This window comes from Mus caroli, unplaced genomic scaffold, assembly GCF_978045245.1.
Source record: "Mus caroli unplaced genomic scaffold, Mus_caroli_1 scaffold_14, whole genome shotgun sequence".
Classification (NCBI taxonomy): domain Eukaryota; kingdom Metazoa; phylum Chordata; class Mammalia; order Rodentia; family Muridae; genus Mus; species Mus caroli.
Genome location: NW_028227269.1, coordinates 1 through 133,216, shown reverse-complemented (window position 1 = coordinate 133,216; position 133,216 = coordinate 1). Strand labels below are relative to the sequence as shown.

General features: G+C 42.8%; 1 long non-coding RNA gene and 2 pseudogenes across 1 annotated transcript; 1 reads left to right on the top strand and 2 right to left on the bottom strand.

Annotated features, from left to right (window-relative positions):
- Positions 1 to 7,737: 7,737 nt before the first annotated feature.
- On the bottom strand, positions 7,738 to 9,563 carry LOC110288248 (disks large homolog 5-like; annotated as a pseudogene).
- A 20,380-nt stretch (positions 9,564 to 29,943) lies between these two features.
- Positions 29,944 to 93,615, bottom strand: LOC147001086 (uncharacterized). Its single transcript, XR_015045097.1, has 5 exons — positions 93,584 to 93,615; positions 86,208 to 86,308; positions 81,453 to 81,493; positions 39,922 to 40,073; positions 29,944 to 30,259 (listed from the first exon to the last, which is right to left on the bottom strand). It is a non-coding gene; the product is annotated as an uncharacterized LOC147001086 (long non-coding RNA).
- A 12,527-nt stretch (positions 93,616 to 106,142) lies between these two features.
- LOC147001085 (igE-binding protein-like) lies at positions 106,143 to 107,832 on the top strand (annotated as a pseudogene).
- Positions 107,833 to 133,216: the final 25,384 nt, after the last annotated feature.

The following is a 133,216-nucleotide window of genomic DNA, read 5'->3' as shown; positions in this document are numbered from 1 at the left end:
TTTGTTGGGTCTTTTTGTGGTTTAGGTATCAGAGTAATTGTGGCTTCATAGAATGAGTTGGGTAGAGTACCTTCTGTTTCTATTTTGTGGAATAGTTTGTGAAGAACTGGGATTAGATCTTCTTTGAAGGTCTGATAGAACTCTGCACTAAACCCATCTGGTCCTGGGCTTTTTTTAGTTGGGAGACTATTAATGACTGCTTCTATTTCTTTGGGGGATATAGGGCTGTTTAGATCATTAACCTGATCTTGATTCAGCTTTGGTACCTGGTATCTGTCTAGGAACTTGTCCATTTCATCCAGGTTCTCCAGTTTTGTTGAGTATAGCCTTTGGTAGAAGGATCTGATGGTGTTTTGGATGTCTTCAGGATCTGTTGTTATGTCTCCTTTTTCATTTCTGATTTTGTTAATTAGGATGCTTTCCCTGTGCCCTCTAGTGAGTCTGGCTAAGGGTTTATCTATCTTGTTGATTTTCTCAAAGAACCAGCTCCTTGATTGGTTGATTCTTTGAATAGTTTTTCTTGTTTCCACTTGGTTGATTTCACCCCTGAGTTTGATTATTTCCTGCTGTCTACTCCTCTTGGGTGAATTTGCTTCCTTTTGTTCTAGTGCTTTTAGGTGTGTTGTCAAGCTGCTAATGTGTGCTCTCTCTAGTTTCCTTTTGGAGGCACTCAGAGCTATGAGTTTTCCTCTTAAAAATGCTTTCATTGCGTCCCATAAGTTTGGGTATGTTGTGGCTTCATTTTCATTGAACTCTAAAAAGTCCTTAATTTCTTTCTTTATTCCTTCCTTGACCAAGGTATCATTGAGAAGAGTGTTGTTCAGTTTCCACGTGAAGGTTGGCTTTCTATTATTTATTTTGTTATTGAAGATCAGCCTTAGTCCATGGTGATCTGATAGGATGTATGGGACAATTTCAATATTTTTGTATCTGTTGAGGCCTGTTTTGTGACCAATTATGTGGTCAATTTTGGAGAAGGTACCATGAGGTGCTGAGAAGAAGGTATATCCTTTTGTTTTAGGATAGAATGTTCTGTAGATATCTGCCAGATCCATTTGATTCATAATTTCTGTTAGTTTCACTGTGTCCCTGTTTAGTTTCTGTTTCCATGATCTGTCCATTGGTGAAAGTGGTGTGTTGAAGTCTCCCACTATTATTGTATGAGGTGCAATGTGTGCTTTGAGCTTTACTAAAGTTTCTTTAATGAATGTGGCTGCCTTTGTATTTGGAGCATAGATATTCAGGATTGATAGTTCCTCTTGGAGGATTTTACCTTTGATGAGTATGAAGTGTCCCTCCCTGTCTTTTTTAATGACTTTGGGTTGGAAGTCAATCTTATCAGATATTAGAATGGCTACTCCAGCTTGTTTCTTCATGCCATTTGCTTGGAAAATTGTTTTCCAGCCTTTCATTCTGAGGTAGTGTCTATCCTTTTCTCTGAGATGAGTTTCCTGTAAGCAGCAAATGTTGGGTCTTGTTTGTGTAGCCAGTTTGTTAGTCTATGTCTTTTTATCGGGGAGTTGAGTCCATTGATATTAAGAGATATTAAGGAAAAGTAATTGTTGTTTCCTGTTATTTTTGATGTTAAAGTTGGCATTTTGTTCTTGTGGCTGTCTTCTTTTAGGTTTGTTGAGGGATTACCTTCTTGTTGTTTCTAGGGCGTGGTTCCTGTCCTTGTATTGGTTTTTTTCTGTTATTATCCTTTGAAGGGCTGGATTCGTGGAGAGATAATGTGTGAATTTGGTTTTGTCGTGGAATACTTTGGTTTCTCCATCTATGTTAATTGAGAGTTTGGCTGGGTATAGTAGCCTGGGCTGGAATTTGTGTTCTTTTAGTGTCTGTATAACATCCGTCCAGGATCTTCTGGCTTTCATAGTCTCTGGTGAAAAGTCTGGTGTAATTCTGATAGGCTTGCCTTTATATGTTACTTGGCCTTTTTCTCTTACTGCTTTTAGTATTCTATCTTTATTTAGAGCATTTGTTGCTCTGATTATTATGTGTCGGGAGGTATTTCTTTTCTGGTCCAGTCTATTTGGAGTTCTGTAGGCTTCTTGTATGTTCATGGGCATCTCTTTCTTTAGATTTGGGAAGTTTTCTTCTATAATTTTGTTGAAGATGTTTGCTGGTCCTTTGAGTTGAAAATCTTCATTCTCATCCACTCCTATTATCCGTAGGTTTGGTCTTCTCATTATGTCCTGTATTTCTTGGATGTTTTGAGTTAGGATCTTTTTGCATTTTACATTTTCCTTGATTTTTGTGCCGATGTTCTCTATGGAATCTTCTGCACCTGAGATTCTCTCTTCCATCTCTTGTATTCTGTTGCTGATGCTCGTATCTATGGTTCCAGATTTCTTTCCTAGGGTTTCTATCTCCAGTGTTGCCTCATTTTGGGTTTTCTTTATTGTGTCTACTTCCCTTTTTAGGTCTAGTATGGTTTTGTTCATTTCCATCATCTGTTTGGATGTGTTTTCCTGTTTTTCTGTAAGGACTTCTACCTGTTTGATTATGTTATCATGTTTTTCTTTAAGGATTTGTAACTCTTTAGCAGTGTTCTCCTGCAATTCTTTAAGGGATTTTTGTGCTTCCTCTTTATTGTCTTCTGCCTTTTTATCAGTGTTCTCCTGCATTTCTTTAAGTGTGTTATTAAAGTCCTTCTTGAAGTCCTCTATCATCATCAGGAGATATGCTTTTAAATCCGTGTCTAGCTTTTCCGGTGTGTTGGGGTGCCCTGGACTGGGCGAAGTGGGGGTGCTGGGTTCTGATGATGGTGAGTGGTCTTGGTTCCTGTTAGTAAGATTATTAGGTTTACCTTTCGCCATCTGGTAATCTCTGGGGTTAGTTGTTATCGTTGTCACTATTTAAAGATTGGAGCAGAAGCTGTGTTCCACTCACCAGCAGTCTCTAAATCCTGCGGCGGGGGTCGTGGGTAGCTGACGGTACCCCGGTGCTGGTCCAGCCGGAAGAGGCCTGTGGTCCTACTCAGGCCGTTTTTCTGCTTCCCTAACTAATGCAGTCTCTGGTCCCGCGTGCAATTGGATTGGAGCAGAAGCTGTGTTCCACTCTCCAGAAGTCTTAAGATCCTGTGGTGGGTGTTGTGGGTAGCTGGTGAGTGTCAGCTGACCCTGCGCCCCAGCTGCACAGGTGCTTTTCTGACCGGAAGAGGGTTGTGGCCCTATGTAGGCCGGATTTCTCTCTCCCCAACCAGAGCAGTCTCAGGTCCCGCGTGATTGGACTGGAGCAGAAGCTGTGTTCCACTCACCAGCAGTCCCAAAATCCTGCGGCGGGGGTCGTGGGTAGCTGGCGGGTGTCAGGCAACCCTGCGCTCCCGCTACCCTGGCGCTGATCCGGCCGGGTGAGGCCTGTGGCCCTACTCAGGCCGGTTTCTGCTTCCCTAACTAATGCAGTCTCAGGTCCCGCGCAATTGGATTGGAGCAGAAGCTGTGTTCCACTCACCAGCAGTCCCAAAATCCTGCGGCGGGGGTCGTGGGTAGCTGGCGGGTGTCAGGCAACCCTGCGCTCCCGCTACCCCGGCGCTGATCCAGCTGGATGAGGCCTGTGGTCCTACTCAGGCCGGTTTCTGCTTCCCTAACTAATGCAGTCTCAGGTCCCGCGCAATTGGATTGGAGCAGAAGCTGTGCTCCACTCACCAGAAGTCTTAAGATCCTGTGGCGGGTGTTGTGGGTAGCTGGCGAGTGTCAGCAGACCCTGCGCCCCAGCTGCCCAGGTGCTTTTCTGACCGGAAGAGGGTTGTGGCCCTATGTAGGCCGGATTTCTCTCTCCCCAACCAGAGCAATCTCAGGTTCCGCGTGATTGGACTGGAGCAGAAGCTGTGTTCCACTCACCAGCAGTCCCAAAATCCTGCGGCAGGGGTCGTGGGTAGCTGGCGAGTGTCAGGCAACCCTGCGCTCCCGCTACCCCGGCGCTGATCCGGCCGGATGAGGCCTGTGGTCCTACTCAGGCCGGTTTCTGCTTCCCTAACTAATGCAGTCTCAGGTCTCGCGCAATTGGATTGGAGCAGAAGCTGTGTTCCACTCACCAGCAGTCCCAAAATCCTGCGGCGGGGGTCGTGGGTAGCTGGCGGGTGTCAGGCAACCCTGCGCTCCCGCTACCCTGGCGCTGATCCGGCCGGGTGAGGCCTGTGGCCCTACTCAGGCCGGTTTCTGCTTCCCTAACTAATGCAGTCTCAGGTCCCGCGCAATTGGATTGGAGCAGAAGCTGTGTTCCACTCACCAGCAGTCCCAAAATCCTGCGGCGGGGGTCGTGGGTAGCTGGCGGGTGTCAGGCAACCCTGCGCTCCCGCTACCCCGGCGCTGATCCAGCCGGATGAGGCCTGTGGTCCTACTCAGGCCGGTTTCTGCTTCCCTAACTAATGCAGTCTCAGGTCCCGCGCAATTGGATTGGAGCAGAAGCTGTGCTCCACTCACCAGAAGTCTTAAGATCCTGTGGCGGGTGTTGTGGGTAGCTGGCGAGTGTCAGCAGACCCTGCGCCCCAGCTGCCCAGGTGCTTTTCTGACCGGAAGAGGGTTGTGGCCCTATGTAGGCCGGATTTCTCTCTCCCCAACCAGAGCAGTCTCAGGTCCCGCGTGATTGGACTGGAGCAGAAGCTGTGTTCCACTCACCAGCAGTCCCAAAATCCTGCGGCAGGGGTCGTGGGTAGCTGGCGAGTGTCAGGCAACCCTGCGCTCCCGCTACCCCGGCGCTGATCCGGCCGGATGAGGCCTGTGGTCCTACTCAGGCTGGTTTCTGCTTCCCTAACTAATGCAGTCTCAGGTCTCGCGCAATTGGATTGGAGCAGAAGCTGTGTTCCACTCACCAGCAGTCCCAAAATCCTGCGGCGGGGGTCGTGGGTAGCTGGCGGGTGTCAGGCAACCCTGCGCTCCCGCTACCCTGGCGCTGATCCGGCAGGGTGAGGCCTGTGGCCCTACTCAGGCCGGTTTCTGCTTCCCTAACTAATGCAGTCTCAGGTCCCGCGCAATTGGATTGGAGCAGAAGCTGTGTTCCACTCACCAGCAGTCCCAAAATCCTGCGGCGGGGGTCGTGGGTAGCTGGCGGGTGTCAGGCAACCCTGCGCTCCAGCTACCCTGGCGCTGATCCGGCCGGGTGAGGCCTGTGGCCCTACTCAGGCCGGTTTCTGCTTCCCTAACTAATGCAGTCTCAGGTCCCGCGCAATTGGATTGGAGCAGAAGCTGTGTTCCACTCACCAGCAGTCCCAAAATCCTGCGGCGGGGGTCGTGGGTAGCTGGCGGGTGTCAGGCAACCCTGCGCTCCCGCTACCCCGGCGCTGATCCAGCCGGATGAGGCCTGTGGTCCTACTCAGGCCGGTTTCTGCTTCCCTAACTAATGCAGTCTCAGATCCCGCGCAATTGGATTGGAGCAGAAGCTGTGCTCCACTCACCAGAAGTCTTAAGATCCTGTGGCGGGTGTTGTGGGTAGCTGGCGAGTGTCAGCAGACCCTGCGCCCCAGCTGCCCAGGTGCTTTTCTGACCGGAAGAGCTCACTATGGTCTTAAAAGTCATTTTGTAAAGAAATACTATGGGTTCATGGATGCACATACACACACAAACATGAAGAACAGAGCACTCTGTGGGAGGATTGTTCTCTCTACTATGTGCATTCCAAGAAAGAAATTCAAGTTTCTAGGCTTGGCAGCAATGATGAATACCTGCTCACCCATGTCATCAGCTCATCAACTGATCATCTAAACCAAGGAATTTCATAAGCTTTATATTTGTAGTTATGTTCTCTCTCTCTCTCTCTCTCTCTCTCTCTCTCTCTCTCTCTCTCTCTCTGTCTGTCTCTGTCTCTTTGTGTGTGTATGTCTCTTGAGAGGCTCTGCTTGTGCTTGACAAATAAAGAGGTGGATGCTCTCAGTCAACCATTAGACTGTGCACAACTTCCCAATGGAGGAGCTAGATAAAGGACCCAAGGAGCTGATGTTGTTTGCAGCCCCATAGGAGGAACAGCAATATGAACTAGCCATTACCCCCAGAGCTCCCAGAGACTAAACCACCAACCAAAGTACACATGGTGAGACTCCTGGCTCCATCTTCGTATGTAGTAGATCATGGCTTTGTTGGTCATCAACAGGAGGAGGGGCCCTTGGTCCGTGAAGGCTCCATGTCCCAGTTTAGAGGAATGTGCAGGCTAGGAAGCCAGAGTGGAATGGTTGGTGAGCAGGGGGGTGGTGGTGGGGGAGGAGATAGGGGGTTTTTAAAGGGGAAATCAGGAAAGGGGATAACATTTGAAATGTAAATAAAAAATCTAATAAAAAAAAGGAAACAACAGAAACATTTCATGCTATCAAGAGGGATTCATTTTCCCAATCTAGCTTCTAGGAAGCTAATCTCAAATCTAAATTTTACAGAAGTGCCTAATCTACATTGTCATCATACATGAGAGGTGAAGATCTGCTCTAAAACCGAAAATAAAGGATACTGAGGCAAGATCCTGAATACAGAACTAGCAGTGGTAACATCAGATCTCTGCATACATGCCTGGCAGCCTAGGACAATGAGTATGTACAGGTCAGGCACTGTAACAACAGTCTCCTGAGATTTCTCCACTCAATTGGAGTTGATCCTGTCTACCTAATACAGCACAGGCACTGGAAGGACAAAAGCCAACTGCAGGAGGTGTGGAGATGCCTCACAGGTTAGAGCATCTGCTGCTCTCTAGAAGACCCACATGGTGCCTAACAATCATCTCCAGGAATGGATGTGATTCCTTCTTCTGGCCTCTGAGGGAACTGCCCTCAGGAGGAGCCCCATACGGTAGGACACACAGTAGTAAAAACACCCATTCACATAAATGATAAACATAAGTCTAATCAGCAACAACAAAAAGATAGCAAGTTTATGGTCAAGGACAACCCCATCTATCAAAAGCTATTTCCCAGCATGACTTGGAAGGTCATTATATCTCCTGTGTGGTTGTCACTGATGCTGTACTGTAAGCAAAACTGAGGCATATGGCTCTGGCCCTCTTGATTTATTTTATATTCCTTTGTGAATGTTTTTATTTCCTCAGCAGCTTTAGAGAAATGACTGCATATTACTCAATATCTGGCCCACAGGGTCATAAATGAATGTGTGTTATAGAGTACTATATGTTAGGAGTAAGAGAATTCATGACAGCATGGATACAATATGGCAGTGATTACATCATAAAGTGTGTGTCCATGGGGTAAGTGACATTATCCAAACACAAAAGATCATCACCATCTATACACCTAGGTGGCTATGACTTTACTATGTAGCCCTAGCTGCCTGGAACTTACAGAGAGATCCATCTCTGATTGTGAATCCTAGGTCTACAGCAGGGGATAGAACACATGAATAAGGAAGATGGTTTCAAGAGTCACTACTTGCAAATCAATTTTTATTCATAAGAAATAGATTTAAAAAAACAGGTTTTAAAAGTTCAATTAATATAGAGGTAAAAGCAAAAAAAAAAAAAACCAGTGAAAAACAAGAACAAGCACATATAACTTCTAAATAACATAGCAACAACTCAAAGAACAAAACCCAAAACTCTAACATAAAATTATTGTTCAGCTGCTTTCTCTTTCTGCACATTTAAGCAGCACAGACCTACAGCCTGTTACTCCTCTTGGACACTTGATGGCAGTGCAATAGCCTCAGTTCTCTGCCAAGGGGAGTTGTCTGAAGAGAAAAGGGAATAACACCCTGAATCAGTCATGACTTCCTAGTTAGGGCCTATTCACCCTAAGGAAATGAACTATATGGAAGAAGATCCATCCAAGGAAGATTGTGGATGCTGGGGATGGTGCTCAGCAGGGGGCTCTTGGGATGGCAACTCATTCTGCAGGATGCTCTCTTCTTGGGCTGTGGCCAATCCTAGCTCTCTTGCAGTTTCTGAGACCTGCAAGAGGAAAGCAGTTACTAAGAAACAGGCTTGGTGGGGACAGGCATGGCAGCTGTCAGGCTGCTGCCTCCCATCACCTGAACTGTACTTGACAGTCAACATTAATATTTTCACTGAAATTATGGATGTTAAATCTGTAGACAGGGCAAAGTATTCAACAACAGTCACAAAACCATGGAGTGACAAAGATCAACTCAGGCTTCTATCAGTTCCAACCAAGAACATGGCAAAGGAAGAGACCTCAATGGATTACAAAAAGAAAGGAGAAGGCCACATGCCATCCAGATCAATAATGAGAAGCACTCATTTGACATTTGTACTTGACTCTAATCCAAGGTGCATGTACCTGGGATGTCACACGACCTCTGCATGTCTCCTGTCTAAGGACCCAGAACTTACTCAAAGCTCTGCAGAGCATTCCACCTATCATGGGGACATGCAAGAATGTGACATGTTATTAACCTGTCACCTTTAGTGGACTGCAGATTAAAGCAGAATTGAAAGGTACACTTGCCAGTGGCAACAGTATCTCATAGAGGCTAATTCAGTGTCTCACAAGAGCCTAACTTTCCAGAATACTTGTGTGAAGACAGAGCAATGAACAGCTACATTCCATGAGGTGGGTGGCTGCTTGGCAGTTTGGATCAGAAAGGTGGTGGGTGGAAGCAAAGATGGATCTAATGTGCAAATGGTATCAGACAGTCATAGGCTGACCGAATTGTTTGTCCCTATCTGATGTTCTTGAGTCTCAAGGTTGCTGGTCTTCTCCTGTTCATCTTTATTACTCAGGTTCAAGTCCACCAAATATTGATGAATGAGGGCCCAATCAACCTGTACTTCCTTGCTCTCCTGCTTCAATATCACCAACTTCTTCTTTACAAGATTCTTCTCCATCAGGAGCCAGCTGTGCAGGTTTCTGGAAACACACTCTACATAGTAAGATCCTGCAGCCTCTTCCTCCCATTTCTACTTACAGGTCCCATTAACCCAACCTGCATCCTGGTACCCATGAAGACCTAATAACATCCATCTCAATACATCCATGGCAAGTGTACAAACAGCAAACAGCCATTTCAAGGAAGGAGAAAATTTTGCTGCAGTCCAAACACCAAAAAGGGTCCATGTTTCTCCAAAAGAAAGAGGGATCTCCATCTACCCATGAAAGCCCATGCATTGGGGCAACACCAATTAGTAGGGTGCAAGTACAATCAGGGTAGGTTGGTAGAACCAAAGAGGTCATTCTATCCTTGTGTTACATCTCACTCAGCTCTGTAAAACCCTGCCTGAGCCCCAGAGGCCCAATACTGCATAATAACCCTCTCATGGTCTGAATCACTTTCCTATCTGGAGGCTCTTGAGGATGCCTAGACAACACTGGGAGGGGTGTCTTAGAGACTTAGGAAAACTGAATCCAAAACATCCAAGGCACAGCGATGGTTAAAAACCAGAAGGGATAGAATCAGACCTGCAGAGTCTCCAGTCCAGAAACAAAGGAAGGTACAAATGGCCAATTCACAAGTGGTGGCCTCCCTGACAAGAACTTACCAATAGAAATTTATCTCCTTCTTTAGCTCCAGGTTGTTCTTGTGGGCCTCAATGTACTCCATCTCTAAGTTGTGAAGAAATGACATAACTTCCTTCTCTTTCATCTTCAATTTTTCATAGAGCAGATTTTGCCTGTGGTAGGTCCTGGCCCCAAGAAGAGAGAACTCTGTGAACATAGGCTTTTAGTAACACATGAACTGAGGATGGATCCTGGACTACTCCAACCATGGAAACCACACTCTGCATTCTAAATGCTGGGATTTTCTTAACCTTGGGAAACGTGCTATCGTGGCCCCAGAACACCAGAAGGTAGGCATCCAGATGGAGGGTGCCATGGCTCCCTGTGTTCACTCAGAAGGGATGGAAGGGCAGACTAACCAGGTATGTTCTCAAGAGCCTAGGCTACAAGTCTTTGCCCACCAGACACCTGTGATTGTATTTCCTCTGTTTTCATAAAAGGGATTCTAAATTCCGGATAACTAATACCGTAGAGACAGATATTACCATAATTCTGGAGATGAGGCCAGACATCACCACAGCTTTATAATCTGCCCAAGGGATACAAATGAATGGACAATTGTGAGCACATATTCAAAGTGCAGTGCTATTTAAAGTGGGAACTACCAGACCTTGGGACCCACATCACCTGGAAACTGTTAGACAGGTAAATCCTCAGGAGAAAAACACAGACTGCTAGATTCCAAATTGTAGAGAGAAATAAAAACATATAAAACCTATTCACGTTTGTACATGTGCACACACACAGGCTCACAGACTTAGACCTATACACAAGATGGAGAAAGAGAAAGAGTGAGAGAATAAGAAAGAGAGACAGAGACAAAGAGAACACAATGAGAGGTAGAAGAAATGTACACAACATTACTCTTTCAGTGTTTAAGGCACACAGACAAAGAGGAACAGGCATGAACCTCAGGCCTTCTAATCAATCACTGAGAAGAACCAAGATCTGAATCTCTTGAGTTATTTTTAGGCATACACAACTCTTCACATGGACAAGATATTTGCATGTAAGTCTAACCTATGAAACCAACTCTTAGAACAAGGTATCTGGAATTTACATCACCACAGGGTACCCTTGTCCTCCTGGAATACATTTTGCTTGGCTGTCATCTAAAGGATCATGCAATGCACCAACACTATGTGGTTCTGCTTGCTCAACATGACATGCAAATCCTACCCGTGTTATGCATATCAGTAGTATTGTTCCACTGTGTCACTACGAACATGAATATCCTTTGAGTCTTTTTATGTGTGTCCCCTGCTGGACATGAGCCCTTGTTTTACTTAAGTACACACAAAAAGTAGACAAATGCTTAGTAAACATTACCAATTTTGCTAGTATTCAGACCTTTGTAAGCCCCCTTCCTCCAGTAATGTGTGAGTTTCATTTTACTCCACCCAACCATTTCCAGCCTTCATGTTAGTGTGGACTGCAACTGCCTGTATTTATTAACAATCTGCTAAGTTAATATTAGTATTAACAATCTGTTAAGAATATGAAGCTCTTGGAGGCTGATTATGGGATGGATCCCCAGATATGGCAGTCTCTAGATGGTCCGTCCTTTTGTCTCAGCTCCAAACTTTGTCTCTGTAACTCCTTCCATGGGTGTTTTGTTCCAAATTCTAAGAAGGGGCAAAGTGTCCACACTTTGGTCTTCGTTCTTCTTGAGTTTCATCAATTGTATTTTATATCTTGGGTATTCTAAGTATCTGGGCTAATATCCACTTATCAGTGAGTATATATCATGTGAGTTCTTTTGTGATTGGGTTACCTCACTCAGGGTGATGCCCTCCAGGTCCATCAATTTGCCTAGGAATTTTATAAACTCATTCTTTTTAATAGCTGAGTAGTATTCCATTGTGTAAATGCACCACACTTTCTGTATCCATTCCTCTGTTGAGGGGCATCTGGGTTCTTTCCAGCTTCTGGCTATTATAAATAAGGATGCTATGAACATAATCAGCCATAATCAGCCTCCAAATGCTGACACCATTGCATACACTAGCAAGATATTGCTGAAAGGACCTTGATATAGCTGTCTCTTGTGAGACTACACCGGGGGCCTAGCAAACACAGAAGTGGATGCTCACAGTCAGCTATTGGATGGATCACAGGGCCCCCAATGGAGGAGCTAGAGACAGTAACCAAGGAGCTAAAGGTATCTGCAATCCTATAGGTGGAACAACAATATGAACTAACCAGTACTCCTCAGAGCTCGTGTCTCTAGCTGCATATGGATCAGAAGATGGCCTAGTCGGCCATCAGTGGAAAGAGAGGCTCCTTGGTCCTGCAAAGTTTATCTGCCTCAGTACAGGGGAACGCCAGGGCCAAGAAGTGGGAGTGGGTGGGTAGGGGAGTGCTGGGGGGAAGGGTATGGGGGACTTTTGGGATAGCACTGGAAATGTAAATGAAGAAAATACCTAATTAAAAAAAATAAAAAAGAATATAAAGCTCTAAAAATGAGACTATAATTTCAATTTAAGTTCTCTCTCTCCCTCTCTCTCTTTCTTCCCCCCACTTCCCTTTTCCTGCCTCCCTCTTTTTGTGAGTCTCGTCATACTGTGGCAGCTAATCTCCGAATGGTAGGTTGCTCAAGCTTCTCCCCTCATGCCCCAGCCTCCTGAGTCTCAGGGACCTAAGACAGCACACCCACCCCACAATCTGGATCCTGTTTCCTAAGAGTTTAGCCACTGCTAGCCTAGAGTGTCTATGCAAAAAGTCCTAAATCTACAAATCTGGATGCTGAATCTCTCTTCTCCACACCTCCACTTCACACTGACAACTGAAGGGCATAGAAGCAGACATTTGCCAAACTGAATGGTGTTTCTCTCTCACATAGCATTCATTTCCACTGTGCAGAGCTAATCGTTCCTGGGAAAATGCTTAAGGAAGCCCTGCTCCAGGACCATGTGCAGGGCTGGGCTTGTGAAAATGTTCCTACTCATACAATTCGACAGTCAAACTAATGTATTCCAGGCAAATAAGACCAAATACACTTTTCCTTTTAAAAAAATTAAGGCATGTCTGTGTGTGTGTGTGTGTGTGTGTGTGTGTGTGTGTGTGTGTGAGAGAGAGAGAGAGAGAGAGAGAGAGAGAGAGAGAGAGAGAGAGAGAGAGAGAGAGAGAGATGGCAACCACACATCGCTCCAATATTAACTACTATTTCTGTTCTTACCGAGACACTCATTTTTAGCTGAGTGTTATTCAAGTCTTCATGATAAAGGTAGGCTGGAGAAAACTGTAATGACTGAAGCTTTCTGCCCCTTGCACATCTTCTGGAAGATACCTGTAATGTTGAAGATCAATCTTAGACCAATCTTAGATCAGGATTGTCTAGGAAGACTATATAGCCCAGAGGATAATGGAGTGAGGCTGGAGTTGTAAGCAGGCACCCAGGAAGTGCAGTGGAAATACAAAGGACTCATTAAATAGACTGGCTGAGCTAAAGCTCCTACAACCAGGTACCTATAATCTATGTATAACAAAGTAGGATTGCAACGGAGAAACTCACATTTACTGAGCACCTACTATGCATACTCTAATTCTACATGCCAGACTCTCTTAATTAGCAACTCATCACTAGTGTGAGAATTATATTATTGTTTTCGAAGAATTGTAGAGCATCTCTTGATTCCTTGGGCTTGGAGTTTAACTTTATATCTTGGAGAAACCCTAACACAAAGGACATAAACAAGCAGTCCCCAGTATTCCTCATCAGAGCTCCAGTTTGTAAAGTTAGAGCCAGCAGAGGGAGTAAACTGCTTTGAAGACAAGCCTCAGGTAGATACAGAGGAAAGCAGGGTTTCCCATGTGGAGGAAGGAGAACATGTGTGTGTACAGACACATACTTCAAATATGAACGTGCGGTTCATGCTATAAAGACTCATTACATAGATGCAGGATGGTAAGGTGTGATCACCAATCAGACTAAGGGATGCTTCAGTAACTTCTGTCCTGGAGAGGAATCTAACTGGCATTGATGGGAGGAAATTCAGTAGTGCTAATTAGCCAGAGCTACCACCATGAGCCTATTTCTTGTCAAAGATCAGCCCATACATACCAACCATAGTATATTTCTAAGATGGTGAGTGGATGGCACAACCTTGGAATTCCAAATCTTATGACTGGTCCAAAACACCACCACCATCACCACCATTACCACCACCACCACCACCACCACCACCACCACCACCACCATCACCACCATCACCACCACCACCTCCACCATCACCATCACCACCATCACCACAACAAATCACTTTCAAATAGAGCTTTGTGATTTTCCTCACGAGAGAAAAGCCTCCCGAGAGAAAAGTATTTTGATCTGGGAGGTTAGTAATATATTATCACCACTGGTCTTTACTGTACACAGATGCAGGTGCTGTGGAGGCTGGAGGTGATCCAGGTGCTCCGGAGCTGGAGCAGCTATGAGCCACCTGATGTGGATGGCAGTCCTCTTAAAGAGTACTGCGTTCAGATGTGCTGAGCTACCTCGCCAACCCTTTGACTGGACTTGTGCCCTTCTCAGCTGGCCTTCTCCTCCTCTTCCTCCTCCTACTCTTCTTCTTCTATTCTCTTTCTTCCTTCTCCCCCTTTTTTATTTTTGCTACATTTGATTCACCTACCAAGGCATTAACCAATCAGGCGCAGTACATGTCTCCTCAAACACACCCCAGCACTTAGTTCTCAAACCTAGCACAACGCTCATGAGGCAACAGTGACTTAAAGTGAATTGAAAATTATAAATAAATATTTATTTCCTATAGTTCCAAGCTATCTTCTGTCTTTATCGGGAATATTTTCCCTGGTCTTTTGTTTACAAGTGAAACTATAACACATATAAAGCAGACACATTTATTTATTTATTTATTTATTTATTTATTTATTTATTTGTTTGTTTGTTTGTTTGTTTGTTCGTTTTCCCACTTAGTGGAAACAAGGGTGGAGGGAGGCTGAGCCTAGCGGTAGTGTAGCTAGAATGTCTTCCTACCCTGCCTGAGTCTGTCTCATTAGCCCTAGGTTGTTCTAAAAGCTCTCCAACCTAACAGTGAAGTGCTTTGATGGGCCCCCAGCCTCTGCTTTTCTCTGGTCAGTTTTGCCAAAGGATTGTTTTAGTTAGTCTTTGTGAGGGAACATGTCTCAGCCCTATTTTCTTGTTTGATAAACCTGTTTAAAACTTTTCATGTCTAATAGTTTATGAAAGTATTTTAAATTTAACTTAACATACATTTCAATAATATAATTTAAATAAAAGGGCTTTTATGTTTATACTCAGTCTCTGTCATTTGGTCATAGAGGCAGTTAGTGCTATGAATTAGCCTCTGTGAAGAGCTTTGGTCATACTGTTACAGCTCTGAGTAGACTTCACTACTGCAATACAAAGTGACATGTTAAGTGGGCATGAGAGGAGAAGTTGCAAGATGCAGTGACTCTGAAGTGACAGCTTGCAATGCTGGTCACCACAGCCTGGGGAGTAGGCCTCTGTTCACACTCATTGTATGACACCTACCTGCTGAGGTATGCCCACCAGCCACTTAGTAACCTTACCTTTGGGCACTAGGGAACACCATGCCACGTGAGGGGACAGCAATAGGCTCACGGAGGGAGGAAGTTCTAGGCTGAGACTTAGAGAACAGGGTTCCCCTTCTGTTTAAATTATTATTGTGTGTTGTGTGTGAGTGTGTATCTGTGTGTGTGCACAAAGAGGCCCTCTTTCAGGGAATCAGGGAACTAAACCAGGTTACCAGGCTGTGTAGCAGTGCTGACACCTGCTGAGGCACCTTTCTGGACAGAGAATTGTTTTTTTGTTTTCCCCTAGGCACACCAGTGTCTGTGTGTTATCAACAACTACTTTCATACCACTGGGCCACTGTTTTCTAAACTACACAATCATGAAACCACAAACCTTTATTTCTATAGAGATTTCAAAGAACAGAATCCTATAGTTAAGAAGAACATTTACAAGTGGAGGGAGGGGGATGGTAAACACCTTCTATCCCAGCACCTGGGAGTCCAAGGCAGGGCAATCCCCATGAGTCTGAGGCCTGACTGCTCTATAGACAAGTTCCAGGACAGCCAGAACTACATAGAAAGACTCCATTTCTAATTTTTTTTTTACATGCTCACTGGCACCACCTGGACACTGTACTATGCACCAATGCATGACCCTAGCAATGTTCTCAGGAACCTGACATTGAAACCAAAGAATATTGACCAACAGGACATTAGTTAACTACCCAAGAAAATCTGTGATTCCATAAAACAAAACTGTAATCCCAGAAACGGCTGCGAAAAACCTTTGAGTGTCATGTAGACTGAGGGGAAAAGGCAAACTCACACATTGCACCAATTGCAGCTATACAGTCGAGAGCAGCCATAGCTGTACAACTGTGCCATACAGTTAGGAGTGGTGGCTTATGCTGCTATTGTCACAACTGATGGAAACATTGTTCACTCAGGAATGTGCATTGAGTGACAGAGTTCTTATAGATCAACATCCAAATTTACTATAAAATATGCTCACAGGTCATTTCATAAAGATAAGACCTATATTTGCCCCTAAAATATAGACAGACACACACAAAAGACAGTATCAAAATGAGATTATATAATGGATAATATCTCTACTTGCTATGATACGTGGGTCTATCAAAGTGATCATGTGTTCCTGCCTTCAGAATTCACGGAAGGAGAAACATCACATGAAATAACTGTAATTCCATAAAATCTTCAGGGAGATCAAATAATACTAAAACTCTTTACAACATTCTAAACAGTTCAAGTGGGGGATACAAGCCACACATCTCTCTGGGAGTTCCAGTCTCTTCTAGTCAGTCAGACTAATGATTAAACTGCAGATTGCAGACTTCTGATGCACACATAAGTCAGTGCATCCTTGGTTCCTTTTCACCAAATAACTATGATCCTGAGATGAAGGTAACTTTATTTAAATTATGCATACAGAGCCTCATTCCTTTGTTGGTGACTAAGGATCTCTGCTGGGTTGTTGTTGTTGTTTAAAGAAAGGAAGCATAAGAAGCAAGGCTCAGGGCAGCAGGCACTTCCGAGTTGCCAGCTTTTTTATTTGAGAGCCCTGGATTGAGCCAAAGGACAAAGAGATGTGGGCATTATTGTTAGCTACTAGCAAATGGCTGGTAACAGGATTTGTGGAACATGATGGGCCCTCTACACATTCCTTAGACCTGAGAAAGACAGACTACCAGCAGGACCTTGCTTGCATAGGAAGCACCCATTAATAGGGTGCACCTTCATCTTCTGCAGGGCAGAATGCCTTGCCTTAGGTTGCCTGACAAGAGAGTGGGATGGCAGCAGTGCGCCTGCTGGCGTTCAATAAAGAGCAGAACCGTGAGCTCTGAGCACAGAGAAGTTCTGTGCTGTGGGAAGCAGCGGGTGCCCAGGAGCCAATGTTTACAATCCCCTGGGTGGGGAAGCAGGCTTGAGAACTCTTTGCTCTTGCCGGCTGTGACCTTTGGTTGCTTTCAAAGCTGCTCTCTGGTTAACCCCTTGGGTTCTGTGTGCACTGGAGTTGCACAAAGGAAATACTTTTGAAGGACACCTCACAGGAACATTGGTTTCTGATTTCAGCTGGAGCGTCACAGAAACAGCAGACTAGGAACAATGGATAATACATGTATTCATTCACTTTGCCGACAAACCCACGGGCATGTCAGGGACCCCTGGATCTGGATTTCCATGTGTGGTGTCTACAAAGTGACAGTTTGCAACGTCGAGCAATGGATTCAAGCTTACAAACCAGGGGACTGGGAAACAGGAGCATATTTGGTCTCCAGGGGAGAAGGAAGCATCTAATCTATGCAGAAATGCCCTTTCCCCAGTTAGCCCATGGGAAGCCAGGCTAAGGCACCTGGGCTTCCTATTAGGATCTGACTAGAAGAACAGTGCTTAAAATTAAAGACAGGCTAAATTGTTAACAGCCTCGACTTAAAAAGCAGCCCAGGAGAAAATGTCAATTGTCGAAAAGGAAAGGCAGTTTTCCAGTTAGGCGAAGCTCACTACATCCGGCTTACTATAGTTGTTACTATTTCAATGGAAAAGTACTAACTTTTATTCCTAATGCTAAGAAGCAAAGGTACTTTGAGAACATACATTTTCTTAGCCTCTAATACATTATTTTAAAGATGTTATAAAGGTATTAATATGAAGACAAGATAACACGGATATCATTTAAGGGCATATCATGTTTCCAGGAGTTAAGATTTACTTTGGAAAAATAAAAACTTGATCTGGTATCTGAGTCTCATTCCCATTAATCCACGTACTTTGTTTTGGATAAGGAATTTTGTGAATTTAAAGATGCTTGGAACCTACTCACTTATCATCAATACAGCCACACCTTTAGTGAGGACCAAAAAGGAACACAGTAGAAAATGTTATTGGCATGTACAGGCTGTTAAAGGAGTCCCCTGGAAACTCACCTGATCACAGATGAGACCACGACGGGGTGACACTGTGGCATCTGCCCCTAAAAGTAGCTATACTCCATAGCTGGAACTCCAGTTCACTGCTACTTGAAAGGCACCGCTCCACAGCTTCTTCTGAGAGAGTTGTTAGGGCTGGAGAGATGGATCAGCGGGTAAAAATGCTGGACACTAAGCCTGATGACCTGAGTTCGTCAAGATCTACATGGTAGAATGAGAGAGCAGACTCCCAAAGGTTGTCCTCCCAGCATATGCTTGTTCATGGTCCATCAATCAATCAATCAATCAATCAATCAATCAATCAATCAATCAATCTTAAAATTGTAGTTTCAAGGAATGTTTAACAGTAACAACAACAACCACTACAGCAATAACAACAACGTTCTAGGCTATCATTACAGACCACACAACCTTTCTCTTGTTTTCTGCTTTGGAATTCCAACAATGGATAACTAAGCGTAATCAGCTTTAATGCAGACAGACTAGAATGATCTGAGAAGCTCAAGGAGACCCCAGAGCTTCTTCACAAGAGCTCTGGACCTATTTCATGCCATTTATATAACATCGGCCCTTCTGAGACAGGTCTAGATACTTTGCCCATATCCTGTCCCGCACAAAACACGTTAGCAACCAGAGCCAAATCCAAGCTAGCTACATATCACTCAAAACTCACAGCCCACGAGCTGGCCACCAGGCACTCAGATGGACCTCTACCACTGCCACCAAATTTCCTGGGAAGGCCAGGTGTTGTCTTTCACGTTGACACACATGACATCACTGCTGTTAGAGAGAGGGCTCCAGGCTTACCAACCTTTGAAGAGAGGATCAGTGTTACCCTGGGACTTTCCCCTGCCCTACTGAATCAAAACAAAATCACAGAGCTACCTGTGCTCATGATCCCAGGACTTGGGAGGTTGAGGCAGAAAGGCTGTGACCACTCTGATACCAGCTTGACCTGCACAAACGAGATCTTGTTTAAAACAACACGATCCCCAGGCTCAAACACCACATCTTTGCAAGTGGCTAGTTATGTACTTTTAAAACCAAGTCGCAAAGTAGCTAGCTGGTGGGATGGTCTCTATCACAGAGGTTCATGGTATGAACTAGTTAAGGACATTTATTTATAGGCTAAGAATGTGCATTATAATCGCTCTCAGGCTGGACTCTCCAGTAGTATCTGAAACTTTTAAGATACTGTCTCTTGCTTGTATAAATGATTGTGATGACTTAAAAAAAAAAACTGTCCAGAAATCAAAGAAAATAATTATGGACACCCTTTACAGTAATGGTGTGCCACTTAAAAAACAGTTTAGCTTACGGTTAGTTTTTGAAGTCACTTCTCTTTTTTTCTCTCTCTTTTTTTATTTGGTATTTATTTCATTTACATTTCCAATACTATCCCAAAAGTCCCCTACACACTCCCCCACCCACTCCCCCAACCACCCACTCCAAGTTCTTGGCCCTGTCATTCCCTTGTACTGAGGCATATAAAGTTTGCATGACCAATGGGCCTCTCTTTCCACAGATGGCCAACTAGGCCATTTTCTGATTCATATGCAGCTAGAGACATGAGCTCCAGGGGGGTACTGGTTAGTTCATATTGTTGTTCCACCTATAGGATTGCAGATACCTTTAGCTCCTTGGTTACTATCTCTAGCTCCTCCATTGGGGGCCCTGTGATCCATCCAATAGCTGACTCTGAGCATCCACTTCTGTGTTTGCTAGGCCCTGGCATAGTCTCATAAGAGACAGCTCTATCTGGGTCCTTTCAGCAAAATCTTCCTAGTGAATGCAATGGTGTCAGCATTTGGAAGCCGATTATGGGATGGATCCCTGGATATGGCACCCTCTAGATGGTCCATCCTTTCGTCACAGCTCCAAACTTTGTCTCTGTAACTCCTTCGATGGGTGTTTTATTCCCAATTCTAAAAATGGGCAAAGTGTCCACACTTTGGTCTTCGTTCTTCTTGAGTTTCATGCGTTTAGCAAATTGTATCTTATATCTTGGGTATCCTAAGTTTCTGGGCTAATATCCACTTATAAGTGAGTACATATTGTGTGAGTTCCTTTGTGATTGTTTTACCTCACTCAGGATGATGCCCTCCAAGTCCATCAATTTGCCTAGGAATTTCATAAACTCATTCTTTTTAATAGCTTAATAGTACTCCATTGTGTAAATGTACCACATTTTCTGTATCCATTCCTCTGTTGAGGGGCATCTGGGTTCTTTCCAGATTCTGGCTATTATAAATAAAACTGCTATGAACATAGTGGAGCATGTGTCCTTCTTACCAGTTGGAACATCTTCTGGATATATGCCCAGGAGAGGTATTGCGGGATCCTCGGGTAGTATTATGTCCAATTTTCTGAGGAACTGCCAGACTGATTTCCAGAGTGGTTGTACAAGCTTGCAATCCCACCAACAATGGAGGAGTATTCCTCTTTCTCCACATCCTAGCCAGCATCTGCTGTCACCTGAATTTTTGATCTGAGTCATTCTGACTGGTGTGAGATGGAATCTCAGGGTTGTTTTGATTTGCATTTCCCTGATGATTAAGGACGTTGAACATTTTTTCAGGAGCTTCCCAGCCATTCAGTATTCCTCAGGTGAGAATTCTTTGTTCAGCTCTGAGCGCCATTTTTAATGGGGTTATTTGATTTTCTGGAGTCCACCTTCTTCAGTTCTTTATATATATTGGATATTAGTCCCCTATCTGATTTAGGATAGGTAAAGATCCTTTCCCAATCTGTTGGTGGTCTTTTTGTCTTATTAACGGTGTCTTTTGCCTTGCAGAAGCTTTGCAACTTCATGAGGTCCAATTTGTAGATTCTAGATCTTACAGCACAAGCCATTGCTGTTCTATTCAGGAATTTTTCCCCTGTACCCATATCTTTTAGGCTTTTCCCTACTTTCTCCTCCATAAGTTTCAGTGTCTCTGGTTTTATGTGGAGTTTCTTAATCCACTTAGATTTGACCTTAGTACAAGGAGATAGGAATGGATCAATTCTCATACTTCTACATGATAACTGCCTGTTGTGCCAGCATCATTTGTTGAAAATGCTGTCATTTTTCCACTGGATGGTTTTAGCTCCCTTGTCAAAGATTAAGTGACCATAGGTGTGTGGGTTCATGTCAGGGTCTTCAATTCTGTTCCATTGGTCTATTTGTCTGTTGTTATACCAGTACCATGCAGTTTTTATCACAATTGCTCTGTAGTACAGCTTTAGGTCAGGCATGGTGATTCCACCAGAGGTTCTTTTATCCTTGAGAAGACTTTTTGCTATCCTAGGTTTTTTGTTATTCCATATAAATTTGCAGATTGCTCTTTCTAATTCGTTGAAGAATTGAGTTGGAATTTTGATGGGGATTGCATTGAATCTGTAGATTGCTTTTGGCAAGATAGCCAATTTTACTATATTGATCCTGCCAATCCATGAGCATGGGAGATCTTTCCATCTTCTGAGATCTTCTATAATTTCTTTCTTCAGAGACTTGAACTTCTTATCATACAGATCTTTCATTTCCTTAGTTAGAGTCACACCAAGGTATTTTATATTATTTGTGACTATTGAGAAGGGTGTTTTTTCCCTAATTTCTTTCTCAGCCTGTTTATCCTTTGTGTACAGAAAAGCCATTGACTTGTTTGAGTTAATTTTATATCCAGCTACTTCATTGAAGCTGTTTATCAGGTTTAGGAGTTTCTGGTGGAGTTTTTAGGGTCACTTATATATACTATCATATCATCTGCAAAAAGTGATATTTTGACTTCTTCTTTTCCAATTTGTATCCCCTTGATCTCCTTTTGTTGTCGAATTGCTTTGGCTAGGATTTCAAGTACAATGTTGAATAGGTAGGGAGAGAGTGGACAACCTTATCTAGTCCCTGATTTTAGTGGGATTGCTTCCAGCTTCTCACCATTTACTTTGATGTTGGCTACTGGTTTGATGTCGATTGCTTTTATCATGTTTAGGTATGGGCCTTGAATTCCTGATATTTCCAAGACTTTTATCATAAATGGGTGTTGGATTTTGTCAAATGCTTTCTCAGCATCTAACGAGATGATCATGTGGTTTTTGTCTTTGAGTTTGTTTATATACTGGATTATGTAGATGGATTCCCGTATATTAAACCATCCCTGCATCCCTGGGATGAAACCTACTTGGTCAGGATGGATGATTGTTTTGATGTGTTCTTGGATTCGGTTAGCGAGAACTTTATTGTGGATTTTTGTATCGATATTCATAAGGGAAATTGGTCTGAAGTTCTCTATCTTTGTTGGGTCTTTTAGTGGTTTAGGTATCAGAGTAATTGTGGCTTCATAGAATGAGTTGGGTAGAGTAACTTCTGTTTCTATTTTGTGGAATAGTTTGTGAAGAACTGGGATTAGATCTTCTTTGAAGGTCTGATAGAACTCTGCACTAAACCCATCTGGTCCTAGGCTTTTTTTGGTTGGGAGACTATTAATGACTGCTTCTATTTCTTTAGGGGATATGGGACTGTTTAGATCATTAACCTGGTCTTGGTTTAACTTTGGTACCTGGTATCTGTCTAGAAACTTGTCCATTTCATCCAGGTTCTCCAATTTTGTTGAGTATAGCCATTTGTAGAAGGATCTGATGGTGTTTTGGATTTCTTCAGGATCTGTTGTTATGTCTCCCTTTTTATTTCTGATTTTGTTAATTAGAATGCTGTCCCTGTGCCCTCTAGTGAGTCTGGCTAAGGGTTTATCTATCTTGTTGATTTTCTCAAAGAACCAGCTTCTCATTTGGTTGATTCTTTGAATAGTTCTTCTTGTTTCCACTTGGTTCATTTCCACCCTGAGTTTGACTATTTCCATTGGTGAAAGTGGTGTGTTGAAATCTCCCACTATTATTGTGTGAGGTGCAATGTGTGTTTGAGCTTTACTAAGTTTCTTTAATGAATGTGGCTGCCCTTGTATTTGGAGCATAGATATTCAGAATTGAGAGTTCCTCTTTGAAGATTTTACCTTTGATGAATATGAAGTCCCCCTCCTTGTCTTTTTTGATAACTTTGGGTTGGAAGTTGATTTTATTAGATATTAGGATGGCTACTCCAGCTTGTTTCTTCAGACCATTTGCTTGGAAAATTGTTTTCCATCCTTTCATTCTGAGGTAGTGTCTATCTTTTTCCCTGAGATGAGTTTCCTGTAAGCAGCAAAATGTTGGGTCCTGTTTGTGTAGCCAGTCTGTTAGTGTATGTCTTTTAATTAGGGAGTTGAGTCCATTGATATTAAGAGATATTAAGGAAAAGTAATTGTTGCTTCCTATTATTTTTGTTGCTTCCTATTATAAAGTTGGCATTCTGTTCTTGTGGCTGTCTTCTTTTACATTTGTTGAGGGATTACCTTCTTGCTTTTTCTAGGACATGGTTTCCTCCCTTGAATTGGTTTTTTTTTCTGTTATTATCCTTTGAAGGGCGGGATTCATGGAAAGATAATGTGTGAACTTGGTTTTGTCGTGGAATACTTTCATTTCTCCATCTAAGATAATTGAAAGTTTGGCTGGGTATAGTAGCCTGGGCTGGCATTTGTGTTCTCTTAGTTTCTGTATAACATCTGTCCAGGCTCTTCTGGCTTTCATAGTCTCTGGTGAAAAATTTGGTGTAATTCTGATAGGCTTGCCTTTATATGTTACTTGACCTTTTTCCATGACTGCTTTTAATATTCTCTCTTTGTTTACTGCATTTGTTGTTCTGATTATTATGTGTAGGGAGGAATTTCTTTTCTGGTCCAGTTTATTTGGAGTTGTGTAGGCTTCTTGTATGTTCATGGGCATCTCTTTCTTTAGGTTTAGGAAGTTATCTTCTATAATTTTGTTGAAGATATTTGCTGGCCCTTTGAGTTGAAAATCTTCATTCTCATCTACTCCTATTATCCATAGGTTTGGTCTTCTCATTGTGTCCTGGCTTTCCTGGATGTTTTGAGTTAGGATCTTTTTGCATTTTGAATTTTCTTTGATTGTTCTGCCGATGTTCTCTATGGAATCTTCTGCACCTGAGATTCTCTCTTCCATCTCTTGTATTCTGTTGCTGATATTCGCATCTATGGTTCCAGATTTCTTTCCTAGGGTTTCTATCTCCAGTGTTGCCTCACTTTTGGTTTTCTTTATTGTGTCTACCTCTTTTTAGGTCTTGCATGGTTTTATTCAATTCCATCACCTGTTTGGTTGTGTTTTCCTGAAATTCTTTAAGAGATTTTTGTGCTTCCTCTTTAAGGTCTTCTACCTGTTTAGCAGTGTTCTCCTGTATTTCTTTAAGTGAGTTATTAAAGTTTTTCTTGATGTCCTCTACCATCATCATGAGATATGCTTTTAAATCCAGGTCTTGCTTTTTGGGTGTGTTGGGGTGCACTGGACTGGGCGAAGTGGGATTGCTGGGTTCTGATGATGGTGAGTGGTCTTGGTTTCTCTTAGTAAGATTCTTATGTTTACCTTTCGCCATCTGGTAATCTCTGGAGTTAGTTGTTATAGTTGTCTCTTGTTAGAGCTTGTTCCTCTGGTGATTCTGTTAGCCTCTGTCAGCAGACCTGGGAGACTAGTTCTCTCCTCTGAGTTTTAGTGGTCAGAGTACTCTGTGCAGGCAAGCTCTCCTCTTTCAGGGAAGGTGCACAGATATCTGGTGTTCAGACCTCCCTCCTGGCTGAAGATGAAGGCCCAAAACAGGACCTGTCCAAGAAGCTGTGTTGCTTTGGCCTGTCCCAGAAGCTGATAGCTTCTGTAGTGCACACTCTCACCTGTGCAGATACTTTCAGTGGAGTCCCAGATCCAAGATGGCTCCTGCTGATGCTGAGGCAAAGCCCTCCCGGGCCGGGCAGACACCTAGCTTCTGGCAGGGAAGGTGCCCGGATGTCTGGAGCCCGAGAAAGGGACTGCCTCAGAAGCTCTGTGGTTCCCGCCTGTCCCAGAAGCTGTTATCTTCTGTATTGCACACTGTCACCTGTGCAGACTACTTTCAGTGGATTCCTGGATCCAAGATGGCTCCCGCTGATGCTGAGCTTGTAGCCACTTCTATGCAGCTAACAACACAGTTGTTCATGTGCTTTAATTATTGCCATAGAATTATTAGGCCCAACCAGCTGGAACTGAGTTTCTCCACACAGTAAGAAAGGTAGTACTGTACAAATGAAGACAAAATGTGCACAGCTAAAAAGAATCTTACAGAGGGCCTCTCTTAGCCAACAAAGCAAGCTCAGTCTGGCTTCGTTTCCCTTGCACTACCACATCTGCACATCGCTAGCTGAATATTCCTGATATATGCTGTAATTTTTGTGCCCCCTACCCCCCCCCAGTACACTCAGAGCTTTAATGCCCAGATGCCATTTTTTCCCATATCTGTTCGTGTTTGGGGCTGTTGCAAATATTGCTGCTGTTACTGGTCTAACATGAATCCTAGTGCACACCTGCAGTAACTTTTCTGAAGCATGTAACCAGACATGGAAAGGGAGGGTTTCCATACTACATATATGTTAAATGGCATGGGTTAATGCCAAAATCTCAAAGAACAGCACAATTTTATATCTCCTATCAGCAAAGGATCAGTTTCAAGAAAATGTACAGAGCTGGTTTTCAATAAGGTTTTTAAAATATAATCTCATATTCTTTGCCCTTTAAATGGTGATATTTTCCATTTTTATTTATTGTGATTAATGACCTATTTAGACATTTATCCAGTTATGTACCCATAACTCTTTCTTGTATCTTAGGTATTCCTTTTAGAATTGTTTTCTTTCTTTTTGAAGTATTCCCAATATTAAAAAGTCCTGGCTATAAATTCTCTTGGCTTCTTTTTATATGAAAACTTCATTATTTCATGAGTATATTCTGTTATATTCACATATGACAAACACAGTCATTAGACCTTCTGACTAGCAGTGATGTTTCTTCTATGATATCCTGTAGCACTAAGAGAAGAAGAGTAAGGGATGTTGTGAACAACAAGTAACTAGCTGTTTAACAGGCTTTGAATTCACAAGTGTTTCACAGGCTTAGCAACACAGGCCAGAGCATTCCCAATCTCAAAGAACTTTGGGTAACATTAAAAAGAAAGTTACATGAAATTTAACTTGAGCACTAAGGCTGAATGAGGGCCCCTAAGAGGTAAGAGGGAATTCAGAGTTGGAAGTGTCCAAAGAAAACGGGACTCCACGCTGGGTGGTGGTGGCACACGCCTTTAATCCCAGCACTTGGGAGGCAGAGGCAGGCGGATTTCTGAGTTTGAGGCCAGCCTGGTCTACAAAGTAAGTTCCAGGACAGCCAGGGCTATACAGAGAAACCCTGTCTCGAAAAACAAAAACAAACAAACAAACAAAAAACAAAAACAAACAAACAAAAAAAAGAAAGCAAAGAAAAGAAAGCGGGACCCCAGTCAGGTTACATTGTATAAGCTCCTGAATTACATTTCTATACAGCACAGCTCATGTGACCAAGCCACACCCCACACCTCCATCTTGATTCTAAGAAAAGCGAGAGAGCATGGCTTTGTTTCCAAAGATGGTACTGCACTTTAACAGAAATACAGACCTGGGTACTAGGTAGGTAAGAGTAACACCAAGATAATGCTGTCAAAGACTGAATGAGAGCACGCAACTGTATGAAATGACACACACACCGCTTTAGAACTTTAGAACGGCAGACCAAACAGGAGGTGTTGGTTTAGGTACCAACCTCTTTGTAGATGGGGCATTCCTCAGCGACTTAGTAAAGCTCAACAAGACAGTGCAGGTTACATAAAGGCTGGGCTGAGAGCCTCAGGAATTTCTTTCAATGATATTCTTTACAGATCTAGTAGCTGGGAGAGTTCTTATGCGACACATCTTAAGAAATCTATGCTATTTGTGACATTAAACTCCTTATCCATGGTTTAGTGAGTCATTTATATACCAAAGAAGACTTTAATCTATTTGGGAAACACACTTTTCTCAGTATTAACTACCACTTATTCCCAAGAGAATGTGATCTCTAGAACACAAGACAATTGATTGCACACAGAAGACTAAAGTGTTCTTTTGGATTGCAGAAAGTAACCCTTTTTCCTGCATGTGTGTATGCAGGTATGTTTTGTAAACACAAAACATATGTGTATTTATGTGTGTGTGTGTGTTTAGGCCTGATTTTTGACTTTGGGTGTCTTCCTAGATGGCTTTCCATTTTCGTTACTGAGGCAGGGTGTCTTGCTATACACGCTCCAATGAAGTCTTCTTGGCAGGCCGAGAGGCCTGAAAGCATTCACGAAGCAAAGAGTTTCAAGGAAACTTAACCTCCTGGAACCAGGCATCCTCATAACCCGTATACTCAAACCCTATCCCCGCGTTGGTCTGGTGTATGGATCCACGTGCTTTCTTTTAGTATTATTTTATTATAAGTGCCTTTAAAGATTGAATTCTGACATAGCTAAGCCTTTGTCAGTGTTCCAACATCCTAGAAAATCCTTGAAAACTTGGAATTCAGTAGGAATTCAAGTGAGAAGGTTATCTATTCAGTAACATTTAAATTTACTTCTAGTAGAGACAGTGAAACTAATAAGGAACAAAGAACGGAGCCGGAATAGCTCAGGGCTGGTCTGCAGAGTGTTTACTTGAGACAATAGCCAGTCTTACCCAGACAAGGGAATTTACAATGGCCTATCGAATAGGTGGGTTTACCATGAAAGAGTAAGGGAATCCCCCTGAGACAGGTTTCTTCACTAGGCCCAAAGAGACAGCATAAATCAGGCATTTACTAAGAACCCCTGGTGGTGGGCTTAACAATAGACTAGCATTACACCTGGCTCCTTTCTTAGTGGCAGTGGCCTGGTCCCCACCTTCTTTTGATGTATACATTCCTTATATTTTGTGTCACTGTAACTTGGCAGATGTATCTCGCCTGGTTTCTTGTCATTCTTATGTATAAAAAGTTCGATGCTCGACTTGACAAATTACATTCAGATTCTACACAACCTCTCTTGTTGATCTGTCATTAATTTAGCTATGTCAGAATTCAATCTTTAAAGGCACTTATAATAATAATTTGTCAACTTTAGCAAAAACTGGATTATGGGGATTAAAAAACGAGAGAGAGAAACAGCAAGGTATCTAATTAAACACAACATAATCATGTTACTTTAAACCCAATAAATTAAAGTAACAGTTATTTAAGTCTTCAAGCAGGGGAGGGATAGATTGTGAAAAAGAGCCCTGAGCCCCTTTCCCTGAGATGGCACAGTAGCTAAAGCACCTGCTGTTAAGCCAGAAGACCTCACTTTGACTTCTAGGATGCACATAGTGGAAAGAAAAAACGGCACTTCTTTAAGTTGTCCTCTGACCTCTGGAAGTCCCACACCAACACTAAATAATTATTAAAACAAATATTAAGATTTGTTTGCAAGTGCAAAACTAATTTTTGGTAGTCCCTTTAATACTAAACCAGTAGAACAATTCTCAAGTGTGCAACTAGTGAGAGACGTTATACAGATTCTTGACATAAAATAGCATTTCCTTTTCAATGGGAATGCTGATTTATCAGGGGAAATTATGAGGTGTAGTTAGCATACTGCTAGTGAAACAGCAAAGATCACATTTGTCTACCTGGTTTCCAGAAACAGCATGATTTAACGAGAGTTAGGACCAAAGATGCCTACCTGAGTTAAAGGCACATTTTTCCCTCCTGAGCTCCTCTTTATATCCAGTCTCTCTCTCTCTCTCTCTCTCTCTCTCTCTCTCTCTCTCTCTCTCTCTCTCTCTCTCTCTCTCTCTCTCTCTCTCCACCTCACCCTTTAACACAAATGTGTCTTATAACAGCTTTCACATGGGGTATAGCAGCAGCACAGGCCTTTAACTCCAGCATTTGGGAGGCAGGGACAGGCAGATCTCTGTGAATTTCAGGGCAACCTGGTCTATATATTGAGTTTCAGGCAGGTCAAGGCTACAGTCATAGATGAAACCTTGTCTCAGAACAAAAGCAATAGCAGAAAACAACAAACAATTAAAAGCAATGTTCATGCAAACCTCCCTGCCAGCAATGAAAGAAAACCCCTATTCTTTGAGAATTCCATACACCACACACATATACCATGATATATGATCAGATTGTTTCCATTTCACATTTCAAAAAACCTCCTGCCTTTTTAAAACCCAGCCTTCATTTCTATGCATCAGGCTGAATTTCCGTGTGATGGCACCACCTGTAAAACACGCGTAGGGTATTTCAAGCTCAGCAGAGGTTTGCTGATTACTATGGCTAATGAAGAATCTAAGGAAATCAGCTCAGGCTGGTGTAGAATGCCTTCATCTTCGACCTAAGCTTTCAACATCTGTGAAACAGTTACAGAATAAAGTAAATGATGTGTTGTTATATTAAAAAAAATCACTGAATGATCCATTGATCCATGCTGTGGAGAGGAAGCAATAACAAAAGTTTCTGCCCACACAGAGGCACTATGGCTTTGGGAGTGAAGGGCTCCTCATTGGTATGTACCAGCAGCCATCCGCATTTCCTGCCTAGGATAATCTGATTTTATTCAGGTTTCTATAGTGTGACTGGGCTGGGCACAGTTTCTATAGTGTGACTGGGCTGGGCAGAGGTATGTTGGTTCTGGGTGATGAAACCCAAATTAACGTCTGAAGTGAGTTTCTGGAAGACTATCTTTTCTGAACAAAGGTAGCAAAATTCACTTATCCCCCACCCCCACCCCCACCCCCACCCCCGCCCCTGCCCCCTACTGTTTCAGATCCTGCTTAGAGCCCTGTAGTACAGAGACGCCATAACTGAAATACAGCAGCTATCTTGAGGCTATGAGGGAAGACATAATCAATACACTGAGCAATTAAGAAGGCTTTGTTTTCTTCAGAATTTGATTATAATATCCAAGGTGACACCACTGATCCAGTTACACCAGCTGTAGAATTACCTATCTCCAGACTTCTTTGTTATGTTGAGAAATTAATGCCCACTATTTAGGAAACATTGTATTTATTATTCTGTACCTGTAAACATACATATCTTAACAATATCTTAAAAAATCTGAGCATCTCAGGTTTGGTGATCACCAGTGACCGTGTCCATGAAGGGAGAACACATGGGGATTAGCCACTGAGAGTGGCACCCAGTGAGCTGGTGAGGTAGTGAGCAGGTGATGCTTCTGATGCCAAGCATCAACTGGCAGAGATCTGAGGGAGTAAGTGGGAATGAGGGCTGAAGCTCAGGGAGGCTCACAGGGGATCCTGGGGCAAGACAGAAGATGCAGATGCCTCTGCAGACAATTGACAGCCAGGGCTGTAGATACCAGACTGACTTTCTTCAGTACATTGTGGATGCTTGATGAGTGGGCAGACACAAAGGAGGTGCACAGAGATACCTGGAAGAGATGAAGCAGAGCCCACAGGCATTCGGTTACAGGAGAGGAGGGACGCGAAGCTGGATCCACTTGGAGAACACTGAATTCTCAAATGGGCCCCAGCTTCATCCAGTCTTGGTAATACTATTTTTATGGCTTCACCAAAGTAGTGAGGTAAGAGAACAGTTCAAAGGAGTTTGCTGAGAGGGAGAGAGAGAGAGAGAGAGAGAGAGAGAGAGAGAGAGAGAGAGAGAGAGAGAGAGAGAATGCGCCTTCAAATGCTCATCCCAAGAAACTAGGTAGCAGCATTACAAACATTTGCACAGTGAAGGTAAGACAAAGGACACATAGACTGGATTCTTGGTGTGGAAAAATGGCTAAGTCTAATACAAAAAGGTAAGTAAGAAATGCTAAAGGAGCAAACAAGTGGCCTGTGTGTATATCATAAACTCTCCTAGCCCCAAGCCCACCTATTTGAGCTTTGTTCAAACAGAAAAAGGAATGGAGGTTTATTCATCACACTGACAGTGACCCATCTGGAACACTGAACCCTCAAAAAGAACTCTACCAATTAAAAAAGAATGCAGGTTAAAAATACCGATTAAAGGAACACAAGAGTTTTAAAGCAGGATCTGACCCAACCACTGATCAGTGATCTAAGGCACTTGCCACCAATCCCGAGGAACTGTCTGAGCCCTCAACATGCAGACTGTCCTGACTCAACACAAGTGGCATGTCATTTATAATCACGGAGCTTAAGAAAATGTGTTTCAGTTTGTTAAGTTATATTTTAAATGTATTTTCCCCTTAATTTTTCATTTTAAGTGTATGGGTGTTTTGCCTGCATGCATCCCATTGCCCATGGAGACCTGAAGAGAGCATTGGATTCCCTGGAACCCGCGTTGCAGACAGACGTCTGAGCCTCCAGAAGAGCAACGATCGCTCCGCAAACTGCTGAACCATTGTCCAGCCCTTAAATCTTAGATATTGTGAAAAAAAAAATCTCCAGAAGTCTTCTGGTAAAATACTTCATTTAAAGTTAAGTGTTTCGGGGCGTGTGTGCTGGGTAGAATACTTGTCAAGTGTGAAATCTGAGTTCTACCTCTAGCACTGGTGTGAGTGAGTGTGTGTGTGTGTGTGTGTGTGTGTGTGTGTGCATACACACGTGCGTGCGCATCCACATGGGCTCACAAGTTTTAAAGTTTATATTTACATTAGAACATAAGATAAGATTTGATCTTGACTCTAACTCCATTAAAAAGTCTCCCAACTTAAAACAATACTGAATAATTTTTCATTTTGTGACAGAAGTGATTATGATTAGAAATAGTTCACCAAGATCTAAGTATGGTCTGTGACAATCCAACCAGACATGTATCTGTGTAATCAAGAAAACTTTAATTTTCTGTGACACAGCTTAAATCTAAATACTGGATTTTAGCAACAAGCATTAAGGCAGCATGCTGGGATCCAATGCTACAGGTAAGAGGCATAGGAGCGCCTTTCAGGGAAGCGAGGGCCTACTGGAAGGTCTTTCCAAACCTCAGCCTCTTCCATCTGCTCTACACACAAACCTCTTATTTCATCACAGGCGTTCTACAAACGTTCACTGAGCAACTGCCACGGGCTTGTGCAGTGTGCTGAGCGCTGAAACGGATTTCACAATGCTAGCGAATCAGGACAAAGGCTAAACAGATGGGACCCATTCATACAGGAAAATCAAAAGCGGGTAGGAGAGGCCACACTCAGTGGTCCCGAGTCAGGCCCACTTCAGACAGGTGAGGAACAGTCTTCAGGACCAGTTCATTAGGCTGAGGAGGGGGAAGCAATGTGCTGGAGATGGGGTGTGTGTCTAATAGCTTGGGGACACAAATATCACAGTGTTGGGATGGGCAGATCACAAGGTGTGCGAATGTGTTTGGGGAGAACTCAGAGAGCAGGGATTTGTGGGTACTTTGGAGGCACTGGCAATTTGAGCTTGCTGTTTTCCCACAATGGTCCACACTGCATGTCCAGTCCCACAGTTTCCCTTCTGTAAGCCAGTCCTGTCTTTCCAGGAAAAAGAAAACCTGCTTTTCTGGCCAACCGAGGTCCAATCTTCCACCCACTCTTCAGTAGTTGGGGAGTTTATAGCCAGGTAAAGACATTTTCAAGAGTGCAAATGAGGCCTGTCAGTTTAAAATTCCACTTTACATTCTTGATAGCAACATTTTCTTTCCTTTACAAAGGTTCCAGTTGTGTCGTTCCCCCACTGATCTGCTTTCTCTAAACTAGTAAAAGCTAGTTTTCTGGAACTAGATTATAGACAGACTTTGGCCCATTTAAAAAGGTCAGACTGTTTATTCTTGACAGGATTCTTTCCCACTGCAAAAAGGTACTTTTAAATGCCACATTCCAGACTCAGTGCCAGTAAGCCACTGAAGCATGCTTTCCCACAAGAACAGATACCCATGTGCAGTCCCTACCTCCCTGAAACCACCCGGCCTTCACAAGGTACAGACAGTATTTAATGCTACCATGAGTTGGACCAACTCAAGTATATCCACCAAGTACTTGAAAAAGACACGACCTCACACTGCAGAGCACGGGTAACCTTTATGATGCAATTAATCAAAAACAGAGGTGGGTGGGAAAAAAAAAAGAAAAACAAGTAGTTTTAAAAATGAAAAAAAAAAATCAAATGGCAGAAGATAAATCTGGAATTTTATGCTGCTATCCAAACCTAGAAGCCGTAGAGCTCCTTATTCCTTGTTTTGGGATTTTTTTTATGGTTGAGCTGTTAAATTTTCAGCCCCATTTTAGACTCTGCCAAGCCTTTAGAATAAACACATGAGCAGTACTAAAGTAAATTTGCCTACACGTTCCCCTTCTTTCATTTTCCCAAGATGAGAAGGCAGGCTAGTCCTCCACAGCCAACTGTCAAGTCTAACCTTCATAGTTATGCGAGATCTAAAGGCCATCAGCACCCTGGCAGACACCAGGCCCAGCTACAGTACCACTCACCCACCATGTTAAACCCTAAAGAAAGGAGAGCTAAACCCTGGGGTAAATAAGAGGGTGGGCTCAGCCAAGGACATCACTGAGAAATGGACTTGAGAAAATAGTGGTCAGGTCAGAGGTCAGATACTGGAAATCCAGTATCATAGCATCATCATTTAGAAAATGGGCCTTGACTTTTGGCGAGACCTGTAGAGAGAGAAACAATACCTCTGACCTTCTCAAGTACCCTCGTGGATCAAGTCAAGTGACCTACGATGAAGGAGGCATCATCAACCTTTCCTTGAGATATCGTGGTTTCACCAGAGGCCTCGAGAAATCTCAATCTTTAAATAAAGTCGCATCATACAGGAAGTGTAAGTGTCCAAGTTGCTGGGGTGAGGGGGGTGGGGAGGGGGTGTGTGATCATGAACAAAATCTGAAGGTTAAAGGACATCCAGACAGACATTCCTAATAGAAACGTTCCTCTGCTGGGGCTCAAGAGGCTCAAGTTATGATCAGAAGGGACAAAGGAGAGTGAGATGATTTGACTGAATTTTTGTCTAGGTGCTCACAACAGAGGCCTTGATGCAGCAGGCTGTGCAGGGGAGGTCTAGGTGCTCACAACTGAGGCGGAGATGCAGCAGGCTGTGCAGTGGGGAGGGGCTGGAAATGTACCCATCCACTTATTGTGAAAATAGGGAGTTGGGAATCGAGCTCAAAGGACAATGAAACATTTCATGGTATTAGATAATTAGTCGCATAAAGTGATGTCTATGGCTGGCGATGAGGAGAGAGAAGTAGGTAGCCCTCCCCCCCTGTAAACAAACGTACAAACAAGCTGGGAGCTGGAACTCACTATTTAGGTATTGGTGAATCAGGCCTCACGGATTTACTCACTTTGTGTAAAACATGAACTGAATGACTCAGAACACTTAAGCCAAATGCTACAAAATTTCATTAACATATCTTGAGTTATGCTATGAGATTACTAAAGCGCAGACAAAATGAAGGTACGGCTACCTCCCCCTGCCTCACACAGTGGTTGTGACAGCAGCAAACAAGAAGTTCATATAGCCAAAGAATTAAAGAGGACACAAAAATCCTAGTTACAGAAACATTGTTTTACATTATATTCTAAGGACCACGCCTCACAGTCTGGGTTTGGAAATAACACCTTCCGGTGAGGGAAGCTTGGGAAGACGAAGTTGCCCTATGACAAAGTTTCGGATCACTCAGTGCCTGACATGGCACTGGAGTGTATTCCCATAGGAATGCTAAAGGTAAGAGACAGGGATATTCTGTCATCTTCTGGAGCCCCGGGATCCACGGCTTGCAAGGCCTCACTAAAGCACCTGGTCTCCACAACTTTCACACGTGCTGTCTTTACAGTTGAGTCTGATCTCAGGCTTCTGAGATCTAGTGACACCATATACAATGTTTATGACAAGACATAAAAAGCCAGGAGACAAGCAGTCTCTATGCACACCATCCCTAGATGGGGTATGCTGGCCAGACTTGTACAGAGGACTTGAAAGGAAGCCAATCCTTTCCCTTGAGTAAAATATTCCCCAGGCAGAAGCTTCACAGCTCACCTATTTTTGTCTGGACTAATTCATAACAGTCACCACTTATGAAGGATCTGGCCTTAGGTGGGCAAATGAACGCCTATCTGATATGGACAAGCAGACAGTCATGGATTCACCTCGCCAGCAGGGCTGGTGTAACAGGCACAGCCACCTACAGCGGTTTTCTGTACAGTGCAGAACTCATTCTCTTTTGTACATGGGAGAAACTCATACAGTGGCCATTGATGGCCGCCGTGACTGTGAGCAGAGTCAGACAGCGACTCAGCCGAGTTTTATTACCACCGAGAATGAGCAACAGAGGGATCTGGACAAGGCCTCGTGCTTGTTTTGGCCCTGGCATTTTCCACGTACACAGCCCTGGGAATCCTAAAGAAAACGTGTCCTCTTCCCAGCTCTGCACTGCTCCCATTGTACTCCACTTCCCTCACTGGTCAAAGTGGAAACGAAACCCACACAAACACCCCATTGTTAGCTATGAGATATGTACTGGCAACTGCGAGTATTAACAAATAGTCCTGCTTGTGTCATGGCGAGATGTTGAGACCGGAGGGCGTTCCAGGAGCCTTTCCTGCTTCAGAGGTGTGTCCTGAACTTTTGCCGAGGTGCTGAGACAACAGGACTTTGGGGTTTTTCCATGATACTCATGTAATGCTGGATTTGATTCATTCGGTATGCACTGGCAGCCTCCGTAGGCTTCTGTGGGAGCTGCTCAGCTGCCGGGCTGAGGCTCAATCCCTGCCAGGTCTCCATAGTAAATACAACATACACAGAGAGGAAAACAAACATAAAGAATTTATTTTCTCGTGTAAAAGATGACATTGTTCTTCAACTTCTGGTCCTACTTCACTTTGTCACTTGAGCGTGCCAACTGGGTGTCACGCAAGGAATTTATTCCAGGCACACACACAGAAAACAAGTGCAGATGACTTGATGCACACACATCCAGTGGAGCTGAATGCAGACAGGTTCTGGAAGGACGATGCTGTGACCTTTGTAGACATCCCACACCCTTGCACAGGTGACCAGTGTGGGCTTCTCTAGCTCCAGCCCCAGTAGATCCATGGGTCATGTGACTCCACAGAATGGGAAATTCTTCCTCGATTGTATTTTGCTGTTTCTAAAGGCACATTGCTTCCCACCACTATTGTGCTCAGATCTACTTCCCAATTCTGCTTGTAAGCTCTGAGAGCAGACACCCTGTCCACTTGAGTTCAGCATCACCTCTAAGGTGGTGGACAGAGCCTGGCACAGAGGAGGTGACTGGGAATTGTTGACTGAAAGCCAGAACTCTATTTCCTTTCCTCCCTTAAGCATATAAAAGCTGTTGTCTGAAATTGAATAGTTTCTTCACTGTTTACCAAGTGCTAACAACACAGAGACAGGAACATATGCACATACATGCACGCACACACTTGTGTGTGCACCCCCCCACCCCCACCCCTATTGCCCTGGCTCAGCTGGCTCAGGGCAGTGTAAGCAGTTTGAAGTGTCAGACTGGCAGTACTAAACCTTCAGAATTTTATTAGTGCCATTAAAAATCCCCTTAATTTTTTCCTGTACTATTTTATGTGTTTAACAACAGCCTTACAAGGTTTGCAACTGTCTTTGGTGATTTTTACATGGGAAAATGTTTTCAGGATTGTATGACCGTTAGATATGGATGGACTCAGAGAAAGGGCTTTGGAGGAAAGTCACATGTGAAAATGTGTAAAGCTTTTTACAAAGCTCTAAGAGTACAAGCTATTGTTAAAACAAAACAAAACAAAACAAAACAAAACAAACAAACAAACAAAACTAGTCAAACAGAGACAGGTGAAGAAAATAGGAAAAGCTGTCTAATAACTCTTCTATTCTTTTATTTGGAAGATGTTAATTATCTTAGAAGAATATAAAACCTCTTCTAAAGTTTGCTGATATCAAAATACAATGAGTTAGAAATAATGTCCTTTAGTAAGGAGAGGTACAATATTCCTATCTGTCCTTCTGTTCTCTGTTCAGGACAAAACGTTTGATTCAGCCAGGTGACTGTTCAGCAAAGAAGATTACCGTAAATGCAAGACCTGAGCTCGAGCCATCTTCAGTTCTCACGTAAGACCAAGCTATGGCATATAACTTTTTTTGCTCAGAGATTCCAGTCTAGGGCTCAGTCAACACAGCGATACAGGATGAGCTTGGGCATTTGAAGGTTTGGCTTTAGTACCAGCGAGGAGCGATGTGGAATACTGAAACCATTAAATGTATAAGCAATTCTTTCCTGATTTTTCTAATGACTCAAATGTATGTGTCTACATGTTGGCATGTCTTAACTTATTCATTAAAAAGTCTTTCTTCAATGCCCAGGAGAACATCCAGGTGGAGCAAGACTGAGTATCTCACTTCAAATGACTCACTGCTGCTTTATAAATAAAAGCCCCACATAACTACCAACAAGATAGAAAATAACGCCAAGGAAAGAACAGTCAGTTTCTGAAGGGTCTCAGGAAAGACTATAGGTCAAGCCTTGGCAATGAGCAATATACACGCTTTTCACAGCAGTTAAGATGGTGGTCTCAGGCCAGTTAACTTGCAAATCTCTTACCAGTCTGCAAATTACGTGGCTTTCCATTTCCTTGTGTGACATAACCTAGTGTAAAATGGGTATTTCTAGGTAGTGGAGTGCAGCCTATTAAAGGAAGACTGTACTGGCTAGTTTTGTGTCAACTTGACACAGCTGGAGTTATCACAGAGAAAGGAGCTTCAGTTGGGGAAATGCCTCCATGAGATCCAACTGTAAGGCATTTTCTCAATTAGTGATCAAGGGGGAAAGGCCCCTTGTGGGTGGGACCATCTCTGGGCTGGTAGTCTTGGTTCTATAAGAGAGCAGGCTGAGCAAGCCAGGGGAGGCAAGCCAATAAAGAACATCCCTCCATGGCCTCTGCATCAGCTCCTGCTTTCTGACCTGCTTGAGTTCCAGTCCTGACTTCTTTGGTGATGAACAGCAGTATGGAAGTGTAAGCCAAATAAACCCTTTCCTCCCCCACTTGCTTCTTGGTCATGATATTTGTGCAGGAATAGAAACCCTGACTAAGACAAATACTAAAAATAATTTATCAGTTCAGTCTGAAAGACAGCGATTCTGTTTTTATACATGTATGTAAAAATCAAAGCATTATTTTATCAGCTGGATTTTTCCTGTAAGCAGAAAAATATAGTAACAGTGGGGAATGTTTAAAATGCAGTACCCTAAAGAAAACATACCTCTTAATGTTACCATTAAATTCCAAACATCTTTCTTTGGAATGAAGTCTTTCCCTTTTATTATGTCACTATTGTAAATACAAAATAGACAATACAAACTAGACATCAATATACCTAGTAATAGATATATGTTTGCCCTTGTCCTTTTCTTGGGATATGAAATCATTAGTCTGTGTTTTCCTGCTTACACATGTCAACTTTCAGCAAGAATGGGGTGTCAACTGATGTAACTCACAAGCTGGGCTATCCTCTAAATTTAACAAGGAAAAATATTAAACAAAACTCAACTGGGTTTTCCGTTTTTATTTATAGTTATTGTGTTCAACTTAGGGGGATGAAGATGACTCATCCTATTCCCCCCAATTAATATGCCCAGGGATTCGTTCCTTCACCTGCTCCCAGATGATCACAAAGCCAATTCAAGGTTCTTCCCAGGGCCTCCTCTCCCAAAACAAGCACAGTAACTTCCTAGGGAAGCGCAAAGCCTACCTCACCCTTCCCATTGGGGAAGCACCCAGACTCAAGCCCTTTCTGGTGTAGTTATGTAAAAGTCCGAGGGCTTGCCTCACTCCACCCGAAGCTGAGGCCTGTTCTTTAAGTATCCACTTGGGCCGTGTCTTCTCTGAGGCACTGACAAACACTGAACAAAGTAAGATTTATATTTCAAGAGCACACTGTATTTTAGAGAATGCTCCAGAGGTTAAGTATCCAGTGACAGGAATGGAGGGTTTGGAGGCTATGGGATTTCTGAGCTTGGCGTACAGAGGGAAAGAGGAGGAGGCACAAGTACGTTTTGTAAGTTGAACGTTCTTCCTGACTAAGTGACTCTTCTCCTGGACTTCACCTTCCAGGCTGACACTACAGGACCCTGGGGAAGCAGGTTTTGTTGTTTTTCTGTGTAGATGTCAGCCTTCTTGTAGCACATGTGCCAAGAACAGAAGCAGCCATCTCATTCCTTCACTACAATGGCCAACGGTACCACCTCACATTTCCTAACAAGGGCCCCCATCCAGGCCAGGGTCTGGTTTCAGAGCCTCTTTGAGGCTGAAGATGGATTTTTTTTTCCTCCTAAGTTTTAACTCGCTATGTCTGTGGGCAGCTTTCCTTCACTTCTAGCTACTCACACATTTACTACATACAAAGCAGGTTATAAGAAAAGAATTATTGATACTGACTACCAGGGTGCTCCTCTTAGATTCTGTAGGCTGCAGCCAGATGGACTATAAAGAGAAAGTGGAGTTAATGAATGGTAAAGCTTATTATGGCCTTGGTTCTGAATGAGACAAAGAACAGGAGGACTCAAGTTCTCTCCCAAAACAGGGCCTCAGATCCTCTCTACTCTGGCCCATGATGCTTCCATTGGGCTGGGAAGTGATAGCCACTCAGGTCATTCAGGTTCACTGTCAAGTTCATTTCTCTAGTCCCTGAAGCATCACAGTTTCAGAAGAGTGTGTTATCTGGCCTGCCTGGGCCAGTGGTGTGCCTGTTTCTCAAGTTATACCACAGAACACAGGTGGCACTCCTCCTGCCTGCCCTACCCTTACCCAAGCTGTGCCTTCCACATTATGTATGCAACATAAAAACCCAGGTTATAGCAAAACTCATTTAGAAATGTCTAACTGACTCCTCCCTAGTGGTTAAGGTGCCAACAGGCTATTTCTGTGATTGGTTCCCATCCATAACAAACCCAGTCAGATGTGTCTGAGGGCATAGTAAGCAAAGCCTTTGCTTTCCTCTTAGCCACAGCTAGTGAAAAAAGCACACAGACATTCCGTTCACAGACTAAGTGTGGGCAGAAACAGCAGGAGGAGCATGAAGGGGGCAGTTTGTCAATTAAAACAGGAAGACTACGTTTAATGCCAGGACAATGATCTCACTCACCAGCGAGGTAAGGGCCATCTGAAAACTACAGATGCAGCCAGCTTTATCTGTCCACTGCTGGTCACCAGAATGTTCTGCAGTTTCAGATCGTGATGCACTACTCTGTGAGAATGAAAAAAGTCCAGACCTTGGAGAAGCTGAAACATCATATCCTGTAGGAAACAACAAACATACAACAGTCAGCAGATGCTCAAATCAGTGTGTGCGAGCCACAGAATTCCCAGCAGTCACCTGAAATGATGCCAGTCTCCCCCCTTCTCATGCTCCCACAGGACACCATCAAACACAATGCCCCGTGAGTATTATATTAGGAAAGGACAGCTTAAGAATAGTCAGACTGGCGGTTCCTCAGAAAACTGGACATAGTACTACCGGTAGATCCAGCAATACCTCTCCTGGGCATATACCCAGAAGATGTTCCAACCGGTAAGAAGGACACATGCTCCACTATGTTCATAGCAGCCCTATTTATAATAGCCAGAATCTGGAAAGAACCCAGATGTCATTCAACAGAGGAATGGATACAGAAAATGTGGTATATTTACACAATGGAGTACTACTCCGCTATTAAAAACAATGAATTTATGAAATTCTTGGGCAAATGGATGCATCTGGAGGATATCATCCTGAGTTAGGTAACCCAATCACAAAAGAAGTCACTTGATATGCACTCACTGATAAGTGGATATTAGCCCAGAAACCTAGAATACCCAAGATACAACTTCCAAAACACAAGAAAATCAAGAAGGAAGACCAACTATTGGATACTTGATTCCTCCCTAGAATAGGGAATAAAATGTTCATGGAAGGAGTTGCAGAGACAAAGTTTAGAGCTAAGACGAAAGGATGGATCATCCAGGGACTGCCCCACCCAGGTATCCATCCCATAATCAGCCACCAAACCCAGACACTATTGCATATGCCAGCAAGATTTTGCTGAAAGAACCCTGATATAGCTGTCTCTTGTAAGTCTATGCCAGTGCCTGGCAAATACAGAAGTGGGTGCTCACAGTCATCTATAGGATGGAACACAGGGCCCCCAATGGAGAAGCTAGAGAAAGTACCCAAGAGCTGAAGGGGTCTGCAACCCTATAGGTAGAACAACAATATGAACTAATCAGTACCCCCAGAACTCGTGTCTCTAGCTGCATATGTGCAGAAGATAGCCTAGTTGGCCATCATTGGGAAGAGAGGACCGTTGGTCTAGCAAACTTTATATGCCCCAGTACAGGGGAATGCCAAGGCCAAGAAGTGGGTGTGGGTGGGTAGGGGAGCAAGGAGTGGGGGAGGGTATAGGGGACTTTTGGGATAGCATTTGAAATGTAAATGAAGAAAATATCTAATAAAAATTTTAAAAAGACCCCCCCCCCAAAAAGAATAGTTTTCCCTGGTGTAGGAAATGTTCCAAAAGGCTAAACCTCAAACAATCACTGGTGGTTAGTGCTGGGGGTGGGGGTGGGGATGGGGGGACACAGCATAAGGACTGAGCAAACTTAGGGGGTTGAATTTTACTTCAAATAGCTTTATTCATTAAGTAATTTCAACTGTCAGTATATAGCAAATGATATAATTTAAGTATTTTCAAAATTGTTATTTTTATAGTGCTTATACCTAAGTGTCACTTCTCTGTTTAGCAAGTTTTCTGTTTAGCAACTTATTTAGCCTAAACCACAACTCTGAGATAAGTCGCCCTATTTTCATAGGTCAAGAAACTAACATACTGAAGTAAGCTAGATATTAGGTCAAGGTCACAACACCAGGGTACTGATTTAGTGAAGAGTGTAAAACCAAAACAAAATACAAAACAATGTAAATCTCTTAACACAGTCCTTTATTATTTAAACAGGAAAGAAATACAGAAAGCAAGGCAAGCTATTTAAAGTCCCCGACTCGGTGTTTTCACTATGGCTGTTTCTCCTGCCATCTCTACCCTGAACTTAAGATGATTGCTTCCCGTGATAGATGGTAAATGCCTGAGCTGTGAGCCAAAATAAAGCTCTTCTCTCTCAAGTACAGTCAGATACCCTGTCACAGCAACATAACAGTTACTAATACAAACTTGATATGGGAAGACAGATTATTGCTGTGATAAACCTGGCCACATGGCTCACAAATGGTTAGAAGTGGTCTGCAGGAAGCATGCAGGAGGAGTCCTAGGATGCTGGAAGCAGAACAAACTTACAGGAACATTCCACTGAGAGTGTGCAAGGCCAGAGTGCCAAATGTGGACAGCAGACGGCCATCATGAACTTTCAGACAAAACAAGAATTCAACCAGGGATCGGAGTGCAGATAACTGACAAGATAAGTAAATGTGACTGAGTTGTGCTGTACCCTGAATGGCTGAGTGAGGCTAAATTGAAACCTAATGGGATTGTTAGGCAGAGGATACTTTAAGATAACAGAGTGACCAGGCTGTGGTGTGGTCACTGTTCATTGCATTTAGACAGGTTTATAGTAGGATTTCAAAACCAAAAATGGAACAAGATAGTGAAAAGAAAAAAGAAAAATCTGCAATTTGAGAGCACAGAGTGCCCTAGAGCCGTGGACAGGGCTGAGGATGGAGGCGAAAGCAATTTCAGCTGTAAAGGAGATTAATACATGACGAGAAAGAGAAGCCACACTCTCCATGAAGACAAGGGGCCTCTGTGGTCCCACTCATAAAAGAGGTCAGAGTATAAAACTGTAAGCTCATTTTAAAATCTGACATCTGAAAACAGAATCCCAGATTTAAAAGCAATAAGCCTGAGCAAAGAATAGCATCACATAGATCGCCTATTCCAAAGGGCTGCACAGGGAGACATTTCCCCTGGTTTGCTTGCAGGTGCTTGGACGCCACTGCAGCCATCTCAAGCTGGCATCAGACCTCATCACTTAGGGTGCTGTTGCCAGGCAAGCAGAATGTAGCAGTTACAAGGTAATAGATGCTTACCTCAAGGTTACAGAAGAAAAGAAACAATGTGTAGTAGGGAGAGAGAAGTTGGGAAGAAGATCTAAGAAGCTGATGTGTACAGCTGTGGAAGGGAAGAAGCCTATATTTCAATGGAGACTACATACTATTGGAGATGATAGCAATGAGTTTCAGTCATGCTTTCATTGCTATCCTTCTGATCTTCCCTTTTGCAATCAATGAGAGTGTTTGCTCCATGTTACAATACATTGTAAGAATGTAGCTTGTTTTCCATCTTTACAGGGGCTCACAGCTAAGAGTTCACCCTGAATTTTTTAACCGTTCCACTTATTAACTCTGGGGATTCTTGAAGGTAGACTGAATAAAGTTTGTATTAATTATGAAGTGGTCATGAGTCTTTGAGGGCCAGGAATGCAGTGCTATGGTTTGGATGTGAAATACTCCTCACAGGTCCTCTGTTTCTTGGCTGTCTCATACTTTAGCTGCTATAGCTGTGACCTGCTGCCACCACTGCGCCTGCCTATGACAGGCTATTCTAAACTGTGAGCCCAAACTAATCTCTCTCCAACTGAGTTGTGTCTGTTCAGTATTTGATTAGGACAGCAGAAACATAACTAAGAGCACTGCTAAATCAGTTCACTGAGAACAGCATATGGTTTGGGGGTAATTTTCTAGAGTTTAGAATTCTGTCTTCTGAAAATCAAATTCTTCACTCTTCCACCTGTCACATGGAGAAAACAGCATTTACTTTTCCTAATAAGAGGTTCAAATCAACCAACATAATGCAACATTTGAGGAGAGTTTCAGACACACTGGAAGCATTTAGCAGATGGGAATTATTACGGGGGAGAGGGGAATCGCTGTTTGCCTCCTGTTTCCTGGGAGAGCCAGATTCACAAACAACTAAAGGAACACATAGGTAGCCAACACTGTAAGGTCAGTGTCCACAAGGTGCAAAGAGGGCCCAGGCAATGACACGGGAGTGTGGGCATGATTTCTGAGGCTCCTAATGGGCATTCTGAGCTGGCAGGAGCTACCTCCTAAGCTTCCAAATGTATGATGGACCTGCTCTGGTGAGGGGTGGCCTTGCAATACTTGGGGACTAATATCAGTCAACAACTGTGCGAAAGCAAAGCACAGGCTACCAAACCGAGTTGTCTTCTGCGGAGGCAAATCCATCTTTCTTGGGAACACATGCACACGGCATTTTTAAAAAGCATGACTAACTTCAAGTAATGTCATGCTGGCTCATCATGCTAACTTCCTGTCCACTAACTATCATTCTCTTAAAGTAGCACAGGGAGAGAAATCTGCTTGGTTCACACTGAATTGTTCAAACGAAAGGAGACAATTCACAGTATAAAAGCTAAAAACTTGGACTAACTTATTAATTAATAAAGCCCACGTGAACTTATAAAACGCCTGAACTGTAGAGTAAAAGAGTATGCATTGCCTCTGTGTTTTATATAGAGCATTATATAAAACTAGTAGTTATAAACAACCATCAGTTTAAAGATGAACTGTATGCAGCAGAGGAAGGAAACCTACATATAATTTAACTGCTGAGAACAGAGAAAATGTCACTGTTAAACAATCTTTGTGGATCTTTCTGTTTCCTTTTTGACACATACATTATATTTATAGACATGAAAATGTATTTAATTAATGGTTAGTATGTTTGTGTGTTAAATTACAATTTATTGGATTGGAAGAAAGGTTACTTACTGGGTAGAAGCCCTTGCTGTACAAGTTTGATGGCCTCAGTTCAACCTCTGGAACCCACAGTGGAAGGAGTAAAGTGACTCCAAAAGTTTGCCCCTAGACTTCACAAGCACACATGCACAGGCAGGGGCACATGCAGAGCATCCATGCAAGCGCAAAGCTATTGGGAAGCTGTTGTAAGTTACTTCCTACTTTTATACAACATAATTTTAGTGGCTACGTAGTCTTCTTTCCTGAGTAATGTCATAACTATATTACTTGGCTTTCTTTGATGTCACTTTGGCACCTAGAGGAGAGGTGCCAAAATGTTTGTTTAGAGCAGTGGTTCTCAACTTGGGGGTTGTGACCTCTTTGATGGTAGAAAGACCATAGACCATAGAAAACACATTACAACTTATAACAGTAGCAAAATTTTGGTTATAAAGTAGACAGGAAAATAATTTTATGGCTGGGGCAGGGGGGTCACCACAATATAAGAAACTGTATCCCTAGACTGCCTTGACCTACCAGCTTCAAAAATGACAGAGAGTCTTATATTTATTTACGAATGCTTAGGTCTTATAGCGAGGCTTGTTCCCAACTAGCTCACATAACTTCATTAACTAGTTCATTCTAATCTATGTTCTGTCATGTGGCTCATTATCTCTCCTTCAGCCCTGACACCCGTTCCTTCCTCCATGTCTAGCTGGCAAATCTCTAGCAGCTGATTTCTTCCCAGACTCTCTATCTCTGCCTGGAGGCCCCACCTTTCCTCTCTTGCCCTATGTATAGGCCCACAACCCTTTATGAAGCCAATCAGGAGGAGATGGAGAAGAACGTTTGTGAAACACTGAGACAGATGATGCTTAATAAAAAAACAACAATACCAAAGTCTGCACAGTGCTTAGCTCTCCGCTGGCACAGAAATCAAGATTTGAAAAATAAAGACAACCTTTACCCAGTGCACAGGAAGATTACCTCAGCCAAGTCTCTCAGCATCAGGAAGGGTGAGAATCACCGACTTAAAGGCTAATGGGACTTGCTAAAACCACACCTAACATGGATTAAATAGTATGGATCCACGTACCCTCTTTCAGTCAGTCCATGCTAATGACACCTGCGAATAGTTGTTCTATGTAAGAATGTATCAATCAGAGCTGGGCATGGTGGTGGCATGCCTTTAATCCCAGCAGTTGAGAGGCAGAGGCATGCAGACCATTGAGTTTGAGGTTAGCCTCATCTACAGAGTGAGTTCCAGGACAGACAGGGACACACAGAGAAACCTTGTCTGGAGGGCAGGAGGACACTCCAAACTTGGAACTGTGTCTTAATTTGGAACCCAACTCCACAGAACAGTAATAATGAACGAACTCCAGTATCATTCAAGAATCTGCTTCAGTTACAAGAAGTGCTTTTTTAAAATAAAGAATTCAAAGGGTTATCTTCATGCTTTATCTCACATTATAGTGTTATAAACCATACCATCAAACAGTTCAAGATTTTAATATAAATTATTCTGTCCTATACAAGTCCCAAATACCCCGAAGTAGCTCAACTGAGGCAGTGCAATGAGACCAGAGATCCATGAACCCCAGGGTACTCCCAACTTGACCCTTCCAGGTAAACACACCTTCAGATGATTCCGCTAAAACCCATCAAGCATAGTTTTGGTACAAACGGCCTGTGCTGAGCTGTCACGTGGAGGGCCAACTCTCTCTGCCTAAGCCATGTGACAAGAAGCACATTGTCACAGAATTCTAGGGCAGAGAAAGGCTGGCTCTGGGTGACAGTGGCTTCGAAGGAAGTCAGCCCTCTGCTGCTCCCTCAGAGACTCCAGACATCCCAGGAATCTCCAAGACTTGCTAATGTTGTTTTCAGGGGCTCTAGCACTTGAATCTGCTTACTGCTTTAAATAAAAAATAAGCAAACTAAAAATGACACCGAGGCTTATAATGGTTAAAAGGTTTATGATAGGGTCCTACTTTCCATCTACAGATGCACAGGCTAGTTTTCCAATGATACTGAAATAGCCAACATAGACCATCTGACAAGTCTCAGAAATGGCAGTTTTAAAATGAAAATGACTAGGTAAAAATGAATGTATGCGTGTATATAATATTATGATATATACATATGTATATGTATATATTTGAGCTATTTGCTCAGGTTCTCAAAGTTTATTCCTAAAAATGTACAAATGTTTATTCATTCAAAAATTAAAAATAAGACACATAACAACGTAGACAGTACCACTTATTTTTCCCCTTATAATGCACAAGCCACATTCTTTCCAAAGACGTCATTACAGTTTCTTCAGAGCTGGGTGATGTGGCACCTACCTGTAATCTGAACACTCAGGACCTGGAGCTTGAGGCCAGCTTGGATTGCACAGCAAGAACTGGCCCTTCCAATAAAGCCCCAACCCTACATATGCATAATATCTTGTTCCCAAAGAGTGTCTGGAGTCTGCGGTTGAAAATGTCAAATGTAAAGCAGGACTTGTCCAGCCAACCTGGTGGCAGCAGATTGAACGAAGGCAGGTATTATGGGTACAGGAGGTGTGGTGCAGGCTATCTGAGCCAGCCCACAGGAAATGATGATGGTTAAGTCAGAGGGAGACCAGCAGTGAAGGCCAGTAGTCCCAGAATCAATTTTTCCTTATTACTAATACTGATACACACATTGTTAATTGTAGTACAGGAAAGCGCTGACTTCCTACTTTGGACCATTTTAACTTAGTGCTCAGTACTAAGCCTGAGAGCCAACGTTACTACCTGGGAGCTGATCTGTATAACCGTTTCATCTCACAAAACTTGAAACTCTGTAGACTCCACCACAACTCCTACTTTCCTCTCCTCTCAACCCTGGCAACTACCTTTCCTCTGATTTTCCTCCAGAAACCTCACGTGTGGAATCAGCGTGTATCATTTGGAATTGCCCATTTTCTTAGAGTAAGTCTCTATGAGGGGCTGTGTAATCAGCTCATCCTTTTCAAGGCTGTATAGTATTTAAACACATTAATTCCCACCCGTTCATCCAGGGATGAACACAGACTGCCCCTGGGTGTTGGCTTCTGTGGAAATAGGCTGCTTGGAACGTAGGTGTGCAATTATCTCCTCTTTCAAATCCTTTGGATACATTACTCAGAGGGGTTTGCTGGATCTACTCCTAGCACCTTAAAAAAAACCCCTCAGTTCTTCCACAAAATGGTGCAATATTTTAAAATATAGAACTAAACAGAGACTAGCAGGGCCATGCTAAGGTCCTGTTCAAGGAATCATGTGGGTTAACTCACCCCTCGGGAGATTGTGCCCACAGCTTTCTACACTATACAACTTTCCACACTACACCACACCTTTCTACACTAAGCACATCAAGCTTACACTTTTGACTTATCTCAAAGCTCCAAAGGCGCCTGCTCCTATTGCATTCTCTGGTCAATTTCTAATGGTTATGACAATCTTTAGGGACTTCTATACACAGTCCTGCATGGATAAGACTGACTTCTCACATCAGCTCACAAGAAAATGTTGCCCTCAAAACCCACAAAGAGCAATAAGCTCTTAGGAAGTGAGGGCCGGCTTAAGGTAGATTCTCTCTCTCTCTCTCTTTTTTTAATTTTTTATAAGATATTTTCTTCATTTACATTTCAAATGCTATCCCATAAGTCCCCTATACTCTCCCTCTTCCCTGCTGCCCTACCCACCCACTCCCACTTCTTGGCCCTGGCATTCCCCTGTTCTTGGGCATATAAAGTTTGCAAGAGCAATGGGCCTCTCTTCCCAATGATGGCTGACTAGGCCATCTTCTGCTACATATGCAGGTAGAGACAGGAGCTCTGGGGCTACTGGTTAGTTTATATTGTTTTTCTACCTATAGGGTTGCAGACCCCTTCAGCTCCTTTGGTACTTTCTCTAGCTCCTGCATTGGGGGCCCTGTGTTCCATCCTATTCCATCCTATACATCCACTTCTGTATTTTCCAGACACTGGCATAGCATCATATGAGACAGCTATACCAGGGCCCCTTCAGCAAAATCTTGCTGGCATATGCAATAGTGTCTGGGTTTGGTGGCTGATTATGGGATGGATCCCCGGGTCGGGTAGTCTTTGGGTAGTCCATCATTTCATCTTAGCTTGAAACTTTGTCTCTGTAATTTTTCATGGGTATGTTGTTCCCTATTCTAAGGAGGAATGAAGTATCCACCCATTGGTCTTCCCTCTTCTTGATTTTCTTGTGTTTTGCATATTGTACCTTGGGTATTCTAAGTTTCTGGGCTAATATCCACTTACCAGTGAGTGCATATCAAGTGACTTCTTTTGTGATTGGGTTACCTCACTCAGGATGATATCTTCCAGATAAGGTAGATTCTTTAAAACACTCAGCTCTATGAATAGTGAATTTGAAGTGGACAATTAATCAAACCTTGAGACAGGCTCCAAGAGTCACACATGAGCTCTGTTCCAAAGAAGAGTCTGGTTAGCCTGTGCCCATTGGCTTCCTCTTTACTTAGTGCCTGTCACTGGGCGTGAGGGAAATGGGACAGCAGGGTGGCAAGCCACATCACAGCACCTCACAGAGAAACAAAGGCCCGAGACCTCAGAAGTGCAGGCCTTAGTCAAATGGATAAAAGCATGGCCTATGTGGCTGTTTTTAATTATTTATTTTTTTGTGTGTATAAATCTAATTCATCGAGTGGCAGTTTAAGGAGTCTGTATTATTATTATTCCCTAGAGGCGGTGAAAATGCTGAGACAGCAAAGACTCGGCCTCAATTACACAGAAACGAGAAGCTCCCTTTCAGCAAAAGTCAAAATGGCACTGGTATTCAGGGGACAAAGCAATGACATAAATGGACAGGCTGGAGGAAGAATCATTACCTCATCACAATGGCTATTATTAACCCACTGTAGAAAGTCATCAGGAAACAAAACTACAAACATGCAATGTTAATTATAACTTCTTCCGAGCAGGATATAAACCCCAGCACTGTAGAAACAGAAACGTATGAAGCTGAAGTACTCGGGTTGCTGGCCAGTGACCCAAATGATCCTGGATTTATTCACCTCGTTCTGCGAAGCTTTCTTTAAAAACTGGATGGCCCACTGGGACCATTTCCCCATTTCCCTGCATGTCCTAAATGAAATAACAGCCTCACACTTTTCAACAGTCATGCCTTTCTCTGTTCTCCTTCTCGATTCCTTCTTTTGAGAGTCTCTCTGGTTACTTCACACTTCCCTCCTCAATGGGGTAACGTGTAACGGAAGTTAGTATCCGTGGGTAGAGGACACAGTCACCTGCCTGCCTGCTTGTCTTCTGCACAGACACTGTGGTGGACAGCTGGGAAGGGATAGTCCAAGGATACCAGGACAATTTTATTTCCACTCACAAGCAACTGATCCAGGGGTGGGCAGGGTGGACAGGCCTGTGTGGGCGAGCAATCAGTCTGGAGAAGCGCTCTCCTCCTCGGTTAGAGCAGCACAGCCGAGGGCACTCACCTTCCTTCCACCTCCCACCAGCCTCTACCCATGGAAAGAAAATGAACTAACTGGATTCAGAGCTAAGAATTTGTGCTTACTAGTCATATAAACTAAGGCAGGTCCCTCTCATCATTGTGAGTCTTTGTTCCTATGTCTACAAAAAGGAAACAACCTCAAAAGGGGAGATTTAGACAGGTTCTAAACTATCTGTATACTTATGTTATACTATCTATCATTGTCTATCATCTATCTATCTATCTATCTATCTATCTATCTATCTATCTATCATCTATCTATCTATCTATCTATCTATCTATCTATCTATCTATCTATCATCTATATATCAATCCACATCTTAGAACACATTATGTAGAATATTATATTCTAAAGCACTTAATATATTTTAAATTACACACACTGACCAGCTACCATTTATTTAAGAGAACTATGAAGCACCTACAACATAGAAGACATCACATTAGGCACTGTTACCAAACAGCACCCAGAGACTGGGGCCCAAGGGGCTCTTTAACAAGGATAGAAGATGTGAGCTTGTACCTACACACTTCAAGCTGGTTTGTGACAAGGACCACATGCGCTCTTATATGCACTGAGGCTGAAGGAGCTTCTGAGCCAACCTGAGCCGTGGGCTAGATCTGTCTGGTGTGGGGAAGTGTCTGGCATGTAAGAGAACACTAGCAGAGAGAAGTTTAAAGAGAGCTTGGGGCTTCAGAGTGAGGAGCCCAGCTGCATCCTCACCAGACAGGACCCTGGAGAGGACACCTAAAGCAGTACCACACTACAGAGAGCTTCATTGCTGGGTCTTTAAAGTATCGTATCTTACAGTTAGTGTGGATAAGGAATACAGACTAGGAGGTTATTATTCAAAGTTTAGCATATAGGATGAACAGAAGGTGAAAAAAGAGGTTGTTAATCTACTAAGGGCACAAACTAGAATAACAAAAAGAGAGTAAAGAAAAATAGCAATCAACGGGACCAATGTGATCTTTCATTTTCATGGGTAAAACTACACTGTGATGTCTTCTGAGAGGTTGGTCACATCTCATCCACCAACATCTTGTCTCATGTTCCTTATTGTAAAGAATGGACAACACTCTCTCGTAGAGTGGTTGTGAGGAAACTCCCAGAGTGAGGAATGGGCTCCAGAGTGGTATCATTAAATAGAGGCTCCATAGTCATCATTGGCCAGGGCACTGGCACACACGGCCATCCTACACTTTGGCTTTCCAGCTTCCCAAACACTTGTTATTAGGATCAAGAAACAACTGTGCCCCCATCAAAGTACAGAATCTTTGAACAGTTAGCATTTTAACTGAATCAAGTGTCATGTGGCCTGTACTTAATTTGAAACTCCACAGTTTGCTAGTCTTAGGGCTGGAAGGATCTTCAGAATTTATGTTATTACTCAGTGAGCAGAGTAATAAATAATCCAACTTTCTAAGGTACATGCAATTTTTTTTCTAGTCTACACTTAGAGAAACTTTTCTCTGGGGCCCTCCAATGATTGAAGGTTCCTTCAAATTGTCTTCTGAGTGTTCTTGCACATCAACACCTATATAACTCAATTATGTAACTTTAAATTTTACTTAGTGGTTACACACACATGCTATAGAGGAGGGGGTTTGGTAAGGTTTCTCATGTAATTATTTCCAGTTGCTTTCTCAGCTTAACAAATAAGAACTAGTATTGTGACTTTATTTACATATGTTATCCATTACTGACCTGTGCACATTCCAGTACAGAGAGGTGGGGAGTGATGTTCAATGGTGGTGGTGGGTGGGGTTCAGTGGTGGGGGAGGAATGGGAATGGATTCTGAAAAGAACCTTAGCTTCATTTGATCAAAAATGGCCTTTACAAGGGTTTTTATTATGGGTTATAAAAGACTGCTTACCACAGTGTTACCTCTTCACTTGAAAAAGAAAGGCCCTTGCACAGTGGTAAGAGACTTAGAACAGCACAGAGAATAAACTCGGCCACGTGACTCCAATGCTAGGGAAAAAATATCAATCTGTCCACCCACTAATACATGTGCATGGGAATGAACGCAGGTCTAAAAATACACTGTGATTCAGTAATTCTATTTCTGGAAACTCACCCTACAGACCGAACAGCTCAAGTTTATAATAGATCAAAACAGAAAGGCTTGGTGCTATTTTGCTTAAAAGACTTAAAAGAACCCCTCCCACCTAAAAAAAACCCTGAAAATCCTGGGAAAATAACCCCAAATATTCACCAGTGGTAAATTAATTCTGCATTCACTAATTTCACTCTGACATGTCCTAACCTCCAGTGTGTTAGAGACTTGGCCTTCAGCTTGACACTACAGGGAGAAACTAGAGACTTTAAGACGTGGGACTGTGAAGGTTTAGGTCACTGGGGCATGCTCTCAAAATGCGGGAGATACCCTGTTCTCCTTTTCCTTTACGATTTACTCATTTTGGTTTACATATGTATGCCTGTGTGAGGTTAGGTGCACAGTGTGCATGCAGAGAGTCCAAGGAGGCAGACCAGGGCATTGGATGTCCTGAAACTGATGTGATAGATGGTTGTGAACTGCCATGGGAGTACTGGGAAATGGAACAGTCCTCTGCTACAGCAGAAAGTGCTCTCAACCACTGAGCCATTTCTCCAGCACCTCTGTTCCACTCTTTCTTGTATGTTACCAGATGTAGACAGCTAGCACCACCATACTCTGCTGTCTCCTTACATGCCCCAGCAACAGTCAACAGATGTTGGATGGGAACATCAATCTATCTCTGTTCTACTTATACTCCAATCTGCCACGTATTTCTCACAACACTGGAAAAACAGTATCCTCGAAATATAAGAGGAAGCCATAGAACGATGGGTAACTGTAGCATGTAAATTAAAAAGCGAAAAGAGCCTTACTGTGACACATCAACATCTTAATTTTAGTTTAATGAAGAAAAGGTGAGCAGCTACAGAGTAAGGTTCTGTAAGTCTACTATGTCATCCACATACAGTGTTAAAGGCAGAGATGATTCTGAAGGGCACAAGAAATCCATTTGGTTTATTTAATTTATTGGTTTATATTATTTAAAAGAGTGTCCTGTAGAACACGCTGGCCTTCAACTCCTGTCTCTGCCTTCCATGTGTTAGGATCACTGGTTTGTGTCACCATGACTGAGCATAAACAATATTAAAAAATGTGTCTGGTTGTTTTCTAGTGTTTACTAGTTTTTTTTTTTTTAACAAAGCACTGTTTTATGGATTTCAGTGTTTGTTTGCAAGTATACACATGTACCACAAGCATACCTTCTGCCTGCGGAGGCCAGAAGAAAGTGGTGGATCATCTAGAACTGAGCTTGTCAGCCTTATTTATAATAGCCAGAAGCTGGAAAGAACCCATGTGTCCCTTAATAGAGGAATGGATACAGAAAATGTGGTACATCTACACAATGGAGTACTACTCAGCTATTAAAAACAATGGATTTATGAAATTCTTGGACAAATGGATGTATCTGGAGGATATCATCCTTAGTGAGGTAACCTAATCACAAAAGAAGTCATTAGATATGCACTCACTGATAAGTGGATATTAGCCCAGAAACTTAGAATACCCAAAATACAATTTGCAAGACACAAGAACATCAAGAAGAGGGAAGACCAATGGGTGGATACTTCATTCCTCCTTAGAATAGGGAACAAAATACCCATGAAAGGAGTTACAGAGACAAAGTTTGGAGCTAAGACGACATGATGGACTATCCAGAGACTACCCCACCCGAAGATCCGTCCCATAATCAGCCACCAAACCCAGACACTATTGCATATGCCAGAAAGATTTTGCTGAAGGGACTCTAGTATAGTTGTCTCGTATGAGGCTATCCCAGTGCATGGCAAATACAGAAGTGGATGCTCACAGTCATCTATAAGATAGACACAGGGCTCCCAATGGAGAAGCTAGAGAAAGCACCCAGTAAGTTAAAGGGGTTTGCAACCCTATAGGTGGAACAACAATATGAATTAACCAGTACCCCCAGAGCTCATGTCTCTAGCTGCATATGTATCAGAAGATGGTCTAGTTGGCCATCACTGGGAAGAGAGACCCCTTGGTACTGCAAACTTTATATGCCCCAGTACAGGGGAATGCCAGGGCCAAGAAGTGGGAGTGGGTGGGTAGGGGAGCAGGGCAGGGGGAGGGTATAGGGGTCTTTTGGGATAGCATTTGAAATGTATATAAAGAAAATATCTAATAAAAATAGAAAAAAAAACTGAGCTTGTGAGCTGTGATGTAGGTGCTAGAGCACTGTCCTTTTCGTGAGAAGCAAGAGCTCTGATCCACTGAACCTTCTTTCCTGCCCCTAAACTTTCTTCTTTCTTCCTTCCCTCCCCTCCCCCTCCCCTCCCCTCCCCCTCCACTCCCTTTCCTCTCTCCCTCCCCTCCCCTCCCCTCCCCTCCCCTCCCCTCCCCTCCCCTCCCCCTCCCCTCCCCTCCCCTCCCCTCCCCTCCCCTCCCCTCCCCTTGTTTCTTCAAGTCATGGTTTCTCTGTGTGGACCTGGCCACCCTGGAACTCTCTCTGTAGACCAGACTGGAACTACTGCTGCCTCCTGAATGCTGAGATTAAAGGCATGTGCCTCTGCTGTCCCTAAACTTTCTTAATTTAACTGTTTAGAATATTTTAAGATGAAAACCAAACCAATAGTGCTTTTGCACAGCAACTTTGAACTTCTGTTTGCTAAGAGTAAAATTCATAAAAGCTGACAGGCACAAATCCCCAATATTAAACACATGCACACATGTACGCTTGCATACATGCACACACAAACCACTCACAAACAAATGAATAACCCAGGCAGCCGAGCTGCAGCAAGTAGCAGCATTTTATCTCCTGTTGACTACTTCTGCATGCCTGGCTGCTGGATCCTGCTTTTACTTCTGAGTGTTCCAGTCGGTGTGCAATGGAAAACTCTTCACACGAGCTCCCTGAACTTACGATGGCATGTTGTGTGTTCTATAGTTAGACACTTTATAATGAAATTTTATAGGGTTGACCTTTCAGAGGGTCTGAAGACTTTTAATAGCAACTTAGACAACTCATATATTATCAGCAAGAAAGTAATAGAACAGAGAGCCAGGCCAAGAGGAAAACAGGTTTTATGGACACCAAACAGATTAAGTCATGTTGGCAAGCCATAAAGGCCTATTTGCAAAATCTACTTGAGAGGCATCATGAGAGAGATTGCTGGGAGAGCACTGTGACTCTCAAGGTCTTCTCATCTGAAACACTGGGAGGAACTACAAAATACAAGTTGCCTTCTGTCACCAGGGCAGTGGACTACACACAAAACAGTGTCTCTGACTTGCACACCTTTGTAGCTGCTCTCCAGATAAAGAAACTGAAGCTCAAGGAGCTTAAGCAACTTGCTCAGACGAGTAACCAAGTGTCATGTTGCCAGGGGCTTTCACCACATCAATAGATAAATAAAATATGCAGACACTGCCTTCTGGGTCTTTGGATTATGGGAGTATCAAACGATACTGAGGGCTAGAGTGTAGGTATGACAACCCCACCAGCCATTCCTCTCCAGGACCTATGGAATTCAGGTCTCCTGAGACAAATGTCGTAAGGCAATTCTGTAACTTATGATCAATGGAGAAAGTAAACTAAAAGCCAGTGTCCAAAGCCAGCCCTAAAATTCTGCGGGGTTTGCAAATGAGGTTCTCACTGCCATGGGGCCACCTGCACTTGGGTCCTTTCAGCCCCTTGGTGATTGTCATGTGTTTCACAGGGAATGCCTACTTCTTTGCAACACTTGCCGTGGCATCTTTTCTGTTTTAAATGAGTAGCTTTCCTTGCTGAAGTATTATAGACTCTGTTCTGTGACTTGTATGAAAAGACAGAGGGCTTCAATCCTCTCTAGTGCCATGCTGGAATGGTGTGTCACATGAGGAAGATGCTTAGCAAATATTTGTGGGGTTCAATAAAAACTGCATGCTGATTTCAGGTATATCTTTACCTAAAAATGCACATAGGATCGGCTGGAAACTGCCAGGGAAATAATTATGTGGACTACACACAGTGATAAGTACAGTATGAGAAGGAAGGCAAAGAGCATCACGGAGAACAAGGCTCTCGTGGAACAGAATACAATGTCAGCATGAAGCTCCAGGGGCCCGAGAGATGGATCAGCGGTTAAGAGCACTGGCTGCTCTTCCAAAGGTCCTGAGTTCAATTCCCAGCAACCACATGGTGGCTCACAACCAACTGTAATAGGATTCAATGTCCTCGTCTGCTGTGTCTAAAGATAGCCAAAATATACTCATATAGATTTAAAAGATTTTAAAAAGCTCCAGACCGTGTGCACATTCACCCTGCCATGTCCCCACAAAGTTACCGATTCTGATCTACATCACCAAAAGTAAAATCAAGATTAACACTGCTTTCAGAGGAGTGTGCAAGTTAAGTATAGCGGGTCATTCAAGCCAGTAAGAAATCACACTAAGTACAGATCTTTATTGCTGAAAACAACCCTACAGAAACGGGAACAAAATTGCCTTTTATGGTTTACAGAATGTCTGATGTCTAGAACAGATGACAAGTTTAGCACTAACATTACGGACAATCGTAGGACTTCTAGTAGCTTACCAATCAATTCAGGATTCACTTCCATAAATGTCATGCAAGGAGTCAGAAGTATACAAACCCCAAGTTGTACGCCGGTATGGACATTTTATGATTTCACTGACTTGTGCTTCAAGTATGCTTTCAAACCTTAGAAAATAACTTCCAGAGGAGGTTGACAATGACTGCCTCAATTCTGTTTGGATTTCTAACTTTTTGGTCTCAATAGATGAACCTTGTCAACTTTTCCAGCTTGAGCTGGGATTGAGCTGTGTTCAGGGAATCGCCTAGATGGTAAAGGGAGGACAGCTGCATGCAGACTCTCAGGAACAAGCAACCAGGCTTGGTACAACAGACCTGGCAGCTCAGCTTGTGGGAGCTTGAGAGGCATAAGTAGGGGGCCCTGAGCTTGGAGGTTACCTGTGCTACACAGGGAGAACTTGTTTTTGTTTTAAAAATGTGTGTGTGTGACAACCAAACATTGGAGTTGGCAACTCTTTACAGGAGAGCTAGGGGAAGGATTGAAGGCCCTGAGGGGGATGGGAACCCATAGAAAGACCAACAGAGTCAACCATTGTGGACCTCTGGGAGCTCTCAGAGACTGAGCCAACAAAGAACACACACAGGCTGGAACAAGGCACCCCCGGTACATACATAGCAGATGTGCAGCTCAGTCCCCCTGGGGGCTCCCCAACAACTAGAGTGGATGCACTCCCTAAAGTTGTAGCCTGACTGTGGAATCCATTCCCCAACAGGACTGCCTTGTCTGGCTTCAGTGGGAGAGGATGCACTAATCTGGCAGAGACTTGAGGACCAGAGTAGGAGGATACCCAGGGAGATGCCACCCTCTCAGAGAAGAAAAGAGGGGATGGAGAGAGGGTGTCTGGGAATGGGGGCAGGCAGAGATTGGAATGTAAATGAATAAATACAAATTAAAAGAAAAAAGCACACATGTGCACTCTTGCACAGGATTCTCATCCTCAGGAGGCCATCCGTACTTGTATCCTTTGGCCTCCTTTGGATCCCTGTCAGGTCTCACAGGTTAAGAATGGCATCTCTTAGGACAGAAGTAAGAAAAGAAATTAGGGAAACAACATCCTTCACAATAGTCATAAATATTATAAAATACCTTGGTGTGACTCTAAGGAAGTGAAAGATCTGTATGATAAGAACTTCAAGTCTCTGAAAAAAAGAAATTAAAGAAGATCTCAGAAGATGGAAAGATCTCCCATGCTCATAGATCGGCAGGATTAATATAGTAAAAATGGCTATCCTGCCAAAAGCAATCTACAGATTCAATGCAATCCCCATCAAAATTCCAACTCAATTCTTCACTGTGATAGAAAGGGCAATTTACAAATTCATCTGGAAAAATAAAAAACCTAGGATAGCAAAAACTATTCTCAACAATAAAAGAACCTCTGGGGGAATCACCATGCCTGACCTAAAGCTGTACTACAGAGCAATTGTGCTTTTAAAACAAACAAACAAACAAACAAACAAACAAACAAACAAACAAAAATGCATGTTACTGGTACAGTGACAGACATGTAGATCAATGGATTAGAATTGAAGACCCAGAGATGAGTCCACACACCTATGGTCACTTGGTCTTTGACAAGGGAATTAAAACCATCCAGTGGAAAAAAGACAGCATTTTCAACAAATGGTGCTGGCACAACTGGTGGTTATCATGTAGAAGAATGCAAATTGATCCATTATTATCTCCTTGTACTAAGGTCAAGTATAAGTGGATCAAAGACCTCCACATAAGACCAGAGACACTGAAATTAATAGAGGAGAAAGTAGGGAAAAGCCTCGAAGATATGGGCACAGGGGGAAAATTCCTAAACAGGACAGCAATGGCTTGTGCTGTAAGATCAAGAATTGACAAATGGGACCTCATAAAATTGCAAAGCTTCTGTAAGGCAAAAGACACTGTCAATAAGACAAAAAGGCCACCAGCAGATTGGGAAAGGATTTTTACCAATCCTAAACCTGATAAGAGACTAATATCCAATATATACAAAAGGTTCAAGAAGCTGGACTCCAGAAATTCAAATAACTCCATTAAAAATGGGGTTCAGAGGTAAACAAAGAATTCTCACCTGAGGAATACCCAATGGCTGAGAAGCACCTGAAAAAATGTTCAACATCTTTAATCATCAGGGAAATGCAAATCAAAACAACCCTGAGATTCCACCTCACACCAGTCAGAATGGCTAAGATCAAAAATTCAGGTGATAGCAAATGCTGGCAAGGATGTGGAGAAAGAGGAACACTCCTCCACTGCTGGTGGGATTGCAAGCTTGTACAACCACTTTGGAAGTCAGTCTGGAGGTTCCTCAGAAAATTGGACATAATACTATCGGAAGATCCAGCAATACCTCTCCTGGGCATATACCCAGAAAATGTTCCAACTGGTAATAAGAACACATGCTCCACTATGTTCATAGCAGCCTTATTTATACTAGCCAAAAGCTAGAAAGAACCCAGATGTCCCTCAACAGAAGAATGGATACAGAAAATGTGGTATATTTACACAATGGAGTACTACTCAGCTATTAAAAACAATGGATTTATGAAATTCTTGGACAAATGGATGTATCTGGAGGATATCATCCTTAGTGAGGTAACCCAATCACAAAAGAAGTCATTAGATGTGCACTCACTGATAAATGGATATTAGCTCAGAAACATAGAATACCCAAGATACAATTTGCAAGACACAAGAAAATCAAGAAGAGGGAAGACCAACGGGTGGATTCTTCATTCCTCCTTAGAATAGGGAACAAAATACCCATGAAAGGAGTTACAGAGACAAAGTTTGGAGCTAAGACGACATGATGGACTATCCAGAGACTACCCCACCCGGAGATCCATCCCATAATCAGCCACCAAACCCAGACACTATTGCATATGCCAGCAAGATTTTGCTGAAGGAACCCTGGTATAGCTGTCTCATATGAGGCTATGCCAGTGCATGGCAAATACAGAAGTGGATGCTCACAGTCATCTATAAGATGGAACACAGGTCCCCAATGGAGAAGCTAGTAGCTTACTAATTGATTCAGGATTCATTTCCATAAATGTCATGCAAGGAGTCAGAAATATACAAACCCCAAGTTGTACGCTGGTATGGACATTTTATAATTTCACTGACTTGTGCTTCAAATATGCTTTCAAACCTTAGAAAATGGCTTCCAGAAGAGGTTGACAATGACTGTGTCAGTTCTGTTTGGCTTTCTAACTTTTGGGTCTTAACAGATGAACCTTGTCAACTTTTCCAGCTTGAGCTGGGACTGTGCTGTGTTCAGGGAATTGCGAAGATGGCAAAGGGATGACAGCAGCATGTAGACTCCCTCTCAGGAGCAAGGAACCAGGCCTGGTACAACAGACCTGGCAGCTCAGCTTGTAGGAGCTTGAGAGGCATAAGTAGGGGGCCCTGAGCTTGGAGGTGACCTGTGCTACACAGGGAGAACTTGTTTTTGTTTCAAAAATTTGTGTGTGGCAGCTGCCAAACATTGGAGGTGGCAACTCTTTACAGAAGAGCTAGGGGAAGGATTGAAGGCCCTGAGGGAGATGGGAACCCACAGAAGGACCAACAGAGTCAACCAGCCTGGATCTGTGGGAACTCTCAGAGACTGAGCCAACAAAGAACACACACAGGCTGGAACAAGGCACCCCCGGCACATACGTGGCAGATGTGCAGCCCAGTCCCCGTGTGGGCTCCCCAACAACTGGAGTGCAGGCTCTCCTTAAAGCTGTACCCTGACTGTGGAACCCATCCCCCAAAAGTGCTGCCTTGTCTGTCCTTAGTGGGAAAGGATGTACTAATCTGGCAGAGACTTGAAGGACCAGGATAGGAGGATAGCCAGGCAGATGCCACCCTCTCAGAGAAGAGAAGAAGGGATGGAGGGAGGGTCTCTGGGAATGAGGGCAGGCAGTGTTTGGGACGTAAATGAATAAATACAAATCAAAGAAAAACGTGTGTGTGTGTGTGTGTGTGTGTGTGTGTGTGCGTGTGTGTGTGTGTGTTTGTATGTATTCTCATCCTCAGGAGGCCATCCGTACTTGTATCCTTTGGCCTCCTTTGGATCCCTGTCAGGTCTCACAGGGAAGGAATGACATCTCTTAGGACAAGAAGCCTTTTCTAAAAAAAAAAAAAAAAAAAAATCAAGTAAAGGACTGGGTGTATTCCTAAGCAGTTGTTACACAGATCTATAGAAGTAAGAAAATGTTTGCTCTAACTCTAGATGAAACTTCAGAGATAGCAAGAAAAGAGAATGTATAAAGCAACAGCCAGCCAAGAGCTAAGGAACAGCCTTTGTTGCAGAATCTGACACTGATACATAGGTAATAACAACAATAAAATTTACGGCGTCTCTCTTCATTTCATTTCTCACTTAGAAACAATAATTACAATAATAAAAATAAAATTACTCTAATGGCCCAGAGGGTATAAAAATGCTAAAGCATTTATGTAAATGAGGCTTACTCATTAAAGCACATTGACAAAAATATGAATCATATTTAATTCTACTATAGGGGCTGAGATGAAAACAGCCTAATAGACTGGGCAAGAGTAAAGTTTACCTCCTGGCTCTTAACTTGTGTGAACTTGGTCAAGTCATTAGTTAGTGATATCTCCATCTGTAAAGTCACACTGTACTACACCCCAACTGCAGAAGAAGAGCTTGTGCGTGTGAGAAGATTCCCTCAGAACTTAAAAAGCCAAGTCCAGATGTACAGGAAACATTCATTTTACTTCAACTTTGCAGACAAGACAATGTCTCCCAGCGGCATAAGAGACGCTGAAGCATTCCGCTGTTCATAAATACAGTCATGCTTATTGATTCCCAAGGCTTGTGTCTACACGAGAGCATGCTCTGAGGGTAAACAGAGGGTAAGTTCTGGGGGAAAGAATGTAGTGAGTCATTAGCACTTGAAGTGAAATGAAACGCTACATCAAATCCCTTTGAAACTTCAGGACTTAAAACGAGAAACCACCATTTCCCATGAGAACTTGTCAATTATAAATGTAATGAACGCTAGGAGGGAGTCCTGAGCTGACATGTTTGAACACAAGTGTTTTCAATGAAATCAGCCATTCTGTAAAATGCAGTCACTATTAATTAATGCCCAAACCGGGAGAATCTTTATGGAGTTGCATATGGACACGGGATGACCGGAGCAGTTCACTGTGCTTGATGTTATTATTCTGAATACCACAGTTGTTGGTAATGATTTGGGGCCTTCTATGAAGTCCATGCCAGGGTGCTTAGTCTAATTGGCTCATCCTTGCACCTTAGTCAGGATCGTCTCTCCTGTGACCCTTTCCAAACAGCCGGTTCCTCTACAGTCCACAGCCTGCAGGTAAGGGCTTCCTCTACAGCTAGACTGTTTTGGACAGATCTTAACATCAGGCCTAAGCAAGAATTCTGAGAAAACCAACCTATTTAAACAGCAAGAAAGTATTACAAATTTATTTTCCATCTGTTTTCATATTTAACTAAAGTAAGAACCCATTTGATGTTATATGAATTCACTTCTGAAAATCGGGTTGTGACTTTTTTTTTATTACTGTATTAAACGTCAGGCTTTAATAAGGTAAGCTCAGAGACTTCAGAGCCAATTACTGCTTATCCTCCTAAAATCAGAGCTTAACAGCAGGAGTAATAGAAAAACTGCATGTAGTCTATCCATCTACACGACAAGGAGACCCCTTAGTTAGGGACGGAGCACATATCTACGTAGGCTCACATATACATACATTTAATGATTTTTCTTTGTGGTCTAATGTTTAAACGATTTTACATACACACCAAGGTTCTCCAAATTCATACCCTGACGTTAACATTAAGCCTGATATTTAATGTCAAAATTATGTGTTACTAGATAAAATTGGACAGGATGATCAGTCTCTGAAACTAGTGACTCTTATTCCACAGAGGCAAGTAGAACCGCTACTATAAACACACACCCTGATATCACAGGAGAAGTCACTGCTGACTGACTGAGGAAGGCTGCATGACTCCAGGTCTTGGGGGTCCTTCTTATATCCTGCTGTCAGTCTGTGGTTGCTTGGATTGGCCATCACTGGGATATACAGACTCAGCTGTGGAGATGCACATAGGGCCTTGCGTCCCTTACCTCCCTGGATACTGCTTTGTAGCCTATGAGAGTCTCAGACTAGATGAGGTCACAGGATGAGACCAGCCTTGACAGTCATCTCTGATAACACCCCAACCTCTTTGGTTGGTGATCATAGCAGCTCTTTTATAGAGAGTCGAATGAAATTGTTTCCAGTGTGTTCGCATGTGCCTACCCTGTGCAGGAATGTCATGGAGGTGCGTGTGGAGGTCAGGGGACAGCTTTAGAGAGTCCACTTTCTCCCTCCAATTTGTGGACACAGGGCGTCTTGCTTCTGCTGACTTCTATACCCGAAGTGGGCCAGCCTCCCAGGAGAATTCTCTTGTCCTCACCTAACACCCCAACTCTGTCTTGGGGTTGAATTGCTGAGATTAGAAATCTATTTTTGTTTTTGTTAATTTTTAAATAGTAGTTTTGATCAGGCCATTGGCTTGCTTGGCAAGTGCTTTTGAAAGATCCTGGCAGAATGTAAAAGGACACAGAAGCCCTGAAATTGGCAAGATAGACGTCAGTGTTAGCAGAACTAGCTTCACTGATTTAGAAAAATAGAGGTGCACAATGCTCTAGCTACTCCTTGAACCTGTGTGTCTGCCAATGTTTTGACCAGGTGTGTGCCCATTGCTGCACCTTCATTAGACTCTTTCCTTGTACCCCTCCCATACCCATTTCTTGAGAATAGACATCGTTTAGATCTGGAAATACCCTACTCTCCCCCTTCTCCTTCCCCCCCTGAGGGCCTATAAAAACTGGGACCTCTTTCCCCTCGAGGTCGACTTCTCTACCCCTGCGTGGGATATGAGTCGTCCCCAGAGCTCTGGCTTTCCCCGAATAAAGTCTCATGTGGTTTGCAACAAGCTCAGTCTGTCATGAGTTCTTGGGTGTCCGCTATTGTCCTGAGGCCTGAGCGAGGGGCTCCTCTCAGAGTCTTTTACTTTAACCCACATTTAGCCATTTTGCAGGTCCCTTAAAATTATTTTAAGTGGTGTCAAATCATCTGTAATAAACATTAAAAACCCAATGAAATTCAAGTAGTATTACCTCCTCAGTGTTTCCCCTTGTAAGGCAAACATTCAAATAAGCATCTTATTGATTTTATTTTCTTTCTTTTCTTTTTGAAAAGAATTTCTCCCATCTGCATGTTCCCAAGCAAATGGTATCTTTTCTGAAGTTCTAAATTCACAACTATAAAGCCATATCCTCATGGAGTTAAAATATGGCAAGAAACCATTCTTACCCCTTCTCTGAAAGTTTTAGTGGTTAGAGCTAATGAGTGTGTCTCAACAGTTTAACACACATCTCACTCATGTGTGCCAGGAATCAGACTTCCTCAGACTGATCCTCTCCCAGCACAGTTAGATGCTTACAGAGAGGTTGGACGGGGCTCATCCAGGTCACGGAAGCTTAATCCTTTCAATCTTTAGAAAACACAGTAACAGTTTCTGGAAGCTTCTATTTATCCTATAGCGGGTTTCATCTCTCATCATCAACGGCTTTTCTCTTCAGAACCTGGTTCTTATTCCTCACAGCTCTCTTCTGTGCTTTTGTAAGAACCACTACATGTCCTGGTGAAGACAGACTGACAGTCAGTAGGACAGATCTTTGTGGAAATGGATGCTACCACCAGTTTTAACAACGCCAGCTTGAACTGCAGAAGAGTTAACTGCTGAGTGTCCTTTCCATGTGGCAGTAAATTATCAACGATTAAAGAGCCCATTTCCCTCACCCCGTGCTTCACCACTTTTCTCAGCTCCCAGCAATAACATAAAAACCATCCCCAAAGACAAAACCTGCCGCTAAGGGGGCAGCGCTGTGGTGATTTTCTAAGGCATTATGATCAATAGTGATCAACAGAGCATGGGATAATAGCTCCCTTAATTTACTGGTTCCTTTGAAGGGTTAAAATATGGCAGATGTTGACAGCTGACACTTCACACTAACAGGACAGACACATTGCTGTTGTGCCTGGTCTAGGCTTTCCCTTCCCTGCAAATGTCTGTGTAGAACTAATTGTATCCACTTGTTTAACCTCGGGGACGTCTGGAGGGGACCCAGTGCCACAAGGGTACCTTATTTTTTTTTAATGGCCATTTCCTCTCTGGTGTAACTTGCATGATAGCATGTGACAAACAGAAATTAATGGCGACACTGCTGTGCCAATTCCTCCTGAATTGCTGACACTGGCTACAGGCTGCCTGTATGCCACCCAGCCAAGACCCCACATGAATCATGGTGAAGGGCCCACAGCTCTATTCACCGACAAGCAAGCTGGTCAGTGATGAGAGGAGCCTGAACAATGTGGTGTACAAACCAGGAAGAAAATGCTTTCTGAACCAATTCAAACCAAAGAGGCGGCATTTGCTAGGAGTTAATATGACCATTTATTTTCCTGACTGGTACATCGCAGGACTCCAATTTCCAAAGTAATTCAAATGCACAAAGCACATCTCACATAAGGACCCTTAAGGTGTAAGTTTGGAGGAACCGTCACTCCGGCAAGATGGAGCTAGCTATGTGAGACTAGTCTCCAAGGAAGCCTCCTGTTAGTAGGCTGCTTCCAGAAGGGCTTGGGAGCTGCCATGTCTCTTGCCTCCAGCTAACAACCACAGTGCTGGTTTAGAATTCTATGCATGGATATCTCTTTCACTCTTTCTCCCACGTACAAGTGCACACGCAAGCACATACACACAACAGAACCCTCAGTTCAAGCTCATTACCTGCCTGCCACAGAGTTTGCAGGGTTGAGGAATATGCCTCAACTGTGGCAAGACATACTCTCCCCTCTTCACATAATCAAGAATGAACCTTGGCTTGTCATCACTTACAACACTGGCTCTGCTATGGATCAGGTCTGGCTGATCTGAGCACATAGGACTATGTAAATGCACATTTTTTTTAGAAGTTGGCATAAAATCCAGTTTGGGTGGCACACACCTTTAGTCTAAGCATTTAGGTGGCAGAGGCAGGGGGAATCTCTGTGGGTTCCAAGGCAGCCTAATGGACACGTCAGCTTCCTAGCCAGCCTGGGTTATATAGTGTGTTTACAAGAAAGGCACTAGGCAGGAAAGTTACCTAGTTATGAGTCTGAGTACAACCTACAAGTCAAACCTAAGAAGAAAAGAAGGGAAAGCCTAATTGGGAAAAAAAAAAAAACACTCTAGCAGGACTTCTCTACCACATTTATGCAACTCTAAAGGCATTTAAAAGTGACTCAGCATGACTTGATGGGGAATTTCAGTGCTCCAAAGTAATATGTTTAATTCACCTTTTCTCCTGTTCAAGGTTTTAAAGTGTAAAAGTTGTCAAGGATATGTTACAGAGCATATGGGAGCATATGGGACCCACGGTGACCTGGAATCTCCCAAAGAACAGGTGTGTGCTCGGGCTAAAGGCGTCTGGAGGGAGGAGGAGCCAGAGCAAGTAGCAAGCTAGAGTTCCAAGGGGGGTTTTCCAAGCCAGTTTTGAATGATGGCCTTTAGGGTGGTCATTCTTTGGCCACAAAGAGTTAGTTTCAGGGACAGGTAGTCATCTTTCTACTAATGAAGGGAAACAATGTTCTCCAAGTCACCCAGCCAAGACACATAAGACCGGGGAGGGAGGGAGGGGTGAGGGTGGGAGTGGGGATGGGATGGGGATGGGGATGGGGATGGGGATGGGGATGGGGATGGGGATGGGGATGGGGATGGGGATGGGGATGGGGATGGGGATGGGGATGGGGATGGGGACGGGGATGGGGATGGGAGGTGTGTGTGGCAGAATGGAGTCTGCTGGATATAGGCATCAGGAATAACTGCAGTGAAGGGCTGATATGTTCGTAAGTCAAACTTGAGAGTATGTACTATGTTTAGGAAAACTTAAAACATTTGTAACTTAGAATGGAGGCAAAGAGTTGGAGGGAGGGAAAAATGCAAAAGAAATCTCGTAAACAAACACATTCCTAAAATACACTAAATAATGCAAGCGGAGCCTTTTAAAATGTTCCCTGCCAATTGAATCTTTAAGGACACCCTGCTTTCCCATAACAAAGTAATGCTTTCATGAAAATCCAAACAATCCAACCCAAATCATGCTCAGACTTTTTGCTCAACACCAATATGGAAACGTGAAAATAACAGAAAACCCATTCAACTTCAGTCATCCCCTCATGTCATAAACATCCATCCATCCATCCATCCATCCATCCATCCATCCATCCATTCCCTTCAGTCACAAGCCCATGATCTGAGTGTGTGCATCTCGGAATCCACTCTGTAACCTTTAATAAAGACACATGCAAGCAATGTCCTGAACATCCCCCCTGACTTGCAGTGAAATATGCCTGCAGTCTCCGAAGTGGCTCTGTCATTTGTTCCAGTTGGTACAAGGCCCACTGTGAGGGCAGGTGAGCATGAGGGCCCCACTTCCAGAGGTCAGTTCCCTGGAACCATGTGAAGGATCAGATTCCATTGTGTGGCCCAGTGAAGGCCTTCCCGAATTCATGCTCCCAGAGTTTTGTCTCTCTAATAAAAATACTACTCGCATTTATGAGTTTACCTGCAGTTTATGTTCCTGAGTATCTAAACCTTTCCACATTAGAAGCATCTAATTTAAAAATGCCAGTAGTAGTAAAATAATTCTGTATGTGGAATTTCAGACACTTTTCAGCAGTGTTACTGCTTTTCAACAAAATAGGATCTGTCTACTTAATATAAAGTAGCTTTCTCTCAGCTCGGTGCCACACTGCAGTAATCAAGAAGTCCCATGGCTTGTCAAAGACAAGGTGATTACTCAAAAGTACAACCTGTGTCATAGGGAGCCATGAACGTCATTTGTAAAGGTGACTCGTGAGCCACTGGACATGGTACCTTTTCAGACTTGACAGTTTTACTTAATGCTTCACCATACCTCAACAGAACAAGAATAGAGATCTTTGTCAAGACCTTCCCAGGGCAAGTCAAATAAAGGCAACAAGTCCATTTCCCCTGGCAACAGGCTCGCCAGTTCCCGGAAGCTGGGAACTGCTGAAGAGAAGGCTGCTCACTGATTTCTGCCTGAGGAATGGGCCTTCCCACCGCAGATAATTAAGTGACTATCAGGGCTGTGTGCATCCAAGCACACCGCCTTGATGGTTGAGAAGCTCAAAGCCTATGCACTCTTGGTTTGGGATAACTGTGCTGGGTAGTGCCAATTTTCTAAATGCAATTCAGAGACTACAAAGCTATGGTACTGATCGTTCCTTAAGTGACACATGCCTAGAAGTTCTCAGTTCAAGAAACCATAAGAAGAAATGACAATAGATTTTCAAATAAGACTCTTCCTTCAAAACAAACACCCACCCCCAACACTTTAAAAATAATACAAATCAATGTCCCTGGCATGACTTTACCTATAACTGAGAATTAGAGTAGGCTCCTTTGGGCACATGGTAGACATGGTGGCACTGTAACAGATATGTCACTGTCTGGGAGTACTCTGACTGTGGGCAGCACTGAACGGTTTTAAGCAGGTGCAGAATTACAAATACCTCTTTTTAAAAAGCCTTCGCTCAAATATGTAATATAATCACTAAGAGCTCATGCTAACCGAACTTGAAGCTGACTTCAAGTAAAGACTGAGACCACTGAAGAAACTATACATGAGCCTGAACTGGAATAACAAGTAAGCTTATGACTTTTTTCTGTGGGCAGGCATGCATTTACATTTACTAACGCCTAGTGACTGCTTCCATTACAGTTCAGGAAACTTCCCCCACAGACCGATTTTCTTTTTATTTATTTTTTATTTTTTTATTGGGTATTTATTTCATTTACATTTCCAACGCTATCCCAAAAGTCCTCCACCTGCTCCCCCACCCACCCTCTCCAACTTCTTGGCCCTGGCGTTCCCCTGTACTGAGGCATATAAAGTTTGCACAACCAATGGGCCTCTCTTTCCACTGATGGCCGACTAGGCCATCTTCTGATTCATATGCAGCTAGAGACACGAGCTCCAGGGGGGTACTGGTTAGTTCATATTGTTGTTCCACCTATAGGATTTCAGATCCCTTTAGCAACTTGGGTACTTTCTCTAGCTCCTCCATTGGGGGCCCTGTGATGCATCCAATAGCTGACTGTGAGCATCCACTTCTGTGTTTGCTAGGCTCCGGCATAGTCTCGCAAGAGACAGTTATATCTGGGTCCTTTCAGCAAAATCTTGCTAGTGTATGCAATGGTGTCAGCTTTTGGAAGCTGATTATGGGATGGATCCCCGGATATGACAGTCTCTAGATGGTCCATCCTTTTGTCTCAGCTCCAAACTTTGTCTCTGTAACTCCTTCCATGGATGTTTTGTTCCCAGTTCTAAGAAGTGGCAAAGTGTCCACACTTTGGTCTTCATTCTTCTTGAGTTTCATGTGTTTAGCAAATTGTATCTTATATCTTGGGTATTCTAAGTATCTGGGCTAATATCCACTTATCAGTGAGTACATATTGTGTGAGTTCCTTTGTGATTGGGTTACCTCACTCAGGATGATGCCCTCCAGGTCCATCCATTTGTCTAGGAATTTCATAAATTCATTCTTTTTAACAGCTGAATAATACTCCATTGTGTAAATGTACCACATTTTCTGTATTCATTTCTCTTGTTAAGGGGCATCTGGGTTCTTTCCAGCTTCTGGCTATTATAAATAAGGCTGCTATGAACATAGTGGAGCATGTGTCCTCCTTACCAGTTGGAACATCTTCTGGATATATGCCCAGGAGAGATATTGTGGGATCTTCCGGTAGTACTATGTCCAATTTTCTGAGGAACGGCCAGACTGATTTCCAGAGTGGTTGTATAAGCTTGCAATCCCACCAACAATGGAGGAGTGTGCCTCTTTCTCCACATCCTCGCCAGCATCTGCTGTCACCTGAATTTTTGATCTTAGCCATTCTGACTGGTGTGAGGTGGAATCTCAGGGTTGTTTTGAATTGCATTTCCTTGATGATTAAGGATGTTGAACATTTTTTCAGGTGCTTCTCAGCCATTCGGTATTCCTCAGGTGAGATTTCTTTGTTTAGCTCTGAGCCCCATTTTTTAATGGGGTTATTTGATTTTCTGGAGTCTACCTTCTTGAGTTCTTTATATACATTGAATATTAGTCCCCTATTTGATTTAGGATAGGTAAAGATCCTATCCAAATCTGTTGGTGGTCTTTTTGTCTTATTGATGGTGTCTTTTGCCTTGCAGAAGCTTTGCAATTTTATGAGGTCCCATTTGTCAATTCTCGATCTTACAGCACAAGCCATTGCTGTTCTATTCAGGAATTTTTCCCCTGTACCCGTATCTTTGAGGTTTTTCCCTACTTTCTCCTGTATAAGTTTCAGTGTCTCTGATTTTATGTGGAGTTCCTTAATCCACTTAGATTCGACCTTAGTTCAAGGAGATAGGAATGGATCAACTTGCATTCTTCTACATGATAACGGCCAGTTGTGCCAGCACCATTTGTTGAACATGCTGTCTTTTTTTCCACTGGATGGTTTTTGCTCCCTTGTCAAAGATCAAGTGACCATACGTGTGTGGGTTCATTTCTGGTTCTTCAATTCTATTCCATTAGTCTACTTGTCTGTGGATATACTAGTACCATGCAGGTTTATCACAATTGCTCTGTAGTACAGCTTTAGGTCAGGCATGGTGATTCCACCAGAGGTTCTTTTTTCCTTGAGAAGAGTTTTTGCTATCCTAGGTTTTCTGTTATTCTAGGTGAATCTTCCGATTGCCCTTTCTAATTCGTTGAAGAATTGAGTAGGAATTTTGATGGGGATTGCATTGAATCTGTAGATTGCTTTTGGCAAGATAGCCATTTTTACTATATTGATCCTGCCAATCCATGAGCATGGGAGATCTTTCCATCTTCTGAGATCTTCTTTAATTTCTTTCTTCAGAGACTTGAAGTTCTTATCATACAGATCTTTCACTTCCTTAGAGTCACGCCAAGGTATTTTATATTATTTGTGACTATTGAGAAGGTTGTTGTTTCCCTAATTTCTTTCTCTGTCTGTTTATCCTTTGTGTACAGAAAGGCCATTGACTTGTTTGAGTTAATTTCATATCCAGCTACTTCACCTGTTTATCAGGCTTAAGAGTTCTCTGGTGGAATTTTTAGGGTCACTTATATATACTATCATATCATCTGCAAAAAAGTGATATTTTGACTTCTTCCTTTCCAATTTGCATCCCCTTGATTTCCTTTTGTTGTCGAATTGCTCTGGCTAGGACTTCAAATACAATGTTGAATAGGTAGGGAGAAAGTGAGCAGGCTTGTGTAGTCCCTGATTTTAGTGGGATTGCTTCCAGCTTCTCACCATTTACTTTGATGTTGGCTACTGGTTTGCTGTAGATTGCTTTTATCATGTTTAGGTATGGGCCTTGAATTCCTGATCTTAATAAAGTTCTCGCTAACCAAATCCAAGAACACATCAAAACAATCATCCATCCTGACCAAGTAGAATTCATCCCAGGGATGCAGGGATAGTTCAATATATGGAAATCCATCAATGTAATCCATTATATAAACAAATTCAAAGACATAAACCACATGATCATCTCGTTAGATTCGGAGAAAGCATTTGACAAAATCTGATTTTCCTAATGTGCGGTACAATGATGATTAAAGAAGATAACCATACCCGTAGGTCTTTGGAAGGGTTAGTATCACTGAGGTTTTCAATTCTGCTATTTTATCAAGCACATCATCCACACCTATGCACCCAATACTTTAATGTGCACAGCGTGCTTGTTTTATAAGGCTTTTCCTCTTGTGCTGCCTAAAAGAGGAAGTGACAGAGTGCTACTAGGTACAAAAAGAAGAAGAAGAAGAAGAAGAAGAAGAAGAAGAAGAAGAAGAAGAAGAAGAAGAAGAAGAAGAAGAAGAAGAAGAAGAAGAAGAAGAAGAAGACTGGCATGAGAACATCTACTCTGTTACAGAAAACATCACTGCTAAATATGCACTAAAAGATCATTTGGTTGGATGATAAAAATGGGCTGTTACTAGGAATTTCATCCAGTCTCATATAGCATTAGGGCAATGGGGATTGCAGGTGGCCACCGAAAAGGTGCAAGTTGCTTGTATAGGAACCTTCCTAGGGTCACTCATTTACCCTGACAAAATTGTTCCTCAAAAATTAGAGATTCACAGAGATCAACTACATACCTTGAATGAATTCCAAAAATTGCTGGGAGATATTAATTGGCTGAGACCATTTTTGAAAATTCCATCAGCAGAATTAAAGCCCTTATTTGATATATTAGAGGGAGATACCCACATCTCCTCCCACAGAGCACATACCCCTGCTGCATGTCAAGCTTTACAAACTGTAGAAAAGACCTTACAAGATGCTCAATTACAATGCATTGATGAGTCGAAGTCATTTGAATTGTGTGTATTAAAAACTGCACATTTACCAATAGCAGTCTTGTGGCAAAATGGACCCTTATTGTGGGTCCACCCTAATGCTTCCCCTGCAAAAATCATTGAATGGTATCCTAATACAGTTGCTCAACGTGCACTTCGCGGGATAAAAGCAGCCATTACTCATTTTGGGAAAGAACCTCATATGCTAATTGTGCCTTATATCTCTGCTCAAGTTCAAACCCTGGCAGCAACAACTAATAATTGGGCAGTCTTGGTTGCCTCCTATTCAGGACAAATTGATAATCATTATCCAAAACATCCAATCTTACAGTTTGTCTTAAGCCAAGCCATAGTGTTTCCAGTAATGACAGCCAAACACCCACTTGGGGATGGGGTGGTGGTGTATACAGATGGATCCAAATCTGGCATAGGTGCATATGTAGTAAATGGCCAAGTAACATCCAAACAATATAATGAGACATCACCCCAGGTTGTAGAGTGTTTGGTGGTACTGGAGGTCCTTAAAACTTTCCCGGGACTGCTCAATATTGTATCTGATTCCTTATATGTGGTTCATGCAGTTAATATGCTTGAAGTTGCTGGTTTAATTAGACCCTCTAGCAAGCTTGCTCACATTTTTCAGCAAATTCAGTCTGCCTGTTACATAGAAGACATCTTGTTTATATTACTCATGTCAGGGCTCATTCTGGCCTTCCTGGCCCCATGTCTCATGGAAATGACTTGGCAGACAAAGCCACTAGAATTGTGGCTGCTGCTCTGTCCTCGCAGGCAGAGGCTGCAAGGGAGTTTCATAAACGCTTCCACATGACGGCTGAAACTTTGCCCCGCCATTTCACTTTAACCAGGAAAGAAGCTCATGACATTGTCACCCAATGTCAAAATTGTTGTCAATTTTTGCCTACTCCTCATGTAGGGGTAACCCCCCGAGGCATCAGGCCATTACAGGTCTGGCAAATGGATGCCACTCATATTTCCTCCTTTGGAAGAAATCAATATTTACATGTTTCCATTGACACCTGCTCTGGTGTTATGTTTGCTACACCTTAAACAAGTGAGAAAGCCTCTCATGTTATACAGCACTGTTTAGAAGCGTGGAGTGCTTGGGGCAAGCCCACCATCCTTAAAACTGATAATGGGCCAGCATATACCTCTACTAAATTTCAGCAATTTTGTCATCAAATGGATGTCACTCAACTGACTTGCCTTCCTTATAATCCTCAAGGACAAGGCATTGTGGAATGTGCCCACCGTACACTCAAGTCTTATTTTATAAAACAAAAAGGGGGAGTTGATGAGACTCTGCCCTCAGTGCCAAGAGTAGCTGTCTCCATGACACTCTTCACACTTAATTTTTTGTGTCTTGATGAGCAAGGTCTCTCTGCAGCTAATCGACATAGCTCAGACCCTGATGAACCAAAAGAAATGGTGAAATGGAAAGATGTCTTATCTGGTCTGTGGAAAGGTCCAGATCCTATTTTAATAAGATCCAGGGGAGCTGTCTGTGTTTTTCCACAGAGTGAAAACAACCCATTTTGGGTGCCGGAACAACTCACCCGCAAGATATTAATCAAGGATGGTGTGGAAGATGCTGATCTCCCGAGGATTTCTTCTGATTCTGACAATGCTGAACTCGTCTCAGGTTCCTAGTATGATGGGCGAGCAGAGATGGGCCATTCTTTTGGCTTTCCCTAAACCAATGCCAGTTCGCCATGATGCTATAGTTTTTCCAAAATTCTTTACTACTAATAAAAAACTGGATTTACCATATTTGCCATTTGACCCTTTACAGGTCTCATTAGGAGAAAATTGCTCCCTCCAAGAACAGGGTTCCCTATATTTTCAATTATCGCAAAAGGGGGACTGTATTCAGCTCAGTATTCGTATGTTAGGATCATTTAAGGATAGTGGGACTGTAAATCTCACCCAAACCCGAGGAAAAGGAAATAATAGTATTATTCATGTTACATGGTTTTGGTGGCAATCGACAGTCTGGCTAAACGGTACATTCCCGTCTCCCAATTGGAATGAGACGGAGCGTCCTTGTCAACCCAGAATTGCTCCCCATTGTGGTGGAGAGGATGAAGGGGAGTTGCCACCATGGTCAGACTGCCAGTCGTCTGTAGCCAGATGGATTGATGATCACAAATATTTTACCTTCTCCCCCAATATGTTGTTTCGGACTGAAGAAGAGTTTGTAATGAGAACGGGCCTCTTTTTGCAGGACCACAGAATGAGCCCTTACCACTAATGGCTACTTTGTGGGATTAATGGAAGCTGTACAGATCTTAATCCCCTTGTTTTCTCAAAAGGAGGTGCCGTAGGAAAGGCCATTTACACTGGTGTCTCCAATTATACCAGGATTGGGGTAGATGGACAACCAACGAGATATGTAATTCATACTGAAGAGATCTCTAGTTTAAATAAGACACAGATTAATCAAACCATCTATATATCAACTCCAGTATGTGTCTATCCTCCCCTTTTGTTTATTTTGTCTAATGATTCATTTGAAAACTGTGTAAATGATTCCTGTTGGATTTCTCAATGTTGGGATGCAACAAAGGACACCCGCATCATGGTGGCCCGGATCCCACGTTGGATCCCTGTTCCGGTGGAAACACCCTCCACCTTATCCCTGTTTCGACAAAAAAGAGATTTTGGCATTACTGCTGCTGTGATCAAAGCAATTTCAGCCAGTGCAGTTGCTGCTACAGCTGCAGGGTTCGCTATGGCTGGTACGGTCCAAACAGGCACAAAATTAAATCAGCTTTAGGTCGAAGTGACTGATGCCATCAATGTCCAAACTTCTGCTAGTGCCCAGTTGAAGGGAGGGCTGATGATTTTGAACCAGCGCCTTGATCTGGTTGAGGAACAGATAGGCATCCTATACCAGTTGGCCCAGTTGGGTTGTGAAAGAAAATTGGGTGCTTTGTGTATTACCAGTGTTCAATATGAAAATTTTACTCGTGCAGCTAATCTGTCTAGACAGATTTCCTTGTATCTTGCAGGAAATTGGTCTGAAGGGTTCGATGAGACTCTTGAGGCCCTGAGGGCGGCAGTTTTAAGGATCAACTCGACTCGAGTGGACCTGTCATTGACAGAGGGCCTCTACTCCTGGATTTCATCTGCATTTTCTTGTTTTAAGGAATGGGTGGGGGTAGTTTTATTTGGTGCTGCCATCTGCTGTGGGCTTGTGTTCATGCTCTGGTTGGTCTGCAAGCTCAGAGCCCAACAAAAACATGACAAGGTCATCATTGCTTTCGGCCATTGAACAAGGGGCCTCCCCCGAAATCTGGTTATCTATGTTGAAATAATTAATGTTGTGGTGATAAGTTTAGGAACATCATGATCAGCCCTTGCACACCACTGAGGTCTCCTCATTGCACGTGGTAGGGTGGTCTTGGATCCTCATCACATTTTGCTTTGGCTAGCCTCTGATATAGAGTTCGCCGTAGGCCAATTCTAACCATAGCATAAGTACTGTGGTATCCAGAGACAGACCAACCTAAGACATGGGACCTGGTGGAGATAAGGTTTCCCTATGACGGGTAAGGCTGTAGCATTAGAGGAATGACCTAAAACAGGAGCCACAGCTGATATGCAGATCAACAACTCAGGCCTAGACTAGCCTTGCTTTAGTAAAACAAACTTTTGCTTTAATAAAACAAAAAGGAGGAGATGTTGAGAGCCGTGAGCAGTCGCCATTACAAGATGGCGCCGGCTTCCACTGCGCCTAAGTGGTAAACAAGCAATGTGCGCAGGTGCAAGAGTGAATTCGTGCCAAGTCACTGCCCGTCCAGGGGTGTAGCAATGAGGCGATGGGCGAGCAACAAATCAGGTGCTGACACGCCACACTAAGGTGTATATAAGCAGCACCATTTTCTGGGGTTCGGGGTCTTCCTCCTGATGAAGCAATAAAGCTTTGCTGCAGAAGAATCCAGTTGTCCAAGTGTGTTCTTGCTGGCGAGACATTAGCTTGGGACAGTTTACTTTGTAAATGAAAGTTCAGAAAGATCAAATGTGTGTCACACAGCAAATTAGGAGGCACTGGACACTGGACCCTCTGCCTCATGAATTCACATTTTTCTTTCCCACCTGCCAGTAATTTGAAGCCCGTGTTGTGTATTTTGGGAAACACCCTGAGAGTCATCATTAGGGAGGTCAAGGCATTCTTTTGGGGTTTGTATTCTGGCCTGGAGGTTGTGCTCCAGATTTCACAAAGCTGTTGACCATGCAGGTCATGACATCATAGGCGTCTTCATCCTGTGCTCTGATTTGCATTCACTTCAATTTGAGGTAAGTAGGAGGTTAAATATCCAATTGTGAGACGTTCCTTTTTCTTTTAATCAATAAAGACCAAGTCTTATAATGTTTGTTTTGTCTAAACTCTTCCCTAAAGTTATCCAATAGCTAGCACATCTGTAGTTTTATATTTTATATTTTTATTATTTTATAATCATCAGATAATTCATTAATTTATTAATTGTGGTTCTTCAGAAATTCTTAAATAACTACTTGTTAAGCCTCTTACATGTGGAAGCCAAATTATGCCCCTCGCCAGAGTCCAAAGAATAAAGCTGTAGAGTTTTTGGAATTTTTCCAAGGGAGCACAGCAGTGTGAATCCATGAGTGCATGTGACATGAAAGAAGTCCCTACATATGTGTTGCCTCCATGAGAACTGCTGTTTGGCACGATAAGCTTCTTCTAAATCCACTGTGCTGTGATAGTGTGACTAAACTGTGTACATATGTTACATTTTTATCACAGACTCTTTGTATCTGATGATAAGGCTGGCTGAGTGCAGTGGTTTAGAGTAGGATGAAAGCTGAGTTGTTCTGAAAGAAAATGAGATTTTGTATCTTGTGATTCATGTAAAAGCTTTGTCTATGAACCTGTGGCCTGGGGCCGAGAACAAAGCAGAACAGACAGGGCTGTTGTTAAGACATTCCTAAGAACAACTTGATTGTACAAGCAGGGCTATCTTGTCTGGGTCAACACCACCTGGCCGGAACCTCCCCTCTGTCTACTGCCCCTTGACACCGGGTAAAGTCATACATCAACTGGTTGCTATGTGAACAAAGATAAGACCCCAGTCCACAGGAACAAAGTCCTGTTGCCCTGTAATCTTTCTGTTAATCTTTAAATAAGCCAATAGTGTGTCACTATGCTGAATTCCACACCCCTAAGCCCCTTACCCCATAAAACCCCCTAGCTTTCAAGTCTCATGGCCGACATCTGTTATCTCCTGTGTGGGATGCATGTAGGTCCGGAGCTCCGTAATTAAACGTCCTCATGTAATTACATCAAGAGATGGTTCTTCGTGATTTTTGGGGTGCACACCAAATCAGGAATTGGGTGGGGGTTTCCCCACTAGGTTCTTTCAGTTCAAACAGACTTAACTATGTACAATCTGCACACAACCTCTCCTCTATTTTTCTTATTTTAACCCCATTCTCTTGTTTTCTAAATAGAAAGAAATCCTGTCTTCTGCTTAAACCCCAGCTAATCAAATCTGTTACCTTAGAAGCTTCTTTTGGGATGGTACCCCCTGTGATGGTTAAATCTGTTTGTCACTTTAAGTAGTTTGAAACACACTTGAACTGGTCCCCATGAGTCTGTGAGGGAATTTCCAGAAACAACTGGAACATGACTCAGGAAGGAGTAGGATGGTGCCCACTACACAGGCAACATCCTTGGATGGAGTGGATACGGAAAGAGTGGAGAAGCTTGCACAGGAGTCTAAGTTCTGTTCACCTGCACTGGGGTCTGAATCTGCTGCTCCATCACCCATAGCCACCTGACTTGAGTATGTAGCATGGTCTCAGACTTCTGATCCCATCCCCAGCTTTCAGGCTTCACTATAAATTGGTACTGCAACTCCAGCCTGTCTTTTTCTGAGGTTTCCTGAGCCTTGAACCTAGTTGCTGTGATTTAGCCTAGATCTCATGCCTAGAGTTAGTCACTAAAGGACCCCTCACCCTCTCAAGTATATGTCAGTCTCATCAGGACTCCATGTTTGGAGAAAGTGGAGAAGGGGAAAACCTGATCAAAATACATTGTATGAAAATTAAAAAATAAAAACAAAAAGACACAGCTGTCTCGGAAGGCGAGAATCCTCTATTAATTTAGGAATTCTTGGATTGATCAGGTACACACAGTGATATAAGTCTAGGCAGAGGGAAAATTGGTTTCTCAGCAAGAGGAGTGAAGTGAGTCACTTGGTGGCTTCAGCTTAAGTGGAAACTTAAACAAAGGAACACAGGGGCAGGCTCAGCTCACAGGGATCCCCTGCTCTGAAATGAGTGAGGATGGCTGTCCTGAGGCAGAGAGCCAGGTTAAAGCTAAAGCTGCCTGCTTCTTACAAGCTGGTAATCAAAGAATAGTATCTTAAAGTTTGGTTTAGTTGTTCTTAAAGATAGAAGGGAATACAAATTTTGTCGGGAATTCTTCCTGGGGTTTGGACTGATTTGAAAGAGCTGCTCACAGGCGCTGGGAGACCTTGCTGTGCAAAGATAGGCTACTTGAAGAAAGGCAGAGGCAGACAGTAAAAGGCTGCTGGCCTCCAAAAAGCAGAGAAAAGAGAGAGATAAGGAAATTTGATTTAATTGTTTTTAGGGACAGAAGGGAGTATAATGGTAATCATTTAAGTATACAGAAATATTAAGCTCCAGAGAAGAGAGATTGAGTGAAAAAATGCTTTAGAAGATTTGAAAAGGTCCTGCTAGGATATACTCATTTTTTTTTTTTTTAAAGTGGGCTTCACATGAATTCTGGGATTCCTGGCATGACAGATTAGAAGCTTAAGAAAAGGCTTATACAGTAAGCAGAAGGGAATTTAATTACAGATATCAAAATATTGAGGCATTAGATCTTAAAAAATTAGACTGAAGTAAGGGGATAGAGTGCCTAGCCTATCTCAGACAGTAGAAATTTAGGCCTTGAGAATTATATAAAAAGGAAGCTTGGAAATAGGCTCATATAGTAAGTAGACAGAGATCTTTTTTTGGTTTTGTTTTGTTTTGTTTTGTTTTCTAAGACAGGGTTTCTCTGTGTAGCCTTGGCTGTCCTGGAATTCACTCTATAGGCCAGGCTGGCTTCAAACTCAGAGATCTGCCTGCCTCTGCCTCCCAAGTGGTGGGATTAAAGGCATGTGCCACCATGCCCGGTGACAGAGACCTTAAATAAATAATTTAGGCCTTGATCTCATGAAGGTTGGGGCAGGGCAGTACAAACACTGTACTGGATTTTTGTGTTTTCAGTTTTGTATTTTGTTTGTGTTTTTTATTTTGTTGTTTGTTCTTTGTTTGTGGTTATGATTTTGTTGTTTGTTGTTTTTTTCTGTCTGTCTGTCTGTTTGTTTGTTTTTTGTATTTTTGTTTTTTTGTTTGGTTTTATCTGCCTGGCCCTAACCCACTGACTGTTTTCCTTTCTTCATTTGCAAACCTTGGCCATTGTCAAATTCCAATCCTATAGTCCTTTTTTGAACTATTTCTGAAAGGAATGCTCATCACGGTGCCATTTCCTGTTGAAGACCAGGAGGGACATCAGCAGGAAGAGGCAGAAGCCCTTCACTAGCATCTCTAATGACAGAGTTGTGTGCTGTTAAATTGAAGCAGGGGATAGTGGTGTGGGGTTTTTTGTTGTTGTTTTTGTTATGTTTTCATATTTTTTAAAAGCTTGAAAATAATATGAGAAATGAAAATAAGTTGCACAGACTGCTGCTATTCTGCACAACCATACTCTGCTGGACCTCTACAGGATGTAGAACTGCAGCCAAACTACTGACTGGACTCCAGACCAGTAAGAAAAGCACCATGGTCATTTAAAGACTCATCCTTTCCCAGACCTGCCTTAGTTTTGGAAGTTGATTTGAAGTAACTATAATGGCAAAAGTCCATTTCTTTTTTTTTCCTTTTGTTTTTTTTTTAATTAGGTATTTATTTCATTTACATTTCCAATGCTATCACAAAAGTCCCCCACCCACTCCCCCACCCACCCACTCCCACTTCTTGGCCCTGGCGATACCCTATAATGAGGCAGATAAAGTTTGCATGACCAATGGGCCTCTCCAAAAGTCCATTTCTATCTCAGGTCTCATTGAATACAAACCCCATCTATTGCTGTATTGAATTGGTTTTTTTTTTTGAAAAGTTCCAATTAATTTAAATTTTTTTTCTTAAAAAGTTTTGGCATATGTTAAGACGAAATTGAATTTTTTCCCATTAGATTAATATTCCCACTGTGGAAAATTGGGTATTTAGTATTTATGGTTGAAACCACCAGTTATGTAATAATCTAATTTCAAGTGATTATTTGTATTTAACTTTTCTACTCATTATTTTATGGTTGTGTTTATGCAATTTTTACTTAATAAAGTTTAAAGTTATTTAAACATTTTACAAGATCTGATGTCTCCTGTTTCTTTTATGGCATAGTAATAAAACCTGGTTTGTGAGGTGACCTGAGAAGCAGGTGTTGAAGGTGTGACTCACCAGCTTAAGCCTTAGATACATTGTCCACACCAGTGATTGTTACTCTGTTCTGGGCCTCTGCAGTGGAGTTAGAATGTTCCAGAGAGCATCCACTCCTTTAGAGTGGGTTGTAGAGGGAGAATATATGTGCAGCTCAGTTGAGCTGTGTCCAGCTGAGCTGTAAAGTAGGATCAATGGAGAAATGTATTGACATACAAGGGGCTACTTGTCTTTGAGGCTACTCTGCATTACTGAAAATGGGAAGTCAGGCAGGTCCACTCTTGACCCCTACCACAGACTGATACACACACTGGAAAAGGAAACAGTATCTTCATACTTTGTACCAGATTTAGGGCTAGAAAACTGGACCAGATTTAGGGCGAGAAAACGTCTCAATTCTCTTTTGTCTATAGCAGCTTGAGGATGTATAGAAAGGACAACACAGAGTTAGGGGAATGGCTCAGTTGACCAAGTACTTGCTAATAAGTGTAAGGATCCAAGTTGCACCCAGGGCCCCATTAAGAGAAGCCATGATGGGTGGCCGTGAGCTGGAAGAGCCCAGGTCCTTTATGGCAGAGTGGTTTTCCATCTTATCTCTTTCCTCCTGCCCAACTTCTCCCTTGGGAGTATCTTTTTTCCTAATCAGTCATTCTTGCCTTTTCTGCAAGTATAAATCTGTAATTGATTCCTTGAGGACAGAAGATCCTCGAAATCCTCTCGAAGGTCTTCTGAACCTTGCTATCATCCAATATCAGTAGTGTCTATTTTCAAATGCTTAATGTGTATGTGGAGAGATGGCTGACAAACCTGAAGCTAGGTGGTAGATGGGAGAGCTTACCAACATATGATGTGTGAGTCTAAGTGTTCAGTCATCAGCACCTGCAAAAGGAAGAAAAACAGAGTTTGAAACGGTAATGCATACATATCAAAAGAAGTTTTTTCATTGTCAAACTGATAATTAATAAAAACTACAAACTAAGTTTTATCAAGAAAAAAATACAATGTATCAATAGACATACCATCTAATATATAAGCACTTAATAACTAAACGAAGTAAGGCTACAAATTTGGGGGGAGGCGCAGAGAGATGGCTCAGCAATTAAGAACAGTGACTGTTTTTCCAGAGGACATTGGTTCAATTCCCAGCACCCACATGTCACAGCTCTCTGTACCTCTAGTCCCAGGAGATCTGACACCCTCTCAAAGACATACATGCAGGCAAAACACAAACCAATGCTCACACAATAAAAATGAATTATAATTAAAAAGGCTGAGCATCTTAATTTATTTAGAAACCAGTCAATTATGAAGAAACCACAGAATAAATGTGTGTCTACACAAAAAAGCAAACATTGCAGAGAGTTTTGAGCTAAAAATGAGAAAATTACAAAGACAAAACACAAGAGTATCTAAAGCTTTATTTCATCCTTGACCAAGGAATCATTGAGAAGAGTGTTGTTCAGTTTCCACGTGAATGTTGGCTTTCTATCTTTTATGTTGTTATTGAAGATCAGCCTTAGTCCGTGGTGATCAGATAGGATGCATGGGATAATTTCAATAATTTTGAATCTGTTGAGTCCTGTTTTGTGACCAATTATATGGTCAATTTTGGAGGAGGTACCATGTAGCATTGAGAAGAAGGTATACCCTTTTGTTTTAGGATAAAATGTTCTGTAGATATCAATTAGATCCATTTGTTTCATAACTTCTGTTAGTGTCCATGTGTCTCTGTTTAGTTTCTGTTTCCAGGATCTGTCCATTGGTAAGAGTGGGGTGTTGAAGTCTCCCACTATTATTGTGTGAGTTGCAATGTGCGCTTTGAGCTTTACTAAAGTTTCTTTAATAAATGTGGCTGCCCTTGTATTTGGAGCATAGATATTCAGAGAAAGCATTTGACAAAATCCAACACCTCTTCATGATAAGAGTTTTGGGAAGATCAGGAATTCAAGGCCCATACATAAACATAATAAAAGCAATCTACAGCAAATCAGTAGCCAACATTAAACTAAATGGAGAGAAACTCGAAGCAATCCCACTAAAATCAGGGACTAGACAAGGATGCCCACTTTCTCCCTACCTATTTAATGTAGTACTTGAAGTTCTAGCCAGAGCAATTCGACAAGAAAAGGATATCAAGGGGATACAAATTGGAAAGGAAGAAGTCAAAATATCACTCTTTGCAGATGATATGATAGTATATATAAGTGACCCCAAAAATTCCACCAGAGAACTCCTAAACCTGATAAACAGCTTCAGTGCAGAAGCTGGATATATAATTAACTCAAATAAATCAATGGCCTTTCTCTACACAAAGGATAAAAGGACTGAGAAAGAAAGTAGGGAAACAACACCCTTCACAATAATCACAAATAATATAAAATACCTTGGTATGACTCTAACTAAGGAAGTGAAAGATCTGTATGATAAGAACATCAAGTCTCTGAAAGAAGAAATTGAAGAAGATCTCAGAAGATGGAAAGATCTCCCATGCTCATAGATCGGCAGGATTAATATAGTAAAAATGGCTATCCTGCCAAAAGCAATCTACAGATTCAATGCAATCCCCATCAAAATTCCAACTCAATTCTTCACTGAGATAGAAAGGGCAATTTGCAAATTCATCTGGAAAAATAAAAAACCTTGGATAGCAAAAACTATTCTCAACAATAAAAGAACCTCTGGGGGAATCACCATGCCTGAACTAATGATGTACTACAGAACAATTGTGATAAAATCTGCATGGTACTGGTACAATGACAGACAGGTAGATCAATGGAATAGAATTAAAGACCTAGAAATGAACCCACACACCTATGGTCACTTGATCTTTGACAAGGGAGCTAAACACATCCAGTGGAAAAAAAGACAGCATTTTCAACAAATGGTGCTGGCACAACTGGCGGTTATCATGTAGAAGAATGCGAATTGATCCATTCTTATCTCCTTGTACAAAGCTCAAGTCTAAGTGGATCAAAGACCTCCACATAAGACCAGAGACACTGAAATTAATAGAGGAGAAAGTAGGGAAAAGCCTCGAAGATATGGGCACAGGGCAAAAATTCCTAAACAGAATAGCAATGGCTTGTGCTGTAAGATCAAGAATTCACAAATGGGACCTTATAAAATTGCAAAGCTTCTGTAAGGCAAAAGACACTGTCAATAAGACCAAAAGGTCACCAACAGATTGGGAAAGGATCTTTACCAATCCTAAATCTGATAGTGGACTAATATCCAATATATACAAAGAGCGCAAGAAGCTGGACTCCAGAAATTCAAATAACCCCATTAAAATGGGGTTCAGAGGTAAACAAAGAATTCTCAACTGAGGAATACTGAATGCTGAGAAGCACCTGAAAAAATGTTCAACATCTTTAATCATCAGGGCAATGCAAATCAAAGCAACCCTGAGATTCCACCTCACACCAGTCAGAATGGCTAAGATCAAAAATTCAGGTGACAGCAGATGCTGGCAAGAATGTGGAGAAAGAGGAACACTCCCCCACTGCTGGTGGAATTGCAAGCTTGTACAACCACTCCAGAAATCAGTCTGGAGTTTCCTCAGAAAATTGGACATAATACTAGTAGGAAGGTCCAGCAATACCTCTCCTGGGCATATACTCACAAGATGTTCCAACTGGTAATAAGAACACATGCTCCACTATGTTCATAGCAGCCTTATTTATAATAGCCAGAAGCTGGAAAGAACCCAGATGTCCCTCAACAGAAGAATGGATACAGAAAATGTGGTACATCTACACAATGGAGTACCACTCAGCTATTAAAAAAATGGATTTATGAAATTCTTGGACAAATGGATGTATCTGGAGGATATCATCCTTAGTGAGGTAACCCAATCACAAAAGAAGTCATTAGATATGCACTCACTGGTAAGTGGATATTAGCCCAGAAACATAGAACACCCAAGATACAATTTGCAAAACACAAGAAAATCAAGAAGAGGGAAGACCAATGGGTTGATACTTCATTCCTCAGAATAGGGAACAAAATACCCATGAAAGGAGTTACAGAGACAAAGTTTGCAGCTAAGATGAAAGGATGGATTATCCAGAGAATACTGCATCCGGGGATCCATCCCATAACCAGCCACCAAACCCAGACACTATTGCATATGCCAGAAAGATTTTGCTGAAGGGACCCTGTTATAGCTGTCTCATATGAGGCTATGCCAGTGCATGACAAATACAGAAGTGGATGCTCACAGTTATCTATAAGATGGAACACAGGGCCCCCAATGGAGAAGCTAGAGAAAGCACCCAAGGAGCTGAAGGGATCTGCACACCTATAGGTAGAAAAAAAAATATGAACTAACCAGTACGCCCAGAGCTTGTATCTCTAGCTGCATATGTATCAGAAGATGGCCTAGTCAGCCATCACTGGAAAGAGAGGCCATTTAATATTGCAAACGTTATATACCCCAGTACAGGGGAATGCTTGGGCCAAGAAGCGGGAGTGGGTGGGTAGGGGAGCAGGGCGGAGGGAGAGTATAGGAAACTTTTGAGATAGCATTTGAAATGTATATAAAGAGGATATCTAATAAAAAAAAGAGCGTCTAAAGAAGAAAAATGGATCAGAAATTACAAAGAAGAGAGAGTGGTATATTTGGTGCTGCTTAGAAATTTAAAATTGACGTGTATCTAAAGACAGGTATCCTAAAGATGTCTAAAGACGTGTATCCTAATCCAGGATGGTGGCAAACATCCTTAGTCCCAGCCGATGTAGGAAAGTCAGACTTTGAGGCCAGCCTGTTGTACAGAGTGAGTTTCAGGGCAGCAAGAGCTACAAAGGAAGACCCTGTCTTGAAAATTAAAAAGAAAACAAACAAACAAAAAACCCAATAACTCCAAAACCCCAAAAGGCATGCAATTAAAATGCAATCAATATCAAAATTCATAGCAATTGTGACTGAAAAATCTCTATTGTCATACAGTGAGGATGGAGATCTCATAAAACTCAGTAAAATGCTAAGACCTTCCCCTCCCCGAGACAACGAAGAAAAATACACAATTGATGAGTAATATGTAAATAGTCTATAAGCATGGGAAAATATAAACAAAACCAGAACAAAGCAATGCTTTTCAACCTATACACAGATACGTGTTATCAAACACTTAAAACCATCTGTAGATTTATTTTCTGTGTAGAAGTGTTTTGGCTGCATGTATGTCTGTGTACCACTTGGAAGACTGCTACCCTCACAAGTCAGAAGAGGGTGCTGGAACCCTTGGAACTGGAATTATGGGTAGCTGCCATCTGATCCCCAGGTTCTGGAAACCAAACCTGGTTCCTGTGCAAGAGCCACAAGTGATCTTAACTGTAGAGCCAACTCTCCAACACCTCCCTCCCATTTTAAAACCATTTTTAAAGAATGCACTTGAAAATGCTAAGCTAAGGAACCGGGGATATAGCCTAGTGGCAACATGCTTACCCAGCATGCATAGAGCCCTGGGATTGGTCCTTAGCACACATGAACCAGGCATGGCTGTGCATTCCTACAAATCCAGCCCTGGGGAGGCAGGGCCAGGGAGATCACAAGTTAAAGCAATCCTCAGGAACACAGAAGTCTGAAGCTAACCTGGGGTACATGTGTGTGTGTCTCCCTGAGTTTTCAATCTGCAACAATACTGCTATTGATCCAAATACTGCCCACAAATCCAAAGTCAGTAGTGCCAGGAGCTGGAAGACACGAAGGATATTTTTACAGAAAGCATCAATGGCACAACTGTGTTCTGATGTCCCAAAATAACTTAAATTGAAGCTATTTCTCATACCCTGTGTTGCCAATGCCATTAACACTCTATTAGACTACTAGAGGTGTCTAATATTTAAGACCCTGGCTATACCCAATGCCTAATGGACCAGAAAGAGTATCTGGATTGTTGGACTGAAGGACCTGAAACCCAAAAATCTGTCAGGATATTTCAATAATCAAGAAACATCTGGAAACCTGCTGACGTCTCTATTCCCAGGATAAGTCCCTGAGAACCTTTCCATTGAAACCAAAGACTGCAATGCTATTAATAGCATCATCTGTGCAAAACAGCACTGAGGCCTGGCAGCTTAAGAGACCCAGGGATGGGTACCATTGCTGGGATACAAAGCTGTTCCTTTAAAATGTTTGTGGATGTTCCATTCCACAGGGAGCATGTAGCAGACAGCCAAGCTCAGTAAGAAGATGAAGTTTCCAAACAGTGGTTGTATTGCAGATGGCTCGTTCCTTCACAGGACAACTCATCATGCTCATGTGGTGTGCCATCGATGTAGCTGGCCTTCAGTAAAGGCAATGCAGCCTTTGGAAGAGCAAAGTGGGCCTAGAAGAGTAGACATGCTGTTACAGTTATGATCGACATGCTCTAGATGCTTGGAGTCTCTACAATACAATCAGTCCCTCATCCTTTTGGAATTTTCCATCATGAGTTTCATTGAGGCTAAGTAGTGACCTGGGCAGTGATCATTACTGGGCCTGAAAATCCAGCACACTACTGGCCCTGGGTGGATAAAGAGCTTGCTATGCAAGCATGAGGACTTGAGTTTGGATCCTTAGCATTTGTGTGAGAAGCCAGGCGTGGCAGCAATGAGTGGAGTCCCAGGATTGGGAGGCAGAGATATGGTCAGACAACCTAGTCAGTCAGTGAGCTCCAGGTCCAATGCACAAGGCAAACAAACATACACTCAGGCCACACACATGAGATAAAAGCAAATAAATCTTTAGAAACAAAGAGCAAGATGAAACCTCAAAAAGGGACAATTACATGTCTTGTAAAAGAGCTTATTTTAAAGCAGGACATCGTGACCTCTGCCTCTAATCCCAGCATCCAGGACGAAACAACAAAAATGAAATGAAAGAAAACTGGGCTGCTGAGATGGCCTAGCAGTTAAGGGCGCTTGCTGCTCTTCTGGAGGATCCTGGTTCAGTTCCCAGCACCCACCTGCTCACTCACAACTGTCTCAAATCCAGCCCTTGAGGAGCTGATGAGCTCTTCTGGACTCTGTGTATAAACACATACAGCGAGAAAACACCAGAAACATGAAAACCACAAATAAATTACAAAAATATGAAACAGACTCAGAGGAGATGGCTCAGCAGTATTCACCCTTAACTGTACATTTTTGTGCAGTTTTACTCCATGTAATGAAAATGTTCTACTGTAGATATCTATTCCTTTGCAATGAGGAACAACTATTTAAAAAACGACTCTACAAATGACTCTTTATTATCTATCTTGTGTTTGGTCAAACAACTTTGCCAAAATATGATCTCCGCTCCCTGATTAGGACACAAACATGCTTTCAAGTACAGAAAAGTGAGTACAATCTTCTGCTTGCTTACACAGATCAATACTCTCTGCAGTGCTCCCCCAAGGATATGCCATTCACACTGTATGGGGTCCTTGGGAATAAAGCAAGGTCTGCAGCAGATCTTGCTGATGCAAACATACCTTAATGCTATGTTTACTGCAGCTCACACACTAGGATATAAGAGGAGCCTGTCAAAACCATTGTGCAGTAGCTTTCCTTGATATTTGTCCTGATTTAAAATCTGCCTGCTTTGAAAATTCTTTTCCCTCTCAACATCAAAGTCAGATCTGGGTTCAAAGTTTGCATGCTCTAACTCTCAAGCAGTAATAGCCTGAAACCTATACACTCTGGCACCAGACATGCTTTGTCTACAAGGAATCTGCTTACTCAGCTCTGCCTTCTGAGAGTTTATGTCACCCTCTGACATTGGGAGCAATGTTACTGTATGTTCATTGAAATCAAAATACCAAACTGACATGAGATAGATTGATGCTGGTTAAAACAAGTGACGAACTGTAAGTCATCCAGAGGCTTGTGAAGTTACTATATTACAGTTAGAACAGAGGTTGATGTAGTTAGCATATCACAGTTAGACCAGAGGCTGGTGCAGTTAGTATACTATAGTTAGACAAAAGGCTGGTGTAGTTAGGTAGATCAGAGGCTGTGGTAGTTAGCATATTATTGTTAGACGAGAGGCTGTGGTAGTTTGCATATTACAGTTAGACCAGAGGCTTGTGTAGTTAGCATATTACAGTTAAACCAGAAGCTGGTGTAGTTAGTATATTACAGTTCCACTGCTCAGACCTGCTAGGACCAGCAAGGCTGACCAAGGTGACTGACAATCCTTCTCTGCTTTATTAAAATTCTTTGCCTTTACAATTTGCAGTTCCCATCATGCACCTGACACCGAGGCACATCAGCATCCTGAACCCATCAGTGTAGAAAAGGGAACTAAACCCTATTCTGGAAAATCCCAAACCCATCCTTGGATTTCCCATCTTTCCTCACTTAACTCACAATTTTCCCCATTAACATTTTCCCATAAGTTGAGCTTCCCAAAATCCCAAGATGCAACTCCTTCAGGAAACTTGAAACAGGCAGGGCAGAGGGAGTTTTGATCCCAATACTTGGGAGACAGAAGCGTGCATGTCTCTATACATTCAAGGCCAGCCTGGTCTACAGAAATTTTCCAGGACAGCCAATGTTCCATGAAGAAGCCTCGGCTTGAAACATAGTTCCCCACCAAAAACAAACCTGATCCACCCCTGGGGTGGGATCCTTTGTCCTGTAACAGTCTTCACCCAAATTGCGAACTTTATCTGGTCTCTGAAGTCTTTCTTTGATGGAGACAGGGAATACTGGAAAGAGATTTCTATATGGTTTCTAACTTTATGGTCTTCCCAGTCTATACCACACATATACCATCTATGAAAAGTCACTGAAAGTACAGGGTCTAAACTGAAACAGTAAAAATAGCAATCTACAAAGGACACACATAGCCTATTTTGTTCTGAAATGTGTATTTTCAAGGATTTGATTGTTGGTTTTTAATTAATTAATTAATTAATTAATTAATTAGTTTATTGAGAAAGGGTGTCTTTATGTAGCTCTGGCTGTTCTGGAACAGTTATGTAGACCAGGCTGGCCTCTAACTCAGAGATCTGCCAGACTCTGTCTCTTGAGTGCTTGGATTAAAGTCGTGAACCATGACCACTTTGCTGAGTTTTTTCTTTAAAAACTTGTTTATTTTTATTCCATATGCTATGATGTTTTGTCTGTGTGAGGGTGTCAGCTCCCCTGGAACTGCAGATATAGACATCTCTGAGCTGCCATGTGAGTGCTGGGAATTGAACACGGATCCTCTGGAAGAGCAGCCAGGTTTCTTAACCCTTGAACCACTCTGTAGCCCTGAAACGTGTATATTTCATAATGGCATTACTGTAAACAGAGAACTGTCGTTACATCAAAGCTGTGTTGATTCATAAGTGATGATCCCTAGATAAAAGGAGATGAAACAGACATCCAGCCTTCAGTGAGAAACAGAAAACCATCAGCTTGGTTACTGCGCCAACAGGCATGCATGCCCTCATCCTTCTCCTCAGGGAATCCAGCAAAGCTTACCCACTTCCAGTTGAACCCAGCTCCAGTTCCCAGCACTCACGTTCAGCCTTAGGGCTCCCCACTCAGTTTGCACCTAAGGTACTCGGAGTGAACCATTTTCTCTGGCTTGGTGTGGCCAGCAGGCTCTGTTACTATCCAATCATCTTGTGTGATTTCACTCTCTGCTGGAGCAGCCAGCAGCTCTTACTCTAGGGGATCCAGCAGGCTCTGCTACTATCCAATCATCTTGTGTGATTTCACTCTCTGCTGCCAGCAGCTCTTACTCTAGGGGATCCAGCAGGCTCTGTTACTATCCAATCATCTTGTGTGATTTCACTATCTGCTGCCAGCAGCTCTTACTCTAGGGGATCTCCCAGCAATCTCCCAAGTACCACTTAGTTTGTGTTAGTATTTTGGTTACAAAGTTATATACCTTCATTAAGTGGGCTCCTGCCACTCTAAACATTCTAATTACATTTTATTCAACTTGATATTTATTAGGCCATAGAATAACACCCTGTTATAACACTAGAGACTCTTGTTTGTTTCTATGTAACTCTGGCTGATTTGAGACTTGCTGGGATTGGCTTTGAACTTGCTGTGATCTTCCTGCTTCTGCTTCTGGGGTGCTAGCATTCCAGGACTACACTTTAATACTGGCTTTTTACAATAAAACTTGCCATAAAACAATTTAGTGGTTGAGAGTCAACTTTTTTTTTTCAGTAAAACAGGAAAAATCCCTGCAATAACTACACTTCCCATAAAGAGAAACAAGTGGTATATTATTAAATGAGCGTGTTTTGTTTTTCTGACACAGGGTCTCACTCTTCAGCCCTGGCTGGCCTAAAATTTGCTATGTAGCTCAGAATTCACAGAGATCTGTGTGCCTTATTCTCCTCTTGAATGATGGGACTAAAGGCACATGCCATCAGGCACAGCATAAAATATTCTGATTTTATATGGGTGATAATCAAAATGGTTTATTTCAAATTGACATGTATTCCTATAATATTTCAAAATACAAGACATTGCAAAGTGGCTTAAAAGAAAATCTTAGAGTTAGATATTGAAATGTTATAGAAATTTTTTATATAAATGACGACTAGTTTTAGATTCAAAATGCCATTGAAGGAAGGAATGTGCTAGTCTTGTAATTTCCTTCCTTTCCTTATTTCCTCCCTCCCTCCCTCCCTTCCTTCCTTCCTTTCTTCCTTCCTTCCTTCTAGTCTTCTGTCTTAGGGTTTCTTTTATCGTGAACAGACACCATGACCATGGCAACTCTTATAAAGGAAAACATTTCATTGGGACTGGCTTACAGTTCAGAGGTTTAATCCATTATCATCATGGCAGGAAGCATGGTGGTACGCAGACAGACATGATGCTGGAGAAGAAGCCAAGAGTTCTATATCTGCATCAGCAGGCCAGGGGAGAAGAGTACCACACTAGGCCTGGCTTTGAGCATCTTAAACCTCAGAGCCTGTCCCCAGTGACACATTTCCTCCAACAAGGCCACACTTCCTAATAGTGCTGCTTACTCCCTATGAGCCTATGGGTACCATGTTTTTTCAAATCACTGCTCTTTCTTTCTTTCTTTCTTTCTTTCTTTCTTTCTTTCTTTCTTTCTTTCTTTCATTTTTTTCATTCTTTCTTTCTTTGATACAGGGTCTCTCTATGTACTCCAGGTTGTAGTGAAACTTCCTATGCAGCCCAGGCTGGCCTCAAACTCATAGAAATCTCTTTTCCTTTGCCTCATGTGTGCCAGGATTAAAAGTGAGCTCTAACATGTCTAATGATGCAACATTCTTAATGGACCAGTCAAGCCTGAAACACCCACATTTGACACAATGAAAAAAAAGGATTATTTTTCTAGACAATAATTATTAACTGTGAACCCAACACTGCCTAGAGGACCTAAAAAAAAAAAAAAAAGGTCTCAACTGAGTAATTAGCTGTATAAAGCTGGGCTGTGGGCATGTATCTGAGAGCTTGTCTTCATTATCTTAATTGATACAGGAGAGCTTAACCCATTGTGGGTGGCACTATTCCCTGGGCAGGTGGTCCTGGGCTGAACAAGGAAGCTAACTGAGCACGGCTGGAACATCTTTCCTGCAAGGGTCTTCCCTCAGGTTCCTTCCTGCCCTGACTTTATTCAAACATGGATGTGACCTAGACATGTAAGCCAAACACACCTTTTCTTCCCTAGGCTGATGTTGGTCAGTGTTTTATCACAGCAACAGAAAGGAAACTAGGACATGTATGTTTAAGAAGAAGTTAGAATAAGGCAAAAGTAAAATAGGCTATTGGGTTTCTTTGCAAGTTAAAAAAAGAAAATGGAGCCAGGCGTGGTGGCACAACCCTTTAATCCCAGCACTTGGGAGACAGAGGCAGGTGTATTTCTGAGTTCCAGGCCAGCCTGGACTACCAAGTGAGTTCCAGGACAGCCAGGGCTACAAAGAAACCCTGTCTCGAAAAACCAAAATACCAAAAAACCAAACCAAAAAAAAAAAAAAAAAAAAAACAGACTTACTCTTTCTTTGAAATAATTCTTCCATACCAATTATATTATATAGCTTATATTTAAACATACCCAGATAAACAATATAGAGGTTCAAAAACAAGTTTTCAAGTACATTTGTTTTTCTTCAGTGCTGGAACTGAATCCAGGACCTCACATATGGGGAGCAAGCACTCTGCCAATTTACAATACCAGCAACAACAAAAAACCTTCCAATTATGAAAACGAAAAAATAAAAACAAAATATCAATTCTAGAGGGATGTAAAGAACATACTTCGAAGCAGAACATGATTATGATTGGCTGCTTCTAGCTGGTAATTTCCAAAGTAAAAACTGTGGCTCAACAAATCTGTCTCACTTTCACATAGCTAGGGCACAAAGCGCCACCTACTAGGAGTTCCTGACTGAATTCGAAAGCTCACTTTTAATGTATACTTGAGGAGTTTAACACCAATGTTTGAAACTTTAAGGGATTTTACAACTCATCGACGTATAGTTATTTGTTTCTTGTTCCCATACAGATAATTTTCATCATTTCCCGTCAGAACCATCCTAGCCTCACCACAAACGTCAGGGCCTCCATATTTCTCTGTTTTTCCACTACCTCTCTGCAACATCCCATCATGCCTTCCATTCCCTCCCACCCTAGGTGCGTCTCCACGTGGGTGCTGAGAACAAAACCCAGGTCCTTTGCAAAAACAGGTGCTCTTAACCTCGGAGCCAACGCTCCATCCGCCTCCCACACTAGGATCCGCACCTTCCAAAGCCCACTGAGGGACTTCAGCTCTGACCCCCTGAGCCCCCGCGAGTTTCCGGAGCTCGGCTGGGTGGGTGGGAATGTGGTGCGCTGGGGAGGTATAGATCCCTTTGCTCAGCGCCTGCCCGGAGGGGTAGGGAAAGTTCTGCCCTCCTCCTGTTGCTCCACACTAGGACTCTGCCTGTCCCGCTCCAAGCCCCTCCCTCAATCTAATTGCTCTACACCTGGACTCCGCTTTCTGTGCTCCTAAGCCCCGCCCTTGGCCCAATTACTACAGACCCGGGCTCCGCCTTCATCGTTTCTAAGTTCCGCCCTCATAACTGTTGCTCCCCTCTGGGCTCTGCCTCTCGCGCACCAAGCCCCGCCCTCAGCCTATTTCTCCACATCCGGGCTCTGCCCTCTGGGCCCCTGAGCTCCGCCCTCAGCCTCTGACTTCACACCGAGGCCCCGCCTCCCACGTGCGGGCGCTCCTCTCCCAGGGCTCGCCGGTCCTTCCAGCTGTCCTCCTGTTGCATGCAACCAGCAGTGAACTTTACTGCGTAGGGGTGGGAAGCCGGTGGCTCCGGGCAGCCGTGATAACCCGGCACAGAAGCAGAGTCGCATTTCGGAGCGTCCACCCGTAACGCGGTTTTTCGCACACGGAGCCCGTAGTCCAGGGGAGAGGAGGCCAGAGCGGCCCTGGAGAGGTTGTAGGTGCAGGCGGATCGGCGGTGGAGACCCCGTCGGGCACAGAAAGGCACTGTTAGCCGCACCGAGCTGAACCCCTTTCCCAGACAGTAGAGTCTCCCTTCCCCCTCCGGGGACCTTTACCTGTCACCTCCTGAAGGATCGAACTGGGATTGTCCACTAAAGTGGCCTTAGGCACCATTTGTCTAGAGCACGCTGGCTTGTGACCTCAGAAGCTGCCATGTGGGTGTGGGAATTGAACCCAGGTCTCTGGAAAAACAGCCATTGCTCTTGAGTCATCTCTCCAGCCCCTAGAATATTTATCAAGACATTTCTCATCTGTGCCTTAAAGACTAATAGAACTGTTACTTTTAAGTGTATCTTAAAGGTTATTTTTTTTCCTGGAAGAAAGGTTTATTGCATAAGGAAATCAATAGTGTGAAGGTAATTGAAATATTTTTAATTTATGCAAAACTTTCATGTGTATGAAAGTTTTTCTTTGCTGCATTGTAGTATTCAAGAAGTTCTGGAGATTTTCAGATTTTCAAGATTTGGGACATTTAATCGTTTGGTTTTTTATTTTTTGTTTTCTTTGAAGTTTTTGGTAGTTTTACTTTCTATTACTTTCACATTTGGGGGTGGGGGGCTGTCTCAATATATGGCCTGTACCTGTCTCTAACTCCAAGGCACAAGCAATTCTCCTGCCCCCATCATATGCTGGAATTACAGGATTGTGACTTCATAAATTTTTACCTATATTTTGATAAGATTTTGGATTTATAATTTGATAGTGAAGTGGAATAAGAATTTGGGGACTGTCAAAGACATATATGAGAACTTAGAAGTCTCAAGAGCAGAGTGTTATGGATTGAATTAGGTTCCTTAAAAACTTATATGTTAGCCTGGTACGGTGCCACATATCTATAATCACATCACTTGCAAGATAGAGATATGAGAATTCTTGGATAAGGCCATTCTTGGATATATATATAGTGATTTTGAGGCCTGGCTTGGCTACATGAAACCTTGTTTCATATGTGTGTGTGTGTGTGTGTGTGTGTGTGTGTCAGTCTGTCTGTCTGTATATATACATACATATATATGTGTGTGTGTATATATATGTATATGTATATATATATATATATATATATATATATATATATATATATGCCAAGAAAAATTTTACACTCCCCAATGATATCATATGGCTGCCCTCACAGACTAATACAGCCATTGTCAAGAAAGTAAAATGGCCCAGGTACAGGGTGTATGCCTGTCATCCCAGAACCCGGTACAGCAGGGCAAGAGCCTGGGTTACATAATGGCACTACCTGAAGAAGCAAATGGAAAGACAATACAGAAGGCTGGAGAGATGGCTCCCTGGTTAAGAGCTCTTGCTATGCCAGGCATGGTACAGAGTCAGGCTGATCTCTGTGAGTCCAAGGCCAGTAAGTAGAGGGACCCTTTTAACCCCCTTCCAAACAACAACAACAACAACAACAACAAGAATCAGCTCCTGTTGCTTTTGCAGAAGACCTAGGTTTGGTCCCCAGCACCGACATGGTATGTTACAGTCTCTTATAACTACAGATGAAGGGGATCTGATCCCTCTTCTGACCTCCGTGTGCACCACACCTGTGAAATCACACAGATACATGCTGGCAAAACACTTGTACACATTAAATCTTTAAAAAGTTTTCTTTTTTAAAAGATAATACAGATTGGGAAAACAATTTGCACATTCTGTCTCTTAGAGTCTGTCTTAAATATATGAATAACTCTAAACTCAACAAAAGACATCCCTATTTAAAAATGAGAAATGAAGCTAGGCAAGTGGCTAAACTCTGTAATTCTAGCTACTGGGGAGGTAGAGGCAGGAAGATCACAAGTTCAAGGCCTGCCTCAGCAACTTAGTGAGACCCTGTCTCAAATTTTAAAAAGGAAAATGAGGACAGAGTGTATAGCACAGTAGAACAGTGAGGGGAGAGAGAGAGAGAGAGAGAGAGAGAGAGAGAGAGAGAGAGAGAGAGAGAGAGAGAGAGAGAGAGAGAGAGAGAGAGAGAGAGAGAGGAAAGGATAAGAAGGAGTTGAAGAGATATTTCTTCTTTCTTTCTCCTTTCTTTCTTTCTTTCTTTCTTTCTTTCTTTCTTTCTTTCTTTCTTTCTTTCTTTCTTTCTTTCTTTCTTTTTGTTTGCTTTTTATTGGATATTTTCTTTATTTACAATTCAAATGTTTTCTCCTTTCCAGGTCTCCCCTTCAGAAATCCCCTATATCATCCCCCCATCCCCCTGACTCTATGAGGATGCTCCCCACCCACACACCCACTCCTCTCTTTCCTCCCTGGCCTACACTGGAGCATAGAACACCCTCAGGCCCAAAGCCTCTCCTCCCACTGATGTTCAACAAGGCTACCCTTGCCACGTATACAACCAGCACCATGAGTCCTTTCATGTGTATTCTTTGGTTGGTGGTCTAGTCCCTGGGAGCTCCGGGGGTGGTGGTCTGGCCTGTTGACACTGTTGCTCCCTCCATGGGGGCTGCAAACCCTCTCAGCTCCTTCAGTCCCTTCTCCAACTCCTCCATCTGGGGCTCCTGTGCTCAGTCCAATTAATGGTTGGCTGCAAGCATCTGCCTCTATTTGTGAGGCTCTGGCAGACCCTCTTAGGGGACAGCCATATCAGGCTTCCATCAGCAAGCACTTCCAGGCATCCACAATATTATCAGGGTTTGGTGGCTGTGTATGGGATGGATCCTCAGGTGGGAGAGTCTCTGGATGGCCTTTCCTTCAATCTCTGCTCAACACTTTGTCTCTGTATTTTCTTCTGTGAGTATTTTGTTCACCCTTCTAAGAAGCACTGAAACATCCATATTTTGATCTTCCTTTTTCTTAGGCTTCATATAGTCTGTGAATTGAATCCTGGGTATTCCGAATTTTGGGCTAATATCCACTTTTCAGTGAGTACATACCATGTGTGTTCTTTTGTGACTGAGTTGCCTCACTCAGGATGATATTTTGAAGGGCCATCCATTTGCCTGCGAAGTTCATGAAGTCGTTGTTTTTAATAACTGAGTAGAATTCCATTGTGTAAATGTATCATGTTTTATGTATCCATTCTTCTGTTGAGGGATATCTGGGTTGTTTCCACCTTCTGGATGTTATAAATATGGCTGCTATGAACATAGTGGAGCATATGTCCTTATTACATGTTGGAGCATCTTCTGGGCATATGCCCAGGAGTGGTATAGCTGGGTCCTCAGGTAGCATTATGTCCAATTTTCTGAGGAATTCCAGACTGATTTCCAGAGGGGTTGTACCAGCTTGCAATCCCAGCAGCAGTGGAGAAGTGTTCTTTCTCCACATCCTCACTAGCATCTGCTGTTACCTGAGTTTTTGATCTTGGCTATTTTGGCTGGTGTGAGGTGGAATCTCAGGGTTGTTTTGGTTTGCATTTCCCTGATGACTAAGGATGTTTCTTTAGGTGCTTTTCAGCCATTCAAGTCTCCTCAGTTGAGAATTCTGTTTAGCTCTGTTCCCCATTTTTTAATAGGATTATTGGGTTCTCTGGAGTCTAACTTCTTCAGTTCTTTGTATATATTGGATCACATCTATCAGATGTGACATTGGTAAAGATCTTTCCCCCAGTCTGTTGGTTGTTCTTTTGTCCTATTGACAGTGTCCTTTACCTTACAGAACTTTTGCTATTTTATGAGGTCCCATTTGTTGATTGTTTATCCTAGAGCGTGAGCAATTAGTATTCTATTTAGGAACTTTCCCCCTGTGTCCAAGTGTTTGAGACTTTTTCCCACTTTCTTTTCTATTAGATTTAGTGTATCTGGTTGTATGTGGAGGTCCTTGATCTACTTGGTCTTGAGCTTTGTACAGGGAAATAAGAATGGATCAATTTGCATTCTTCTACATGATGACTGCCTGTTGAACCAGTACCTTTTGTTGAAAATGCTGTCTTTTTTCCAGTGGATGATTTTAGCTCCTTTGTCAAAGATCAAGTGACCATAGGTGTGTGGGTTCATTTCTGGGTCTTCAATTCTATCCCATTGATCTACCTGCCTGTCTCTGTGCCAATACCATGCAGTTTTTATCACTATTGCTCTGTAGTACAACTTGAGGTCAGGGATGGTTATTCCCACAAAAGTTCTTTTATTTTTGAGAATAGTTTTCACTATCTTAGGTTTTTTGTTATTCCACGTGAATTTGAGAATTGCTCTTTCTAACTCTATGAAGAATTGAGTTGAAATTTTGATGGGGATTGCATTGAATCTGTAGATTGCTTTTGGCAGGAGAACAATTTTTACTATATTAATCTTGCCGATCCACAAGCATAGGAGATCCTTCCAACCTCTGAGGTCTTCTATTTCTTTCTACAGACACTGAAAGTTCTTCTCATACAGATCTTACACTTGTTTGGTTAAAGTCACACCAAGATATTTTATATTGTTTGTGACTATTGTGAAGGGTGTCATTTCATTCTCAGCCTGTTTATCCTTTGAGTAGAGGAAGGCTGCTGATTTGTTTGAGTTAATTTTATATCCATCCACTTTGCTGAAGTTGTTTATCAGATGTAGGAGTTATCTGGTGGAGTTTCTTTTATTTATTTATTTATTTATTTATTTATTTATTTATTTATCTTTTTTTAAAATTAGGTATTTATTTCATTTACATTTCCAATGCTATCACTTAAGTCCCCCACCTGCTCCCCCACCCACCCACTCCCACTTCTTGGCCCTGGTGTTCCCCTGTACTGAGGCAGATAAAGTTTGCACGACTAATTGACCTCCCTTTCCACTGACGGCCGACTAGGCCATCTTCTGCTATATATGCAGCTAGAGACACCAGCTCCGGGAGTACTGGGTAGTTCATATTGTTGTTCCACCTATAGGGTTGCAGATCCCTTTAGCTCCTTGGGTACTTTCTCTAGCTCCTCCATTAGGGGCCCTGTGATCCATCCAATAGCTGACTGTGGGCATCCACTTCTGTGTTTGCTAGGCCCCGGCATAGTCTCACAAGAGACAGCTATATCAGGGTCATTTGAGCAAACTCTTGCTAGTGTATGCAATGGTGTCAGCGTTTGGAGGCTGACTATGGGATGGATCCCCAGATATGGCAGTCTCTAGATGGTCAATCCTTTCGTCTCAGCTCCAAACTGTGTCTCTGTAACTCCTTCCATGGATGTTTTGTTCCCAATTCTAAGAACTGGCAAAGTGTCCACACTTTGGTCTCCATTCTTCTTCAGTTTCACGTGTTTCGCAAATTGCATCTTATATCCCCGGTATACTAAGTTTCTGGGCTAATATCCACTTATCAGTGAGTACATATTGTGTGAGTTCCTTTGTGGTGGGGTTACCTCACTCAGGATGATGCCCTCCAGGTCCATCCATTTGCCTAGGACTTTCATAAATTCACTCTTTTTAATAGCTGAGTAGTACTCCATTGTGTAAATGTACCACATTTTCTGTATCCCTTCCTCTGTTGAGGGGAATCTTGGTTCTTTCCAGCTTCTGGCTATTATAAATAAAGCTGCTACGAACATAGTGGAGCATGTGTCCTTCTTACCAGTTGGATCATCTTCTGGATATATGACCAGGAGAGGTATTGAGGGATCCTCCGGTAGTACTATGTTTCTGAGGAACCGGCAGACTGTTTTCCAGAGTGGTTGTACAAGCTTGCAATCCCACCAACAATGGAGGAGCGTTCCTCTTTCTCCACATCCTTGCCAGCATCTACTGTCACCTGAATTTTTGATCTTAGCCATTCTGACTGGTGTGAGGTGGAATCTCAGGGTTGTTTTGAATTGCATTTCCTTGATGATTAAGGATGTTGAACATTTTTTCAGGTGCTTCTCAGCCATTCGGTATTCCTCAGGTGAGATTTCTTTGTTTAGCTCTGAGCCCCATTTTTTAATGGGGTTATTTGATTTTCTGGAGTCTACCTTCTTGAGTTCTTTATATACATTGGATATTAGTCCCCTATTTGATTTAGGATAGGTAAAGATCCTATCCAAATCTGTTGGTGGTCTTTTTGTCTTATTGATGGTGTCTTTTGCCTTGCAGAAGCTTTGCAATTTTATGAGGTCCCATTTGTCAATTCTCGATCTTACAGCACAAGCCATTGCTGTTCTATTCAGGAATTTCCCCCCTGTACCCATATCTTCAAGGCTTTTCCCTACTTTCTCCTCTATAACTTTCAGTGTCTCTGGTTTTATGTGGAGTTCCTTAATCCACTTAGATTTGACCTTAGTACAAGGAGATAGGAATGGATTAATTCGCATTCTTCTACATGATGACCGCCAGTTGTGCCAGCACCATTTGTTGAAAATGCTGTCTTTTTTCCACTGGATGGTTTTAGCTCCATTGTCAAAAGTCAAGTGACCATAGGTGTGTGGGTTCATTTCTGGGTCTTCAATTCTCTTTCATTGGTCTACTTGTCTGTTACTATACCAGTACCATGCAGTTTTTTATCACAATTGCTCTATAGTAAAGCTTTAGGTCAGGCATGGTGATTCCACCAGAGGTTCTTTTATCTTTTTTGCTATCCTAGGTTTTTTGTTAGTCCAGATGAATTTGCAGATTGCCCTTTCTAATTTGTTGAAGAATTGAGTTGGAATTTTGATGGGGATTGCATTGAGTCTGTAGATTGCTTTTGGCAAGATAGCCATTTTTACTATATTGATCCTGCCAATCCATGAGCATGGGAGATCTTTCCATCTTCTGAGATCTTCTTTAATTTCTTTCTTCAGAGACTTGAAGTTCTTATCATACAGATCTTTCACTTCCTTAGTTAGAGTCATGCCAAGATATTTTATATTATTTGTGACTATTGAGAAGGTTGTTGTTTCCCTAATTTCTTTCTCTGTCTGTTTATCCTTTGTGTACAGAAAGGCCATTGACTTGTTTGAGTTAATTTTATATGCAGCTACTTCATTGAAGCTGTTTATCAGGCTTAGGAGTTCTCTGGTGGAATTTTTAGGGTCACTTATATATCGTATCATATCATCTTCAAAAAGTGATATTTTGACTTCTTCCTTTCCAATTTATATCCCTTGGTCTCCTTTTGTTGTCGAATTGCTCTGGCTAGGACTTCAAGTACAATGTTAAATAGGTAGGGAGAAAGTGGGCAGCCATGTCTAGACCCTGATTTTAGTGGGATTGCTTCCAGCTTCTCACCATTTACTTTGATGTTTGCTACTGGTTTGCTGTAGATTGCTTTTATCATGTTTAAATATGGGCCTTGAAATCCTGATCTTTCTAAGACTTTTATCATGAAGAGGTGTTGGATTTTGTCAAATGCTTTTTCTGCATCTATTGAGATGATCATGTGGTTTTTGTCTTTGAGTTTGTTTATATACTGGATTACATTGATGTATTTCTGTATAATCAACCATCCTTGCATCCCTGGGATGAAACCTACTTGGTCATGATGGATGATTGTTTTGAAGTGTTCTTGGATTCGGTTAGTGAGAACTTTATTGAGGATTTTTGCATCGATATTCATAAGGGAAATTAGTCTGAAGTTCTCTATCTTTGTTGGGTCTTTTTGTGGTTTAGGTTTCAGAGTAATTGTGGCTTCATAGAATGAGTTGGGTAGAGTATCTTCTCCTTCTATTTTGTGGAGTAGTTTGTGAAGAACTGGAATTAGATCTTCTTTGAAGGTCTGATAGAACTCTGCACTAAACCCATCTGGTCTTGGGCTTTTTTTGGTTGGGAGACTATTAATGACTGCTTCTATTTCTTTAGGGAATATAGGACTGTTTAGATCATTAACTTGATCTTGATTTAACTTTGGTACCTGGTATCTGTCTACAAACTTGTCCATTTCATCCAGATTCTCCAGTTTTGTTTAGTATAGCCTTTTGTAGAAGGATCTGATGGTGTTTTGGATTTCTTCAGGATCTGTTGTTATGTCTCCCTTTTCATTTCTGACTTTGTTAATTAGGATGCTCTCCCTGTGCCCTCTAGTGAGTCTGGCTAAGGGTTTATCTATCTTGTTGATTTTCTCAAAGAACCAGCTCCTTGATTGGTTGATTCTTTGAATAGTTCTTCTTTTTTCCACTTGGTTGATTTCACCCTTGAGTTGGATTATTTCCTGCTGTCTACTTCTCTTAGGTCAATTTGCTTCCTTTGGTTCTAGAGCTTTTAGGTGTGTTGTCAAGCTGCTAGTGTTTGCTCTCTCTGTATCGTTTCTTTTTGGAGGCACTCAGAGCTATGAGTTTTCCTCTTAGAAATGCTTTCATTGTGTCCCATAAGTTTGGGTATGTTGTGGCTTCATTTTCATTAAACTCTAAAAAGTCCTTAATTTCTTTCTTTATTCCTTCCTTTACCAAGGTATTATTGAGAAGAGTGTTGTTCAGTTTCCATGTGAATGTTGGCTTTCTATTATTTATTTTGTTATTGAAGTTCAGCCTTATTCCATGGTGATCTGATAGGATGCATGGGGCAATTTCAATATTTTTGTATATGTTGAGGCTTGTTTTGTGACCAATTATGTGGTCGATTTTGGAGAAGGTACCATGAGGTGCTGAGAAGAAGGTATATCCTTTTGTTTTAGGATAAATTGTTCTGTAGCTATCTGTTATATCCATTTGTTTCATAACTTCTGTTAGTTTCACTGTGTCCCTGTTTACTTTCTGTTTCCATGATCTGTCCATTGGTGAAAGTGGTTGTTGAAGTCTCCCACTATTATTGTATGAGGTGCAATGTGTGCTTTGAGCTTTACTAAAGTTTCTTTAATGAATGTGGCTGCCCTTGTATTTGGAGCATAGATATTCAGACTTGAGAGTTCCTCTTGGAGGATTTTACCTTTGATGAGTATGAAGTGCCCCTCCTTGTCTTTTTTGATAACTTCGGGTTGGATGTCGATTTTATTCGATATTAGAATGGCTACTCTAGCTTCTTTCTTCAGACCATTTTCTTGGAAATTTGTTTTCCAGCCTTTCATTCTGAGGTAGTGTCTGTCTTTTTCCCTGAGTTGGGTTTCCTGTAAGCATCAAAATGTTGGGTACTGTGTATGAAGCCAGTCTGTTAGTCTATGTCTTTTTATTGTGGAGTTGAGTTCATTGATATTAAGAGATATTAAGGAAAAATAATTGTTGCTTCCTATTATTTTTGTTGTTAACATTGGCATTCTGTTCTTGTGGCTGTCTTCTTTTAGGTTAGTTGAAGGATTACTTTCTTGTTTTTTTTCTAGGATGTGGTTTCTGTCCTTGTATTGGTTTTTTTCTGTTATTATCCTTTGAAGGGCTGGATTCATGGGAAGATAATGAATAAATTTGGTTAGGTCACGGAATACTTTGGTTTCTCCAGCTACAGTAATTGAAAGTTTGGCTGGGTATAGTAGCCTGGGCTGGCATTTGTGTTCTTTTAGTGTCTGTATAACATCTGTTCTGGATCTTCTGGCTTTCATAGTCTCTGGTGAAAAATCTGGTGTAATTCTAAAAGGGTTGCCTTTATATGTTACTTGACCTTTTTTCCTTACTGCTTTTAATATTCTATCTTTATTTGGTACATTTGTTGTTCTGATTATTATGTGTCGGGAGGAATTTCTTTTCTGGTCCAGTCTATTTGGAGTTCTGTAGGCTTATTGTATGTTTATGGGCATCTCTTTCTTTAGGTTTGGAAATTTTTCTTCTATAATTTTGTTGAAGATATTTGCTGGCCCTTTGAGTTGAAAATCTTCATTCTCATCTATTCCTATTATCTTTAGGTTTGGTCTTCTCATTGTGTCCTGGATTTCCTGGATGTTTTGAGTTAGGATCTTTTTGCATTTTGTATTTTCTTTGATTGTTGTGCCGATGTTCTCTATGGAATCTTCTGCACCTGAGATTCTCTCTTCCATCTCTTGTATTCTGTTGCTGATGCTCGCATCTATGGTTCCAGATTTCTTTCCTAGGGTTTCTATCTCCAGTATTGCCTCACTTTGGGTTTTCTTTATTGTATCTACTTCCATTTTTACGTCTAGTATGGGTTTGTACTTTTCCATCATCTGTTTGGATGTGTTTTCCTGTTTTTCTATAAGGATTTGCAACTCTTTAGCAATGTTCTCCTGTATTTCTTTAAGTGAATTATTAAAGACCTTCTTGATGTCTTCTGCCATCATCATGATATATGCCTTTAAATCTGGGTCTAGGTTGTCGGGTGTGTTGGGGTGCCCTGGACTGGCTGAGGTGGGATTACTGGGTTCTGATGATGGTGAGTGGTCTTGGTTTTTGTTAGTAAGAATCCTACGTTTGCCTTTTGCCATCTGGTAAACTCTGGAGTCAGTTGTTATAGTTGTCTCTGGTTAGAGCTTGTTGCTCTCGTGATTCTGTTATTCTCTACCAGCAGATCTGGGAGACTAGCTCTCTCCTGAGTTTCAGTGGTCAAAGCACTCTCTGCAGTCAGGCTCTCCTCTTTCAGGGAAGTTGCACAGATATCTGGTCTTCAGACTTGCCTCCTGGCAGAAGATGAAGGCCCGAAACAGGACCTGTCCCAGAATCTGTTAGCTTCTGTAGTCCACATTCTTACCTGTGCAGACTAGTCTCGGTGGAGTCCAGGATCCAAGATGTCTCCCGAAGATTCTCAGGCAAAACCCTCCCGGGCCGGGTGGACACCTATCCTCTGGCAGGGAACGTGCCCAGATGTCTGGATCCCGAAAAGGGGGCTGCCTCAGAAGCTCTGTGTCTCCTGCCTGTCCCAAAAGCTGTTAGTTTCTGTCCTGGTGGAGTTTCTAGGGTTACTTAAGTAAACTATCATATCATCTACAAATAGTGATATTTTGACTTCTTCATTTCCAATTTCTATCCCTTTGACCTTCTTTTGTTGTCTAACTGCTATAGCTAGAATTTCAAGTACTATGTTGAATAGATAGAAAAGAGGAGACAGCCTTGTCTAGTCCCTGATTTTAGTGGAATTGCTTCAAGTTGAAGAGGTATTTCTTTAATGTTATACAAGTAGTACTCTCTGCAAAGACCCAGTGCTAAATGGTACATAAGGAAGCAATACTGTCTATTTAGCTTTTATCGCTGTTAGACTGTCCCTAAGACCCCAAATGAATACATGATCACCCACTCGTCTCTGCTTTGGAAAGGTATTCTGGAGGCTCTCTGCCGACTCCCTAGCCCCTCTTGCTCTTCCTGGCACCCTCCTACCAGAGCCTTAGAATCCGTCCCCCATGTGTGTCCGGGTGAGACAGAGAGATGACAGACTGACTTATGTCAAGGTTTCCAGTTTTAGATGCCATTTATCTCCATCTTCTTGAGCATAAAGGGGAAGCCAGGCTGTACCCTTAAAGTGGATTGCAGCCTAGAGAGGGACCAAAGAGCTGGGTGTCCCTGGCAATGAGGCAGACTGGACCGGTTTCTTCTTATTTCTTCATCACACTTGTGAGTGTCAAGAGAAGGAAGTAGCAAGAGAGAAACTGATAAAACTCTACACCTCCAAAAAAAGACAGGAGAATTGAGGGGCACAACTTGGGAGGAAGAAGTAGCCTGGGAAGAGGAGTGGAGAGGATAATGATGAAGCTAAATATAATAAAAGTATATTTATGAAGTGTCATAACAAAAACTATCATTTTCTATAATTAAGAAATTATTTTTATCAATTATAAAATAGTATAAATGGTCCTGTTTTATAAACATGTAATACATAAATAATATATAACACGTACAAGTATATAGTGTTATATATGTAATAAGTATATGTCAAAATATAAAATGATATAAACATATAAAATAATAAAAATTAACAAAATAAACTCGCCACAGATGAGGAAACACCACTTGGGAAGTCACCAGACTAATCTGCTCTGATAGGGGAAGGATGTCTGCCTCTGAGGCTCTGGGAAAGAAGTTTCCCCTTGGTGTGGGAAGCAGTTTCCACTGTGCCTGCGTGGCCTAATTGGTAGACAAGCAGTGTGCGCATGTGCAAGAGTGTGTTCGCGCCAAGTCACTGCCCATGCTGGGGCGTGCTGAGAGAGCAGCCAATCAGGTGTGGACACACCGCACTGAGGTGTATATAAGCAGTGCCTTTTTGGGGCTCGGGGTCTTCCTCTTCATGCTGAAGCTAGTGTAGTAAAGAATTGCTGCAGAAGGATCCAGTTGTTCGCGTGTGTGTTCTTGCTGGCGAGACGATAGTGCGCGAGAGAAGTGATGCCAAAACCCGGGAACGCCTTACCATCGCCGGCATGGAGGAGACACTCCTTCGCGGGGCGGATTCAGAACTGCAGTCAGGTTGGTTTTTCAAGGTAGGCTCTGAGAGGCATGTTTGGTTTTGGTCTTTCTCCACAACTAGAAGGGGGCAGTGGAAGCCTTCGTAATTGTTCTTGTGGCACTTATCCTTTTCCTTATAGTGAAAGCAGGACAGGGAGTGCTGGAGGAGGTTCAAGACAGCATGTCAGAAACAGAGCGGGGTAAAAGATTAGGAGCTCAAAGGAAAAAGGATATACCTAAGAAAAAAGGCCCTTCCACGGACCCTGAATTCGAGGAAGTGAGAGAATGGTGAAAGGACAGCCTGGGAGAGAAGAGAGAGGAGCGGAAAAAGAGGCCCCCAAAAAGAAGAGCCTTTATCCGGTAAAGGAACTTGAGGCTCTGGGACTTGATGGTTCGGATTCAAGTGAGGAGCTTAGTCCCACTGATGAGGAAGATCTGGAGGAGGAAGCAGCTCGTTATGAGGAAGAGAGAGATCATCCTGATGAAAGACGGCCTAGCGAATCAGAGAGGAAGTCCAAAAGGAATGGAAGCAAGGGTCAGGTCTTTGTTCGGTCTTTAGGCCCTAGTGCCCCTCCACTTTATGTGGAAAATTTTTGCTCAGATTCTTTTATCCCTCGAGACGAGCGGCAAAAATTACAGCAGATGTTTCCTGTCTTTGAGGCAGCAGATGGAGGACGCGTTCACATATCTGTGGAGCACATACAGATCAAAGAACTTGCCAAGTCAGTCCGTAATTATGGAGTTAGTGTGAATTTCACTTTATCTCAAGTCGAAAGACTTGCTACTTTGGCCATGACTCCAGGAGACTGGCAAATGGTGGCAAAGGCTGTGCTCACTAATATGGGGCAGTATTTAGAATGGAAAGCTGTGGGACGCCTGACTTGCCAGCAAGAAAGACACCACAATAGGATCCTTCTGCACAGGTTTATTGGGCTGCACATTGACTGTGTAGGTGAAAGACTCCGAGCCCTGGGTCTCTCACTTTTATATACTATCAGTTCCCATCCACTCACAGCAGGCCACATCACCTCACCAGGTACGCAGCTTCAGCTAATCAGGGCAGCAGGGGCATATCTCCATCAAAATGGCTTCGCCAGTAACCTGGTACACCTGCACAGCTCTCACGATGTTTGTGGTTTATATGAGGAAGTCAGGTGCAAGTCATACGACTTAGCTGCAGTCCCTGGTGCCTTTGGAACTGCCGCCACACCCGTTCCCCACAGAAAGCCTTATGGTATGACGCCTCTCAAACGCAAGCGAGGGCTAATGCCGCCGCTGAAGGTGATCAGAGAAATTGGACGTTTGATTTGCTGACAGGTCAGGGACCATATGCAGCCAATCAGACAAATTATAATTGGGGAGCATATGCTCAGGTTCCACTGCTGCCATTAAGGCGTAGAAAGCACTTTCAAGGAAAGGAGAGGCAGGAGGACATCTGACAAAAATTATACAAGGACCTCAAGAGTCATTTTCAGAATTTGTAGCCAGGATGATGGATGCTGCAGGAAGAATCTTTGGGGATCCAGAGCAGGCAATGCCCCTAATAGAGCAGCTGGTCTTTGAACAGGCTACACAGGAGTGCAGGACAGCAATTACACCTAGAAAGAGCAAAGGATTGCAGGACTGGCTAAGGATTTGCCGAGAGCTTGGAGGACCTCTCTCTAATGCAGGTTTGGTGGCCGCCATTCTGCAAGGGCAAAAGCACTCGAATATAGCGGAGTGCAGAGTTTGTTATAACTGTGGTAAGCCAGGACATTTAAAGAAGGATTGTCATGCCCCCGCCCGGCGGCAGGCACCAGGGCTGTGCACAGCATGTGCAAAAGGTTATCATTGGTCCAATGAGTGCCGTTCAGTTAGGGACATTAGAGGACAGCCTATTTAGAGGAAAGGAAGTGAGGAGGAGTCAAAAAACGGGTATCAGGGCCCCATGTTTCTAAGAAACTATCAATATTTGGAATGAATCTGTAATGTGCATTTCCCCTCATGGTATGACTGTTGTGCAAGAGCTAAAGGGGGAAATGGAGGTTTCCATTAGAAGCAGGGATATTTGGTCTGCAATTTTATAAATGGTGGTAATATCCTAAGTGGGTAACTGTGAGTTACACCACGTAAGGCTTTCAATGGCGAACTTTGAAGCAAATGGCACACAGCCTATTTGTATACGGATTTCTGAGAAAACCTGTTGTGGGGAGCCATTCCGGACTTCCAGGCCAGCTGAACAGGAAATTTGCTCCAGGTAGTAAACAAGCCCATGTTTGGTGGATGGCCCGCCCTTAATCCCTGATTGGCTGAGCAAGCCTGCCTGGTGAGGTGATGTGACCTGTGGTAATTGGTGGGGGCATGGTTGTGGCTGGAGTGGAGAAAAGCACTTGTAACCAGGGAGGCTGGGGGATTTTTAAAGAGAAGCTGCCTGAGTAAACTGCTTTAAGAAGAACCTGGTGGTTGCATCTTTCTTGCTGGTCAAGTGGGATGCGACAAGCTGTAAAGAAAGAACTGTTCCTTGGAAAGTCTGGAGAAAACCTGAACTGTGTTCAAGAAGCAATAGCTGACGTTCCTCCCCTCCCCTCCTACCTTGGCTGAGGCCAAGGCAGCAGCTGCCAGAGCAGGGCTCTAACTTTCCCTTGAAACGACTGCTCTTTGAAAATGTTATTTCAGGCACTAGGAGTTAGTTTCTGATTTCTTTTTTCCTCCCAACCTCAGACTTTATTTTTTTCCAACTTCATTTGTGCAAGTTTGGATTAGTATGGGATACAATAGACAAACACAATGTCAAAGCCATTCCAGTGGAACCTTGCATCCTGTGGACAAATTATTAAAAAACATAACCAAGGCCCGAGAAGAAAACAACATGGTCAGAGGGTTCACAACATCAAAGCGATGGTGTTTCTTTTAACCCTCAAGTATAATGATCTAGCTAGGTCACCATTTGATAATTGGAAATGCCAGAACTTGAATATTAATATGAACTTCAACTTAAAAAATTATCTTGTTACTAAATCGACTTTCTGAAAATCTTTCCTTTGCATTTTTCTGCTAACCCTGTCTACCTATCTCTCTGTACACACTCAAAGAAAGAAAGAAAGAAAGAAAGAAAGAAAGAAAGAAAGAAAGAAAGAAAGAAAGATGAGAAAGGTTTTTAAGAGTGTGGAGGCTTTTGAAACTTGCCCTGCAGGCTAATGCCTCGGAGTCTCGGAAAATCTTTTCTATACTTACACCCGTTACTGCGATTTCTCACTTTCTTGGCGCACTCAGGCAACTCCAAATAAAACCATCCCAAGAGAAACATCCCAGGAGGAAGAGGAGAGGGCAGGAGCAGGAGCAGCAGTCCGGGAGCCTTCCCCAGGGCGGAGAGTCAGCCCACTGCCCGCCCCACTCTGCCCGCCATCGATCCAGCCTCCCGCATCGCCTGCCCTGGCGAGCTCGTCCCATGCCCACCATGCATGCTGGCCATGTTTTTTAGAGTTTAGATACTGACATGATAGGTTTTGTTTTTTTGTTTTGTTTTGTTTCTTTGTTTTTGTTTTTTTCTTTTTTACATATGCTTGCTTTTGTTCCACACCTATAGAAGTTTATTAGTAAACTTGATCTTAGTAAATTTGGTCTTAATCAGACCAAACATAGAGTGCAGGCTGCTTCCTAGTCAGCTTCAATTTTATTAACCTATTGCAAGAGATCTCAGCTTGATTCAACAATCTATTATGGCTACTTCTCATAGCTTCAGGTTCCCCAGAAGTCAAAGTTGCCCCGACACAAGGACTTCAGGGCAAGCCATTTACTTGGAAGGCCACATAGAGGCATATCTTTTGGGAGTGTGACAGATAGGAAGTGAACAGTAAGGAAGGATGGCAATAAAAGATACATATATTGGTGGCAGTCTCCTGTGGGTCTGTGTGTCCCTGTGTCTGTATGTCCATGTGAGTGTGTTTCTGTGTGTGTGTGGGGGGGGGAGTGGTTCAGGAGGCTATGATTGCAGTCACAGGGGTGGGGTTGTTCCCCAGTCTGTAAGTCCTGTATCAAAGCTGTCAATGAGGACTCAAGTATATGTAACAGTAAGCTCCCTTCTCTGACCCTTACTGCTAAGCCAGCAAAACCAGCAATCAGAGTTCCCTTTGTGAAGGGGCACCTAGTCTGTGGTAGGGTCAGTCAAGCTGAAAGAGATGAAAAGAGAAAGAGACTTGGTTATCTAGAGAAAAGGGAAAAGAGGCAGTTTTAGTTACGATCTCAATAAGTATGGGAAAGGCATTTGACAAAACCCAACACCATACCTCATAAGAATGTTCCTCTCACTGGAAACAAATGGGCATTTAAAGAGAAATTTAACACTTCCCTTCCAAGTGAGATGTTGTCATCTGCTCGGCTTCAGATTGAGCGAAACGAAGGGCTAGAGTGTCCACACCAGGTTATGTCACATGCAACAGAGATGCGTTTGCCTCTTTCTGTTTAATATGGGGCCTTTCATTTTATTTCCTTCCCCTGGAAAATACCATTCATTTCCAGTCAGATGAACATTCGTATGAAGAGGCATTGGGTTTTGTCAAATGCTTTTTCCACAGCTATTGAGATAGTAACTAAAAATACCTCTTATTTTTATCAACATGATATGTTTCATTGATTTATTTTTTTATTTTTTTGTCTTAGTTAGGGTTTTGCTGCTGTGAACAAACACCATGACCAAGGCAACTCTTATAAGGACAACATTTAATTGGAGCTGGCTTACAGGTTCAGAGGTTCAGTCCATTATCATCAAGGTGGGAGCATGGCAGCATCCAGGCAGGCATGGTGCAAGAGGAGTCTTCTAAGAGAACTGTGACTTCCAGGCAGCTGGGGTGATAGTCTTATAACCCACATCCACAGTGACATACCTACTCCAACAGGGCCACACCTTCTAATCCTGCCACTCTCTGGGATGAGCATATACAAACCATCACATTTTTTAATGTTAAAATCATACTTTCGTTCCTAAAATAAATCTTGCTTCATCATAGTATAAAACCTCCTTTGTGTGTTTTTGGAATTTATTCTTTAGAATTTTTTTTTAATCCTTGTTTACTATCCATAAGAGATGCTGGTTTTGGGCTGAAGAGATGGCTCAACAGTTAAAAGCACTGACTGCTCTTCTGAAGGTCCTGAGTTCAAATCCCAGCAACCACATGGTGGTTCACAACCATCCGCAACGAGATCTGACACCTTGTTCTGGAGTGTCTGAAGTCAGCTACAGTGTACTTACATATAATAAATAAATAAATCTGAGAGTTGGCTGAAACCCGCCAGCTATCCAAGACAACCGCCACGGGATCTTAAGACTTCTGGTGAGTGGAACACAGCTTCTGCTCCAATCCAATCGTGCGGGACCTGAAACTGAATTAGTTAGGGAAGCAGAAAACCGGCCTGAGTAGGGGCACAAGCCCCTTCCGGTCCAACCAGCACCGGGGTAGCTAGGGCGCAGAGTCGACTGACACCCGCCAGCTACCCAGGACACCTGCCAAGGGATCTTAAGACTTCTGGTGAGTGGAACACAGCATCTGCTCCAATCTCTAAACAAAGACAACTATAACAACTAACTCCAGAGATTACCAGATGGCGAAAGGCAAACGTAATAATCTTAGTAACAGAAACCAAGACCACTCACCATCATCAGAACCCAGCACTCCCACTTCGCCCAGTCCAGGGCATCCCAACACACCGGAAAAGCTAGACCCGGATCTAAAATCATATCTCATGATGATGGTAGAGGACATCAAGAAGGACTTTAATAACACACTTAAAGAAATACAGGAGAACACTGCTAGACAGGTAGAAGACATTAAAGAGGAAGTACAAAAATCCCTTAAAGAATTGCAGGAAAACCAGATCAAACAGGTGATGGAATTGAATAAAGCCATCCAAGACCTAAAGAGGGAAGTAGACACAATAAAGAAAACCCAAATTGAGGCAACGCTGGAGATAGAAACCCTAGGAAAGAAATCTGGAACCATAGATGCGAGCATCAGCAAAAGAATACAAGAGATGGAAGAGAGAATCTCAGGTGCAGAAGATTCCATAGAGAACATCGGCACAACAATCAAAGAAAATGCAAAATCCAAAAAGATCCTAACTCAAAACATCCAGGAAATCCAGGACACAATGAGAAGACCCAACCTACGGATAATAGGAGTAGATGAGAATGAAGATTTTCAACTCAAAGGGCCAGCAAATATCTTCAACGAAATCATAGAGGAAAACTTTCCAAACCTAAAGAAAGAGATGCCCATGAACATACAAGAAGCCTACAGAACTCCAAATAGACTGGACCAGAAAAGAAATTCCTCCCGACACATAATAATCAGAACAACAAATGCACCAAATAAAGATAGAATATTAAAAGCAGTAAGGAAGAAAGGTCAAGTAACATATAAAGGCAAGCCTATCAGAATTACACCAGATTTTTCACCAGAGACTATGAAAGCCAGAAGGGCCTGGGCAGATGTTATACAGAAACTAAGAGAACACAAATTCCAGGCCAGCTACTATACCCAGCCAAACTCTCAATTACCATAGATGGAGAAACCAAAGTATTCCACGACAAAACTAAATTCACACATTATCTTTCTATGAATCCAGCCCTTCAAAGGATAATAACAGAAAAAAACCAATACAAGGACAGAAACCACATCCTAGAAAAAGCAAGAAGGTAACCCCTCAACAAACCTAAAAGAAGACAGCCACAAGAACAGAACGCCAACTCTAACAACAAAAATAAAAGGAAGCAACAATTACTTCTCCCTAATATCTCTTAATATCAATGGACTCAACTCCTCAATAAAAAGACATAGACTAACAGACTGGCTACACAAACAGGACCCAAAATTTTGCTGCTTACGGGAAACTCATCTCAGAGAAAAAGATAGACACTACCTCAGAATGAAATGCTGGAAAACAATTTTCCAAGCAAATGGTAGGAAGAAACAAGCTGGAATAGCAATCCTAATATCTTCATACTCATCAAAGGTAAAATCCTCCAAGAGGAGCTATCAATTCTCAATATCTATGCTCCAAATACAAGGGCAGCCACATTCATTAAAGATACTTTAATAAAGCTCAAAGCACACATTGCACCTCACACAATAATAGTGGGAGACTTCAACACACCACTTTCACCAATGGACAGATCATGGAAGCAGAAACTAAACAGGGACACAGTGAAACTAACAGAAGTTATGAAACAAATGGATCTGACAGATATCTACAGAACATTTTATCCTAAAACAAAAGGATATACCTTCTTCTCAGCACCTCACGGTACCCTCCCTAAAATTGACCACATAATTGGTCACAGAACAAGCCTCAACATATACAAAAATATTGAATTTGTCCCATGCATCCTATCAGATCACCATGGACTAAGGCTGATCTTCAATAACAAAATAAATAATAGAAAGCCAACACACACGTGGAAACTAAACAACACACTTCTCAATGATACCTTGGTAAAGGAAGGAATAAAGAAAGAAATTAAGGACTTTTTGGAGTTTAATGAAAATGAAGCCACAACATACCCAAACTTATGGGACACAATGAAAGCATTTCTAAGAGGAAAACTCATAACTCTGAGTGCCTCCAAAAAGAAACTAGAGAGAGCAAACATTAGTAGCTTGACAACACACCTAAAATCTCTAGAACGAAAGGAAGCAAATTCACCCAAGAGGAGTAGACGGCAGGAAATAATCAAACTCGGGGGTGAAATCAACCAAGTGGAAACAAGAAGAACTATTCGAAGAATCAACCAATCGAGGAGCTGGTCCTTTGAGAAAATCAACAAGATAGATAAACCCTTAGCCGGACTCACTATAGGGCATAGGGAAATTATTCTAATTAACAAAATCAGAAATGAAAAAGGAGATATAACTACAGATACTGAAGAAATCCAAAACACCATCAGATCCTTCTACAAAAGGCTATACTCAACAAAACTGGAGAACCTGGATGAAATGGACAAGTTTCTAGACAGATACCAGGTACCAAAGTTAAATCAAGATCAGGTTAATGATCTAAACAGCCCTATATCCCCTAAAGAAATAGAAGCAGTCATTAATAGTCTCCCAACCAAAAAAAGCCCACGACCAGATTGGTTTAGTGCAGAGTTCTATCAGACCTTTGAAGAAGATCTAATCCCAGTTCTTCACAAACTATTCCACAAAATAGAAACAGAAGGTGCTCTACTAAACTCATTCTATGAAGCCACAATTACTCTGATACCTAAACCACAAAACGACCCAACAAAGATAGAGAACTTCAGACCAATTTCCCTTATGAATATCAATGCAAAAGTACTCAATAAATTTCTCGCTAACCGAATCCAAGAACACATCAAAACAATCATCCATCCTGACCAAGTAGGTTTCATCCCAGGGATGCAAGGATGGTTCAATATACGGAAATCCATCAATGTAATCCAGTATATAAACAAACTCAAAGACAAAAACCACATGATCATCTCGTTAGATGCTGAGAAAGCCTTTGACAAAATCCAACACCCCTTCATGATAAAAGTCTTGGAAAGATCAGGAATTCAAGGCCCATACCTAACCATGATAAAAGCAATCTACAGCAAACCAGTAGCCAACATCAAAGTAAATGGTGAGAAGCTGGAAGAAATCCCACTAAAATCATGGACTAGCCAAGGCTGTCCACTCTCTCCCTACCTATTCAACATTGTACTTGAAGTCCTAGCCAGAGCAATTAGAAAACAAAAAGAGATCAAGAGGATACAAATTGGAAAAGAAGAAGTCAAAATATCACTATTTGCAGATGATATGATAGTATATATAAGTGACCCTAAAAATTCTAGCAGAGAATTCCTAAGCCTGATAAACAGCTTCAATGAGTTAGCTAGATATAAAATTAACTCAAGCAAGTCAATGGCCTTTCTGTACACAAAGGATAAACAGGCGGAGAAGGAAATTAGGGAAACAACAGCCTTCTCAATAGTCACAAATAATATAAAATACCTTGGCGTGACTCTAACTAAGGAAGTGAAAGATCTGTATGACAAGAACTTCAAGTCTCTGAAGAAAGAAATTAAAGAAGATCTCAGAAGATGGAAAGACCTCCCATGCTCATGGATTGGCAGGATTAACATTGTAAAAATGGCTAACTTACCAAAAGCAATCTACAGATTCAATGCAATCCCCATCAAAATTCCAACTCAATTCTTCAAGGAATTAGAAAGGGCAATCTGCAAATTCATCTGGAACAACAAAAAACCTAGGATAGCAAAAACTCTTCTCAAGGATAAAAGAACCTCTGGTGGAATCACCATGCCTGACCTAAAGCTTTACTACAGAACAATTGTGATAAAAACTGCATGGTACTGGTATAACGACAGACAAGTAGACCAAAGGAACAGAATTGAATTCCCTGAGATGAACCGACACACCTATGGTCACTTGATTTTTGACAAGGGAGCTAAGACCATCCAGTGGAAAAAAGACAGCATTTTCAACAAATGGTGCTGGCACAACTGGCGGTCATCATTTAGAAGAATGCGAATTGATCCATTCCTATCTCCTTGTACTAAGGTCAAATCTAAGTGGATTAAGGAACTCCACATAAAATCAGAGACACTGAAACTTATAGAGGAGAAAGTAGGGAAAAGCCTCAAAGATATGGTTACAGGGGAAAAATTCCTGAATAGAACAGCAAAGGTTTGTGCTGTAAGATCGAGAATCGATAAATGGGACCTCATAATGTTGCAAAGCTTCTGCAAGGCAAAAGACACCGTCAATAAGACAAAAAGACCATCAACAGATTGGGAAAGGATCTTTACCTATCCTAAATCAGATAGGGGACTAATATACAATATATATAAAGAACTCAAGAAGGTGGACTCCAGAAAATCAAATAACCCCATTAAAAATGGGGCTCAGAACTGAACAAAGAATTCTCACCTGAGGAATACTGAGTGGCAGAGATGCATCTGAAAAAATATTCAACATCCTTAAGCATCAGGGAAATGCAAATCAAAACAACCCTGAGATTCCACCTCACACCAGTCAGAATGGCTAAGATCAAAAATTCAGGTGACAGCAGATGCTGGCGAGGATGTGGAGAAAGAGGAACACTCCTTCATTGTTGGTGGGATTGCAAGTTTGTACAACCACTCTGGAAATCAGTTTGGCGGTTCCTCAGAAAATTGGACATAATACTACCAGAAGACCCAGCAATACCTCTCCTGGGCGTATATCCAGAAGATGTTCCAACCGGTAAGTAGGACACATGCTCCACTATGTTCATAGCAGCCTTATTTATAATAGCCAGAAGCTGGAAAGAACCCAGATGCTCCTCAACAGAGGAATGGATACAGAAAATGTGGTATATTTACACAATGGAGTACTACTCAGCTATTAAAAGGAATGAATTTATGAAAGTCCTAGGCAAATGGATGGACCTGGAGGGCATCATCCTGAGTGAGGTAACAGAATCACAAAGGAACTCCCACAATATGTACTCACTGATAAGTGGTTATTAGCCTAAAAACTATATTACCCAAGATATAAGATACAATTTGTTAAATGCATGAAACTCAAGAAGAATGAAGACCAAAGTGTGGACACTTTTCCCTTTCTTAGAATTGGGAACAAAACACCCATGGAAAGAGTTACAGAGATAAAGTTTGGAGCTGTGATGAAAAGATGGACCATGTAAAGACTGCCATATCCAGTGATCCATCCCATAATCAGCTTCGAAACGCTGACACAATTGCACACACTAGCAAGATTTTGCTGAAAGGACCCAGATATAGCTGTCTCTTGTGAGACAATGCCGGGGCCTAGCAAACATAGAAGTGGATGCCCACAGTCAGCTATTGGATGGATCACAGGGCCCCCAATGGAGGAGCTAGAGAAAGTGCCCAAGGAGCTAAAGGGAACTGCAACCTTATAGGTGGAACAACATTATGAACTAACCAGTTCCCCAGAGCTCTTGACTCTAGCTGCATATGTATCAAAAGATGGCCTAGTCTGGAAAGAGAGGCCCATTGGACTTGCAAACTTTATATGCCCCAGTACAGGGGAATGCCAGGGCCAAAATGTGGGAGTGGGTGGGTAGTGGTGTTGGGGGGGGGGAGTGTATTGGGGACTTTTTGGATAGCATTGGAAGTGTAAATGAGGAAAATACCTAATAAAAAAATTAATTCAAAAAAAAATTAAATAAATAAATCTTTTAAAAAAGAGATGCTGGTTTTGCCTTATGACTTTGGTTTTGCTATTATGATAATAGGGGTACCATGCAATGAGTTAGAAAATATTTGCACATCTTTTATTTTGGGGGTGGGGAACTGATCTCTGAATAATTAATAATAAATCTTTGGTAGCTTTCTTGAGTGAAGCTTTTCTTCTTGAGAAGTTATAAAATTACTAATTCTTTTATTTATTTCCTTCCTTCCTTCTTTTCTTCTTTCATTTGTTCTTCCCTCCCTCCCTCCCTCCCTCCCTCCCTCCCTCCCTCCCTCCCTCCCTCCCTCCCTCCCTTCCTTCCTTCCTTCCTTCCTTCCTTCCTTCCTTCCTTCCTTCCTTCCTTCCTTCCTTTTCCAAGATAGGTTTCCCTGTGTAGCTTTGGCTGTCCTGGAACTCACTCTGTAAGGTGGGTGACCCCACCACCTGGTCTTCTACTTTTTATTAAACTTTTGATAGGCCTGTATAGTCTGTTGGAGTTGCTATTACAAAGTACCACATACTGGATGGCTGAAACAATAAGAATTAATTTTCCCACAGTTCTGGAGTCTCCAAGACAAGTGTGAAGACTCATGAGAAGGTGCTGCTCTAGGCTGCTTTCTGGCTTTCACACAGCCACTCTCTCTCTACTCACCTGTCTACAGCTCTTTGTGCACACACAGCTTTGATACCAACTCAAGAAGAAACAGAAAATAGGAAAATCGACCTATTTTGGGTTAAATCTCCCTCACTTCCTCAAACTCATCTGGGGAAGCCCTAATTCCCAACTCATCAAATACTACTGCATTTGTACATAGAGGCTTTGAAGATCCTGAGGTCTATGAATGGGGTCCAATGTGCCTCACTAGAAACTACTGAAGGAAAAAGGAGGAGACCCTAGGGTGTCATTCACACAGAGAAAGGCCAGTGAAGGTTCAGCCATCTGCAGTCCCAGGAGAGAGGCGCCAGAGAAACACCCTTGCCACACCATGGTCTTAGCCCATCCCTTTGCAGAATACATCTGTGAAGTAAGCCATGCATTTTGGTGCTGAGTTATAGCAGTTCTAGGCAGTCAGCACACCCAGGCCATAACCTGGTGGCTTTGGGGAGCCGGGGATGAGAGTCTAATTCTTTCTTGTCCATGTCTCTTTCCTCCCTCCTCTCATTTTGGTGTGTGATCTCAAGGCTAGGTCGGAGAAGGACCGAGAAAGAGGAGGAAGCTCCTGTCTCTATGAATCTGACTCTTTATAACAGTCCTTTCATTATTGCTGCTGATTTTATAGTCACAGGGAGTACTCATGGATAATTGGTATGAGGCAGGTCTCCAAAGACTAGCTCTCTTGTAGGGCCCAGATGTTGATTCCTTGAAGGGCCTTTGGTATCTCTTCATAGCACCGTCCACTGGCACATGAGAACAGACCAACGCAGCTGATGTCCAGGAACTGAGCCAATCTCACAGCTAGTCCACAGGGTTTTTACAGGTTGACCTAAAATCAGCAGCTAGGCCTCAGTATTATTAGAAGCCCAGCTGATGCTTGCAACTGAGCCACACTGTTGTCCTGTGGGGCATAATCAACCTCACAGATCATCTTCTTTAGGCAAGGTCATTGTGTCACCCAGAAATACCAAGTGTCACCTCCACTGCTAAGTGAGACCACTTTACAAACTACAGCTCTATCTCGCTGCCGTCCGCCTTCCTTCCAGATAAGATATTCCTAGGGAAGACCTCCCAAGAGTATGCTTGGAAGCTTAGATGGTATCAAACTATATGTGCTATGCTTTTTTTATTCTCCAAATGTGCAAACTTCTGATAAAATTTAATTTGTAAATCAGTCATAGTAAGAGATCAGGAACAATGATAATTAAAATGGAACAATTATAACAACATATTGCAGTGAACTTCTTTAAAAAATGTATGCATGTTTTACTTCTGGAATTTTCTGTTTAGTATTTTAGTGTTTTGAGTGTGGATAATTGAAATGGGGAAAGCAGAGTTTCAGTAGAGGAGGGGTGACTGTGCTCATGGGACAGTCCCTGTGTCACAGGACTGCCCTGTTCCCTGGCAACACCAACCCACAGCCAGCGCCTCCCTCCCTTCACTCAGCTGAAGTTCAAGCCCTCTAATAGGTTCTTCCAACACTCTTTCACAAGAACCTTATGGTTCCGCTTGGTATCCACTCTCCTGTAGTAAATCTTGGACTTTCTTGACTTATTCAACTATAAATGTGACCCTCGTGATCATTGACCAAAGGCCAGTGAGACATGGATGATTTCCTGTCTCATGTCTTTCACAGACTCCAACCCATAATACACTCTGGAGCTCTTTGCTGATGGATCTTTGCTGAGCTGTGGCTGACACATCCTGCTCCTCTTCCTTCTCCTCCTCTTCCCTCTCCTCTGCATCTTTCTCCTCTCCTTCTCTTCTTCCTTTCTTTCCCCTCCTTCTCCTTTTTGAGACCACTGCCACTCAGTCTAGCCTGGAGTTATCTATGGAGCTCAGGGTGGTCTTGAACTCATGATCCTTCTAGAAGTAGCACAGGTATCTGCCCTCAGGCCTGGCTCATGAACTATTTTTCTTATTGAGGCATCTCCAACATTTTCAGTCCAACACTCTTCATGGCTTCTGTGGAAAGCACCTGGTACTGTGCCTCTTTCCTCTGCTATATCCTCTATTCTGAGCCTGCGCATGGTAGACTTCTGTTCTTGGGCAGAGCCTGACTTGAGAGTGGGATGCTTGTCTCCTTACAAGAATCATGAATCCCAGAGTTCCTCTCTTCTTGGTTTGTTTGCTTTGGGTCTTGCAAGAATGGGGAAAGCAGGCTGGAAGGGGAGTGGGAATTCCTTCTGCATTTGCCACTGGGATCTCACTTATCCCAACCTGCCTTGCAGGGACTGGGAGGATAGCGCACAGGGTTGGGTTCATCATGATAGTGACACTTTGAACTGTGGAGGAATCCAATTTTTGGGTGGGCTTTCTTTAGCATATGGGGGTGTATAGCACCTTTTGAATTGTGCATCCTAGGGCTGTTATTTGGTGAGGGGAGAAGTTCTAATCCCTAATCTGTTGTACTAGTACAGCATCTTTTGTCTTCATTTTTCTCTCACATCAGCATCACTGTCATCATCATCATCAGTAGGAGGGAGATTGTCAGGGTGTGATCAGTGTATATGATCATTGTAGTCCAGACAACAGTGCATGAGCAGGAGCCAAGCCAGTGCAAATCACTTAGGCACCCTCCAGCAACCAGAGGAAGCCCAGTCTAGCTGAAGAGAGTTGGTAGAAAAATGAAAAGCAATGGGGCTAGAAATAGGGCAGATATTGGTAGCTCAAGGTCCTTGCATACAATGTGTTGAACTTCCGACTGGACCTTATAGAAACTATAGTATAGATGATGGTGAGCTATTGAGAGATGCAGGTGAGAGGCAGGATCAGGTCTGTAGGGTACAGAGGTTGCCATATAAGTAAAAAGGAACGGTTTCTAACAGGAATAGACTTCAAGAAGGAATGGGATTTCCACCCTGTGTACATGGTGCCGTTTGGGGAATTAGAAAACAGTAACCACATTGGGGGGATTGTGATGCAGAGGATTAAAGATATAGCAAGTGGGTGGTACCATTGTGGAAGCCCTGTGGGAGGTAGGCCCAGCCTGTTCCAAGGTGAATGGTGTAGCATTTAGAGACGAGGTCAAAGTGCAGACTCACCTTCTGGGTTGGGAAGTAATCCAGCAGGGAGGTTCAGAGCCAACCTTGTTTCTGGTACAGAAATGGTGCTTAATTAAAAGAATTAAATGTTTGTGGATAAAAGACAAGGATATCTGGACAGCTACTCTGACAGGACTCCCTGAAAACTTGAAGTTTGGTCACAGAATAGAAGGCAGAGACTATCACGTGTGCCCATTCCTTCACATGTTGTGACAGAAAGGGTTCACTCTCCATAATTACTGCAGGGACCAGGCCTGGATGGAGATGGCATTAGACGATGAGAGACAGGGTTCCCTCACACAGAGGGGTGTGGTAGACAAGGGAGTTTACAAGCAGAATCTGCAGGCCTTGAAAAGTGGCTGATTGTGAGATATCAGTAGAGGCCCTGGCATTTCTCTTATGGGGGACTGAGGTAAGGAGGAAGCTGTTTGTAAACTGGACTGTGTTGGGGGAAGAGAGCAAGCAGAGCTTTCTCACTGTTTACTTGAAGTCTGTCCTTTGGGAGTGGGAAGCTGGACCCTCCCCAGTGATCATATCATATTGTTTTAGAAACATTTGTAAGATATAGATTTGGCATAAGTTCTTGAAATACCCTCTTTTCCCCATAGAAAAGTCTCATTGGTAAATTTTCTTGGTGTGGAAAAGGACAGAAGCTGATTTTTTATTAGTGTTTGTCTCCTCTCTTAAAAAGAGGTGCAGCTATATAGGGAAATCCCTAGTGATATAACTGAAAGGGGATTAATAGCTTACAGAGTTCACTGTCAGAGAACCTGGAGGCGTCTAGAGGTCACTTAAAGCTCACTGAATATGTAGCAGTCCGTGAGCCCTGATCTTCAGGTGCCATGGGCCAAAAGTATCTGAAGAATACCATCAAGGAGAACACTTTCGGTGGTCTTTCTGTACTCTGATCCACTCATGGCAAAAGCATTGCAGAATGGCACTGTATAACAGCTAACTTGCAAATGTGCAGAGGATATGCAAAGAAAAACTAGATTTTTTTTCAACTCTAACCCTCTCTTACCTCTACCACACAGGCCTGGTAAGTCTCTAACCACTTTGTTTTCTGCCTTGGCATTCATTGTTTTACATTTTAGCGTTTGAATTAGCATAGGGTTTTACACGTATGCCACCCTATTAAATGAACAGGAGAGAATGTCTTTTTGTGACAAGTTGAAAAAAGTGTCTTTGGGTTATTCCATGATGAGGCTTCATCCTCACTTTGTAGTGAGTAAGGTAAAAGGGAATGGTTTCTAACAGGAATAGACTTCAAGAAGGAATGGAATTTATTTAGTAGGAAAGGGGGCAGGGCTCCCTGTTCATCATCTCTCGGATATCCGATTCCACAGTTCACCTTGGCAGCTAGACAAACAAATAAAAAAGCCTCTTCACTACCTGGGTGATGAGGCACCGAACCTGGGTGAAGAAAACGTGTCAGTGGGTTAGTTTCAATCACAGCTGAGAGAAGCTGGTCTAGGAAGGTGCCTCTGAGGGGCCTTGGAGGGTTGGTGAGGGTGGGTCTCAGCACCCAGCAGGTGCCAGCAGCTGGGACAATCAGCTGGGAGAATAGGATCTTGAATGACAATGCTCTGCCAGGGATACTGTTTGTTTTTAAGCTTGTTAAAGTGTCAGGGCAACAACATCCCTTTCACCAAACCAAAAGGCTCACTTAAAAAAAATGCCTGACACACAAATGATGTTGGTGAGTGTTTGCTAAAGCTTCATAGGCACCTGGGGGGCTTGTCAGCCTCTGGGAAGAGAGGGGAGTGGGAGAGATGGAGGGAGGGAGGGAGGCAGGGAAGGAGGGAGTGGGGAAAGAACAGACAGACAGATGGACAGAAACACACAGAAAGACAGAGAGATAGGCAGAAAGAGAGAAAGGCAGACACACACACACATACACAGAGGGACTCTAAAGAGCAGTGATGTTTATTTGCCAATGGCAGGGCACTACAATGGGAACACCTGTCAATTCTGAGCCTGTCAAGGGAGGTTGAGGCAATCGGAAGTTGTTACAGGGCGAAGCAAAGAGGAGAGGATTGCAGGAGAGGTATCAAAACACTCACTCTTGGCCACCAGGATTAATAACAGGGAAGCATCGGTCCAAGACTAGAAAGTTAGCTGTGAGGATTAGTAACAGGGTAGCATAGGTCCAAGACTAGACAGTTAGCTGTGAGCCGAAGTCTGTGAAGGGGTATTTTGCCTGTTTGCCCTGGCTCCTGCCCAGGTGGGATTCCAGCAGAGCCTTCTGCTGTGATTCTGTTCCTTAGTCATTTGTACGAGAGCTCCTCTCCTTCACAACCTCCTGGCTTCCTCTTTCACTCACTTTTGTTGGAGCTTGATACAAATTACTTCATTTTGGTGCCGACACATTTGGCACTGCCAAGCTTCAGATCGAAATCTCTTAATGCCAAGGCACTACCCTCGGTGATACTGGCTCCGGAGTCAGTGTTTGCTCACCGCACTTGTTTTGAAAGAGAAGTGCTGACGGCTACGTTCATGGGAATATTGGAAACTAAGAGGCCATGTTTGTACTGCCTTACTGAGAGGTGGCAGTTTTAGGCTTTCCCCCAAGGTTTAAAGGTAAGATTTCTGTCCTTACTTTACTTAGTATGGGTTCCTGAGAGCCCACAGAAAGCATCAATAAAGTTGGTTACTGGCTTGAGTGTCAAGGTCTTCAGAATTAGACAGGTTGCTCCACAGATTTCTGATCCTTGGCAAAATGATTGGAAGATGCCAGTAACTGACTCCATAGGCCTTAGTGAATTTTCTGTTGTTCTTCTGGCTCCAGTTTCAGGAATTCACATGGCAGGTGAGTATATTGCTGGTAAGATCTGTTGGGGGGGGGTGCAGAAGAGCCGGGGTGGGGGTGGAGGGTGGGAAGCGTTGGTCTGTTGTTAAGTATATAAATGCTAAATTCTGCCAGGTGGTGGTGGCGCATGCCTTTAATCCCAGCACTTGGGAGGCAGAGGCAGGCAGATTTCTGAGTTCGAGGCTAGCCTGGTCTACAAAGTGAGTTCCAGGACAGACAGGGCTACACAGAGAAACCCTGTTTCAAAAAGCAAAGCAAAACAAAACAAAACAAAAACAACAACAACAAAAGGCTAAATTCTGAACCCTAAGATCTATCTGGTTGCCATCCAGATAGGGACATTCTCACATACATAGGCCTGTGTTGTATAAACCTTGCTTCCCACCTTAAAGCTATTGGTTAATAAAAGGCCAGTGACTGGACAGTAGAGAGAGAAACACAGGACTTGTGGATCTAGTGAGGGGTCTTAGGAGAGACCACAGGAGAAGGAAAAAAGACAGAGGGAGGAGGAGGTTGCCATCAGAGGAGATGGTCCAGGAGCAAGTGGCTGATAGGAGTGCACCCTGAGGAGTGACTGATGGAACGGAAACAGCCTGGACAAGACTCAAACAGCAAGTAACAGGGAGCATATGGTTTGGATAGAGGGGAGAAGAGCATAGAGCCTGCCCAGTCGAGGCTTACAGCCTGTAAATAAAACACCAGGCTTTTGTGTCTTATTTATGGGCAAGCTAGAATAAATAATTCATTTACAGAGATTGGTGGAGGCCTGACCGGCTCTAAGAATGGGATACAGACACAGTGTAGGTTTCTGGGAGGCCAACAACAGAGTGTTAAGAAGGGCTATTTAGGAGAGAAAGGCAGCCTCCACCTCTTTAGTCACTGGGACTAAAGAATAGGGACTGAGGGATAGATACAGATGTTTTCCAGATCCGTGTGTCTCTCAGAGGCTATCTTATCAACCTTTGAAATCCTTTTGGTCACAGATTTTAGGTAATTCTACACCCACAGTGTTAGTGTCAAGTGGCTCATTGAGGACTGAGTGTATGCTATCTCCAATTGAGTATAGTGGCTGATGCCTTAACAATTGGAAGGCTGAGGCAGGAGGAATACAAGTTTAAAGCAAGTACGGGCTACATAATGAGTTCTAGACTAGATCGTGCTACAGGGTGAGACCCTATTTTAAAACCAATCAAACAACAATCCAGATCAAACCAAATGAAACCAACCCATTTCAAGGTATATCTGCCTCAACCCAACAGAGATTCTTATTCTTGGCTTCTTAAGCATTCCTGGACAATGGAAAGTTTCTACTATGAAAACTTGCATGTAAAAATGGAATCTTTCCTGGCACGGTCTATTAAAATGGAGCCAAGAAGCCTCTTAGGCCTCAGCTGCCTGTTTCAGGGAATATCTTTTCAGCTCAAGCCAATGGAACAGCTGGCATAGCTTTACATTGCAGCTGACGATGGCTGTGACTTTGTTCTTATGTGTAACTGCTGCCACTGGGCAATCAGCGCTTGCTAGCTTTGACCACCCAATACAGAGATTCCTTTCAAAATAACACATGGCTTTCTCTGTCCTAATAAAACCTGTCTTTTCATGGTCTTTAATATATCTGACTGCACTTTGGCCTGCACACACACATGCCCCAATTGGCAAGCCTATTTTGTGTTGTTTATTCTGAACTAGAATTTTTTTAATTGGCTTTGCATTTTTTTATTCTGGCAACACCCATAAGAACCCCATTATTTTCTAAGGAACAGAGGCTCATTCCAGTTGTTTTAAAGAGAAGCTTTGCAGTCCTGGTCTCTGACTGCACTGCCCCAGCGTTGCCCCATTCTAGGCTCTAGAACACCCATCTCTTCCAGAGCTCCCATGAGCTCTTTTTTAATTTCTGGAATTCCCCAGAGGCTGATTTCTTGTTTCCTTCACTCTTGGAGTCTGGCGTTGGGTTCAATTCTGGGAATCTTCTTGCTTCTTAACCCCAGCCAGGCCTGGAATCCTGGATGCCAGCCACTCCCACACGATAGATGTCTTCAGTTAGGAAGCCCAGCTCCTCTTGCTGCCAGCCTGGATTTGGCTGACATTGGGATGGCTTGCCTTTGTCTCCGGTTGTGTCTTTCAAATGCATGTGTACCTACCACCTACCAGGCTGTGCGCTTCTTCTTGAACAACTCAGACAGACAGACAGACATCCTTCCTGTCTGCCTTTCTTCCCTCCACATCCCAGCTTACAGCCTTTCCCATCTATCTACCAGCTTGACCTGGGTGAGCAGTCTTTGTTAAACCTCTTTTCTTTCCCTGGGGGCCTTTAAGGTGGGAGTGAAAATGAACTCTGACTGGGCTTCTCTGGAATCTTGCTGTGCTGTGTTTTCCTTTCGAGTTTATTTTAAGGGATTTTTAAGAGTTGATTTAAATGTTTACTCAGGATCCGTGGGAAGGAAAGGAACCCTTCCCAAAGCGTGGAGGGATCACTCCCAGCCCCAAGAGCCTCCATGCTCATCCCTCAGGGCTCAGTGCAGCCGGCTTCTAGCTCAAAGACCCTTGTCTAACCCTCATCTGGTACCTCCTTGGTGCAGTCAGTACCTTAGCCCTAAGCGCACTAGTTAACAGGCTGTGGAGTACAGAAGACAGCATCTTGCCTCAGTTAAAACTGGCTCAGTTAAAGAAAACAAGTAATGACAACCAGAAACCGTGAGACTGAAAGCCAGCAATTAGTATTTCTCAAAAAAACATCAATAACATCAAGAATAATCTAAAAAACCTGACTCAGCCTTACTTCATCTGCAGTGGATGAATGATTTTTTTTTTAAATCCATCCAGTATATACTGGTCACCCCCCGCCCCTAAAACACACACACACACACACACACACACACACACACACACACACACACACACCTAGTTTTAGATACTTGATCCCCAGCTAGTAGAACTATTTTAGGAGACTTAGGAGGTGTGGCCTTGTTTGAGGAAGTATGTCACTGGAGATAAGCTTTTGAGAATGTAAAGACTCATGCCATTTCAAGTTAGCTCTCTGTTCTGTGCTTGTGGTTCAGGGTGCGAACTCTCAGGTCCTGCTGTAGCCACCATGTCTGCCACGTCTGCTACCTCTGTTCTCTTCCATGGGCTCTATCCCTCTGGATTGTAAGCCCAAATAAACTCCTTCTTCTGTAGGTTGCCTTGTGTTGAATTGTGTTTCATTACAGCCATAGGAAAATAACCGATACAGGGTCTTACTATGTAGCTCTGGCTGCTCAAGAACCCACTATATAGACATCAGTCTGGCTTCAAACTTACAGAAACCTTATGCCTCAGCCCCTAAACTCCAGTGATGGGATTAAAAATAGGCACCACACCTGGCCCCTGCTCAGCTTTTTGATAATTTTCTTTTTCTTTTTCTTTTTTTTTTTTTTTTGGTTTTTCGAGACAGGGTTTCTCTGTGTAGCCTTGGCTGTCCTGGAACTCACTTTGTAGACCAGGCTGGCCTCGAACTCAGAAATCCGCCTGCCTCTGCCTCCCGAGTGCTGGGATCAAAGGCGTGCGCCACCACGCCCGGCTTTTGATAATTTTCATACCCAGGTCACGTTTAGGTAAAAACTATTCAGAATTAAGAATATGCACCTTCGCTTGGACCACACTATAAGACACCAGAGAAGCAAAAAGGCAGTCACAGAAGCCCAGACCTCTGCTGAGCACGCACACCTGTGCTAGTGTCCCAAGTGCGTAGGAATTGGTGGCACATTCACAGACCCCATATGACCATAAATCATGGACCTCTTTAAAAAATTAGTACTTATAAGCATTTGAAGACATTGAACTTAGGAAGCCACAAAATGGAGAAATTCTGGAAATGAAATATCTAAGTAAGAAAACAGGGACTACAGATGCAAGCATCCCCTATAAAATACAAGAGATGGAAAAAAGAATCACAGGACTGAAGTTACAATGAAATATATCCATCAAAAATGTTGAATTCCAAACTCCCTGAAACAAAACAACAGGAAACTGGGATACCATGAAAAGACCAAACCTATGAATAATAGCAAGAAAAGGAGAAGAACCCTGGTTCAAGGGCCTCGAAAATATTTTCAACAAAATCAGAGAAGATAATTTTCCACTCTAAAGAAGGGGATGCCTATAGAGATACAAGCAGCATACGGAACAGTAAATAAATTTTACCAGAAAGAAGGCCTACAGAGCCAATGGACTGGACTCAAGTGGACTCACTACCTGGATCTGAGTTAGATACTCTGCATGTATTTTATGGTTGTGTAGCGTAGTGTTCTCACAGGACAGACCACTGTGGCAGTGAGGGCTTCTCTGACCCTCTTGGATGCACTTAAGACCCTCTTCCTCTTCCTGGTTTACCTTGTCCAGCTGTGATACGAGGGTTTGTCTATAGTTTTCTTGTAACTTGTTAGTCCATGTTCACTGGATCCTTGAGAGGCCAGCTCTTTTATATCAAGGGCTATGGAGGAGGAGGTGTGAATATAATAGAGACAAGAGGTGGGGAGGGGAACGTGGAGGAATGGAGAGAGAAGAGACTGTACTCAGCATTTAATGTATGAGAGAAAATTGAATAAAATAAATTTAATAATGGAAAATCACAAAAGGATTCCTGAAACAAGGAACTCTATATTTGAAAGGAAAAAAAATGATGAGACATGTTAGGACTCCGTCTTCTCTCTCTCTCTCTCTCTCTCTCTCTCTCTCTCTCTCTCTCCCTCTCTCTGTGTGTGTGTGTGTGTGTGTGTGTGTGTTTGTATGTTGTGTGTCCAACCAGATGTAAAGAATACCCATCAAATGTAAAGTTTAAGGGCAAATGCACATTCAGAGACTAGAGGTGGAAGATTTGTGAGGGCTTCAGGATCTCTTTCAGTGTGAATGCTGTAGTAATGATGTAGTAATGATGCTTTGGAGACCTGCAGCAGAGCTGTAGGGCTAAGCTGTCTCTGTCCACTTTGTATTCACTCATGGACTCCAATGGACACTTATGGCTTATCAGTTCTGTTGCTACCTCTAACTTGATCAAACATATCTATTGGTCACGTGCAACAGGTCAGGTCCTCTGGTCCTTGCTCTGCCTTCAGGACCATTGACTGCTCAGCTGACAGGTAAACCTGGAGCCAGCCAGCTGAACTGACATTCTCACGGTGCATTAAGGTTCTCTAAAGTCTGCTGTTTCTTCTCAGTTTTCTTGGTAATCACCAGCACTCCATGGATCTTTGATCCAGGGGCTTCTGAGTCCTGTGAAGAATAAGAAGAATACACTGGGCCATGGCTATTCTGGGACTTTGCCAGAATTTGCATTCAGTCCTCAAGGAAAAATCTTTTCCTCTTTCTTTCTTTCTTTCTTTCTTTCTTTCTTTCTTTCTTTCTTTCTTTCTTTCTTTCTTCCTTCCTTCCTTCCTTCCTTCCTTCCTTCCTTCCTTCCTTCCTTCCCTCCCTCCCTCCCTCCCTCCCTCCCTCCCTCCCTCCCTCCCTCCCTCTCTCCTCTCTCTCTCTCTCTCTCTCTCTCTCTCTCTCTCTCTCTTTCTTTCTTTCTTTCTTTCTTTCTTTCTTTCTTTCTTTCTTTCTTTCTTTCTTTCTTTCTTTCAACTAGTTCATTAATGGATGCGCCACACATACACATGAGAGCTTCAGGGAGTAACCTGAAAGGGAGGTTAGAATTTGCTCTTATTTAACATTGCAACCAAGAACATAAATTTGTCTAAAAATGACAAGACAACTGGAAGGCACTTTGAGCTTCTGAGACAGCAAATTATAGGTAGACAAAAGGGGGTAAACAAAAACAAAAACAAAAACAAGGTGAGTTAGTGGGGTGTGAGGAGCCACCCTCATAGTCGCCGTTAATATCCGTTGCTCATAGTAAAGTGTGCGCAGGCGTCAGGGTATCTTTCCATTACCTGAGCCCTGCCTCTCTCATGGCATTAACTGACTGATAGTGAGCAGCCAATCCGGGTGGTGCACGTCTCCAACCGTTCTTCACAGCCTATAAAAGGGAAGGGTTTTCTGCTCTCTGGGTCTCCTCTCCTGAAGCTGATCATCTATCTCTCAAGACGTATTAAAGCATTACTGCAGAAGGATCCAACTTCAGGGAAAAGGTAAGTTCGGAGAGGTATGTTTGATCGTGAACCTCTTATCCCTTTTGATTTCAGTCTTAATCTAGATGCACCCTAAGAAGGGGCGGTAGAAGCTCTAGTCTTGGCTGCTGTCCATCGAGGCTGGTGCTGAAATTTTCTGTCCATCGAGGCTGGTGCTGAAATTCTTATTCTGTCCATCGAGGCTGGTGTTGAAATTTGAGGTGTGGTCAGTCTGATGTAGATAAGTGGCAGCACCGAGGTATCTTGTAAGCCTCCTGTAGATAAGGGAGCGGAGCACAATGTTTACTTTCGGTTTTGCTTAAGGAGTACCATAAGTCGGGCGTAGATCAGCTGCAGGCACTCACTCTATCATGGGCTCCTCACAGTCAGTGATCACCGCGTTACAGGCAGTGCTAAAGCAACGCGATCTGCAGGTCGCCTCCCATATGCTGCAGAATTTTGTTAAGGAAGTGGATCGCGTTGCTCCCTGGTATGCCTGTTCGAGGTCTCTATCTGTAGCCTCATGGAATAAGCTAGGAAGGGACCTTGACCATAAGCATGAAGAGGGAGACTTAACGCCTGGGCACCAAGGCAATTTGGAAGCTGGTAAAAACCTGTCTAGAGGATGAAACCTGCCGACCCGCCATTGTGGAGGGACAGGGAACACTAGAAGAGGTTCAGGACAGTATGTCAGAAACCGAACGGAGCGAGAGAATAAGAGCTCGAAAAAAGAAAGACATGTCTAAGAAAAAGGGCCCTCCCCGGGATTCAGAAGGAAGGGGAGAGAGAAAGAAGGGCAGTGAAACTGAGCCCTCTACTAAGAAAAAGCCTTATACTAATTTTTATCCTATCCATGATTTGGAGGCCTTAGAGATTGATAGTTCAGGGTCCAAAGATCTAGACCCCAGTGAGGAGGCTGAATTAGAGGAGGAGGCAGCAAAATATAAAGAACAAAGATATACCCCTGACTGATGGTCGCGATCAGGAAGTAATAAAAAGGATAGCATACCAGCTACTGTGCCCACAGTGCCACCGCTTAATGAATTGCGGTATAGTGCTAACTCTTTTTTTCCTCAGGAAGAGTTAAAAAAGATACAGATGGCATTTCCAGTCTTTGATACTGGGGAGGCGGGGCATATGCATGCCCCAGTGGACTATAAACAACTTAAAGAACCAGTGCCAATTTTACTCTGGTTCAGGTCGAGAGATTCGCCAATATGGCCATGACCCCGTCAGACTGGCAAATGATAGCAAAGGCTACACTCCCTAATATGGGACAATATATTGAAACAGAAAGGGGGAGTCGATGAGGCTCTGCACGTAACACCGAGAGTGGCCGTCTCTATGGCACTCTTTACTCTTAATTTTTTGAATCTTGATGAACAAGGCCGCACTGCGGCTGATCGTTACTGTTCAGAACCAAACAGACCTAGAGAAATGATCAAATGGAAAGATGTCTTAACCAGAAAATGGAGAGGCCCGGATCCTATTTTAATAAGATCCAGGGGAGTTATTTGTGTTTTTCCACAGGAAGAAGACAATCCTCTTTGGGTTCCAGAATGCCTCACCTGAAGGATCTCCCCTTCAGAAGATGTGGATAAAAGAGGGAACACTGAAACAACGATGGATGCTGACCCTTCTACTGGAGATCCTGGTTCCTAGTATAACGGGGAAATTGCGTTGGGGTATTATGTCCACCTTTCCCCTGCCCATGCCTGTCATGCACAGTGCACAAGTATTTCCATGTTTTTTTACTACTGATAGGGAGCTGGGACTTGTCTTTTTACCATTAGATGGGCAAATTCAGGCTCTGATGGAAAATACAACTTTTCCCTCAAAGGAAGCCTGTGCTTTGTGATGATCTCTGACTTGAAAGACCAAAGCCAGGTTATATCCTTATATAGTGTTTGGCCCCCTTTCTGTGGGTGGTAAGTAAAAAAAGTTTAAATAGTAATCAATTAGAGTTAGATTACTTGCTTAATGAATGTTTCTATGCCCTGTGTTGGGATGCTACTAAGTATCCCTTCGCTTTGGTTACTCGCATGCCTAAATTTGTTCCAGTTTCTGTGGAAGCCCCTAGCAGTTTAAGCTTATTTAAAGAAAAGAGAGATTTTGGAATCTCTGCTATTATAGTTGGCTTGGTAGCAACAGCAGCAATAGCTGCCTCTATCACTGCTTCGGCCCTTGCCTTGTCTGCTGCGTTTCAGACAATGCAAACCATCAATGACCTTTCGGCAAGAGTGACATCGGCCCTGGACAGGCAGGCCATGGCCAACTCCCAGATATAGGGAGGCCTCATGTTGGTAAACCAACAGATCGATCTGGTCCAAGAGCAGGTGGATGTCCTGTGGCAAATGGCTCAGCTGAGTTGTGAACATAAGCTGCCTAGCCTCTGTATCACCTCAGTACAATTTGAGAATTTTACAAGAGCAACTAACCTGTCAAAGGCTTTGTCTCGTTATTTGTTACAGAATTGGACCATAGAGGGAGCTGAGGATCACTGTCTTACAAGTCAATTTGACACGTCTTGACCTGTCATTGAAGGAAGGATTTTCTACCTGGATTTCTGCAGCATTCTCCTACTTCAAGGAATGGGTGGGGGTGGATTTATTTGGAGTGGCTGTCTGTGTGCGATGGAGTACTGCTCCTACTATGGATGATCTGCAAACTTAAAGCCCAAACAAGGAGGGACAGGATGGTAGTAACCCAGGCGCTTGTTGCTTTGGAGCATGGTGCCTCCCCCGATATACGATTATCGATGCTTAAGCAATAGGTCGCTGGCTGCTCAGCTCTTGCACCCCACGAGGCTAGTCTCATTGCATGGGATAGAGTGAGTGTGCTTCAGCAGCCCAGGAGAGTTGTACGGAAAAGCACTGCAGTAGAAAGGCTCTACAGCATAAGATGAGCCTATTCTAGGGAGACATGTCATCTTGTATGAAGGTTGAGTGTCCAAGTGTCCTTCCCCCAGGAAAAACGACACAGGAGCAGACCAAGACCCCTCCGGGTGACGAGCCTGGGAGGAGGTTTTGTGTAAAGCCCCTAAGCTTGCACACTGGGGATTTGACCTCTGTCTTCACTCTCAGTACTGGGTGGCCTGTTGCTTCTAAAATAAAAGAAAAGGGGGAGATGTGAGGAGCCGCCCTCACAGTCGCCGTTAACATCCGTTGCTCATAGTAAAGTGTGCACAGGTGTCAGGGTATCTTTCTATTACCTGGGCCCTGCCTCTCTCATGGCATTAACTGACTGATAGTGAGCAGCCAATC